General features: G+C 37.5%; 4 protein-coding genes across 7 annotated transcripts in view; 2 read left to right on the top strand and 2 right to left on the bottom strand.

The window, feature by feature from the left end:
- Window positions 1-4,656: 4,656 nt before the first annotated feature.
- LOC131429068 (uncharacterized protein K02A2.6-like) lies at window positions 4,657-6,224 on the top strand. Its single transcript, XM_058593119.1, has 3 exons — window positions 4,657-5,785; window positions 5,839-5,941; window positions 5,987-6,224. The coding sequence occupies exons 1-3, from the start codon at window positions 4,657-4,659 to the stop codon at window positions 6,222-6,224; spliced, it is 1,470 nt and encodes a 489-aa protein (XP_058449102.1).
- Window positions 6,221-6,952, top strand: LOC131429070 (uncharacterized protein K02A2.6-like). The gene has a single exon (XM_058593120.1). The coding sequence runs from the start codon at window positions 6,221-6,223 to the stop codon at window positions 6,950-6,952; it is 732 nt and encodes a 243-aa protein (XP_058449103.1).
- Window positions 6,953-9,883: 2,931 nt separating this feature from the next.
- On the bottom strand, window positions 9,884-82,923 carry LOC131432881 (homer protein homolog 2). 2 transcript variants are annotated; one of them, XM_058599441.1, is made up of 8 exons: window positions 82,618-82,923; window positions 81,960-82,116; window positions 61,494-61,625; window positions 32,409-32,591; window positions 32,160-32,344; window positions 32,016-32,094; window positions 11,348-11,635; window positions 9,884-11,289 (listed from the first exon to the last, which is right to left on the bottom strand). In XM_058599441.1, exons 1-8 carry the CDS (start codon window positions 82,620-82,622, stop codon window positions 11,179-11,181), a joined length of 1,140 nt encoding a protein of 379 aa, XP_058455424.1. In that variant the 5' UTR covers window positions 82,623-82,923; the 3' UTR covers window positions 9,884-11,178. The 2 variants fall into 2 exon arrangements, with proteins under 2 accessions (XP_058455424.1, XP_058455423.1); XM_058599440.1 differs by having other exon boundaries at window positions 32,400-32,591; window positions 82,618-82,921.
- A 39,480-nt stretch (window positions 82,924-122,403) lies between these two features.
- The window catches only part of LOC131432887 (polypeptide N-acetylgalactosaminyltransferase 2-like), a 134,926-nt gene continuing 113,150 nt past the window's right edge, over window positions 122,404-144,179 (bottom strand). For all 3 annotated transcript variants that reach the window (XM_058599458.1, XM_058599457.1, XM_058599455.1), the window contains one exon: window positions 122,404-124,571. In XM_058599458.1, the coding sequence (XP_058455441.1) occupies window positions 122,660-124,411 (1,752 nt within the window). In that variant the 5' untranslated portion in view covers window positions 124,412-124,571 and the 3' untranslated portion in view covers window positions 122,404-122,659. The remainder of the gene's footprint in view (window positions 124,572-144,179) is intronic.

The following is a 144,179-nucleotide window of genomic DNA, read 5'->3' on the forward strand; positions in this document are numbered from 1 at the left end:
TAGGAGACGATTGGTAAAAGAAAACCAATGAAAATTTGATTTTTCTCGTTCCAGGTTTAATTCACGCGCCCAATATGCCCTATCTGCTTTCCTATTTTCTTTCCTTTGGCATAAACATCGCATAGAAAATATTGAACACTTCAACTTTACCGAGTCATAACTTTGTTTTTAATAAACCGATTTTCGAAATTTGTTCACCATTCGAAAGGTACTACTTCCAGAAACAAAATGCACTGAAAAAACCGAAAATAGGGTTGTCTACCCAGAGCTATAATGAAAACTATAGTTAGATGACCTCAGAAAAGGTGAGACTGTTTTACAATGATCGTAAATATCTCGAAATTCAAAGCGATGGCCTATATATTTTTATACATCATTCGATTGCTACTGATACCAGCTTCAATTTACGTCCAACAACCCATCCTGCACTATCAAAAGAAAACCTTAAAAAATCGATGAAATATATATGAACTTTTCATTTTTTTCACATGTTTGTATATAACTCAAAAATTAAAGCGATGACATGTACGTTTTTCTGCTCCAAAATATTGGAATTATTACCAGAAACAATTGATGAACAAAATTATATATCCGTTTAAAGAATCTTAAGAAAGTTGGTACAAATACAGAGAATTTCTATTATTGAGTAAGTTTTGCCAAACAAAATTAAATCAAAACTTTTAAATTTTATGACATATATTTTTTTATTATTTTAGTTGAAAATTTATTATGAACAAAATTTACAAAAAACTGAAACTTGGATTTCACTGACAATCTTGAAAAATTTGGTAAATATACCTAAACTCTAAAAATAATTATATTTTTGTATTGGACAAAAGATCTAAACAATTTTGATGCACAACCCAAACGCAATTGATAACTACTAAAGTTCTGATTTTGTATTAGGTTTTCCGTAAAATCTAAAAAAAAATCGATAGATAGAAGCAGCCTTTGCGATTAGCACCAACCAATCTACCGTTGAATTTGTCTCGAAAAACAACCGCTCCGCTTGAATACTTTTAACAAATGAAACCCTGCACTTATGTTACTTTTGTATACGAAATTAATAGTATATAGGTAATACTTTTTAACCAAAAACATAAAAAAAAAATTGTGATTGGATTTTTATCGTTACTACTACCATTATAATTAAACAGTAGGGTGCCAATATTTTGGAATTATCATTAATTTCGTAAAGCGGTAGGTGGGTGAGTGGTGTCAGCCGTCATTGAAAGTTATTTAGGAATTAACTTTGTTTGTACTAGGGCACATAACCAATTTCATTATGTTTACGTTTTGTTATAGCCTCGGCGGTTTATGTTGAACTGCAGGTGCACGCAGAGAAAAATATGGTAGAAATAACCTAATTTGGGTTTTACACAACGAATAATTTTATTTAAATAGTGACAGAACAAAATCTGTTATAATCACATATTTTTGTTTGTTTTTCAAACAAATGATTTTTTTAAATAATTTGCAAGGTAATTTTTGATATTACTTTATTTCCATTTTTCAAATTCTTAAAAATTATTCACAAACTACAATGAAGCCCAGGTATTTTAATTAGTATCCAATGTTTTGGTGCTTCATCAGTCCGGTCAAGATTTCTGCAATCAAACAACAAATAAATCAATCCAAGCGTATGATTGTTCAAAACCTAAAAGCATTACAAATTTTACTTTCAAAACGCGCATAAACTTTATCCGAGGGAGAAAAAACGCTGTTTATTCACGCGGAAAAAATTACTCTGGTTTATAAGACATAAACTTAATATGGTACATTTAAATATCAGTCTTTGTTGTATCTAAACACAAAAAAGATCATAAATAAATTGAAATTGTTCAGAACAATCATATTATAGTTAGAATTCATCATAAATCAAATTTAAAAATCTACTAACAGTTTCGTTATTTTAAAGCAAAGTCTTGGCATTACATCCCTTCTGTGGAATTTGGACTTTGCAGCCGATTCTTAGTGTACAGAATCATTGCATGGCTAGTACTATGGATCCTACTGACACTAAGAACCCTTCCAGATCGGGGCTCGAACATACGACAACTGGTTTGTAAGACCAGCGTCCTACCAGGACAACCCAGGACAATTCGTTATTTTAAACATGCTTCATTTCTCTGCGTGTGGCATAACAGTTCAACATAAACTGCTATGCACTGACGAATCTAAGACCAAACTTAAAGATAATGGTGAAAGTTAGCTAGCGTCATCTAATTTTTTTTTTAAATTCACCGAAATCGGAAATTTATTTTTTATGTCAAATATCTTAGAATTGCCTGAAACGTCGAGATAACACCAGATCTCGACGTTCGATATCGGAAAACTTAAAATTCAAAGTCCCAGAGAGTCGAAATTTTTCAAAATAAAAAAAATCGAGATGAGGAGCACAAGAAAGTCAAAATTAATCAATACACAAGTATAGGGAAATTCAATCGTTTAGTGAATCTGGAGGAAGTGTTCAAACGTTTCCTTTAAAATCAGATATTTTCTGTAATAGCATTATCAAATAGAGTAACAAGCAACGCGAGTGAACTTCATCTTCCCGAATGTTGGAGACGTGACCATCCCTACAACCCAATAGTAATTGCTGGGCTCACTGGTGGCAGTCCGACTGTCACTCAGTTGATGCACCGACCAGCATCCGGTCTATGTGTCAGAAGTAGAATGTGATATGTAGTAAAATAAGTAACACGCGTTTTACCTCTAACTGTGCGTTTATTAATAAAGTCAGTTTTAATGTTTGGGTCGTGTTATATTCATTATCGGTCACCTCCGAACATGGCCACAACAGTGGCGACGAGGATTTAAGTTAAATTGGCGATCAGAAGCTAATCTTTATCACCCACGAGAAAACGAGAAGCATGGCGGAATCTAACCTCAATTCGGAGCATCTGCAATCGGGAACCGGCTTACCTGGCGGTCCACAGCACCCGGGAATGCAGCAAAACCATCTGCGTCATTCAGCTCCATTTTTCAACGGTCCACCATCATCGCAACAATCAGCGAATACAAGCTCATCTTCTACAGAAACCTCCTACCAGCTCTTTCAGCAGCTTATGCAGCAGCAGCAGCTATTTATGCAGCAGCAGCAACAGCTAATGCAGCAGCAGCAAGATTTCTTCCGGAGTGTCATATCATCGATCAATGTTCAGGTCCCTCCAAACCCTGAAATGATTCTCGACTCGCTGGCAAACAACATCAAAGAGTTTCGCTACGATCCGGACGGAAACATAACCACAGACTAACAGACAGGACACTCAAATTAACCATATTACCATACCATATTAACCATATAAGAATTAACGTAACGGTCATTTCGAATATTCCTTTAGTTGGGACAGTACTCGCATATGTCATGATAGCGCCACGTTACCCTATCAAATACATCCTGTCTGTCATCTTGACTGTTTTTTTTCATTTACCAACCGAGTTGCCATTCATACAGAATTACCTGTACTGTATTGATTTGTATACCTCCATGCGAATTTCATGCAGGATACAGATTAATTACATATATCCAAAACTATATACAGAATTGTGCCTACTTCTCATCCTACAACGCAATACAAAATCGAACCCGTTTTGTTACAATATTTACTTTTTTCTGGTCTGCCGTCACTTAATTTCGGGTGAAAATTACCAACACAATCAAAAATAGTCTAGATGAACAACGTTGAGTAAAATAAATGTTTACCTACCAACATCGCTAAAAAAGTTAAATACATTATCAACGTAATCCAATATTTTATTGTGACGATTCATTATCAAATATTTTGATGAAATCTGGCAACCCTGCAAGCAGCTGATCGGTGTTGACAAACGAGGGGAAACCGACTAGTAAAAAAACTTTTACGAAACACAAGGGGTGTACCGATAGTAAATAGTTCGCGCAGTACAATATAGGTGGAACTAGTGCATCACTAAAAATGATTTTTATAATAATTAACTCATACTGTCATGTCTGTTAGTCTGTGACATAACCTTCGCTGCATGGTATGGCAGATACGACGATTTGTTCGAGCAAGATGCCGCACGGTTGGACGATGAAGCGAAAGTCCGCTTGCTCATGCGAAAACTAGGATCAGCGGAACACGAACGATACGTGAGTTACATCTTGCCGAAATAGCCAAAAGAATACAAATTCAGCGATACAGTGGAAAAGCTGAAAACTCTTCGGCACTGCTGAGTCTGTCATCAGTAAACGGTATCGGTGTCTACAAGTATTTTTATAATTTTTATAATTTGATTTTTATAATAATTAACTCATACTGTCATGTCTGTTAGTCTGTGACATAACCTTCGCTGCATGGTATGGCAGATACGACGATTTGTTCGAGCAAGATGCCGCACGGTTGGACGATGAAGCGAAAGTCCGCTTGCTCATGCGAAAACTAGGATCAGCGGAACACGAACGATACGTGAGTTACATCTTGCCGAAATAGCCAAAAGAATACAAATTCAGCGATACAGTGGAAAAGCTGAAAACTCTTCGGCACTGTTGAGTCTGTCATCAGTAAACGGTATCGGTGTCTACAAGTAATCAAACAACTGACCGATGATTATGTCACGTACGCTTGTCGAATCAACAAGACATGTGTTGAATGCGAGCTGAGCAAGCTGTCCGAAGAGCAGTTTAAATGCTAAATGTTTGTTTGCGGACTAAAGTCAGATGGAGACGGCGAAATACGAACGCGGCTGCTGGCGAAAATTGAAGAACGTGATGACGTCACACTAGAGCATCTTTCGGAAGATTGTCAGCGATTGTTGTGCCTGAAGCGAGACACGGCAATGATCGAGTCATCAGCATCAACGTCATCAGTGAATTTCATCAAGCGAAAACAGCAGTTTTCAAAACGTCAACTTTTCGAAATCGATTTGATGGATACTTTCGGTCTCTTTTCATTACCCATTAGCATGTATTGCAACAACGTCAGTGTTCCTGCTATCACTTTGCAGTCACTCAAAGCGGCATACCCGAGTGTATTTAGAAACGAGTTAGGGTTGTGCACGAAAACAAAAGTGAAATTGGAACGGAAACTAGATGCAACTCCAGTTTTTCGTCCGAAACGTCCAGTGGCTTATGCAGTACACAGCATGGTTGACAACGAACTTGACCGACTGGAACGAGCAAAAATCATCACACCGGAAGACTTTTCAGACTGGGCAGCACCCATCGTCGTTGTCAGAAAAACGAACGGGTCCATTCGCATTTGCGGAGATTACTCTACAGGGCTCAACAATGCACTGCAACCGCATCAGTACCCATTACCGCTACCGGAGGAGATTTTCAACAAGTTGGCTAATTGTACTGTATTTAGCCGAATCGACCTGTCGGATGCGTTCCTGCAAGTAGAGGTGGACGAAAGTAGTCGTGATTTACTAACCATCAACACCCATAGTGGACTCTACCGGTACAATCGTCTGCCACCGGAAGTCAAAACAGCACCGGGAGCTTTCCAGCAACTTATCGATACAATGCTGGGAGGTCTTCCTCATACGTGTGGTTATTTGGATGACGTCGTCGTTGGTGATGTCACTACTGAGACACACTGGGAAAACCTTCGCGCAGTGTTTCAAAGAATCAGCGAGTTTGGATTTACCATCCGAGTGGAAAAGTGCATCTTTGCTGAGCCTCAAATCAAATATGTAGGTCATCTGCTTGACCGCAATGGCCTTCGCCCGGATCCAGCAAAAGTTCAAGCCATTAACGTAATGCCACCGCCCACTGATGTATCTGGTGTTCGGTCCTTCCTTGGAGCAATTAATTACTACGGTATCCTCTTGATGAGTTGCTTTATGAGTTCACCATCGAGCACGTTCCGACAGCGAAGTTCGGCAATGCTGACATACTTTCCCGTCTGATCAGCCAGCACGTCAGGCCTAAGGAAGATTATGTGATTGCTTCGGTCTCTCTGGAAAATGACTTAAGGTCAGTTACACAAGATGCACTAACCATTCTTCTCTTGAGTTTTAGGATCGTAGACAGTCTACACAGTCCGATCCCATTACCAAGGCAGTTTATCGTTACCTCCTTGATGGGTGGCCTGAGACCACAACCGATGCAGAGCTCAAACGGTTTTATGCTCGACGTGAATCCCTTACCACGGTACAAGGCTGCATACTATTCGGCGATCGACTGGTTATACCATCGCCCCATCGCAAGCGTAGTCTTCATCAACTTCATCGTGGCCACCCTGGAATTCAGCGAATGAAGGCGATTGCCAGGTCTTATGTTTATTGGCCAACTCTCGACAGCGACATTGTTGATTTCGTCAAATCCTGCCGTCAATGTGTGACGGCTGCGAAAACACCGCCGAAGTCAGAGCCTTTGTCATGTCCTAAATCAACAAAACCGTGGCAGCGCGTTCACCTTGATTATGCTGGACCGATCGACGGGGAATACTACCAGGTTGTCGTAGACTCTTTTTCGAAATGGTCTGAAATTGTACAGACGAGAAGTATCACTACAGCCGCCACAGTGAAAATCCTCAGAGATCTGTTCGCTCGCTTGGGAATGCCAGAGACACTGGTGAGTGATAATGGATCCCAGTTCACCAGTGCAGAGTTTCAATCGTACTGTACGAACAACGGCATCGAGCATCTTACAACAGCACCGTTTCACCCTCAATCGAACGGTCAAGCCGAGCGACTCGTGGATACGTTTAAGCGATCGATTAAAAAGGTTATGGAGGGAAGAGCGACAATGTGTGATGCTCTCAGTACATTTCTTCAGGTTTACCGGAGTACACTTTGTTTTTCTTCTCCAGACGGCAAATCACCAGCAGAAGATTTGTTCGGTCGTCCGATTCGTACTAGTTTGGATCTGCTCCGTGCACCATCCGATCGTGTACATTTGGAACAATCGAGTGAAATTCATCCCTTAAAGCGACAATTCATCGTTAAGGATACGGTGTATGCAAAAGTATTCGTCAAGAACTAATGGCACTGGGTTTCAGGAACAGTTTTGGAACGTTTAGGTCGTGCAATGTACAACGTTCAGCTCGAGAATGGTAAGCTTATTCGGTCCCACGTTAACCAGCTTCGAGATCGTGCTGATTCAGAGAGTCGCAGAGTACCAGCATTGACAGATAGAACGAAACTTCCTCTCAGCATTCTACTCGATGCTTGGAACCTTCCGGCTCGTTGCACACCAGATCCATTAGCACACTCAACACCAGTAGCACCCATTCCAAGCTGCTCTAGTTCGAGACCGTCGTCAGCACCAAATACCCTGTTGAGAAGGTTTACCTTGTCATCGGAGTCTTCGTTGTCAGCATCGTCTTCGTCATCTTCGACAACACCAAGTTCAACATCAGAATTTCAGTCTGCTAATGAAGCTGACTCAGCTGTACAGGTTCCTCGCCGCTCTTCGCGTGTACGAAGAGCTCCGCGACTTCCGGTGAAACTCTCAACGGGTGAGCACGTTGCATCGTGTTAGTCCGGAGAAAATTCGAGTATTTCGCAAGAAAGAAAGGATTTCCAGCCGTACTTTGACGATTCGACGCATCCACACAGCGAGATTTTCGCTTGTAGTCAAGTGAAAATAAAGTCCATTGGACTATCAACGAAAATTAATTGGCAATATAACCTTAGTTGCTGTGCCATCAATTTCGGCGTCATCTCAAGTGAGGTGACGCCAACCAGAAAAGAAGAAGAAGAAGAAGAGCTCCGCAATGGTTCGATCCCTATCAGCTGTATTAGAAGGGGAAATGTTGGAGACGTGACCATCCCTACAACCCAATAGTAATTGCTGGGCTCACTGGTGGCAGTCCGACTGTCACTCAGTTGATGCACCGACCAGCATCCGGTCTATGTGTCAGAAGCAGAATGTGATATGTAGTAGAATAAGTAACACGCGTTTTACCTCTAACTGTGCGGCTATTAATAAAGTCAGTTTTAATGTTTGGGTCGTGTTATATTCATTATCGGTCACCTCCGAACACGGCCACAACATCGAATATGCACATGAATTAGTTTGAACACTTTATTTTAAAAAATAAAAAAATATCTCCTCCGCCTTTTTTTATAAACATGGTCGAAAATATTTCCTGTCAAATGCAAGAAACGGTTTTTTTTCATTTGCCTCAATGATAGATATAGCAGTTTAAAAATAAACTGTTTTTGAACTAGTTTTGCTCATAACTTTGATTCAGAAAACGCTACATGTATGCGCCAGTCATTAAAAATTGATTTTAACTCTAAAAGATGTTCAAAGATACCTAATACGAAAAGTTAAAAATAAATATGCTAGAGCAAAAAATCTGACTTTTTGAGGAACACCCTAAGATGCTCTTTAAAAATAGCTGTAACACTAAAACCGTTGCAGATACCACAATGGTGTCTTCAGCAAAGCTGTTCGATATAAGTTTATCTACAATTTTGCCGAATGATGCAGTCCTCTATCTCAACACATCCGGAATATAATTTTTGGATCACCTTAATAATAAAAGCCACACTAATACCATGTTCATCGAAATATGGCTTATCTTTCACTGATTATTTGTTTTGAAGACATCATAGCTCTAAAGTATAAGGTTAAGCCACAAATGTTTTTGTCCCCCTAAATTGTGGATCCGGACCACTGTGCGATGCAATATAACTCGGATTTTTTTTAATTTCCGATCTTCTACCTATGTTTTGAGATTCTACGGCAAACCTAAAACAAAATCAGAATTTTAGTAGTTATCAATTGCGTTTGGGTTAAACATTAAAATTGTTTAGATCTTTTGTCCATTCCAAAATATAATTATTTTTAAAGTTTAGGTATATTTACCAGAATTTTTAAGACTGTCAGTGAAATCCAAGTTTCAGTTTTTTTGTAAATTTTGTTCATAATAAATTTTCAACTAAAATAATAAAAAAATATATGTCAGAAAATTTGAAAGTTTTGATTTGATTTTATTTGGAAAAATTTACGCAATAATAGAAACTCTCTGTTTTGTACCAAATTTCTTGAGATTCTTTGAACGGATATACAATTTTGTTCATCAATACATTGTTTCTGGTAACAGTTCCAATATTTTGGAGCAGAAAGATGTACATGTCATTGCTGTATTTTGTGAGTTATATACAAACATGTAAAAAAAAATGAAAAATTCATATATATGTATAATTGCATCGATTTTTCAAGGTTTTCTTTTGATAGTCCAAGAATGGTAGTTGGACGAAAATTGTAGCTGGTATCACTAGCAATCGAATGATACTTAAAAATATATTGGTCATCGCTCTGAATTTCGAGATATTTACGATCATCGTAAAACAGTCTCACCTTCTCTGAGGTCATCTATCTACAGTTTTCATTATAACTCTGGGTAGACAACCCTATTTTTCGTTTTTTTCAGTGCAATTTATTTCTGGAAGTAGTACCTTTCCAATGGTGAACAAATTTTGAAAATCGGTTTACTAACAACAAAGTTATGACTCGGTAAAATTGAAGTTCTCAATATCCACTTCGCGATGCAGGTGCCGCATGAATGCAGATAGGGCATATTTTGAGCTTGAAATAAAACTTGGAACGATCATCAAAAATGATATATTTAAAATAATCTACAAACTTCACAAAATTCGAGGGTGTAAAATTCATCGAAATTGGTCAAGTAACTGAACTATGATAGCTCAAATTTACCGTTCCAACTTTTTTTCAGGCTTGGTGCTCCGCGTAACTTTTTTAGGCTTGGTATTAAGAGTGTTAAAGGAGCCCTATTAATAAAGAAACAAATACACCCACATTCGGAAACCCTCAAAGTTGGGACTTGAGCATACGGCAACTGGCTCACAATGCCTTGTACTCTGAATCGCAAGATCAGAACAGTTTACCTTTATTTGAAAATAATTACATTCTGAAATAAGAAAAATTGAATGCGATGCTGAATTTATTTTAACACAATAGTTTATTAGTCGTCTTCCGGTTAATATAAATATAAATACTTGATGAGTATGAGAAATGAAAGTTTTTATCTCACAGATGAAAACTTTTTAAATACATGCTTCAAATGTGTCTAAACGCTTTAATAATCGTTACCGTTTGCTTTTTATTCGATGAAGTGTAAGTTTCGTAAAAAAATCATTTAAAATAATACAGATTCTAGTGCTTTGCGCAAGTTTTGTGTGCTGTTACGAATCTAGGATGAAATAAAACCTTTTTTCAGAATTATTATTTGCAACGAACTGTAAGATTACACAGGTGGCTCATGACACATCATGTTATTGCAATATATCCGATATACTACTAGTATTTGAGTCATTACAGTTTATCATTTGAAAAAATAAAATCTTACAACAAATCTTTGGTAAAATATACTTCCTAATTATCCTTATAATAAAAAATGAAACTTTTATAATTGTTTCGTTTTTATGGAAAATGTCAAATATAATTGTCTTATTCAAATGGTTTCAACTTTATCTAAATATATTCCTCCTTACAACTTTTAAACTCTATTAAAACGTTCCGCCTCTACTATGCTTTGTTATACACCATTTTCATAAGTGATAATAAATGCTATCCAATACTATATGAGATTTTAATATATTACATCCTACAAAAGAGAAATCAAGTATAAAAAACTGAGTTTGAATATACATACATAGCTAAAATTTTATATGGTACTACTTGGACTTTTTCAGCAACAGCGGTAGTCCAGTTTTTGTTTTTGTTTTTGAAACCAAAATGGTCGCTGTTTTCGACTGCTGTTGTTGCTCACCCAATCCAATACCAGCTTTTTTTTGTGATAAAAAAGGATCTTCTTTTGCTTTATGAGCGGTATTGAATATTTCAAGATTGGTTTTACTCAAAGTATTGCTAATACTGCTATTATTGTAATGAATAAGTTTACTTTCATCAGACTGATTCAACTTGGTGGTAATAAGAACTATACCAGAGTTAGTTCTATTAGGAATCATACTTTTCGGTGCATTGGAAAGCGTCCGTTTTTTTGTATCCTTTGTAGGACTGGTCGCAACTATTTGATTATATGTGTTACTGTGACTGCCGGATGTATTAGTAAGTGTATGAAGTTTGTAATCCAATTTAGTGCCAATCTCATCGTTGTTGTTAGAGTTATAATTACTATTACATAAGATTTGGCTATTACCATCCACAAGATATCTGGTTTTGTAAACGTTTTTCTCAGATGTGTTTTCAGATATATTATTCTTTACGTATAAATCTCAAGTGGTCTTATGATGGGTCTGAATAACCTTTTCCATTTCTTTTTGAAGCCCACTTAGATCGCTTATATTCACTCCAAACTGATTGCATAATGATGTAAGTTGTTTGATCTGGAAATGGAAAATAATAAGAACTCGAGAATTTTTATGTAATTTATTAAATACATACCATTGAATCATTTTGTCTTTCCTTCAAGCATTTATTCGCTGCCTTCAGTTCAACTTCTTGATTCATTAATTCCTTTTCTAAATCCTCGATTCTATTCTTTAGTAATGAAATTTCATGCCTAAGATCATCAGTAATTTCTGTACCTTCTACATTAGGCCCACAATTGTTGCTGCCAACAGTACCGCTTTTCGAGGCCTCCAATTCCTGATAACGAGCTTTCATACGTTGACTTTCCTCCTTGTATGAATGTAACTGACGCTTCCATTCGTCCACGTTAGCCGTCGATTCCTTTTGAAGAAACGATAAGATAAATTTGGTTATTTTCTCAAATCTTAAATTGCCCGAGTTGACGGTTCAATGCATACGGCGCTGGTCTTACAAGCCAGTTGTCGTATGTTCGAGCGCCGACCTGGAAGGATTCATAATGTCAGTAGGATCGATTTTCTCTAATCAACGAATATTTGATACCAATAGTTCCAATTCAAATATCAGTGTTATTCCGTATAAGCTTCCTTATAGTTTTCTAATATCATTTCATTTTGATGAGGAAAGGGTTCCAATCAACTTTACAACCCTGTCCAAAATGTATTGCCCTCGCCGTCAATTTGTATCAGGCCGAATTAGCGCATGCGCGCCATATAAACACCTCTTTCAATATGAGGAAATTATTACCCAACAGTTTCTATTATTTATTCATGTTGGTTTTATTACCTTTCGTCATAGTTTATATTCTGTTTTACCTTAATTCCTATTCAGCTGTGATTCGTAAGTGTCTTTTGTTGTCATTTTTCCACCCCGTACTTTTGCTGGCATGTTATGTTGTTTCCTTGAATGTAAAAGTTAGTTGTATGCAGTGGTGTTTATGTTCCTACCAATATTCCTTTCTAATTCTTTCAGCTTTTTCGTATTTCATGTTCCTGTTGTTTTTAGTTTGTTAGTTCGTGAATTTCTTGTTCCGCATCTAGTCATCCGTTTCCAACAAAAAAGGATTAGTGTTTCATAGTTTGACGGATAAGAACTGAGGGCCTGAGGACATGCGTTTTTATTTAAATGATATTAACACTATGGTTTTATTAGTATTGCTACAGCATGTTCACATTTCGTTATCTTCGGTAGATCCTTGACAGTATTACCATCCGCTCAGGCACTTTTGAACATCTGGTGTACACTGACTCACAATCGAAATGTATCACGAACAATTTGATACAACGCACCCGAGGGAACGGTATAATGTATATTGTACACACAAAAACACATGCATACACACAGGCACACACGCATACACACATGCATACATCACAACATTGAGTTACTATTTCTATTCTAATAGATTCTAACTAGAATTAGTGTGCCAATAGTCATCTCATTAGTAGAATCACCATGTTATTTTACCGATTACTCGACTTTCAATAAATGAAGCGGTAGCATCGAATACAAAATCTTTGCCTCGTCTCTAAGAAGCAATAGCGCATAAAAGTAGGTCGGAAATGGTTCAATACATGGTTACAATGGTTTTAGATACGCAAAATGCATCAAATTTTCTTGTTACTCTTGAAGTTAATCTATCATACAGAGATAACAGATCTCACTCTAACTAATGGTTTTCGTACATGAAATGACCAATGGATTTGAGATGAATGGGGGTACCGTTACCCTATTTCTATCCCTTCTATTGGTCGATCGTTAGTCCTGAGCTGAAACGGTGGCCATTATTACCGTTCTTGCATGCACTTACTCTTACATTTCATTCACACATCATCTCACCCATAAGGTCCCAAACGACACATCCTCTCAACTGGATAAACATCGTTTGACAGCTATCAGTGGTTTGCTCATTGGTTCGGTCATTACTATTGTATTCTATTCTACAATATTCTATTTCATTCCACAATAGTCAATGGTACACAAACCACCAATAAACGTCAAAGACTGACTCGATTTACCGTTCATTTATTGTCATCGTGTGAAACCCAGTTGGGATACGTTCACTCCACTTAATTTCCACTTCACACTAGTAATAAGGGCCGGTAGTATGAAAATAAAACATAAAAAAGAGTTCAGTTAAGCCTTACCGGCCTCTCCTATTCCGGATGTTGAAGCGTAATGCAATCAATATCTTATTCAAGTCGTTCCATATCTTATTCATTTAATTCAATTATGAAGCTTAAAGCTGTAACGCATATCTTTATCAAATTGTAACGCTAATTGGTTGTATGTGATGATGTTTGCAATACCGTCAAACCCACCAACCAATGGGAGGGATTTTTTGACGTGAATACTTCTTACTTTTTTATGAAGCGCCTATTGAAAATTTGTCCTATTGAAGAATGGGTTGAACTTAATCGTGAATATCTCGACTTATAATATTTTTTCCATAAATTTGTTTATTTCATAAGCAATATACAGGCAATTTTCATCGCCGTGGCATTCACAATACATAATACTTTAAACCTAATACATTTCGAACATCATATTAGTATGTTGGTATTCATAAGTTAATCTAAACACAGTTTTTATCAAGCGAGTTGCTATTATAAATTACATTAAATAAAATACATTTATTTTGTACATGATCTTATAACTATTTCAGGTTTGTTTGTATCAGTTCATCACTTTTATTCAATATCATATAGTTGGCTATTGGTTGAACTCATGGAAGAGAAAGGGGTCTAACATAATATAAAATTTAAATTGGAACTCCAATGGACTATATGAAATAATAAGAAAAGTTTTATGTCACGACAAGCAAGAATGTCGCGAACGGGGACATTGGATAGTGTACCTAGGGTACGCAAGGAATTTATTAGTTGAGATCTGACATCACGATACTCCACGCATGTCCAAACGACATGATCAATATCGCGATAACCTTCGCTACAAGCACAATGATTAGTCTCGGGAAGTCCAATTCGAAGGAGATGTGCATCTAACGTGTAGTTATTGGACATGAGTCTGGATATCACACGAATGAAGTCCCTACTCACATCCAGTCCCCTGAACCATTCCTTTGTCGATATTTTAGGAATAATTGAGTGCATCCACCGACCCAGATCATCTATATCCCAAGAAGCTTGCCAGCTGGCAAGTGTTCTTTGGCGGGACGCGCTATAGAATTCGTTGAAAGCAATCGGTCTCTCATAAATTTCACCCTCAATAGCACCACGATTACACTCAAACTATAATGACCTGCTGCTAACTCTGCTATATAAACAGATGCAGGTTCTCGAAGCCTAAATGAAACCGAAACATTATTAATGAATATACCAACATAGCCTCTTCAATATGCCTGAACTTACTTCTAAATATTTTTGGGATTGCCGTCGAGCGTAGGTGTTCCGGAATTCCACGCACTTCGCGCTGCATGGATGTGTCGAAAAATAAAGTTGAGTCAGGGACATTTAGGAGGCTATCACGGATAGGAATATATCTTGAAGGATCGATTTCCTGTGATATATGGTTAAAATATATTGTCATGAATCTTGTTTGAGATTGAAGCTCAACTAGTACAGTACTAGTTCGGTACCTCACATCTTATTAGCAGTCGCGATGAAAGCCCCCAAAAACAATCTTTCAATGGAACAACTCTCGCCAGACCTTCAAGCCTCATTGTATGTGTCGAATGCATGCAGCCTAAAGCAATTCGCAAACAACGATACTGAATTCGCTCAAGTTTGATAATATGAGAGTTTACAGCGGATCGAAAGCAAACGCATTTATATTCCATCACTGAAAGTATCGTTGTCTGATACAGTTTTTTTTTTAAATAACTATTTATTGGAATATGAGTTAAAATTAAATTATTAAGATTTAAATTGGGTGTTCAGCCACAAGTGGTGACTTTTCAGCCCTGTTATATATATATATATATATATGATTTGGTTATTACCATAAAGACATCATTTGCTTCCGCAATTCTGAGATTTTTGTGTAGGGAAAATTCTAAACCTACTTGTATTGTGTAATGGGGAAAAGGAACTTATATACTAACTTACTAACTAATACAGAGAGCGAATCGATTCAATTGAAGATTGCATCGATTTTTGTCGGAATTTGCTTATAATATTATGTGACATTACATCTAATGGTTCTATATTTGTGAGTCTGTGTAACTCATTTGTACTAAACCAGGGAGGACGCTTCAAAATCATTTTCAGAATTTTATTCTGAATCCTTTGAAGCGTTTTCTTCCTGGTGGAACAACAGCTTGACCAAATTGGTACCGCATAAAGCATGGCTGGTCTGAAAATTTGTTTATAAATTAACAATTTGTTTTTTAGACAGAGCTTAGAATTTCTGTTTATAAGAGGATATAAACATTTAATATATTTATTACACTTTGCCTGGATTCCTTCAATGTGATCCTTGAAAGTGAGTTTTTTGTCATATGTTAAACCTAAGTATTTAGCTTGATCAGACCATGTCAATTCCAAGCCATTCAATTTGAGAATGTGATTATTGTTTGGTTTAAGAAAAGAAGCTCTTGGCTTGTGAGGAAAGATAATTAATTGCGTTTTTGCTGCATTTGGTTTAATTTTCCATTTTGACAGATAATCACTGAAAATATTTAAACTTCTTTGTAGGCGACTGCAGATCACTCTTAGATTTCTACCTGTGGCTAACAGACTTGTGTCGTCACAGAATAGCGATTTCTGACAACCAACGGGTAGATTTGGAAGATCAGAAGTGAAAATATTATACAAGATTGGAGCTACACTCGAACCCTGCGGAACACCGGCTCGTACGGGTAGCAATTCAGATTTACAATTCTGATAGCTAACCTGAAGAGTACGATCAGTTAAATAATTTTGAATCATTTTGATCAAACAAATAGGAAACTGGAAATCAGACATTTTTGCTATTAAACCTTTGTGCCAAACACTGTCGAATGCTTTTTCTATGTCTAGAAGAGCAACTCCAGTGGATAACCCAGAAGATTTATTTGATTTTATCATGTTCGTTACTCTGACAAGTTGATGAGTAGTTGAATGTTCATGACGAAATCCAAACTGCTCTGGTAAAAAAATTGAATTCTCATTTATATGAGTCATCATTCTTAACAAGATAATTTTTTCAAAAAGTTTACTGATAGAAGAAAGTAAGCTAATTGGGCGATAACTTGATGTTTCTGCTGGGTTTTTATCAGGTTTTAGGATAGGAATTACTTTAGCGTTTTTCCATCTTTTTGGGAAGTAAGCTAATGAAAAACACTTGTTGAAAATTTTAACCAGGAGTCTCAAGGCAACATCGGGAAGATTTTTAATAAGAATATTAAAAATTCCATCATTACCAGGAGCCTTCATGTTTTTGAGTTTCCTAATAATTGATTTAATTTCATCAAAATTCGTCTCAATAATGTCATCGTGTGATAACACTTGGGTTGAAATATGATCATACTTCAGTGAGACTTCATTTTCAATAGGACTCACAACGTTTAAATTAAAATTGTGGACACTCTCGAACTGCTGAGCTAGCTTTTGAGCTTTTTCACCATTTGTAAGAAGTATTTGATTTCCTTCCTTGAGAGCAGGAATTGGTTTCTGAGGTTTCTTAAGAACCTTAGAAAGTTTCCAGAAAGGTTTAGAATATGGTTTAATTTGTTCAACTTCTTTAGCGAAATTTTCATTTCGCAAAAGAGTAAATCTATGTTTAATTTCTTTTTGTAAATCCTTAACTATGTTTTTCATAGCAGGATCACGAGAACGTTGATATTGTCGTCGACGAACATTCTTCAACCGAATGAGCAGTTGAAGATTGTCATCGATGATAGGAGAATTTAATTTAGTTTGAGCTTTGGGAACTGAAAGATTTCTAGCTTCGATAATATAATGATTCAAATTATCAATTGCTGTGTCGATGTCCGCAGAATTTTCTGAAATAGTTTCATGATCCACATGATTTTCAATGTGAGATCTGTAATCCAACCAATTAGCTCTATGATAGTTGAATATAGAACTAATTGGATTAATTATAGCTTCGTTGGAAAGTCTGAATGTTACAGGAAGATGATCTGAGTCAAAGTCAGCATGTGTAATCGGTTCACTACAAATGTGACTTTGATCCGTTAGAACCAGATCAATTGTAGACGGGTTTTTCACGGAAGAGAAACAAGTAGGATTACTGGGATGAAGAACTGTGAAGTAACCAGCTGAGAGTTGATTATGAAGTATTTTACCATAACTGTTATTTTGCCTACAATTCCACTGGACATGCTTAGCATTTAAGTCCCCTATTACGAAAAATTTCGGTCGATATCTTGTGAGTTTTTGCAAATCGCCTTTAAAGAAATTTAATTATTCGCCGGTGCATTGGAATGGCAAATATGCTCCAGCGATGAAATAAATTCCATGAATGGTTTCATCTTCGATTCCCAAGCTTTCAATAACTTTAGTATTGAAAGAAGGTAAAATTCGATGTTTAATTTGCCGTTGGACAAAAATGGCAACTCCACCACCCATTCCAGTAAACCTGTCAAATCGATGAACCACATAATGTGGATTGCTTTTCAATTTGACATTTGATTTAAGAAATGTTTCTGTCACAATGGCAATTTGAATTTTGTGAACTTTGAGAAAATTATAAAATTCATCTTCACTCGATTTCAAAGATCGAGCATTCCAATTTAAAATATTCAAATAATTATTTAACATCACTGTTAAATTTTAAATTCATTATAATATTATTTGCAAATTTCCATCCGATTTGAAATGCTTCAAAAAGTGATGAAGTCGAATTCATTTGGATGATCATTTGAAAAAGTTGATCTTGTAGGTAGATCATTTTATTTTCAGTTATATCGCCTAAATCGACTTCATTTAAAGAAGCGAATGGCATTGAAGGAATATTTGTAGGTAGACTGCCATTAGAAGAAGATGATTTGGCCGGTCTACCTATTAATAAATTGTTTTCGTTAGAAGAAGAACTGCAAGGCGGTCCTGTGTTTTGATTATTTACATTAGAAGAAATAGGAGATAGATTTCTACCTAATATACCAGCATAACTGACATTAGAAGAAGATGATGACGAGGTCGATCTACCTGTCAATAAATTGTTTTCGTTAGAAGACGAATTGGCAGGTGCCTTAGAAGAATTTTCAGGTATGTTCTGTAAATTTAAGGTCGTTGATTTGACTTGTTGTCTAAGCGAACGAGCGTTTAAACTTTTTTCCCTGACAGGACATTTCAAATAATTGGATTTATGATTTCCATTGCAATTTGAACATGAAAATTTATCAGTGGTTTCATTCATTGGACAAACGTCTTTCGAATGCGATTTACCACAATTCAAACACCGTATATCCATATGACAATTTTTGGTTCCATGACCGAAGCCTTGGCAACGACGACATTGCGTTAAGTTTGCAATACGATTATGCCGTTTATAATGTTCCCAATGAATTTTAATGTGGGAAATGAAACGTACTTTTTCTAAAGTTTTCAAATTGTTTACATCACTTCGATTGAAGTGTATTAGGTAAAGTTCATGGGAAATTCCAGAGCGTGGTTTAGAAGTACCATTCGCTCTTTTTTTCATAGGTATTACTTGGGAAGGGGCAAAACCAAGCAATTCTTTTAGTTCATTTTTAATTTCATTAATACTTTGATCATTTGATAATCCTTTCAAGACAGCCTTGAAGGGTCTGTCTGATTTTATATCATATGAATAAAATTTATGAAGTTTTTCGGACAAATATCGAATAAGACGTTCGTAATCTTCCAATCCATCCACCAAGACTCGACATTCTCCTCTTCGTCCGATTTGAAATGAGACTTTTACTTCCGGGAGAATAGTAGAAAGCTCAGTACGGAATGCTTTGAAGTCGGAAATCATCACCGTCACTGGTGGCATAGATTGATGTTTCTTCCCAGAACGACAAGCGTCCATTTTGGGAATTTTTGAAGAATTTTCTTCTATGTCGCTACAATCGGATTCAGGAAGAATCTCGTAAATATTGTTAGACGGCATAGGATCAACGGAAGGGAAATCCGTCCGTTGTCTTTTATTTTTACATTCAGATTCTATAAGATCGTGAATGTTATTAGAAAAATGTTGAATAACGGATTGTGATTAATTCCGTATTGAATTATTTTTAGCCTTAGGCTTGTTGCCTTTCCGGTTGGACGCAGGCATTTTTGAAATTAATGAAATTTTAAATTAAATTAACTAGGCTAAATTAGTCTTCGATTAGACTCCTAGCTAGCCTTAAAAAAGGCTGATTAATTTCTTAGTCACTCTAATATCACTCTTTGTATCACTTAGTCACTCTAATATCACTCTTTGTATCACTTAGTCACTTAGTTAGTGATTCAGGTAGCCTTGAAAAAGACTGAAGCCTTGAATCAATGAAACTCTAGGTAGCCAGAAAAAAATTCCAGGAGCCAAGAGCTATACGCGTGCGGTGCGAACGACTGTTCAACACCGACGTGTCTGATACAATTTTATTAGATCTTCCGGATGAGCACATCACCAAGATCCTGTTATTGCTCGAAGAAAATTTACTCTTTGTTGGCATTTTGTTATCAGATACCTAATGCGTCCTCCCTACGTGCATTTGGAATCAAACCACACCCCGAGGTATTTGAAAATCAAAACCTGTTGGATCATTCTTCCCATCATATGAAGCTGAAGCTACGCGGGATCATGCTTTCTTGAACAGACGACCAGCTCTGTTTTCTCCGCAGAGAATTCGATACCCAGATGAACAGCCCAAACGGAACTTAACCCAAGTTAACTAAAATATCTTGTAATGGTTTTTGCAGCTTTGGGTCCAGTAACTGAAACCACACCATCATCTGTCAATTGTCTAAGTGTACATGGGGTTACTAGACAGCTGTCAATGTCAGCGGAGCGAACTGAGGCATGAGCCTTGCGGGAGACCCATGTAGCTAATTCTGAATGTTGCCAAACTGCCATGTGAAAAATACTCTCTGACAAAAGGTTATGCAAATAATTATTTATAAATTATCTGAAAGAACATCAATGGATACTAAGTCAAATGCTTCTTTAATGTCTAAAAATACAGATGCCATTTGTTGTTTTTGAGCGAAGGCAATTTGAATGTCTGACGAAAGTAATGCAGGGCAATCATTCGTCCCTTTATTTCTACGGAAGCCAAACTGAGTATCTGACAACAAACCGTTCGTCTCGACCCAAGTGTCGAGACGTCGAAGAATAATTTTTTCGAACAATTTTCTGATGCAGGACAACATTGCAATGGGTCTATACGAGTTGTGATTGGAAGCTGGTTTCCCCGGCTTTTGAATGGCGATAACTTTCACTTGCCTCCTATCAGATGGGACAATATTTTGCTTAAGAAACTTGTTGAACAATTCCAACAAACGTTTTTTTGCAAGGTCGGGCAGTTTCTTCACCAATTTGAATTTAATTCTGTCCAACCCAGGAGCGTTATTGTTACAAGACGTGAGTGCTATGGAAAAATCCATCATTGAAAAGGGGCTATCAATGGAACCATTATTTGGAGAAGACTCTCTAATAATAGTATGCGTAGGAACAGAATCTGGACAAACTTTCCTCGCAAAGTCAAATATCCATCGGTTCGAGTATTCCTCACTCTCATTTCCTACGTTACGATTCCTAATTCATCTGGTCGTACTCCAAAGAGTGCTCATTGAGGTTTCTCTTGACAAACCTTCGACAAAATGTCTAGAATAGCTTGGCCAGAAGTATGCTCTTGTACTTGGTTTCTAAAATCAAGAATTTTTTAAAATTCTGAGGAGTAAATCATGGCTTCAGCCACAACACTGTCAATTTCCACCTCCTTCGATGGAATGTTAGCTTTATATTCAACAGCAAATAATTTACAGGTTACAATATTGTTTGCCTGTTTCAAGTCGTTAACAACAACTCGAATTTTATCTCTATTAACTTTAGAGATTTCTACAACTTTTCAAAAATGTGATGTCAATTCCTTTGTAATTTGCATCAAATTTAATACCTTTTCTTTTTTTAGAAAATAGACTATCCATGGCCCAGTGGTAACCTCTGGATAATGTTTAGCCTTTAGAGTATTTTAGATCTTACTAGTATCCGGAATCGGATGGTCTTCCATGAGATAATCCATTACATTAACTGTTTTTTTGTAAATGAATAATATCAAAATGAAAGCTTATGTATAGTACAATTTCAGCTATAAGAGCTATATAAAAATTAAATTATATTAAATCTACCTTGTTGCTGTTGTCTCTGTTCCTTTATCGTAAAGAACGACGTAAAGCTCATGAAACGATTTCCAATTGGCAGTCTTTTGGTATCGTCTTCTGCTATCTCAGTTGCTCTGCCGTCGTTGTGGTCACTACTGAACTTGGTGTGCTGCCTGTACCTGACCCCAGGTACAGTGCTATTGCTTTTGGTGGCGAACAAATGTGATGCTTGTAGTGTAGCACCTCGCGATATATGTCGTCTCTTTCGATCCTACGCAGCGTACAAATTTTGGATTGCTTTAGCATCTCTGTGCCTTTGCACACCTTCGTCTTCGGACCTTTATTCGATGGCACCTCTGTGACTCGTCACTTCTATGCGCTCGCACCTCTGTGTCTCTACACCTCTGTGCGTATGAACGGGATGGCCTTCGTTGCTAGCTTTACAGTCGCGAAACGCCCCGAATATTGCTTTGGCTATTAGCACCAGCAGTTTTAACTACCTACAGTCGTTAACTCACGAGCAGTATAATCGAAACAAAATTTCTTCACTTTATTGGTTTTTACTAAATGATTTTTTCGTAACTGTTGGCAACAATTGATATAACGCACGTTTTTGTGAAGAGTGTCTGGTTGTGTTATCTACTGTGGTACAGTACCTATTGATCGTCTTATCCATAGTTTGAATTTTGAACTGGCCGTTTGATGGTTAGTTTTAACTTTCTTTTTATAGCATTTACATACAGCTACTGAGTTCCACCAAGGATGGTTGGTTATAAAGATTTACAGCGCGATAAACATTAATGTTTTTTTCTGTACTGAAAGTAGTGGTAATTGATTCTTTCGCAATAAATTTGGCAATGTAACCGTTTGAATGGTTACAATTCTCCCGTTACTTGGGGGGAAAATAAAACCCCACCAAAATTCCGACGTGTAGCCTGCCCAAGTAAGTGTAGACATACACAACTGCGAAATTTCACTCGTGATTCATCAGATCACTTTACTTTTACATTACTACTTAGAAAGGTCAGAACTTATATGACGTTCCCTAACAAGGAACCCAAAACGATCAAAACTAGTTCCATTGCTATCCATTTCTCTCGTCGCCAGATTTTCTAGGACCATAATTATGAACAAATCAGAATTACTGCACGCATTCCTTCTTCCACTCATTTAACACACATGCAACACTCATTCTATCACTTATTCAAACTTTCACTTAAAAATTAAAATTAGGGTACTCTCTTGAAAATGAGCTTATCACTGAGTCACATTTTTGCTAGAAATGTGAAGTGATGGACACGTCACGAATAAGTTTTTCACTTGCGATATTAGGAGAAAAGAAACAAAATAAAAAAAAATGTCTGCTTTTATAAGTCTTTAAATGAATCGAAATTGCACAACAATTATGGGTCCTGCTTGAGTTGAAATAGAAGATGTAGTTAGTATTTTTTACAACCGATTTCCGCAGCCCAAATTACTCTTACCTCCCTAAATTCTAATCTAACGTGGCTGTGCGCAAATCCTAACCTGGTTTCAGATGAGTAGCTGGCCATATTCCAAGTTGTTTACCAGTTAAATCCTCCAATTGATAGGATAAAGTTCCGGTTTCGGCTCTAATCCTACTATTGACGCTCATTTTTAGCATTATAATTTTCAAAAGCATTCGAAAGTATCATATTTTTTCGATACATAAGTTATCCGGCTAAAAATGGTTTAGAAAATTTATGATGTCGAAGATTATTTTTTGAGCGAGATGATTCGTGTGCTTTTACGAGATTTCTGCAAACTAGATCATAGGTATTGGAAAATAATTGCTTACGTCTCTCTTCTAGTTCTTGATTTGTAACAGTTTCACCATAACGGAGTCGGCGATAATCGGTACCAGTCTCAGATAACTCGTGTCCGTGGGTTATAAAAAAAGGAGTAAAGCCGGTGGATGTATGAATTTTGTTATTTATCATCAGTTCAACCTCAGACAATTATGTGTCCCAGGTCTGTTGGTCTTCTTGGACATACGTTCGAATTGCTGTATTAATAGTACGATTCACTCTTTTAAGCGGATTGGCCTCGAGAGTAGTAGCACGAATTCAGCCAATGAGTTATACTAGGCCAAACGCATGTTTCCCATTTCGGGGCTAACTGGTGTTGACGCCGCTTTAACTTCTTTGCATTGTTGTATGTATCGACGGATCTCGGCAGCCATCTTGGGTCAATAATACCGACGACGTATTTTCTCCTAGGTTTTTGCATACCCCGTATGCATGACGTTGTCATGACCCTCTTGTAAAATGTTTGAGATACACTCACGTGATGGGACAAGCTTCCATTCAAACCTGGTGTCATGGAGCTCATCTTTTGTGGATATAAATTTGTAAAGATTACCATCTTGCACCCGAAAATCGGCAAACTCGTCAGGGTGCTCCATGACCTTGGCCTTCATGGACGTATACCAACGATCCATAGAAGAGGATGAAACTACCGATACGCTTCGCGATAGAGCATCCGGAACAACATAATCTTTACCTTTCCGGAGAACTATCGTCATATTAAATTGTTGAAAATCTAAACTCCATCTACTGCATCTCGAGCCTACCTTCCACTTAGAGTGAAGAATGTGGGTTAAGGCTGATGAATCCGTTATCAAAGTGAAATGATATCCTTCAACGTACCCTCGAAAAGCTTCGATGGACAGTAACGCTGCAAGGGCTTCTTTCTCAGCGGCATGATAATTGCATTGCGGAGACGTTAGTTTATGGAAAAAGTAACCGATAACTTTCTACCCGTCGTCATGTTGCTGAGTTAGAACACCCGCTACAGCAGTGTCGCTTGCATCTGTCTGGATAGTGCATTCTTTTGAAAAATCAGGACTGGCCAGTATGGGTGCGGTTATCAAGCATACCTTGATAGTACAGAACGATTGTTCCGCCACATTATTCCATTTAATTCATTTAGAGGATGAACGAAGGAGATCGGATAGTAAGGCTGTCACCTCACTAAAATTCGCTATAAAGCGCCGGTAATAGTTTGCCATCCCTAAAAATCGCCTAAGCTTTATGATCGTTGTCGGACGATCATATTCTTTGATGGGACGAATTTTATCAGGGTTCAATCTCAGACCATTAATGCTCAGAAGGAAACCAAGGAATGGGATTTCCGAAACACAAAACTTGGATTTCTCTATATTAATGCTGAGGTTACCTGTATGCAGAGATGGCATTTCACCAGAGTTATACACGCTAGAGTCAGATTTTTGCCACACCGAGGATGAAAAAAACGAAGCACCGCACAAAGAGGATAGCGCGCTTCTTCTCAGTGTCGAATAGACAGCATTTGAGTGTGTGCTTGTGGTTAAAGCAGCTGGCGCGAGTGAAACACATTCTCTTCGCATGAATCGCTCACACGCGCTCTCGTCTAAATATACCCAAGTGACCACAGGCGCGTGATAGGGAGCGAACACTTCTGTGAACTTCAATTAATAGAGAGTAGATCTGGCCTTGCTATGAAAAATTTGTAAGGAAAACCGAAAATTTTACGATAAATTGTTTTATTTTGCTGATTTTGCGTGTCCACGCTTCATCTACGAAAACCATACAGCAGAGTGCTCACCGGCGTGTACACCTCTGTGAAAATATCTGCATCCACCTCAGAGAATTTATTAGCTAATGCTCTAGCACTTTGGTGCGATTCAGTGGAAGAGGTAAAAGGAAATAAACAAACGCACTCATGATGCGTGCACACTTACACAACAGTGGTGTATAAATGTGAAAGAGAAGAGCTCTCGTTGAAGTTGTCAGTGCGAGGGGAGAAATTTTGCTTGCTCTTCGTCACACAGAGGAGATAGACATCTCTGCCTGTATGTGATGATCAAATATCTCCGTCGATACAACGATATCGTCAAGGTAGACGAAGACATTTGGTTCCAGTACCCCATAGCCTAATACCTTATCCATCAGTCTAGCTAGAGTTGCCGGGCTGTTGATTAGACCTTTTCCTTGTACACTGAAGGCAGTATTTTTCTAGAGGACACATCTAAGCTGCCCCAGTATCCTTCCAGGATGCGGAAGAGGATACGCATCTCTTTTTCCCGGTTTTCCCGATTTTCCTGTTCACTTGCCACCCTGGTTTTGGGAAGACTGTCTGATTGTGTTATCTACTGTGGTACAGTATCTATTGATAGTCTGATCCATAGTTTGAATTTTGAACTGGCCGTTAGTTTTAACTTTCTTTTTATAGCATTTACGTACAGCTACTGAGTTCCACCTAGGATGGTTGGTTATAAAGATTTACAGCGCGATAACCATTAATGTTATTTTTTGTACTGAAAGTAGTGGTAATCGATGGCAATGTAACCGTTTGAATGGTTACAAATGGTATAAGTGACGTAACCGACAAAACGCGTTGTTTTTTTTACCGCGCAAGTTTCTCGGACATGGCCAAACAGATTTTAACAAGCTTAGGCCCGTTTGAAAGCTATTGTTAGGCCATTGATCAAGTTCGAAGATCAAATGGATGTTGACTTTTGGTTCGGGAGATATGATGGTATAAGTGACGTAACCGACAAAACACTTTGTTTTTACCGCTCTAATGTATATAAGGGTGTCAATATTTTGAGATCACCTTTAATTTCGCAAAGCGCTATTGTTCAAAGGTTTAAGCACCTCGAAAAAAGTCCCCATGCAAAATTTGAGCTAAATCGGATATGGGTAAGGGATGCTAGCCGGCGGTTTAGGTTTGAAAATTTTCGATCTTGAAAAATCACCATAGGGGGGAGTACATGAGTTTTCCTAAATTGAAAAAATTGTTTTGATGTCAAACGTCTTAGAATTGCATGAAACGTCAAGATTTAGTGTCATCTCAAAAAAAATTTTTTGATCTTCAAAAATCCCAGAAAGTCGATTTTTCGAAATTTTTTTTTCAAGATGACACTACATCTTGACGTTTCATGCAGTTCTAAGATTTTTGGCATCAGAAAAAATTTTTCAATTTCGGCTCCCCTCTATAGTGATTTTTCAAGATCTATGAAAATTCCACTAAGACTAAGAAGAGTTTTTTAGATTAGCATCTCATATAAATAGGCAACGCAAATGCCAAGCGCTGGATTGGAAAAACGATGCCGATTATGTGACAAGAAACACTGAAGCATACTTCTGTGAACTACTCGAATCAATCTGAATTAATTGGTGTCAAAAATGAGCCAAAATTGATGACCGAAATTATTTTATAAATTGATAAAAAAGTCATGAGACTGTTTTGAAAAAAGAGAAAGGCATTATCACACCACTAGGTGGATTAAGAAGGGTTTTTACTGGATCTTGCTGTAGCACGCTTCCTTGGAGGAGAGGAATCTCATTGCTACCCAGCAAAGGTTGAAGGTCAAAGGAGTTGTTTCCAAATGAGCAAGCTCTAAGGAAACAATGTGCGTCGTAAAATAACAGATAGTATGATTGAACACTGTAGCTCCTATAGAAGTTAGAAGTTAGACCTCAGATCTACTATCGTCAAGAAAAGTATTCCAAAATTGTTGAAGGCGTCAGGAAACAACTATTCGACCATCCACCACAAAATAAATCTGAAGAATTTCAGATAGTGAAAGCTAAGGCTGCAGCATTCGACGAAATCATTGATAAATTGAAGCCGATCCAGATTGCTCTTTACCGAACCAGATTGCTCAAGAGATGAAAAAATACGGATACTCTTAATTTGGCCCAACTCGTGGTCTGTTGCAGATACACGATCTCACTGGTAAAAGAATTGGTTAATGAGCAAGGATTATTTCTGTTCCTAATAAAAAATGTCGCCGTCCATTGGATCCCGAAATAAAACGTGAAGTGGTGCAGTTCTTCAACGACAATGATATAAGTAGAACTATGCGGCGTTATGACATATGCATATTTTTTCAAATAAGTTTCAATTCATTGACATTCTTTTATTCTTTCGGTCGCACTTATAAAAATAGCTAAAATTTGTATCAACCGCAACACAGTCTTTTACCAATATCACACACTAGAAGCAGACATCCGTAACAATTTCGTTTTCTTTATAGCGTGTATGAAATACACGTTTGTTTCGTGTTTTCTTCTTCCATATTGCACGTACCGGTGTTGGATATACTCGGATCCGGCTGAAATTTCACAGTAGCTTCAAAGATAATGAGTTCTAATTCAAATCAAGATTTGTGAGAATCGGTTCAAGCATCGCTGAGAAATCGAAGTGAATCCTATTTTTGTAGTTTTTCTTCACTACTTTCGGAGCTTCCAAAACAGGAAAAGGGGGGATCAGTAGTGCCGAATTAAGTTTATATGCCCACAAACTAACAATCTCTGCAAACTAGAATTATTTATCAAACAGTTTTACGGGATTTGTACCTGATTTGACCATCGTTCGGCAAACAATACTCATAAAATTGGTAGTTTTCTACTCGCTTTAGTTCCGGAACCGGAAGTCGGATCCGCATAAAATGATCCAGGAATTATTAGGAAACTATAAGCCCTTCATTTGAATCTTAGTTTGTAAAAATCGGTTAAATCGTTTCAGAGGAAATTGAGTGCACATATTTTCTCCAATTTTCACATATTACCTTGTACCTCCAGAACCGGAAGTTGAATCCAAATCAAATTCAATAGCAGGCAATGAAAACATAAGACCTTTTATTTCAATCTAAGTTTGTGAAAATCGGTTCAGCCATCTCTGAAAAAAGTGAGCACATTTTTTATCCATGTTTTTGGTGCATATCATCCTATATCTCCGCAACCGGAAATCAAATCGGGATTAAATTCAATAGCAGGATATGGGACCATGAGACCTTCCATTTGAATCTTAGTTTGTGAAAATCGGTTCAGCGATCACCGAGAAAAGTGAGTGCATATTTTTGTTACATACAAACACACATACACACGCGGACATATACACATACAGACATTTGCTTAGTTTGTCAAGCTGAATTGAATGGTATATGACATTCGTCCCTCCGGGTCTCGGTTGAAAAGCCGGTTTGTATAGTGATTGCATAGCCTTTCTATATGAGAATGTTAATGTTATTTCACCTAATATCGAAATGTTTGGACCAAATATAAAATTTACATATTTCGTTCGAGTTTTCCTTGCACAACATCACTCGATCGAAACACAAACGAAAATTTACATTAGATTAAAATATTGCAAATCCAATTATTATCATGACAAATGGCATTATGCCAAATGATCATTATGCTAAAAGACCATAATACCAAATAACCATAATGCCAAACAGCATTATGCCAAACGGGTCGCCCTCATTCTGTTCCATTGGTTTTCGGAATTTGACCAATTTGATCCTTGTTGGGTTTCGATATTAATTGCTTGGTCTTTGGAAAAAATCAATAACACTAATACGTGATCCATAATGACATGTCTCTATTTGCCATTTGCATTACTTAAAAAATAATGCAAAATTATCTAACGGTTCATTTCATTTATTCATTTAAAAAAATGGTAAAATTTGAAATTATTTGCTTTATTAGTGCCCCCCTTGCCGACGGATCTGATACGACGCTTAGACGAACAATAGCTATAGACTTCTACTTACAATTGCTTGAAAAAAATGTGGCTTAAAACATATACGCCCTTTACAAAAATTAGTCTTCTGTGAAAAAAATCTCTAGACCAGTGAAAAATACTTCATTTCATATAACGAACACACATGCAAAGCTTCATTCAAATCGAAGGGAATCGTGCCAACAGTCGGCCGATTCCGCATGGAATTGCTTACTTACATCACAATGAATAGAAGTAATAGCGCAGGAGATCGATCAGACCAGGGAATAGAAAAAACGCAATCTAAAAATGCTGAGGTATGTATGTGTCCGTGACCAGGGAGCTCCAATTGTGAGCTTTTTGGTGCGGGGGAGTGCGGAGGGCTATTAAAAAAAAAGAAGACGCCAGCAACTTATTAACACTAATCATACCAACACTCAATATATATCTATTTGTACCTGCCCGGTCAAATGACCGGACTTCGTGTTCCTTTATTAAATGTATGTTAGTAGCGAAATAATAATAAAAATTAGTTGTTATTGAAAAAAAAACAGTATATAGACTGTTTCAAGTTGGAATCCACCTAGTAGTGTGATAATACCTTTGTCATGTCATTCAAATAATCTCATAATACAATATATTTTTTTTATCGAGCTAATATTCAACACAAATTTGAATAATTTCTATGTTGGTTTTGGTAATCCACAAAATTGTGCTTAAACACTAAATATACAAACACTTAAGGGAGTACCCTAGTGTGACGGCCGTTTTCAAATGCTTTTGAGGATTGTTTTTGTTGAAAAAAAAGGTGTGAACAAAAACAATTATGTGTTATTTGGTTTTAATTGCCGCATAATGTCTACTATATCGATTTTAATTGGTTCTTTTCGGCAAGCATTAACTGAGAGAGACGAAAGATATAAAATGAAAAGACGGATAGGTATTCTAGATTGAATCAGTTATAAATTTAGAACGGAAAAGCTAGATTAGGCAGGCTCATATAGGCATGATCAGAAGAAAGAAATGAATTCTATTTTACCTTCTACTTGAGGGGGTCGAACACTAAATTCGAGTCCTCAAGTATGGTCGTGTAACAAGTGTAGTTCTTCACCACACTATGCTACTGACACCGGCAAAATAGAATTCAAATCTTCCCGCCTAGATCCGATCACGCGATTATTATTAGGCACTAAGTTAGAAGTGCCAACCCCATACCTATTGTGTTTGAACTACTCGTAGCCTTTCATTCCGCACACAACGGAGGGTATATCGCATCAAACGACACAGCCAGACACTCAGTAGAGATCGATTTTTTTTCCGTTACATTTTTAACCAACTCATGTATATGTTATTTGGTTTTAATTGCCGCATAATGTCTACTATATCGATTTTAATTGGTTCTTTTCGGCAAGCATTAACTGAAAGAGACGAAAGATATGAAATGAAAAGACGGATAGGTATTCTAGATTGAATCAGTTATAAATTTAAAACGGAAAAGCTAGACTAGGCAGGCTCATATAGGCATGATCAGAAGAAAGAAATGAATTCTATTTTACCTTCTACTTGAGGGGGTCGAACACTAAATTCGAGTCCCCAAGTATGGTCGTGTAACAAGTGTAGTTCTTCACCACACTATGCTACTATGTCAGTAGCATAGTGTGGTGAAGAACTACACTTGTTACACGACCATACTTGGGGACTATCTAGAATACCTATCCGTCTTTTCATTTCATATCTTTCGTCTCTCTCAGTTAATGCTTGCCGAAAAGAACCAATTAAAATCGATATAGTAGACATTATGCGGCAATTAAAACCAAATAACATATACATGAGTTGGTTAAAAATGTAACGGAAAAAAAATTCGATCTCTACTGAGTGTCTGGCTGTGTCGTTTGATGCGATATACCCTCCGTTGTGTGCGGAACGAAAGGCTACGAGTAGTTCAAACACAATAGGTATGGGGTTGGCACTTCTAACTTAGTGCCTAAAAAGCATTGGACACAGCTGCGGTGTCAGTAGTAAAAGAATAATAATCGCGTGATCGGATCTAGGATGGGAAGATTTGAATTCTATTTTGCCGGTGTCAGTAGCATAGTGTGGTGAAGAACTACACTTGTTACACGACCATACTTGGGGACTCGAATTTAGTGTTCGACCCCCTCAAGTAGAAGGTAAAATAGAATTCATTTCTTTCTTTTGATCATGCCTATATGAGCCTGCCTAGTCTAGCATTTCCGTTCTAAATTTATAACTGATTCAATCTAGAATACCTATCCGTCTTTTCATTTCATATCTTTCGTCTCTCTCAGTTGATGCTTGCCGAAAAGAACCAATTAAAATCGATATAGTAAAAACAATTATGTTTCATATCTGTTTGGAATACATTTAAACAATCTTTGGAAAATTTTTAAAGCCATCACAAGGAATATTTTCGGAGATACACCAATCAACAGGAACAAATTTGAAAGTAGAGGTGCTTCATTGTTGTCAGAAACTAAAGATGCTGTGCTTGACCTGATAATGCTTTTATGCATGAATGCACCCGGTGCGTCTTTTTCCATCGCTTGATGAAAATTGGAACTCGCCTGACATCGATCAGCTGTTATTCGAACACTAGTGGGTAGATTATCATGAAATTTGGTATTAAACCTTCTAGAGGCTTGTTCTCAACAAAAAATATACTCGGTTCGAAACTATTCACGTATTTTCTGTGAGAGGCCCGGGACTTTCCATTCCATGTAGTACTTCAGTACACCCAAACCTCCATTTACGAACCTTATAAATGTATGTATGCTTACACACTCACCCGTCTGCATATATGTGTATATATTTTTACATATAAATGATCGCTTTTATTTCACCAATATTTATATGTATTAGAAATACAAAAATTTATACAGTAATTTTGCTAAAGATTTCATGTGTAGTAATTTCTTAATTTTGTATTTAGTGAATGCAATTGATATTAAACATATAAGCACGACATATCAGATACATACCTGAAGAGCACTCGTTAAACGAATATTGTTACTTTTCAAGGTAGCTAACTCTACTTCCCATTTTTTTGCATTAGCAGAACTATTTTAAATGTAAAAAGATGAACTTTAATTGAAAATCGCAGAAATTTGTAAATTTGAAATTACCTTTGAGCTAAGGCTAGTTTTAACCGTTCATTTTCATATTTCAGTTGCTGTTCAGTAGTTGTGGTTGTCATGACATCGCCGGATGAAGAATTAATAGATATTTGTTTCATATCACTACTAAGTGGATTGACATTGTTGAGAGCATCGTTGGTCGTTGGGTGTGAGGGACTGTCTGTTTTTATAGGCTGAAAATTTGCATGTAGTTTTATTGTGAAAAATAGCACAAAACAGCGTACATACCATACTCACATTAGTAGCAGGAGTAATCGGGGCTTCAATGGTATTCGGATCAAAACTGTCACTATTAGACATTGAGGATCGCGCAGTAACTGGAGAAGCATTGGCCGAGGTAACAGTGGAATTGCCGTTAGCTGATGATTTATTTAACGCATTTTTTGTCGCTTCTTTAACTTCTTGAAATTTTTCGATAAACTGAAACAATATATGTATATATATAATAATTAATGTCAAACAATTTTACACGGTGAACACAAAACATCATTTGCTTGCAAAAAATCGAATTTCTCAAGAAGGGAAGAAGACATACCCGCCGTAATAAATGTTTTTGATTTTTGAATTCATTTTTACACCGCGATCTTAACTGTAACGTTGCTAGCAATAAACTGTCAAAGTTAGGATTCGATCATTGGCGCGACATTTGTCAACAAGTTAAGCCCGTATTCGAGCGAGTTGCGCTGCGGTACGCTCCGCGCGTACGGATTATGATAGAAACATTTACTGCTCCCAAAGTATTAATCTTTCAACACTGAAACTTTGCCAAGATTGAGTAAAACCCTAAGGCATCTTTTTTCAATTAAAAACAAAAATAAATTTAGCCCAAGTTTAAAATTTTTGTTGTGAATACGACTTACTTTACTATGGGGCGCCTTTTCAAAATTAGCCATATGGAAGAATATCTCGACTTGTATTAATAGCAGCAACATAATTCTTTCACTATTTCATCAAAAATATGATCAGGAATTTAGGATAATATTTTGAACAGTGTGAGATAACCACAGAACAACTCAAAAATTAGGTTTTCTGAAAATTTTCAAGCAACCCGGAAAACTCTTTACTTTTGCTTGGGTTTTTTGCGCAAGGACGACGATTTTGAGGTAGTCAGGCACATATCTTCAACTGAACGTTATAAAAGGGAAACCGTGGTCGAAAATCGATCATTTTTTCTTGTGCGTTGGATGAAAGCAGACGTCGGGGCGAGAAGACGCATTCAAACAGCGGCATCGGAGAGTGCACCTTCTGCGTGATTAAAATCCTCAAACGCTCAGGTCGTAGTTCTCATTTGCCTTCCGGTCGTCAAGGCGAGAAGACGCATTAAACCAGTTTCGCATCATTTGGCACTGCGAGCGGATGTGTCGGTCTGTACGCAATGCTAGTTTCAATTCAAGCAAGAACGATTGCATCAACTGCTGGTGCTTTGCATTGGAGAGAAAGAAAACAAGAAGCGAAAAGTGGACAATATTATTTAAAATTAGCTGTTCTAATGGCTCTAAATGTTATCTAAAGAACTATTAAGATTACTTCTTTGCAAATCGAAGGTAGAAATCATCAGTTTAGTGAACATCCAAAATAATTTGATTTGCTTCGTGCACTTTTCGCTGTGCGAAAATCGTTCGAGAAAAATGCTCCGAACTGTGCTAAATATCGTAGAGAATCCCACAATTTGGTCCTTCTAAAAGACAGAAATGAATCCTGTACAGCTCCTTGATAGCTTCTTTCAATGAAATATGCTAATCTGAAATGAGATAATCGACGTCGTTGTTTATAATCGTTGAAAATATGTAGTGGTGAAAGGGAGAAAGTTTCGCAATTCACACAATCGATCAACTATCAATTCGAATTCCAAAGTGTAAAGAAATCGTGCCAGTTTTATTTGAATTCACGACATCCAGTTATGACATTACACATCCGAACTTTTTTATTTGTTTATCAATTTTTAACTTTTTTCATTAAACTATTTAAGTTTATTTGAAAGCTAAGGAAAAGACGACAATTTCATGTCTTGGACGAATTTTTGTATCTTTATTAGATTTTATAGTACAGACTGTTGAAAAAAGCTCTTTTTTAAAAACGCTAAACTTTAAAAAAACATGTGACTTCGACATGTTCGGACAGGATAACCGCTGATACAATAGTTTAGGGCTAGGTAGTCAGGTCTAACGAACAGGGTCGTCAAATGGTGAGATAACTAAGTCCTCACAAGTTTCTATCTCATGCCTCCCCGAGCGTCTATGATGATATTTGGTCAATAGAACGGCGTCGACAGGGTGCTATCGCTTTCTGCGTTAGTAGCAGAATGAGAGGGTGCGAAATGGTTTGTAGTTTGAAGCTCATTCTAAAGTGCAATATTTATGGTAGTTAATTGCCACATGTGGTTCTGTTGTTTGTTGCATTATTTGTTATATATTGAATTGAATTATATTACATTGTGTTATATATTGTTGTTATTATTATTATTAATATTATTATTATTACTATTATTTTAATTATTATTATGATTAACAAAGAAATATTATATTTCCTGCAGTACTGCGACGAATGAAGAGCATAACTTACACTGCGAGATTAACGGTTTTACATTGTATAATAGCATATTATTTCATATAGTATCTTCTGTTTTGTTACATTATGTTGTATGGTATTATACTGCATTGAATTATATCATATTTTATTGTATTATATTATATTACAAGTATATGTATTGTGTTATAGTATATTGTTAGAATATATTGTGTAATGTTATATTATAATGTGCTTTACGATATTATATTATACTGTGTTATATTATGTTATATATTATTACATATCAGGAGTCAGAACAAGTTGGCTCAAATGGCACGTTCCCCTTGATATTTTGAGATTTGTGCCTTGGCATCAATTTGTTTTTAGCATCATTTTCCCGATATATAAGAGGGAAGGGTTGAAAGGAAATGGTAAGGGTTGGACTAGGAGGATGGGAAAAATTGACGACACAAAAACACATAAAAGCAGAAGTAAATTCTGCACCCCTAAGGGATGCTGAACAATCTGCTGAGGAACACATTTAGTGAAAGCAGAAGTAAATTCTGAACCTCTACGAGGTCCCGAACAGTCTGGTGTTAATAAAACCTCCAACCCCCGAGAGGATCTAGAGATCTTACAAAAGCGACACCATTCTGCACTCCCGGAAGAATGCAGAACGATTCGCAGTATGTACGAGCAGAAGTAAATTCGGTACCCCCTAAAGGATGCCAAACAATCTGCTAAACCCTATTTAAGGTGAATACAGAAGGGATTCATTCACTCCAGGAAGAACGATGAACCCTTCTGACTATAGCTCCTTACCACAATGGGTGAGAAACGAGAGAATATTCTTTAATTTTAGCTCCGCATACACAGACTCAACCATGTATAGATAACCAAAAACCAGGATACGTAGCTGCGTCAATGCGGGAAAGTTACATATCAGATGATATGAAGTACCATAATCGCATTCACACATTCGCAAGTATATCGACAACGGGGAGGGGCAGGGAGTGCATCAGGGTATTTTACAAGTGAATGACTGGATGATGAAGTGGATTGCCAACCTGAGTCACGTGGGGGAAGCTTTGTGTTTTTCCCTGAAGGTCTGAAATGAGTAAGACGCACCTTTCTAACGAACAAACCATCAGGCGGGTTTAAGCTGGCATAGCGAAATTCTTTATTATATGGCCGGATGTTCTTGCTGGAAGGCGCCGGGTCCTCAAAACCCATTTTGGCCTTCTTAACAGCAATTATATGAAAGCTATATGATAATCAAATTCGGATCTACTGTGTCTACCCGCATACATTGGTAATGCCTTGAACTGACGGTGGCTTCAAACATACAACATACAACAACAACAATATACAACAGGTAGTCAGGTCTAACGAACATTCAGGCAAGACAAGCTAGTCTGTTCGATTCGAGAGTTAAGAGAGTTCAGTTGTGGAAATCAAATGTAACGTGAATTGTTCTACAATTTAGTGAAGAAACTTTAACTAGTAAAGTGAAACTTTACTATTACAACAAAAATCCAACACGTGGAACTTTTGTTTTAAATTCAAACTAACAAACTAGTGTTTAACACGCAAAGTTGGCTGACCGACTAAGAAGTTCCATCGAGGATCATCGCACGCCATCCCTCATCCCTTAGGCGTTTCGTGTGAACCAATTAGAAGATTTCAACACTAAAGCGGTGGATTTCAATCCACCAATTCACAATTTTCATGAACCGTGAGTAACCTCTCCCTTTCTTTTTCTACAATTTTATGCCCAAAAAAATTAAATGAAAAATATTAATTTACGAGCTATCTTTGATCAAATTCAAAGCTTGGAGCAAAGAATCGGTGCAAAGCCCGAGACATGATATGTGTAAATGGAAAGCCCACTACCTTCGAGGAGGTAGCAGACATGTTACACAGTGCTTATGGTGATCGCAATAACATTGCGACTTACCAAACACAACTCTGGTCATTGAAAATGACCGAATCTTTACACATTTATTACAAACGCATGAAAGAAATTATGGTTAACATAAAATCTTTAGCAAAGCAAAATCAAACCTACTTGGCACACTGGGAAGCAATAAACCAGTTTCTAGAACAAAAATGTTTGGCTGCTTTTATAAATTGACTCAGTAAACCATATTTCGGATATGTTCAAACCGCTCAACCTAGTGATTTAAAGGATGCCTATGCATTCTTGTGTAGATTCCAAAAAGCAGAGAAAACTAAAACACACACCCAAGCAGCGTTTGAGCAACAACCTAATTTCAACAAAAATGATAAGCCTTTTAATAAATCATACAACAAATACCCGGAAGCACAATCTTAAACTCGACACAAAAGTTCATCTGTCAGGCAAAAAACGACACCAATGGAAATAGGCCAATCGTTGCGTCCTAAAAGAATTTACAATCACGATGCCGAGCAGGATGATAACGAATTAGGTATAAGCGACACCGAAGAGGAAGTAGAAGCTGAAGAATCAAGTGTAAATTTTCGAATTCTCTTTTCTCACAACGCGCTGACCTGAATGGAATAAATGAACTACCCTGTGTAACAGTTAAACTCTTTGGCAAAGACGCAAAATTACTAGTAGACAGTGGTTAAAAACAAAAATTTCATTTCTCCCCGTCTGATCCCGAAATCAAAACAAGTAAGCTTCAAAGCCATTCGAATTTCGAAAACTTCAGGGCAACATACAATAAAATATTTATTACGACGCTCTTCGGTCTGAAACAAAAAGGCCATTTCTACCTTTAAAATTTTCATACATTTTTCGACGGTATCATTGGTTAAACTCTCTGATTTAGAAACTCAAATTGACGTGAGCAATCATAAATTACAATAATAAAATTAGGTCCGCCGCGGATCACACTGACTGAAAATTCGACGAGAATTATTAAACTCCCCGTTTCTCAAGACAGTAGCAACGTTCACCTTTCTAATGATTTAAAAATAGATAATGCCCCGATAAGAAATTTTGGCCAAACTGTGACATTTCATTGAACGTTAAAAACAATACAGGTTGCAGAGGTGAATAACATAAACTTAAATAACCTTCATCAAACATCTCACACAGGCTACGCAGAATTAAAAAAAAAATGATTAGAAGTCGTCATCTTAACTCAGAAGAAAAACCCGCATTATTGAAAACCCTTTCTAAAAATTCCAAAATCCTTCACAAAGATGCAGAAAAATTGTCTTGTACTTCCACATCGAATTAGAGCAGTTGACGACATTCCAGTGCACTATGGTCCGAAACGGGAAATTAGCGTGACAAAAATATTTTCACTATTAAATATTAGTTTTTTGTAGTTGGTGTCTTCACAAAAGTCAGTTGTCGTATGTTCGAGTCTCGACCTGGAAGGATTCTTAGTGTCAGTAGGATCCATAGTACTAGCCATGCAATGATTCTGTACACTAAGAATCGGCTGCGAAGTCTGTTGAAACAGAAAGGCCAAATTCCACAAAAGGAATGTAATGCCAAGACTTTGACTTTGTCTTCACAAAAGTTGTTTGTAATCAAATGGCGCTCCTTTTGATGAAAAAAGTTACTAGGGTGGTCCTCATTTAGATTGAAATCTAAAATCTAACTTTCTTAATTGAACTCAAAAATGATTTTGTTGTACAATAAAGTTGTGGGAAATTTTATTTTAAGCAACTTTGTTTGAAAAAGCACCTCTCTAACTCTTCATTTGATCGAGTTACATCAATTTTCCGAATAAAAATAGGGTGGCCCCTAAAATTTCACTTTTTTTGTTCTAACTTTTTTGTGAAATGTTCTACGGAAAAGTTGTCTCCAGAGGAGTTGTTGAACTAATCATTGCGCATGATTTTGTTTAGCCAAGCTGTATCATATGAGCTGCCAGTAAAAAGTTATGATAGTTTTTCCATCAAAAACTAGTCATGCTTCAAACATCAATATTCATTAGATGCCAGATCGATAAAAATGTATCCTATGCGGCTCCTGAAAGGTCATAATATAAGTATAAGTTTAAGAGAAAATTGGAAGGGTGTTTTTTTTTTTTAACTTATTTAAATTAGTTTTAAAAAAACCTTCAGAAATCAGTTCGGGTTTACATCTCATCCAAGTCAGTCGATAAAACAAAACCGCTTACGTTGGGGACAGAAGAAACCAAGTACAGTATTGTGTAGTGAACAATAGACCCCGAAAATGAGTGAACCAAACGAACAAAAGCTACCACCGGTACGAAAGAATACAGTTATTGTTGACTTCAGACAGTGCAAAATTCGACCTTCGATACGAGAACTTGAAGGTTTGCTTAAGGAGCAAATGCATCTTGACATTAAACGTGTGCATTTACTTCAATGCAATAAGACCAATAATGTTGTTTATATCCAGCTCTATAAAGAGTTGGATGCAATTCAATTCGCTAAAGACAATAATAATGTGCACTATGTGGAGCATGAAAATATCAAGTACAACATTCCAGTATATATGGAAGATAGTGCTATAGAAGTGCGTGTGCATGATCTTCCCTCAAGCGTCATCGATTCTTATATTCGCCATACCATGTCCCAATGCGGGGAGATTCTCTCTATCGAAAAAGAAAAGTGGAAGAATTTTTTCCCCGGTATTCTAAATGGCGTACGTTTGTTACGCATGCGCTTGAGGAGGCCTATACCTTCTTATGTGACATTCGGTCAGGATACAAGAATACTTTGCAAATCACTTGTTACCTATATATTTATTTATTTATTTATTTATTAAACAAAATCCATCGGACTGATGTCTAAATGGACTAACAGAGTGGGAAAAAGGCCATCTGAGTTGAAAAATGTATATCATTCTCAGATAGGCATAAAATCCACTATCTTTTAAAACAATCACACAAATTACATGACAACTACACAACTACTTAAAAGCTATTACAAACAACTTATAACAAATTAAATTATCCATAGTCAGATTATTTCAGAACGCTTGATTTTTTCAACGAAGCGGCGGGAAGGCTCTCCAAACTCAAACAACTCTTCTACTGTAGTGAATGTTCTTATGCATGCAGTAATTGGCTCGTTGTATCCGAATACAGTCCTATGGAATCTGTTCTGAAGCAGGTTTGTTTTACGCAGTGATCTATTCGGTATTCGAAAATTGAGGTCATAAAGCAGTTCAGGAGCATCAATCTCTCCGTTGATCAACTTAGCAATTATCAACGCCTGTTGAGTTTTTCTACGTCGCTGTAACGTGTTGATTCCTAACAATTGGCCATATTCAGGGTGGCAAGTTAACTGGATCTCTCCACGGTAAATTTCGTAATGCCATACGAACAAATCGTTTCTGCACTCGTTCAATTCTAAGGCTCCACGATACTTGATACGGAGTCCAGATTACCGACGCGTTTTCGAGAATTGGGCGAACAAGTGAGCAATTCAAAGCCTTAAGGCAATGCGGGTCTTTAAAGTCCTTTGCAATCTTAGCGATGAAACCCAATTGACGTGTTGCTTTCGAAACGATTTGAGAACAATGAGCATCGAACGTCAATTTAGCATCCAACTGTACACCAAGATCACACACTTGATCCACTCTAGAGATAATTGTACCATCAATGTTATAGTCAAATATGACTGGAGATGAAATCCTATGAAATGTGATGACTTGGCACTTGGTTACACTTATCATGAGTTTGTTTTTCCTATACCAATCGGTGAACAATGTAAGCATACATTGTAGTCGCTGGCAATCATCTACACTACGAACAGTGAGATACAGTTTTAAATCATCTGCCTAGACTAATTTACATCCAGCTCCAAAAGGAAAGCCACATCGTTGAAGAATAATACGAACAACAGGGGTCCTAAGTTACTACCTTGTGGGACACCTGATTTATTCGAAAACTCGGATGATGTGCTGTGGTCTATTTTCACGCGTAATTTCCTATCGGAAAGATATGAGTCCAACCAAGATACGAGTTGCGAAGATAATCCAAGGCGAGATAATTTGTAAAGAAGTATTTTATGATCTTTTTGTCAAAAGCGGCTTTGAGATCGGTATAGATAACATCCATTTGTGTTTTAGCTTCCATACTAGTTATGCATGCTGATCGAATGAGATATAATTCTTTGCGCGATCCAAAATTGCAACACTCACAATTATCTCGAATAATTCCGACGATGCCGAGAGGCTTGTTATTCCACGATAATTCGCTACATTACGTCGATCACCACTTTTATAAATGGGACAAATAAACGACTGTTTCCATATACGAGGGAACCTAGCTTGCTCAAACGATCGATTGAAAATTATGCTCAATGGTTCTGCTAAAGTTGAAATACAGCGACACAAAACAACGGATGGTATACCATCCGGACCAGGAGAAAAGGAGCGTTTAAATTTTTTTGCTGCTTATTCAACCAAGTATGGTGTAACGGTAAAAATATCCAAATCCAACAAATCGGTAGGTACATTAGAAGCAGCGTCATTCGCGTCGAATGTCGAAGTAGAACAACTCGAGAAAACACCGGCAAAGAAACTCGCAAATAGTTCACAAGATTCTGGAATTGAAGCAGAAACCGTATTGTCCAAAAATACGTTTGAGGGGATTGAAGAACATTTCCTCTTTGAATTTACGAATCGTCAGAAATTACGAGGGTTTCTTCGGGGGTTTGTCTGCACTTTAAGTACATACGATCTATACAATGTCGAATTCAGTGTGCGATATGCATTTACAGATTGGTGAAATTTTATAGTATTTGCTAAGCATCGATTTCGCCGCAGCTTACGTTGACAGGAATTCCGCTCACGTTTCAATTGACGTAATTTTGATGTACTCCATGCTGGAGTGACAGCCGGCCTGATACGAGGAACATTACTATCAAGCCACTGATTGATTTCACTGCAAAAAATCCTTGCCATATCGTCAACGTCCTCGGTTGAAAACAAGTCCGGTTTCTGTAAAAATAACCACGTCAAATTCGCAGTCAGCAGAAGTCAGGAACAGATCGTCAATTTTCGTCCTTAGTCCTCTCACGTTCTGGTAGAAAATGGATACACTGCTGTCATGATCAGGAATACGCTGCAAGGGGTAACTATTGAATGCAGGTGGTTGGACAGGATTGTTTTAATACTCGCCTCTGACGGGAGCACAAGTGCTCCCATTGTCCACTGTAGATCGCAGTGCATTCAAACAGTTGCCACTGGAAGCATTTGCTATAACGTCAAAATTCACGAACTCTCTAAACATTACTCCTGAAGGCCAACTTGTTGCGTCGAGTGCTTGCTGCTTTAGTACTGGGTCAAGACCGATTTTAAACGAAATATAGTTCAAATTAGCTGCATCCACACCTTTTGGTACGAGACGAATGACTTCGATCGAACCAGTCAAATTTAGGCAGCGAGCCACTATCTTCTGCACGTCATTATTGCTGATTAGTGGTTGAAATCCAGACAAGTACAGCCAAAACTTAGGAGGTGCTGAAGCAGGCATGATGAATGGAACAGAGAGATCTCCAAAATCGATATCATTTGTGCCACGGTCAAAAACTGGGCGCACTGACAGACCGTCTTCGCCCCGACGACGTTTAGCGTTCAATGCAGGCCATACTGGCATTCTTCCGTCACGGGAGTTTTGAGTGGAAGCACTAACAATGCAATCCACTTTTTTACTAAGTACCTAAACAATACCAGATAGCTGCTGGATCTGTGTATTGATATTGTTGTTGCTAGAGTCGGAACATTCAGGTTTTTGATTTTGGTCCTCAATAAACGCACGAATACTTCTGCCGTTCATCTCGTTCTTGCATTTTGTGCAAATAAATACTGCTTTACCTTGGGCAAATACATCCTTACAGGAACGGAGTCCAATAAATGAATCTAATCGTATTCAACTTTGCTCTATGTTGCAACCTGTCGTGTCTAATGAACTAACGACTCCAGTCTTGATGGATACGCCCGGATCAGTGGCGTCTCATTTTCCGAGACAGCCATGTAACCAAAAGGTGCAGTTGTTTTCATCTTCCGAGCAAACCCTGTTACATACTGCTATCGTTTGCATTCGTAATTCCAGCGGAGAACGTCAGGAGTGTCGTGCGGTTCTTGATTCCTGTGCAATGTCGAGCTTTATCACAACTGCCTGCGCTAACCGATTGCGCTTAAAGGCTTCCCCCTCGCAGGTGTCGGTTTTAGGATTCGGTGGAACAGGAAAAAGGATAACCGAATCGGTGTGAGTTCAATGTCATCATATTTTGAATCATTTTCGGAGCTTCTCGTTACTTCAAATATCACTAGCAAGTTACCGTTGAAATCATTCAACATTTCGAGCTGGAGAATTCCCAAATGGATGGATCTAGCGGATCCTCATTTCAATAAAACGGCCAAAGTTGATATTCTCTTCGGTATAGTTGACTGGAATAAGATGATGCTTAGCAAGTGTTACAAGCTATCGGAAAATCTTCCTAGCTTTAGGCAAACTGTTTTTGGTTGGGTGGCAGGTGTTAACGTGTCAGAAAGAGAGAGCTATCCCGTATTGCACACTCTATTAGTAACGAATGAACAACTGGATGATCAAATTGCTAAGTTTTGGCACATCGAAAGTTACGGATCAGATACAAGTTGGTCGATTGAAGAGCAAGCAGCTGAAGAACATTTCGTATCCACTCATAACCGTGATTCAACAGGTCGTTATGTTGTGGCACTTCCACTCAAGGGTACAGAATTTGTATTGGGAGATTCAAGCCATGTTGCCCATCGAAGGTTCCTTCTGTTGGAAAAGCAACTTGCAAGAGACCAACAATTCCGTCACAATTCCGTTATTTCATGCCACATCACGCAGTCATCAGACCCGACAGTAGTACCACGAAACTGCGAGTTGTTTTTGATGCTTCGGCCAGAACTAGTAACGGAAAATCGCTGAATGATCAGTTGATGAAAGAACCCATCCTACAACCAAGTTTAATCGATACTCTACTTCGCTTCCGAACTTACAAGGTCGCCGTTACTTCAGATGTTTCGAAAATGTTTCGACAAATTTCGCTTCGCAAAGAAGACCGTCGATTTCAGCAGATTTTATGGAGACCTAGTATCAAGGACGAGATCAGTGTTTACCAACTCACAACGGTTACATATGGAACGGCATGTGCTCCATTTCTTGCTACTCGAACCTTGATGCAGATGTGTGACGACGAAGCAGAGCAATTTCCATTGGCGGCGCAAATCGGTAAGAAAACCGTGTACGTCGACGATGTATTATTTGGTGCTGAAACTGTTAACAAGGCATGTGATATAAAGAAGCAACTAGTGGAAATGTTTGGAAAGGCGGGATTCAAGTTACACAAGTGGTGTTCAAATCGCAATGAAGTATTAACTGACTTACCTAAGGATTGCCTAGAACAAAAGGTACTATTCAAGGATGAAGGGCGCACTAAAACTCTTGGGTTAACTTGGCAACCCAGTGAGGATGTTTTCAGTTTCGAAATATCGTCAATCGCTAGTAACGAACACGAAGCAACCAAACGCACTGTTTTGTCGGATATTTCGAAGTTGCTCGATCCGCTCGGACTAGCCGGGCCAGTTATCATGACGAGTAAGCTAATAATGCAAGAACTATGGCAAACAAAACGGAAGTGGGATGAAACATTGGAACCAAAGTTGGAAAATTCATGGAAGGAGTATCGTCATCAACTGCTAATTATGCAAACAATTCGCATAAGTCGTTGTGTGTTCCCTCTTTCGGATACAAATTTTGTCGAATTGGTTGGTTTTTGCGATGCATCGCAAAAGGGTTATGGGGCATGTTTGTATTTGAGGGCTCGAAATACGCTAGGTCAATTATCGATTCGGTTGTTGTGCTCCAAATCGCGTGTCGCACCTCTCAAGGCAAATAGAACCACGATTCCGCGCTTAGAACTTTGTGGAGCCCTTTTGCTCGCTCAATTAGTAGAAAATGTCAGACGACCACTACCTGTCATAAACCGAGTCCGACTCTGGTCAGACTCCACTATCGCGCTTAGCTGGATCAATACTTGCCCCAGCAAGCTGGACGTATTTATTTCAAATCGTGTGAGTAAGATCCAAAAGTTGACCCAACCCGGAGAGTGGTCCCACGTCGGCACACATGAAAATCCGGCTGATTTAATCTCGCGCGGTATAATGCCCAACGAATTGGAATACTGCGCTTTGTGGTGGAACGGACCACCTTGGTTGCGAAATAACGATATTGCTTGGCCTAAAGGACCTCAACTTATTGCCTCAGAAGATTTGCCTGAAGTACTCACGGTTACTGCCATGCCGGTGGCAGTGGAGAGATTCCAGATGTTCGAGAACTGTAGCAAATATTACATCATGCTTCGGGTCATTGCACGCATTAAGCGTTTGTTCCAGAATCGCCGCAGAACTTCAGAGGAACAATATCGAGAAGAATTCACGTCGGAAGAGCTCAGACAAGCAAAGCTTACCATTGTCCGACTGGACAAGCAGGAGAGCTTCCCGGAAGCATTCGTTCAACTAAGAAAGCAGGTAAGATCGAAGAACCATTCGCTAATACCGCTTTCTCCCTTTGTAGACAACCATGGAGTTCTCAGGGTAGGGGGACGTTTGTCAAAATCATCGTGCTCATACGATAACAAATACCAGATGATTCTACCAAAGAGCCATCCCTTCACAACCGCAATCATTCGCTGGGTGCATGAGTCCAATATGCACGCCGGTATTCAAATCACGTTAGCATCAACGCGGAAGGAGTTTTGGATTATTAGAGGCAGAAGTGCGGTGAAGAAGGCAGTCAAGGATTGGGTGGTGTGCTTTAGGAGCAACCCTCGTCCTGTTCGTCAGTATATGGGGGATTTGCCTGCCTGTCGGTTAGATGGCAAATACTCGTTTTATCGTATCGGAATTGATCTCTGTGGACCTGTGTTTTTGAAGCAGCGCAACAAACGATCGACAGTTGAACACAAGGCTTTGATTGCGCTTTTCATATGCTTGGCAACGAAAGCGATCCATCTGGAATTAGTGAGTTAGCATTTTTAGCGGCATTCGATCGTTTCACCAGTCGTCGAGGAAAACCGCTAACCGTATGGACTGACAACGGTACGAATTTCGTCGGAACAGCCAACTTGTTTAACGAATGGGACAAATTTTTCACTAGTACCGAGAACAAGGACAATATTCAACGAACCTACGGTAACGAGATCGAGTGGCGCTTCAACCCCTCAGAGGCACCACATTTCGGTGGTATTTGGGAGTCTAACATTCGCCAAACAAAGGTTTTACTGATAAAATATACGGCAGGTGCATCGTTAAGTTTCGAAGAAATGTTGACCGTCTTGTGTCGAATTGAAGCCATTCTAAATTCGAGACCAATTACACCGATATCGGATGACCCAGAAGATTTCGAACCGCTCACTCTGGGTCATTTCCTTATTTTCCGGCCGTTGAACGCCATCGCTCGTCCCGACGTCAGCGATCATCAAACATATCCAAGACGACGTTACGAACACATTCACGAAATCATCCAACAGATTTGGAACCGTTGGCAGTTGGAGTATGTTTCGTCACTACAACAGAGGCACAAATGGCATGATAAGGTGGATGTTCAAGTTGATCAACTTGTTCTTATAAAAAAGGATAACATGCCTGTTCAAAAATGGTTACTCGGCCACATTGTCAAGGTTTTCCCAGGGTCCAGAGGCGTAGTGAGGGTCGCTGATGTTAAGACGCAGAATGGAATCTTGAGGAGGCCCATATTTAAATTATGCTTCCTCCCTATCGACGAAGAGCACAGTTTCGAAAGGCAACTCTTTCAACGGCGGGAGGATGTTCGAGATGAATCTGTCGAACCAGTACAGCCTGCAGTAAGGAACATAATTTCGAACGCAGCCTCAGTTGTTCAACCTCAATTGAAGTAGTTATTTTGGTAATAAATTAATTGAAATTGTTCTGCAATCTATTTTCGGCTATAGTTTTTGTGTCTCATTTCTCGGAAGGATAATGTATGGAACATTTGTAGAACTAATTTGATACTATTATTTTGCTGAAGAAAGTATGTTGATACGTTAAGGCGTTTAAGAGTTATGCAATGGTTATGAGTTTTTTAAGGTATTTTTAAGACTAATTTAAATAAGTTAAAAAAAATAACACCCTTCCAATTTTCTCTTGAGTTTTTACTTATATTATTAACTTTCAGGAATCGCATAGGATACATTTTTATCGATCTGGCATCTAATGAAGCTTGACTAGTTTTTGATAAAAAAAACTATCATAACTTTTTACTGGTAGCTCATATGAAGAAGCTTGGCTAAGCAAAGCAATGATTAGTTCAACAACTCCTCTGAAGACAACTTTTCCGTAGAACATTTCACAAAAAAGTTAAAACAAAAAAAGTGGTTTTTTATGAGCCACCCTGCTTTTACTCGGAAAAATTGATGTAACTCGACCAAATGAAGAGCTAGAGAGGTGCTTTTTTCAACAAAGTTGCTTAACATAAAATTCCCCACAACTTTATTGTACAATAAAATCATTTTTGAGTTCAGTTAAGAAAGTTAGATTTCAGATTTTAATCTAAATGAGGAGCACCCTAGTAACTTTTTTCATCAAAAGGAGCGCCATTTGATTACAAACAAATTTGTGAAGACAGCAACTACAAAAAACTAATATTTAATAGTGAAAATATATATCTTGCCATATCGTCAACGTCCTCGGTTGAAAACAAGTCCGGTTTCTGTAAAAATAACCACGTCAAATTCGCAGTCAGCAGAAGTCAGGAACAGATCGTCAATTTTCGTCCTTAGTCCTCTCACGTTCTGGTAGAAAATGGATACACTGCTGTCATGATCAGGAATACGCTGCAAGGGGTAACTATTGAATGCAGGTGGTTGGACAGGATTGTTTTAATACTCGCCTCTGACGGGAGCACAAGTGCTCCCATTGTCCACTGTAGATCGCAGTGCATTCAAACAGTTGCCACTGGAAGCATTTGCTATAACGTCAAAATTCACGAACTCTCTAAACATTACTCCTGAAGGCCAACTTGTTGCGTCGAGTGCTTGCTGCTTTAGTACTGGGTCAAGACCGATTTTAAACGAAATATAGTTCAAATTAGCTGCATCCACACCTTTTGGTACGAGACGAATGACTTCGATCGAACCAGTCAAATTTAGGCAGCGAGCCACTATCTTCTGCACGTCATTATTGCTGATTAGTGGTTGAAATCCAGACAAGTACAGCCAAAACTTAGGAGGTGCTGAAGCAGGCATGATGAATGGAACAGAGAGATCTCCAAAATCGATATCATTTGTGCCACGGTCAAAAACTGGGCGCACTGACAGACCGTCTTCGCCCCGACGACGTTTAGCGTTCAATGCAGGCCATACTGGCATTCTTCCGTCACGGGAGTTTTGAGTGGAAGCACTAACAATGCAATCCACTTTTTTACTAAGTACCTAAACAATACCAGATAGCTGCTGGATCTGTGTATTGATATTGTTGTTGCTAGAGTCGGAACATTCAGGTTTTTGATTTTGGTCCTCAATAAACGCACGAATACTTCTGCCGTTCATCTCGTTCTTGCATTTTGTGCAAATAAATACTGCTTTACCTTGGGCAAATACATCCTTACAGGAACGGAGTCCAATAAATGAATCTAATCGTATTCAACTTTGCTCTATGTTGCAACCTGTCGTGTCTAATGAACTAACGACTCCAGTCTTGATGGATACGCCCGGATCAGTGGCGTCTCATTTTCCGAGACAGCCATGTAACCAAAAGGTGCAGTTGTTTTCATCTTCCGAGCAAACCCTGTTACATACTGCTATCGTTTGCATTCGTAATTCCAGCGGAGAACGTCAGGAGTGTCGTGCGGTTCTTGATTCCTGTGCAATGTCGAGCTTTATCACAACTGCCTGCGCTAACCGATTGCGCTTAAAGGCTTCCCCCTCGCAGGTGTCGGTTTTAGGATTCGGTGGAACAGGAAAAAGGATAACCGAATCGGTGTGAGTTCAATGTCATCATATTTTGAATCATTTTCGGAGCTTCTCGTTACTTCAAATATCACTAGCAAGTTACCGTTGAAATCATTCAACATTTCGAGCTGGAGAATTCCCAAATGGATGGATCTAGCGGATCCTCATTTCAATAAAACGGCCAAAGTTGATATTCTCTTCGGTATAGTTGACTGGAATAAGATGATGCTTAGCAAGTGTTACAAGCTATCGGAAAATCTTCCTAGCTTTAGGCAAACTGTTTTTGGTTGGGTGGCAGGTGTTAACGTGTCAGAAAGAGAGAGCTATCCCGTATTGCACACTCTATTAGTAACGAATGAACAACTGGATGATCAAATTGCTAAGTTTTGGCACATCGAAAGTTACGGATCAGATACAAGTTGGTCGATTGAAGAGCAAGCAGCTGAAGAACATTTCGTATCCACTCATAACCGTGATTCAACAGGTCGTTATGTTGTGGCACTTCCACTCAAGGGTACAGAATTTGTATTGGGAGATTCAAGCCATGTTGCCCATCGAAGGTTCCTTCTGTTGGAAAAGCAACTTGCAAGAGACCAACAATTCCGTCACAATTCCGTTATTTCATGCCACATCACGCAGTCATCAGACCCGACAGTAGTACCACGAAACTGCGAGTTGTTTTTGATGCTTCGGCCAGAACTAGTAACGGAAAATCGCTGAATGATCAGTTGATGAAAGAACCCATCCTACAACCAAGTTTAATCGATACTCTACTTCGCTTCCGAACTTACAAGGTCGCCGTTACTTCAGATGTTTCGAAAATGTTTCGACAAATTTCGCTTCGCAAAGAAGACCGTCGATTTCAGCAGATTTTATGGAGACCTAGTATCAAGGACGAGATCAGTGTTTACCAACTCACAACGGTTACATATGGAACGGCATGTGCTCCATTTCTTGCTACTCGAACCTTGATGCAGATGTGTGACGACGAAGCAGAGCAATTTCCATTGGCGGCGCAAATCGGTAAGAAAACCGTGTACGTCGACGATGTATTATTTGGTGCTGAAACTGTTAACAAGGCATGTGATATAAAGAAGCAACTAGTGGAAATGTTTGGAAAGGCGGGATTCAAGTTACACAAGTGGTGTTCAAATCGCAATGAAGTATTAACTGACTTACCTAAGGATTGCCTAGAACAAAAGGTACTATTCAAGGATGAAGGGCGCACTAAAACTCTTGGGTTAACTTGGCAACCCAGTGAGGATGTTTTCAGTTTCGAAATATCGTCAATCGCTAGTAACGAACACGAAGCAACCAAACGCACTGTTTTGTCGGATATTTCGAAGTTGCTCGATCCGCTCGGACTAGCCGGGCCAGTTATCATGACGAGTAAGCTAATAATGCAAGAACTATGGCAAACAAAACGGAAGTGGGATGAAACATTGGAACCAAAGTTGGAAAATTCATGGAAGGAGTATCGTCATCAACTGCTAATTATGCAAACAATTCGCATAAGTCGTTGTGTGTTCCCTCTTTCGGATACAAATTTTGTCGAATTGGTTGGTTTTTGCGATGCATCGCAAAAGGGTTATGGGGCATGTTTGTATTTGAGGGCTCGAAATACGCTAGGTCAATTATCGATTCGGTTGTTGTGCTCCAAATCGCGTGTCGCACCTCTCAAGGCAAATAGAACCACGATTCCGCGCTTAGAACTTTGTGGAGCCCTTTTGCTCGCTCAATTAGTAGAAAATGTCAGACGACCACTACCTGTCATAAACCGAGTCCGACTCTGGTCAGACTCCACTATCGCGCTTAGCTGGATCAATACTTGCCCCAGCAAGCTGGACGTATTTATTTCAAATCGTGTGAGTAAGATCCAAAAGTTGACCCAACCCGGAGAGTGGTCCCACGTCGGCACACATGAAAATCCGGCTGATTTAATCTCGCGCGGTATAATGCCCAACGAATTGGAATACTGCGCTTTGTGGTGGAACGGACCACCTTGGTTGCGAAATAACGATATTGCTTGGCCTAAAGGACCTCAACTTATTGCCTCAGAAGATTTGCCTGAAGTACTCACGGTTACTGCCATGCCGGTGGCAGTGGAGAGATTCCAGATGTTCGAGAACTGTAGCAAATATTACATCATGCTTCGGGTCATTGCACGCATTAAGCGTTTGTTCCAGAATCGCCGCAGAACTTCAGAGGAACAATATCGAGAAGAATTCACGTCGGAAGAGCTCAGACAAGCAAAGCTTACCATTGTCCGACTGGACAAGCAGGAGAGCTTCCCGGAAGCATTCGTTCAACTAAGAAAGCAGGTAAGATCGAAGAACCATTCGCTAATACCGCTTTCTCCCTTTGTAGACAACCATGGAGTTCTCAGGGTAGGGGGACGTTTGTCAAAATCATCGTGCTCATACGATAACAAATACCAGATGATTCTACCAAAGAGCCATCCCTTCACAACCGCAATCATTCGCTGGGTGCATGAGTCCAATATGCACGCCGGTATTCAAATCACGTTAGCATCAACGCGGAAGGAGTTTTGGATTATTAGAGGCAGAAGTGCGGTGAAGAAGGCAGTCAAGGATTGGGTGGTGTGCTTTAGGAGCAACCCTCGTCCTGTTCGTCAGTATATGGGGGATTTGCCTGCCTGTCGGTTAGATGGCAAATACTCGTTTTATCGTATCGGAATTGATCTCTGTGGACCTGTGTTTTTGAAGCAGCGCAACAAACGATCGACAGTTGAACACAAGGCTTTGATTGCGCTTTTCATATGCTTGGCAACGAAAGCGATCCATCTGGAATTAGTGAGTTAGCATTTTTAGCGGCATTCGATCGTTTCACCAGTCGTCGAGGAAAACCGCTAACCGTATGGACTGACAACGGTACGAATTTCGTCGGAACAGCCAACTTGTTTAACGAATGGGACAAATTTTTCACTAGTACCGAGAACAAGGACAATATTCAACGAACCTACGGTAACGAGATCGAGTGGCGCTTCAACCCCTCAGAGGCACCACATTTCGGTGGTATTTGGGAGTCTAACATTCGCCAAACAAAGGTTTTACTGATAAAATATACGGCAGGTGCATCGTTAAGTTTCGAAGAAATGTTGACCGTCTTGTGTCGAATTGAAGCCATTCTAAATTCGAGACCAATTACACCGATATCGGATGACCCAGAAGATTTCGAACCGCTCACTCTGGGTCATTTCCTTATTTTCCGGCCGTTGAACGCCATCGCTCGTCCCGACGTCAGCGATCATCAAACATATCCAAGACGACGTTACGAACACATTCACGAAATCATCCAACAGATTTGGAACCGTTGGCAGTTGGAGTATGTTTCGTCACTACAACAGAGGCACAAATGGCATGATAAGGTGGATGTTCAAGTTGATCAACTTGTTCTTATAAAAAAGGATAACATGCCTGTTCAAAAATGGTTACTCGGCCACATTGTCAAGGTTTTCCCAGGGTCCAGAGGCGTAGTGAGGGTCGCTGATGTTAAGACGCAGAATGGAATCTTGAGGAGGCCCATATTTAAATTATGCTTCCTCCCTATCGACGAAGAGCACAGTTTCGAAAGGCAACTCTTTCAACGGCGGGAGGATGTTCGAGATGAATCTGTCGAACCAGTACAGCCTGCAGTAAGGAACATAATTTCGAACGCAGCCTCAGTTGTTCAACCTCAATTGAAGTAGTTATTTTGGTAATAAATTAATTGAAATTGTTCTGCAATCTATTTTCGGCTATAGTTTTTGTGTCTCATTTCTCGGAAGGATAATGTATGGAACATTTGTAGAACTAATTTGATACTATTATTTTGCTGAAGAAAGTATGTTGATACGTTAAGGCGTTTAAGAGTTATGCAATGGTTATGAGTTTTTTAAGGTATTTTTAAGACTAATTTAAATAAGTTAAAAAAAATAACACCCTTCCAATTTTCTCTTGAGTTTTTACTTATATTATTAACTTTCAGGAATCGCATAGGATACATTTTTATCGATCTGGCATCTAATGAAGCTTGACTAGTTTTTGATAAAAAAAACTATCATAACTTTTTACTGGTAGCTCATATGAAGAAGCTTGGCTAAGCAAAGCAATGATTAGTTCAACAACTCCTCTGAAGACAACTTTTCCGTAGAACATTTCACAAAAAAGTTAAAACAAAAAAAGTGGTTTTTTATGAGCCACCCTGCTTTTACTCGGAAAAATTGATGTAACTCGACCAAATGAAGAGCTAGAGAGGTGCTTTTTTCAACAAAGTTGCTTAACATAAAATTCCCCACAACTTTATTGTACAATAAAATCATTTTTGAGTTCAGTTAAGAAAGTTAGATTTCAGATTTTAATCTAAATGAGGAGCACCCTAGTAACTTTTTTCATCAAAAGGAGCGCCATTTGATTACAAACAAATTTGTGAAGACAGCAACTACAAAAAACTAATATTTAATAGTGAAAATATTTTTGTCACGCTAATTTCCCGTTTCGGACCACTGTGTAGTGCACACGAAAACGTACTTGGGCAAAATTCCGATTCTAGAAATGAGCAAAACGAGTCATGATTTGGGGAAAATAGTATATTTTCATGTTATGATAATACACCATGATTAAAAGTTCTCGGATCCATGATTCATTTGAACTGATTTCGCAAGAAATTTGGATTGATTTCGCAGAAATTTTTGCGATTTTTTTTCCAGAATTATCGTTCAACAAAATAAATTCAAATATTTTGGATGATAAAAAGCATCATACGAACATTACGTAATTTTTTGTCTATAAAATTAATGGTAATAATAATAGTACTGTTGTTTTACCGTTGAATTCCACTATGTTTACGTCATTACACTCTCACAAGTCACTATTTTCACAGTCACTATTTCCACGAAAGTGAAAACGTTATAATACAGATACATATTTTGGAATGTTATTTACATCTTTCTTCAGTGTACTAAGTTTAATAAGTTTATTGAAATAATGCTGCAGTGATGTTCCTTTTATACAAACGTAAGTAGGTAGAAACGTAAGTAGGTAGAAACGTAAGTAGGTAGAAACGTAAGTAGGTAAACCACAGAAGGAACAAAAAAAAATTGAAAAGGAAAAAAAGGAAAAAAACAGGTAACAGAAAACCTGGAAGAGTTAAGTGTTTTCTATGTTTGTTTTTATCTTGGATATGGGCAGTAACTGGAAAAGCCAAGAAGATCTATTTTCTTGGTCTCGGTTTAATAAATAAATGGAGTTATTTTTGAATATTTCTAAACTTTATGCTGAATTTAATTTCCATGGATTGAAAATTTGTCTTAAGATTTTTATGTCATTAGAAGTGAGTTAATGATCTTCAAAAAAGGCATGTTCTGCTACTTTTAACTTGAAGTGATGCGGTAGTCCCTTTTCGAATTCTTTGGATGCTTTCGCTATTTCTGAGATATGTTCCTTCGAACGAATGTCTAGTGTTTTCTTTGTTTGTCCGATGTATATTTTATCGCAATGAGGACACGAGATTTTGTATATCCCAGACTTTTTCAAATTCTCTGTGGGATCTTTTGTAGAACCTAGTAAAGTTCATACTTCTGAACACTAAATCTAAATCAATTTTTTTATAGTTTTGATTTTAATGGGCGTAAAATATTTCGATTGAAGTCCACCGTTATTCTTTTAAAATTTTCAGAAGGGGAGGTCAAAGTTGTAAGTGATTGTTTTTTCAACAGTCTTAATTTTTTATCGAAGATGGTTTGAATTGTATGCTTTGGATAACCATTGAACTTTCCAATTTCGAAAATAAAGTTATTCTCTTTTATCACAGCATCTTTTCTAAGGGGCAAGGATAGCATTCTGTGAATCATATGGTAGAATGCTGCCATTTTGTGTTGATGGGAATGATTAGAAGTATTTGGTATGACACGGTCCGTATTGGTAGGCTTCCTATATATTTCGAAAGTTAAGTATTTTGCCTCCCGGACAATAAGAATATCCAAGAAAGGTAAACTGTTGTCTTTCTCTTCCTCATAGGTGAATTTAATATTTTTATGTAAATTATTAATTATTTCTAAGAAGTTTGATAAATCGTTGCATACTTTTTTTATAATATCTGGAAGGGGGTCGGCTTTTTGTTTCCAATAAGGGCTGTAATTGATTTTTTGGGTTATCAGATTGTCATAATCTTATTTGTCCATAAATACCACTTTGTTTCCCTTATCAGCCTTAACATAAAATACAGGCTTTTCCCGCAATTGTTTCACTAGTTCTTTATCACCCATATTTTGTTTATTTTTCAATGAAGTATTTTTAATGATACAATAGTTCTGGCGTCATTAATTTGAGAAAAAGAAAGATTGCAGTTATTCAGGCCTGTTTATACGTCTATAATAACTTGTTCGAGGTATATTTTAGAAGAAATTGCATAATTTAACACAAGGTTGAGAAGTTTTGTTTGTTCGTTGGAAAAAATTCTGAGATGAACGATTGATTAGGAAGCCTTCTAAAAACTGTATCGCAGGTTTTGGGGGTCGGCGTGTGGAATTTTTTAAACGTAAATTTTCGAATTTCTTGTGAAGAATTCGTTTGCGCTCAGATTCGCAATGTTCTGGAAAATTTCGAAACCTTGAGGATATTGTTTCGCTAATTTTAAATGAAGATTATAACATTCCAAAGTTTACACGTTCAGAATGCTAAACCATTTTTTTGGTTTCGTGTTGAATTTTATTTTGAATATTTTTAGAAAAAGATCTCCCACCCTTTACCTTGCAGCATGTCGGAGTTAATCCAAATCTACTGCATTTTTTTAAAAAAATGCAATGTCTCTCGATATTCCCACAATTTTCTTTCTTAACTTAATAAACCTATTAGGCTCACTTGGCTTGGTAACCATTGTCACTAAATTTATGTTTGAGCTGTTAGTAGAATATTCTCACTAATAGTACTGTTATTGTACCGTTGAATTCCACTATGTTACGTCATTACACTCTCACAAAGACACTAATTTTCCGAAAGTGTATCAAACGTTATAATACAGATACGTATTTCGGAATGTTATTTACATCCTTCTTCAGTGTATCGGTTTTATAAGTTTAGTGAAAGAATGCTGCAGTGAAGTTCCATTTATACAAACGTAAGAAGGTAAACCACAAAGGGAACAAAAAAAATTGAAAAGGAAAAAAAAAACAGGTAACAGAAAACCTGGAAAAGTTAAGTGTTTTCTATGTTTGTTTTTATCCTGGATATGGGTAGTAACTGGAAAAGCCAAGAAGATCTATTCCCTTGGTCTCGGCTTAATAAAGAGATGGAGTTATTTTTGAATATGTCTAAACTTTCTGTTGAATCTAATTTCCATGAATTGGAAATTAGCACCCGTACTGTCTGAAAGCGCTATACAGTTCGTTGGTGCGTCCATTACTCGAAAATGCGTGTTTGGTTTGGAACCCGTACCAATTCGTTTGGAACTTGCGAATAGAACGTGTACAGAATAGATTCGTCCGGCTGGCTTTGCGGCACTTCCCATGGCAAAACCCACTGGATTTACCACCGTATCCTAACCGCTGTCGTCTGATTGGTCTGGAATCGTTAGAGCGAAGAAAGATGCTGCAAGTGTTATTTGTGGCTAATGGAATCAGTGGCTATATATGCGAAGAAACTTGCAAACAGTTCACAAGAATCTAATGTACAAGTGGATTCTACCCCAATGTTCAGTGAACGATAATCATCGCTAGAATTCCGTTCACGTTTCAGAGCTCGAAGGCGAGAATTTTCCCATGGAGGAGAAATCGCACACTTCACAAAAGATAAATTTAAGTTGGGAAACTCCAACAAAAGATCTCGAAACTGCACAGCCAAATCATCCACATAATCGAGGAGGTTAAGGAGAGGTTCCCAAAGGATTTATAGATTTATAGGTTTATAAGGAGAGGTTCCCAATTTATGCGATGATCTGAGAAGAACCCGAGTTGATAATTCCATCGAAGTCATACGTCCACACAATGCGTGGCTGATTGAAATCACCACACACCAAAACAATATCATCGGATGATGATTTACAGATAAGCTCCGATACAGAACAAATGTGCGCATCAATAATACCGACGTCTTAACTTTTATCGGGAGGAGTGTACACAGCACATATCTGCAGTTTTTACCCCGCATGGTGGTATTTACACACACTTGCTCTAGAAAACGAATTCACAGTTTCAATTAATGAGCACGAGTGCGCTTGTGAAACGGCGATCGAAATGCCACCAAAACCCCTTTTGTCACTATTTTGTGGACTCCTATCACTACGGAACACGTTAAATGAGTTTCCAAAAAGTTGTAACGTGTTTATTCGATCGTCAAGTCCAGTCTCCGTCAGAATGACAATGTCGTTACAGAAGTCATGCGTAGCCAGGAAAATATCATGAGCCTTTGTCCTTAAACCATTTGGTTTGGTAATATACGTTTTGGTATTATATCCAGATTTGATTATCGTTATCGTCATGCTGAAAAGCGTTGTTATTAAGTGCTGGAATATCTGGATTTATACAAAAATACTCGCCTCTGGTGATAACCCTAAGGTTTTCACCGTCCGCTGTACATCGCAACGAAATGCGCCTCCTTACGAACTATTTGAACCGAGGGGAGTCTTTCGTCAGTCGAATTTTTTTGGCTGGTTAATAAATTCCCGAAACAGCAATCCAGCTGGCCAACACGATGGGTTCAGTGCCTTTATTTTCATATCAGGATTCAGTCCAATTTTACATGACACAAATGGCATGCCGGAGACATCCATGCCTTTTGGTACAAGCCGTACCAAGTTGACTGGATCATTTAAATTCAAGCAACGAGCGACGATTTTCTGGACGTTTGAGACTAACGGGTCAGCCCAGAAAGGTACAACCAGAACTTTTCCACGTTGGTACAAACAGAAGACACGGAAAGATAATTAAAATCGATCTGACTGGTTCCATAGTCGGATGGTGCTTTAATGATAGTCGTTTCATTCACACGACGGCGTTTTGAGTTTCTAGGCCAATGATTCCTTTAGCCACAAATTCTGCATTTTTCTTCGCTCTAACGATTCCAGACCAATCAGACGGCAGCGGTTAGGATACGGTGGTAAATCCAGTGGGTTTTGCAATGGGAAGTGCCGCAAAGCGAGAGGGACGAATCTCTTCTGTACACGTACGGACGCACCAACGAACTGTATAGCGCTTTCAGACAGTACGGGTGCTTGAAGTCTCGACTAATTCTCGTTATGTAGTCGAGCTACCGTGTTGGTTTGAAAAACAAAGTAGATCGGTGTTGGTTGAAGGTAAGCTTAGCATCCAGCAAAATGCCGAGGTCATTGACAACAAAGACTCTGCCAAGCGTTTGTCCATCGATTTAATAGTCGAATATTATGGGGTTGGTTTAGTGTCGCACAAATAAAAGCTCAGCCATTTAACTAACGTTTTCGAAGCGCCTAGTCGGGATTTATATATATATATATATATATATATATATATATATATATATATATATATATATATATATATATATATATATATATATATATATATATATATATATATATATATATATATATATATATATATATATATATATATATATATATATATATATCTATATATATATAACAGTTCGGCTGAAAAGTTCGTATCGTTTAATAGAAACACACATTTTTTTGCAAAAATTCGTTTTTATTATTCAACATAATTGCCATCAGAGGCGATACAGCGATTATAGCGATCTTCCAACTTTTCGATACCATTTTTGTAGTACGATTTGTCCTTTGCCTCAAAATAGGCCTCAGTTTCAGCGATTACCTCTTCATTGCTTCTAAATTTTTTACCAGCGAGCATTCTCTTGAGGTCTGAGAACAGGAAAAAGTCACTGGGGGCCAAATCTGGAGAATACGGTGGATGAGGGAGCAATTCGAAGCCCAATTCGTTCAATTTCAGCATGGTTTTCATCGACTTGTGATACGGTGCATTGTCTTGACTTTTTTCTTCTTCAAATGAGGCCATTTTTTTTAAATTTCGTCCTTCAAACGCTCTAATAACGCTATATAATAGTCACTGTTGATGGTTATTCCCTTTTCAAGGTAGTCGATGAAAATTATACCATGCGAATCCCAAAATACAGACGCCATAAGCTTACCGGCCGATTGTTGAGTAATTCCACGCTTTGGGTTCGGTTCAATGCGTGCAGTCCACTCAGCGTCGATTGGACTCCGGAGTGAAGTGATGGAGCCATATTTTGTCCATTGTTATATATCGACGAAAAAAATCGGTTTTATTTCGACATAACAGCTCCAAACACTGCTCAGAATCATCAATTCGTTGTTGTTTTTGATCGATTGTGAACTCACGCGGCACCCATTTTGCACAAAGCTTTCTCATATCCAAATATTCGTGAATAATATGTCCAACACGTTCCTTTGATATCTTTAGGGTGTCAGCTATCTCGATCAACTTCACTTTACGGTCATTGAAAATCATTTTGTGGATTTTTTTCACGTTTTCATCGGTAACAGCCTCTTTTGGACGTCCACTGCGTTCATCGTCTTCGGTGCTCATATGACCAGTACGAAATTTTGCAAACCACTTACGAATTGTTGCTTCGCCCGGTGCAGAGTCTGGATAACACTCATCAAGCCATTTTTTGGTATCGGTGGCACTTTTTTTCATCAAAAGTAGTGTTTCATCAACACACGAAATTCCTTTTTTTCCATTTTTTTTCACAATAACAAAAGTAGCTTCATTCAAAATGCAATATCTCACAAACTAATAATCAGACAGCTGTCAAATTTATACACGTATCTTTTGAACGTTGGTACTAACTGAAAATGGTATGGATTTAATTCTAGTGGCGCCCTCTCATAGAAATGATACGAACTTTTCAGCCGATCTGTTATATATATATATATATATATATATATATATATATATATATATATATATATATATATATATATATATATATATATATATATATATATATATATATATATATATATATATATATATATATATTCGATTGTGAGCTGCCAGCAACTTTCACTATTGGAATTCGTATGATTAGTTTCAGCTTAAATTTGTAGATTTCTCTTATGATTAATGTAACGAAGGCTATGACGAGGCATGTAATTAAAAGTATGGCTCCAATGTAAAAAACTCTAGACTTATGGCGGTTATGTACGTGTAACAGCTACAAATTGGTGAGCTCAGCTATTACGTTCACTAGATGGTCATAATTAAACTATATAGAGAAGTAGTGAGAACAACTACCAAAGGTTATAAAACTGTATGATATGAAATATTTGTTTATTTTTTACACACACACACACACACACATATATATATATATATATATATATATATATATATATATATATATATATATATATATATATATATATATATATATATATATATATATATATATATATATATATATATATATATATATATATATATATATATATATATATATATACCTTATGATAAAAAAACCGGAATTTTATTAAAAAACGCAAAATTTCAATTTGTTATAAATTTCTTCATTATCACCTTTAACTCAAAACGCGTTCCTCGCAATGGCAATTTGAGTCTGGGGAAGAGGATAAAGTCACACGGGGCCATATCTGGAGAGTACGGTGCTTGGTTGATGATATGGGGTCACTATCTGCGTTGGAAATCATATCTTTGGCCACATCAACACGACGCTGTTTTTGAATGAAACTCAGCTTTTTTGGCACCAGCCGAGAAGCGATGCGTTTCAAACCCAAAACATCAGTTAAATTGTGTTCGGCTGATCCATAAGAGATGTCCAACAACACAGCAATCTCTCTAATCGGTACAGAATGATTTTGCAACACGATTTGCTTCGCCGATTCAATGTTTTCTTCGGTAACAGATGTTGTTGAGCGGCCAGGGATTTCATCATGATCCAAGCTTGTACGACCACCTTTGAAGCGTTTATACCACTTGTATGCCTGTGTTTTTCCTAGACACGATTCACCAAACACCTAACCTTTTCTAACATTTTCAACGTTTCGGAACACTTAAATCCATTTGCAACACAAAATTTGATGCACGCACGTTGTTCTAAATTTTCATCCATTATAAAAATACCATACGAAAATTTTTCAACTTCTTTGTATAGACGCCAAACAAAAACTTATCGTACGATATGCGTCAAAATTTGACAGAATGTGTATAAAAGTGTTGCCAACGTTGAGAGAAAAAAGTTTACCGATTGGACTAGAGTGACTATAATCAGAGTGGCGACAGCTGTTCGTTTGGAATGACAGCTCCCAGTTCCAAACGAGCAAACGACCTGTCAATGCAATGTAAAGCTATTGGAATGTTTTGAATTGTTGCCAAAATTACAGATGAGATGGCGTCACTCTGGTTATAGGCACTCTAGATTGGACAAGCGCGGGAATTTTTAAAAGAAAATTCCGGTTCTTTTTTGATCATAAGGTATATATATATATATATATATATATATATATATATATATATATATATATATATATATATATATATATATATATATATATATATATATATATATTTATATATATATATATATATATATATATATATATATATATATATATATATATATATATATATATATATATATATATATATATATATATATATATATATATATATATATATATATATATATATATATATATATATATATATATATATATATATATATATATATATATATATATATATATATATATATATATATATATATATATATATATATATATATATATATATATATATATATATATATATATATATATATATATATATATATATATATATATATATATATATATATATATATAATCAAATCACACATAATTAACCATCAAAAACAAATCTTTTACCTTTCCGAGTTCTGCTTCCGAAGCGAATCCTAACCCATAAACTGTATTTGCTCGAACATCACTCCATTGACCAAATTTCTGTGACGTTTGTGTAAAGGTCATGTTCGGAGTTATCGTTGAATTTATGACCGCCTACGAATAATCAAGAACCTTTAGTTTAATTCGTTGTTATTCTACAATACTTCTTAATAGGGAAAGAGTAATTTTCTCAAATTGCAACATGCACGATAAATGGCTTTTCTGCATTTCACTACTACTGACTGAAACGCGTTTCCCGCAGATCAAATAACCAAATTTTGCGCATGGGTAGTTGTGAGGTTTGTTGCGGATGGGATGGAAGTGAATAAAGAAAGTCACGTGGAAAAATATTGTAGAAGTAGAAAATCTGTTTCGTCGTGTACCAGTAAAAATTTGCAAATCTGTTTTAAGAGTGGTAACATGTTCGGATCACTAATGAAGAACATAAAGAAAATCAACAGATAAATGTAGGAATACATAGGGAAGAACCAAATATCATTTCCCGAAATCCCAACATTTCAACACGTGATGTTGTCTAAAAGGTCGAAGTTACTCCCAAAAGGTTAAAGCAAGCGCTACAAGTTTCTTAAACTAATGTCGTTTTCGTTTTTAAATTGCACTACACCGGTGTAGCGAAAGTTGCACCTAAACCGTTCGTTTTTACCAATTGCACTACACCAGTGCTACACTTTTTCAGCACCGATACCACTGGTGTAGCACTCATCAAAAGTTTGGTGTAGCTCTGTGCAATGGAATCGTTTATTGTAGTCAATGGTTACTGTTTATGTTTTCGTCATTTTTGTTCGTTTATTCATGCCTCAGTGTAGCACTGCACCGGTGTAGTGCAAATTAAAAACGAAAACGCCATAAGAGAACGGCAGAAATCGTTGCCAAGAACCGTACTAGGAACCACCACTTGGAGATTTCGATCAGATATTGATTGGATTGGTGATCTCTCGCGGAATGATACCACAACGGCTAGATATAAAATTGTACCTCTACACAATATTTCCTTATGAACTACCGAAATTATTCCGAAATGCATAAACGGGGAATGTTCATAAGAAAAATTATTACTCATTACATTGTGTATGATTCTGACGAGAGAAATCCAAATAATTTTTGTGATGATTTGTGGCCTTAGATTAAAATAAACTATGAGATCTTATTTAGACAGAACTGTGATAACGCTTGGTGTATATTGCGATATTCTAAAATACAGTCGTGCTATAATGTTTTTTGACTGATGAATGAATGACTGGACTATGGCGCAAAATAGACCCATACTAGCCTCCAGGTCGGTAACTCCTATCCCTAGCTTCTCGCGGTACTGGCTAGGATACGAGGATACCACACGTCGAAACCGAATGTCGCGGTTTAACATCGAGCGGCTTCGAGATGCTGGAGTAACTCAAGATTACGCGGAACAATTGGCATTGGAACTACCTAAGAAAGAGCAGCTCGACGCAGCTACTCTTGAAGATGGTTGGAGAGACCTCCGTTTTGCCATAGGTAGCACTGCATCAGCAACACACATCAACGGGAACTTTTCAAGGATAACTGTGAGGTGATCGACACGAGGCGGCAGTATTTCGACGAGTCCCTCAACAGCGATGTGACGGTGCGTGGAACGCGTGCGGAGGACAATAGACTGCCGGTCCCAGACCTCCAAGAAGTCGAGGAGGATGTAGGTCGGTTGAAAATAATAAGGCCGCTAGCGTTGACCAACTAGCAAGCGAGCTACTAAAATACGGGGTAATGCACTAGTAAAAGCACTGCACTAGGTCGTTACCAAGATCTAGAAGATGAGATTGAGGAATAGATGGAAGGAATCGTGTGTCCCATCTACAAAAAGGGTGACAAGCTGGTTAGCTGCAATTACCGGGCGATCACTTTTCTGAACGCCGCATGCAATATACTCTCCCAAACCTCATGCTGCCGACATTCACCGATTGCAAACGAATTCGGGGGACAACATCAGACAGGATTCATGGACGAACATGCTACCACGGACCAAATATTCGTCATCCACCAAAGTGCTACGAATACAATGTGCCCACACATCACCTATTCAACGATTTCAAATCAGCCTACGACATAATCGATCGAGATCGGCTATGGAAAATCATGCACGATTACGGAATCCAGGACAAACTGATACGGTTGATAAAGGCTACAATCGGTCGAGTGATGTGCGTTGTTCTAGTATCGGGGATAAACTCGAGTCCGAAACTCGCAGAGGGTTACGACAAGGTGATGGTCTTTCATGTTTGCTATTCAGCATTTCTATGGAGGAAGTAATAAGAAGAGCGGAGATAGATACGAGTAGCACGATTTTCAGGAAGTCCGTCCAGGTGCTTGGTTTCGTGATGATATTGTACTAATGGACTAAAAGCTGAAGTCAAGCGGATCGGACTTGACATCAATGTGTCAAATACAAAGTACACGAAAGGCAGGGACTCGAGAGAAGATAATATCAGACATCCATTACGAGTTTTGCTTGGCAGTGATGAAATCGGAATGGTCGACGAGTTCGTGTACTTGGGCTCAGTGGTGACTACCAATAATGACACCAGCAGAGAAATTCAGAGACGCATCCTGTCAGTAAATCGTGATTACTTTCAACTTCGAAGTCCTGGATAATGCTTGTGGAGGATCAACGTGCACTGTTTTATTACGGAAGGTGTTGCGAAGTGCTGATGGAAGATAGTACGTGAAGATGGTGAACGAACCATGGACTGCATCAGTTGCTGGGAGGACCAACCCTCGTCTAAACGGTCAAGGTCGGTTACGGTGGGCCGGACATTTTGGTAGAATGACTGTAAATATGTACTAATTATGCAAACCAAAAAACCCTGAATGTTAAAATTGTGCGGCGTTAATAATTTCTTGCTAAAATGCGGCTCTGAATTTCTCTGCTGGTATTATTCGCGGTTGTCACCAGTGAGATCAAGTGAACGGAATTGTCAACAACCTCGATATCGCCACCGTCTATAAATATTCGTGGTGGGAATGGTAGTGTTTCTTCAGAGCCTCTTCCTCTCATATATTTCGTTTTCGACGAATTTATAGGCAGTCGGATACGCCTAGCTTCGTCTTTCATTCCGATGTATGTTTCTATCATCTTCTCAACGTTACGTGTCACAGTATTAACGTCGTCAGCGAAGCCGATAAACTGTAGGGGCTCTCGTAAGATCATACCACTCGTGTTGATCCTCGTCCTTCGAATTACACCTTCCACAGTAATATTAAACAAGGGACAAGAGAGTCCTTGCCCTTGCCGTAGCCCTTTCCGAGATTCGAAGATACTCGAGAGCGTCCCCAGATACTCGGACGTAACACATCACTCTACCCATTGTTACTTTGCAGGTTATCCGGAAACCCGTATTCGGGTATAGCTGTTATCGATCGATTGTGTCGTATGCCCCTATGAAGTCAATGAATAGGTGATGCGTAGGTACGTTGTCCCGGGTTGGCGGTTCAATACATAGGACACTGGTCTAACAAACCAGTAGTAGTATGTTCGAGCCCCGACCTGGAAGGATTCGTAGTGTCAGTAGAATCGTAGCACTAGCCATGCAATGGTTCTGTACACTCTGAATCGGCTGCGAAGTCTGTAATACTAAGGCTTTGCTAGGTACGTTGTATTCACGGCACTTTTGAAGTAAATCCCACTTGATACGACCCTACCTATGCGACCTCGATATCTGAGAAACTTGAAAGAACTCAACTTCGTCCGGAGGAAGAGTACACGTTTTTGGCTAGCTTGATTCGTGTAACCGGCAACATCTGTCTTTCCAACCCGTGATGTGACACGGAAAGAGCTTCATAATTTATTGAGTTTAGAATTAGCGAAACACCTGATAACTATAAAGCCAAGTGAAATTTGTCGTCATTCAAAAACCACGAAAACCGATCTCCGATCACAATTCGTATCGGTCGATCGCTATGCTTTCTTGAAATAGGAAATTATTCGAGAAAATTATCTTCTTCCACCTTGACAATTGGGTCGAGATTAATGGTTTGCTTTCAGATACACAAAGAGCAAATGGCATCAGTTTTTCGGACAACAAGGGACATTTTGATTTAGTTCCCATGTACGTCATATCTGAGATGTTACATCCGCGCAGTTTTCCGCCAATCGGAATAACTTTTTTTTATAATATATTGTGCAAAAGAAATATATGCATTTAGAGTAGGCTGATTTGACGACAATATCGATTCAGTTACATGGGATCTTCTCAGGAAAAAGATGAGCCTCCTTTTAAGCATTTTTTATGTAAACAATACTGATGAATGTATAAACACATCACGTTAAGACAACTTGTCGACACTGTAAAAAGTATTCAACCGAAGAGGTTGTGTCTAGTAGTATCCAGTTTAATAACAGTGGTTGGTTTATACGCGTTAAATACAACAGTAGAGATAGAGTCCTGCTGGCATCAACCGTTATAACATATATTCGTGCTGCATAAGAGAGCTCTTGTACTGGACCAAGCTGGTGAAGGAAACAACAAAGGACGTTTTCCAAATTCTACCCAGGCCACAATATGCAGCCACAAGAGCTGAGCAAGAGAGTGCAAGAGCATATCGAAGAGGTGCAGAAGCATATCGGTGCAAAAGCATATTGGTGCAGAGCACAAGGAAGAAGACAAGACAACTCGTTCTTCCCAATGCAATATAACATACAGGTATACACCGGTAAAATTACGAAAATTTGATTCCAAATCCTAGCATGAATCCTATATCCCCCTGAACGCAAAAATATCAGGAAAGCTTTTTTGGGTAGTGGATAGTGTCGGAATAGAATTGTCGAAGCATCATGCCAAAACTTGATTCATTCAATGTTTTATTGCATAGTCAAAAAATGTGAAGTATTTGCTTTGTGCGAGACGTGACTTACTTCAAACATAGCTTTAAATTTAAACGACTTTAACATTACACGTCTCGATAGAGACTCTCCGTATGGTGGAGTGCTATTCCTTTTATAGATTAAACATTCCTTCGGCTTCTAGTATAGAGGTTGTTGCTTGTCAAATAAACATTAAAGAAAAAGACATTTCTATAGCTTCGGTTCATATTACTCCAAGAATACAAGTTGGACAGCGACAGCTTAATGAAATGGTTGAAGCCCTTCCTGCTCCAGAATTGATTCTGGGAGATTAAAAATTGCACGGAATTGTGAAGGGTTCCGTTTACAATGATAACAGATCATCTTTAATATATAATATTTGCGATAATTTTAACATAACAGTATTAAATATGGGTAGCATGACACGGATCCCAAGACCTCCTGCGCGTCCAAGTGTATTAGATTTATCTCTTCGCTCGACTTCAATTCGATTACATTGCTCCTGGATAATACTTCCTGATTTATCGATCATTTACCAATTATCGTCTCAATTAGCAGTAGCAATTGAATTGCTACTGCAGTTTATATTCCATATGGTTTGATAAACAATATTGACTTGATTAAATACCAAAATAACATTAATGGAAGAATTAAATTAATTAAATTCAATGCAAAAACTCCTCCTGCTAGAAGAATATGACTCGCTCGTTTGTTTTATTCTGGAGGCCGCAGAGCAATCCCAAACTAAACGTTTTTCTGGGCCAACGACTAATAGAAGGCCTCTCCACCCCTGGTGGAGAGTGCTTCGCCCCTTTTCAATCATGGAATTTTCTATAGCACTCTTGTCTTTTAACGGTAACGCTTCTGGGTTGGAATTGTTCAACAAGTTTCTTGAGCAAATCATTGTTCCTCCTGACTAGAGGCAAGTGATAGTTATCGCCATTCAAAAGCCAAGGAGACCAACTTCCAAACACAACTCATGTAGACCTATTATCATACCATTGCCATTCCTGATTCAGAAAATTGTTCGACAAAAATATTCTTCGGGTCGAGACGAGCGGCTTGTTATCAAATACTCCGTTTGGTTTCCGTAGAAACGAAGGAACGAATGATTGCCTTGCATTACTTTCGTCTGACATCCAAATTGCCTTCGCTCAAAAACAGTGGCGTCACGTCCTCATGTGCACCTCGTGCACTGCACAACCGGTCGAATTGAAGGAATGAACTGCGTCCCCAACCCCATCCAAGTTCAATTATTTTATTGGAATCTTTATTTAATCGATAAAAACAGGTTGGATCGCACCGAAATTGCGTGTATTTACACGCATCTCATATACATCAGTCATAAAATTTCATATATCTGTTGTCGCTGTCTTAGTGTCTTTTTCGTGCACATGAGTAACTGCACAGATTCAAGAAGAGAAAGAATTACTTCGCTCAGGTCTGAGATTTGTTTGTTTGATAAAAAATCCCATCCGAAAGTATATCGTTTACTCATTGTATTGAAAAACACAAGTGAATCTCCATTCTTCAATCTTCAGTTTTCACTTACAATGAACTGTTACATCTGCTATTATACCATATAAGCAGTGCACTAGTGAATTTTGTCACGAGACGCCACTGCTCAAAAACAACAAATGGCATCTGTATTTTTAAACATAAAAGGAGGATTTGACTCAGTTTCCATTGATATCCTTTCACATAATCTTCACCAACATGGACTTTCAGCGGTTATAAATAATTATTTGCACAAATTTCTGTTAGAGAAGTTCATGTATTTTTCACATGGCGATTTGGCAACATTCAGAATTAGTTACATGGGTCTCCTGCAAGGTTCATATCTCAGTCCGCTCCCCTATAATTTTTACGTGAATGGCATTGACAGCTGTCTAGTAACCCCATGCACACTAAGACAATTGGCAGATGATGGTGTGGTTTCAGTTACTGGACCCAAAGCTGTTGATCTGAAAAAACCATTGCAAGATACCTTAGATAAGTTATCCGTTTCAGCTGTTCATCTGGGTATCGAATTCTCTGCGGAGAAAACAGAGCTGTTCGTCTTTTTGAGAAAGCATGATCAAGCGCAACTCCAGATCCATATGATAAATCATCGCGCAGGTTTTGATTTTCAAATACCTCGGGGTGTGGTTTGATTCCAAATGCATGGTATCATTCCTATCCGTGATGCCCTAAATGTCCATGACTCAACTTTATTTTGCGACACATCCATGCAGCACGAAGTGCGTGGAATTCCGGATCACCTCGATGGAAATCCCAAAAATAATTTCAATTAAGTTCAGGTATATTGACATTGAGAAAATGTTTCATACAGACGGATCGCGAATCCGTTTTTCTTGGGCACAATAAAACAGTACCTGAACGACATATTGAATAATAGTTATCAAATTATTATAGTCTGGGTCCCGGCTCATTGGTCCATTCCAGGCAATGAAAGAGTCGATATTTTTACCAAATGTGGTGCTATTGAGGGTGAAATTTATGAGCGACCGATTGCTTTCAATGAATTCTATAGCGCGTCTCGCCAAAGAACACTTGTCAGCTGCTAAGCTTCTTGGGATAAAGGTGATCTGTGTCGGTGGATGCACTCAATTATTCCTAAAATATCGACAAGGGACTGGATGTGAGTAGGGATTTCATTCGTGTGATACCCAGACTCATGTCCAATCTCTACACATTAGACGCACATCTCCTTCGTATTGAACTCTCCGAGACTAATTATTGTGCTTGTGGCGAAAGTTTTCGGGATATCGATCACGTCGTTTAGACATGCGTGGAGTATGGTGATGTCAGATTTCATCTAATAAATTCTTTGCGTACCTAAGGTAGACTATCCAATGTCCCAGTTCGAGACATTCTTGCTTGTCGGGATTTTCCATACATGAAACTTCTTTATCGTTTCATAAAGACAATTGGAGTTTCAATGTAATAATTGACCCTTTTAAGATTTAGTTTTGACTCCAACTGCGTCCATTAGCTTATTTTATAACTTATAGCAGTTAATCGTTTGGTTCAAATAATATTCTTGAGTAGATTTAATAATAAATGACGAAATACCTAATATGATATTAAAAAAAAGGAATATGTTTTATTAAATTTAAATTGTTGTGACTATATTAGAATTATATTAGGATAAGAATTCTATGTAAAAGTGATGCTACGACAAAGAAAATCTTATGTAAACCGCCTTGAGAAATAAACGTATTTATGGAAAACAAACTTGCTAACGTGATCTCTTCCAATGGGTATCGAATTCTCTACGAAGAAAATTGAGTTGGTTCTATTTTCAAGAAAGTGAGAACCAGCAAAACTACAACTTCAACTATGTTGTTTATCGCTCAGGCCTTTCAATTCTCGGGGTCTGTTTCGACTCCAAAGGTACCTGGAGATGTCACATTAGGAATCTGAAACAGAAATGCCTGCAGAGGACTAATTCCCTCCCTACAATTGCTTGATCATGGTAGTTTGCCAACCAAGCAGACCTTTAGGTTGTATCAAACAACGATGTTGTCTGTAATGGAATATGGGTGTTTCTCCTTCTGCTCCGCCACGAAAAATCATTTCTGAATGGAAAGTTTTCAGTGTTGTTGTTGTTTGCGCATTGCCTTAGGTTGCATTCTGTTAACTCATACGATGAGTCTCAATGCGCTGGTGAGCGTCTTATCGTTGAAAAATCGATCCTGTAGTTTCGCGAATCTTTAGCCAATCCGATGGTGATCGAAAATTTCGAAATGCTTGTTGAATCCATCCTCATTTGTTTCGTGTTCATTACTTGGACACTTCTGATTGTACTGTGTTTTTGGCACATCCATGAAAGAAGAGACTGATATCATTTGCACATTAGGCATACATGTTTTGGTATGAAAAAAATTGACCTAAACGTTGTTTAACAGGAAGGCACAATATATGAAAAATAATACCTATTCATTTGACTAACATTTTCCGGAAATTTGTTTCAAACAATCGATAATATGTAGGTAATGTTGGATTATTCGTGACTACAGCAAAGAAAACAAAGTTTCAGGGAACTTTTACCGCGTAAAGAAACGTGAAAATCGTTTAGTCAAAGTAACGCGTGTTGTATTTTCACCGCAAGCAAAACGGAACATGGTATCAAAAAACATTTTTCTCTTAACTGGCAAGGTTGCCGGTTTTAGTGACTCAGCATCCCTATAATAAATCTCACCAACACCCACCCTCGCTGTTTCTCTAAAATAACCAATTTCATTTTTCCTTCAATCCCAAAAATGTAGAAAAATGTTTCATCTTCATCGATCCGAGAGGGGCAATCACTTGAGCAAAATCGCAGACAGACAGACAGACTGTTTCGCGCATAAATCTTTCGCCTAGTAGTACTTAACGTCGATATGCTTACTCCGTCTGTTCTGCTTTTCCGGTAAAACAAAATCAACGCAACCGCGATTGTCTTCAAACACCGTCGTTGGCTTTTGTTGTGTTTCTCTTAGGTCAACCAGAAGTCTACGCAACCATACTGCTTCAGTAGCTGCCTCTGAAAGAGCAACGTATTCGACCTTCATAGTCGAAGTAGTCACGCAATTATGCTTCCTGCTCATCCAACTTACAGATGCATTGCCGAGTTTTAAAGATGTAGCCACTGGTTCACGGGTTCCGCGCGGTTTCTGCTCAGGTTTTGCTGCGATGGTGCTGATTTCGCGTGAATTTGAAGAAACATTTTATTGGATTTGTGAACCATTTGTTCGAATAAAAAATCTTAGTCAATTTTTTTAACGCTTCGAAAATTTACGAAGTGGCGGTTCAAGCGAATGTTTTCTCCGGCGGACAAAACTTCGTTTCGCTCTTCGATCTTGAGTTGTACAAATTGCTATTTCAGCAAAACTGTAACCAGGACCCAACTTTTCGATATATTAACATGCGTTTACTCATTCTGATGCGGAAATCGAAAGAAGAACTGAGTCGAATGATATATAACACCATGGGTCTCCGAGGCTCCGTTCGAAAGTCGGTTTTTCCAGCAATTCTTATACCTTTCTATAAAGAAAACAAAAACGTAATAAATGGAATGCTATTCTTCAATGATATGATCACAAATTTTGTTTGTGATAAAAATCTCCTTTTAAAGCAAAATTTGTACGACAGGCTAACGAAGCAAAGTTGGACAAGAGAAGAAACGAAGAAGAGTGGAATTACTGCTTTGTGCGCTGTATCGAAGCTGTTTGAAATTGTTGTCCTAGATTCATAACACATAGTTGCTCTGACTACATATCAGAGACATAGCATGGATTCATGTCAAGGCATTCAACTTAAAAAAAATTAGTAACCTACACTTCCTTGATCATACGTTCTTTACAGGAACGACTACAAGTAGATAGGAGCTGCTATGTTGTTTAAAAAAAAAAAACCCTACTCAAGAATGTAAAGATACTGGACTGCAAGCAATTGCGCTCAGTATCGACCGCTGAGGATGGGACTAAGTCCTATATCCCATCAGACTCGTATCGGGTGACTTTCGCTGGCTCGGCTTCGCCTAATTACGTCCTCCTGGACCGAGTTCGTTTACCTGTTCGCCTTTTTGTGCCGCGGATCATGAATTGCACCAATTGCAAACAAGTGAAACATACAGCATCCCATTGTTGCAACAAATTCCGGCGTATGAAGTTTGAAGGAAGTCATGCGGATAACTCCTGCAGCGGAGACAATGAAAAGTGTCTCTACGGTAAGGACCGCATGACTTCTCTGATTGTCCCGCGGACAAATTGCGCCAGGATAAGATGAGGCGTTCACTTAAGCAACATTGAAAGCGTTCTTTTGTTGAAATGTTGAAGAGTGCTACGCCTCCAGTAAACCTATACGCTTTTTTGGCAACTGACGAGAGCGAATATGATGACCCCCTCGAAGGTATATCACAGACTAACGGACATGACAGTATGAGTAATTTCTTATAAAAATAATTTTTCGTGATGCACTAGTTCCACCTATATTGTACTGCGCGAACTATTTACTATCTGTACACCCCTTGTGTCATGTAAAAGTTTTTTTTACTAGTTGGTTTCCCCTCGTTTGTCAACACCGATCAGCTGCTTGCAGGGTTGCCTGATTTCATCAAAATATTTGAAAATAAATCGTCACAATAAATTATTGGATTATGTTGATAATATATTTAACTTTTTCGCGATGTTAGAAGGTAACCATTTATTTGACTCAACGTTGTTCATCTAGACTATTTTTTATTGTGTTGATAGTTTTCACCCGAAATTAAGTGGCGGCAGACCAGAAGCAAGTAAATATTGTAACAAAGCGGGTTCGATTTTGTATTGCGTTGGAGGATGAGAAGTAGGCAAAATTATGTATATAGTTTTGGCAATATGTATTAAATCTGTATCCTGCATGAAATTCACATGGACGTATACAAATCAAAACATTACAGGTAATTCTGTATAAATGGCAACTCTGTTGGTAAATGAAAAAAAATAAACACAGTCTAGATGACAGACAGGATGTTTTTAATAGGGTTACGTGGCGCCATCATGACACATGTGAGTACTGTCCCAAATAAAGGAATATTCAAAATGACCGTTAAAATGATTGAAGAATCTAATTTGAGTGTCCTGTCTGTTAGTCTGTGGGTATATCTTCGGTTGTCCATTTTAGCTTCTCAAAAGCTGCCCAGTAAGGGTTCGAAGGTGTCCTCTGATAGGTCTCAAAAAATTACAACAACTTTTAGTGATGGCAAAAAACCGGAGAAAAAAGCTCCAGGCCTTGAAAAAAAAATTCCGAGCAAGAATTTACATCACTTCCTGGGACATCAAAACCCCAGAAAGTCCCTAAAGATCAGTCAGAAAATTTACCAAATACTGGGTTTGTTAAATTCTCTGATGTTGTGGACTGGATCATGTCTACTTTCAATATTTCTGAACATCTTAAAAGCCTGATAATGGCTTTTAGTCCTACAGTTAAAACATTCTTGAAGCAGTTGACTGCAAAATGACCCCATCTTTCAGCGATCGTATCCTTCGATGGCTAAGTCACCCACCGATGTCACGGATACAATCACTGTTATACAGTGGAATTGTAAAAGTATCATCGCAAAAATAGATCCTTTCAAATTTCTACAAAATAATCTGAAATGTGACGCATCTGCATTGTGCGAAAGTTGGCTAACTTCTGGAATACCCTTAAACTTCCACGATTTTAACATTATTCGTCTGGATCGAGATGATCCCTATGGAGGAGTACTTTTGGGGATCAAAAAGTGCTATTCTTTCTATCGCATTAACCTTCCCTCGATACCAGGTATTGAAGTTGTCGCATGTCATGTTACAATCAAAGGCAAGGACCTTTGCATTGATTTCATCTACATTCCCCCAAAAGCCTCGGTTGGGCATCGGCGGCTCAGTGATATCATAGAGTTCCTTCCCGCACCGACGTTAGTTTTAGGAGATTTTAACTCACACGGTACGGTATGGGGCTGTCTTCACGACGATAACAGATCAGCTATGATCCATGATATCTGCGAAAACTTCAATATGACAATCTTGAATACGGGAGAAATGACACGAATTCCTGCACCACCAGCAAAACCAAGTTCGATGGACTTATTCCTTTGCTCGACATCGCTACGGTTAGACTGCACGTGGAAGGTGATCCCTGATCCCCACGGTAGCGATCATCTACCTATCGTAATTTAAATCACCTGCGGACTAGGACTATCGGAGACAATCAATGTTTCGTATGACTTACAAAGGGGCAAAGGAACGAACGATTGTCTTGCGTTGCTCTCAACCGAAATTCAAATGGCATTTACTCGTAAAGAACAAATGGCATCAGTTTTCTTAGACATTAAGGGGGCTTTTGACTCAGTTTCCTTAAACATCCTATCTGAGAAGTTGCATAAGCATGGTCTTTCACCAATTCTGAATAACTTTTTGTATAATCTGTTGTACGAGAAATACATGTATTTCGCGCATGGTGATTTGTTGACAATACGATTCAGTTACATGGGTCTTCCTCAGGGCTCATGCTTAAGTCTCCTTTTATACAATTTTTACGTAAACAACATTGATGAATGTATCAACACATCCTGCACGCTAAGACAACTTGCCGACGACAGCGTTGTGTCTTTTATAGGACCCAAAGTTGCCGATATCCAAGGACCATTGCAAGATACCCTCGACAACTTGTGGACATGGGCTCTTCAAATGGGTATCGAGTTCTCTACGGAGAAAACTGAGCTGGTTGTATTTTTAAAGGAAGCGAGAACCAGCACAACTAAAGCTTCAACTTAACATGAAACCATAGCTCTGGTCTTCACATTCAAATATCTCGGGGTCTGGTTCGATTCCAAAGGCACCTGGGGATGTCATGTTAGGTATCTGAAACAGAAATGCCAGCAGAGATGCTTCTGCTTCCGATCCACCGCGAACACCCATTTCAATAAATTGGAAAGAATTCAGTATCGTTGTTTGCGTATTGCCTTAGGTTGCATGCAGTCGACTCATACGATGAGTCTCGAAGTGCTCGCGGACGCCTTACCATTGAAAAATCGATTCTGGGATCTCTCATATCGATTGTTAATCCGATGCGACATCTTGAATCCGATGGTGATTGAAAACTTCGAAAGGCTTGTCGAGCTCAATTCTCAGACCCGTTTTATGTCCTTGTATTTTGATTACATGGCTCAGAATATTAATTCTTCTTCGTTTGTTTCCAACCGTGCTCATTTCTTGGATACTTCCGATTCTACTGTGTTTTTCGACACATCCATGAGAGAAGAGATTCGTGGAATTCCGGATCACATACGCCCTCAAGTGGCCCCTAATATCTTTCATAATAAATTTAGAACATTCAACTGTGAAAAGGTGTTTTACACTGACGGATCAAACATCAACAGGTCCACAGACTTCGGCATCTTAAATAAGAACATCACCGCTTCGTACAAACTCAGTGATCCGGCTTCAGTTTACGTCACAGAATTAGCAGCTATTCAGTGCACCCTCGAGATCATTGAAACCTTGCCCAAAGACCATTACTTCATTGTCACGGACAGTCTAAGCTCAATAGAAGCTCTCCGGGCAATGAAACCAGAAAAGTATCCCCCATATTTCCTGGAGAAATACGGGAACACTTGCGAACTTTATCTGAACGGTCTTATTCAATATCGTTAGTCTGGGTCCCTTCGCATTGTTCTATTCCGGGAAATGAAAAGGCAGACTCATTGGCTAAGGTGGGCGCATTAGAAGGTGATATTTATGAAAGACCAATCTGCTTCAATGAATTTTTCAATATCTCTCGTCAGAAAACTATCGAAAGTTGGCAAACTTCATGGAGCAATGGCGAACTGGGACGATCCATTATCCCTAGGGTATCGACGAAACCTTGGTTCAGGGGGATGAACGTGAGTCGCGATTTCATTCGTGTTATGTCGCGGCTCATGTCAAATCACTACACTTTTTCCAACACATCTTCGGCGTGTTGGGCTTGCGGAGAGCGGTCTCTGCACCTGTGGCGACGGTTATCAGGACATCGAGCATGTCGTGTGGTCGTGCGTAGAGTATCGTGACGCCAGGTCGAAGCTACTGGAATCCCTTAGGGCCCGAAGTAGACCGCCTGAGGTTCCGGTTCGGGATGTGTTGGCGAGTCGGGATAGTTTATATATGCTTCTCATACACCAGTACCTTAAACACATTAATATCCAAGTGTAATGTGTTATTCTTCGCTCAGAAAGTATAATCTCCACCTACAGGTTCGACACTAACATCCGCCCGATTCTCTCGATCCCCGTCCCTATCCACCATCTTCATTGGAACTAAGAAGATCTTTTTTTTGTCACTAACTTTTTCGTTCCCCCTTCCCTGTCTCTTCTCCATCCCGATGGCAACTAATTAGATCGCTGTCGTTTTCAGACATTTTGTTCCCACATCCCCTTTTTATCCCGTTTCCACAATATTTACTTTCTTTTTCATTCTCTTCCGTAACATCACCATTACCGCCCACGGAAGAACGCTCCAGTCGAAAAACCAGCATATTCAATTCATCGACCACTGTCTGAATCTGAGATGACATATTCTAATGATACTATTCTAGTTTTTAGTTAGTCGTTAATTAAGATTAGAAAATAACCTTGACATCTGCTAAAGCAGTGTGCCTAAAAATATATTGTAATATTTAATAAAAAGAAAAGTACCGCACGGTTCTTTTCAGTTCCACCCAATCTCGCTGTGTCGGATTCTTCGTTTTTCTACCCAAATTTGATACTGCCGCTGCTATATCTGGATGAGTGTTGGTCGTAACGTACAGGAACGCTCGAACCAAACTGTGGTACTGGATGTTATCTAGTAAAGGTACACTATCCTACTGTTTCAAATAGTTCGCGTCCAGAGAATATCCGCTCTCCTTAGCTTGATCAAGACCAAAACGTTGCGCATTCTCCCGTATGAAAGCTTGTTGACTGAGACGAAACACTCCATCGTCATCATTTCTCACGAAGAAATGTCGAACTTCACCTAGAGATGTAATCTCAAATTTCTCGTTCAGCTTTCGTACAAGACAATTAAGTTGATCCTTGCAAACCACGATCATGTCGTCCACGTAAACGGGTAGGTAGAGCCATTCATTGTCTTCCAACTGTTTCGAAAATAAGCAAACATCTGATTGTGACTGCATAAAGCCCAACTTCAGTAATATTATTTTAAATTCTTGCCGCCTGTTTCAATCCATACAGGCTACGATTCAATTTGCAAACATACTCGTCCTTTCCCTTCACAGCATATCCTGGAGGTTGTCGCATTTCTTCTTCCAAATTCCCGTTCTAGTAGGCGTTCTTAACATCGATATGATTCACTTTCATAAAGTTTTCGTTTATTGATCAGAGCAGCCCGAGAGCTGACCCAGAGTCGCCAAAACAACTCTTGATGAGTTTGTTTTAGCAACCTGGGGTCACTCTAGATCGGACTTCAATCGCATAGTTACGCTCTGAAAATTTTCTCGGGTCGCACCACGCATCCATGCGAGTTTGTTTATTTATGTTTATGATTTGTTGTTTAGAGCTCGTACCACGTGTTCGTTTTACTCGGAGTCAGAGTCGCCCGAGTGTAGATTCTAAAACGAAAACGGTATTAGTTTACGATGATTAGCCAACAGCACTCGAAAAGTCTGTTGAATAGCAACTGGCGCAAAATCTTCGCCAAAGCGCTGAGCATAACTTTGAGCAACAAGTCTGGCTTTATGACACTAGAACCCTCAGCGACCTTGCTTACTGAGAGCAAACCGCTTTCCAAGTCCGACACATAGAGAACGTTTTCAAGCTGGATTTTAGCCGACTTACCCGCGCGATTTACACCCGTCACAGTACCGTTACTGTACCTGCACGATTTCGCACCGCTCTCGTTAGCCATCAGCACCGACGTGGTCGCTGACATGTCGATTTTATCGAAAAACTTTCATCATTGCTCATATGCACCGCTGTCGATTGATTGTCCAATAGATTCGTTTTTACCGCCGTGCACATGAGTTCATTTTTCTCAATCGCTGAGAAACAGAGCGAACTTTCACCCGTTGCTTGCTTTGCTTTTGGTTGTCTGAGCGCTATTTCCGGGCTTGCTTCCGGATTGCTCGCAATCACTATCTTTTTTATTCCCAGCCATTTCTTGCAATTTTTCTTGAAGTGTCCTGGTTTGTGGCAAAAGGAGCATTCTTTTTCTTTATTTACCTTTTGTATCTTCAAAACTCATTCGTTTTTTATCACAACGCAACGCTTCTTCCGCTTGTGGTATTCCTGGATTTTTCGATCGGATTAGTTTCGTAGTAATATCTGCACCCGGCCGTGCTTCTAGAACAGAAGCATGAAAATGGTATGATTCGGGCATACTGCGCAAAACCATCGCAATTTTTAATTTTTCTGACAGCTCGAACCAAGCACCTTCTACGCATTCAAACAGAAAATCCATGTCAGGTAAATGCTTTTCCAAATCTTCGGATTCATCCGATTTTGCATCGCATAGACGAATCAACCAAGAAAGCTGTGATGTTGCTGTCGACGTTAGTCTTCAATGTATCCCAAACAGCTCTCTTTCCACTTTCTTTGAACCTTAAAACCTACTGGCTTTGATCGATACACAGAGCGATGGTTGCCTGTGCTTTATTGTCCGCCTACTTGTGACCGGTTCTGGTTTCTCATCTCCAATCACGTATTTCCCCCCTGTCAGAAACCTTTCCATCTGGAATTTCCAAATTCCATAATTATCGTTCCCGACCTATAGACTATCGAAAATTTTCCGACTTCCGCAATCTTCTTCTTCGCGAACTGTACATAATCGAGATTCTCGAACCGCTAACTTTCGAATAATAAAAAAATTCGCACATCAATCGCCGATTTCACGATTCCTGCACTTGGACCACTAACCTGTTGGATTATTCGTGGCAAAAGCAGAGAAAACAAAGTTGCATGGAAATTTGACCGCGTAATGAAACGAGAAAATCGTTTAATCAAAGTAACGCGTGTTTTATTTTCATCTTTGTGCAAAAACTACAAGGATCAGCCCCATGCGGTTGATCGAGCCAACCTTGTGGAACAAGGCAACCAAAATTTATAATGATCGACATTTTTAATTAATCGTTACACTTTTGAATCCGCAAATGAACGAGAGTCTGCTTAGATTGATCTTTATTAGGAACCAACACCGAACTCGCAAACCTAGAATATAGACTCTATTTGTTGTGATTTGTGTTTGTTTTGTAGCCGACGAAATTACATCAATAGCCCAAATGTATGCAATTATATGTTTGCTCATGCTTGCGATACGGATATCGAAATTATAGGTTCTCTTCGCCAAACTTGTGTTCAAGTTTTGTATGCAAGCAGTTATTTTTATAGCGTTTCTCTACCATTACTATCCTTCTGTGATTTCGGTTGAAGCGATAAACTTTATCGCATCATCAATCGAATTCATCTCATATAAATTAGAAATTAATCTTATGCACTCAAAATTTACCCTGGGGTAGTTGTCAATTTCTCAGGTGAAACGACATAACATGGAATTTCATCCGATCTTGCATGACACAAGATCAGAGCATACCAGTTAAAGCTTCAAATCGTTTTATGGCACTTTTTGTCTTGCTGTCTGGCAACAACCTACCTCTAGCAAGCTACGCGTAAGGGGCTGTCCATAAAAGACGTCACGCCGCAAGGGGGAGGGGGGTGTTTCATAAAACGTGACCTTTTGTGACAGGGGGGAGGGAGGGAGGTTTTTGGAATGTGACGTCCAATATTTTCAATGAACGCATTTTTGAAATACCTAATTATATTACTGCTTTGCCCTATTTCCTGAAAAAATCTCTACAATAAACGTTCTATAGGAAAACGTGTATTTGTTGATGTAAAAGCTTCTTCTTAATAGTATATCATAAGAATTTCTCTTATCTGATTCTGATGCAGTTTATTCAATTGTACTCCGTTGGAAAAAGGGCGGGAGATCAACGATTTCAGACGTAGATCATGTCATGTCTTATCTTGATCATATGTGATTTTCCTCCACCAACATCAAAGCTTATCGAATCATCCAATGATTGAACTTACATAAATCAAGAATCATTTTGGCTCAAAATCATTACCCATTGTGACGGAAGATCAGTACCGATATTGATCGATGTGATTTAAAATTCACTGATCAACTGATCATGAAAAGATTCTCCGGCAGTGATCTCGTTTTGATGAGGTTTTGTTCTTTATTTTCTCAGCCCTGTTATGTATGCCACACTAAGGAGATATTATTCTTTACTTAAAACAATAATATATCTGTGTACCCCTAGGAAGAATAAAACAGATGATTTAAATGTTTCATCAATTCCAACCAAATACTTTTATTAATTTATATAATTGATATTAATAAAATATTTCCGATCATTTTGTAGTTTTAGGGATATTTTTTAATCTAATGACAGCATGTAATAAATCGATTTTCCCTCATATTTGTATGGTTTGTCATACATATTGAGAATGTATCGAGATGAATTTTATTTATTTTGAATTCGTGACATGTGACATAGGGGGGGTGGGGGATCTTTGCTTCTGTGACAATTTGTGACAAAGGGGGGATGGGGAGACAAAAATCGTCAAAAAAAGCGTGACGTCTTTTATGGACAGCCCCTAAGACTGAAACGTTAGCTATAATTTTGCTTCTATTTATAGCTTCGCGTGCTTCCAACAGCTTCGCTTTTGCATCGATTGACCAATCAGAGCGATGCTTTCCCTTTGATATATCGCTTACTCCTTCAAAACCGTCGACTATGGCAGGGAAATCCGGTATGCCGGAGATTTTTTTGCAGGTAAAATAGGGCACTGCTAGCTATTAATCAACATTTCAATGATATACAATTAAAAATACATGGCTATGAACATTCAAACAAATACGTAGAAATATTTCCAATCAAATGGTGACATAATATTAATAATTGATACAAAATTGACTGAGATGTAATTGTTCAAAACCGGACCACATTTCTACGTGTATTTTTCTTGAGTTTCTAATTTGCACCCCTATATAGAAAACAAAAATGTGTTCCACATTAAAAGGAACATACAGTGGTAACAAAATCAAAACACATTTTCCTCTTAACTGGCATGGTTAAGAAAGGCACGGTTTTAGTGACACAGCGTCCCTATGATATATCTCGCCAACAGATAACAGCAATTTATCTATACTCTACTTATCTACTTCAACCTTCACAGCGAAAAAGCAAAGTCCTGCCATTATACATTCCTTTTGTGGAATTTGAAATTCTGTTTCAATAGACTTCGCAGCCAATTCATAGCGTACAGAATCATTGTATGGCTAGCACTACGATCCTGCTGACACTAAGAATTCTTTCAGGTCGGGACTCGAACATGCGACAAATGGCTTGTAAGGCCAGCGCCCTATGCATTGAACCAAAAACCTGGACAACGCTATAATACACGCTGACTGGCAAACCAGCCAGGGCAAGAGCACCTGTATGCTAAATGATCGTTAGCGAAAGTACTGATCTAACGTACTGATGGTCAGCCGGCTTTTTTAAACAATCAAATAAATTTGAGGCGATAATGCAACTTTCTCCAATCCGGGAAAATGTCATTTCGATTGAACTGCTCCCGATGTGATGAAATTTCAGTTTCACTCTGGTGATCTAATTCCGTTTGCAAACATTAACCCAATTAACCTAACCTTTCTTCTATCAATCTGATCTTCTTTCTATTCACCCGCAGGACAGTATGAGATTTTGTTGCGTTTCTATTGCCGACGCTTAAGCTTAATCTAGACGGTTTCTCGATTGGATAAAAATTTAACATTTTATTTTAATCTTGGGGAGAAATCAAATTTTGTTCTTTATTTCGTACCTTAGAATTGTCGCAGAATTTAAAACATTTTTGTTTGGTGGGCAGTAAAAATAATAAATGTCAAAAAAGTTTGCAAACAGGATCCCGTTACAAATAAATCAATAAGCTTAGGAACGTATTTTGTCCGTAATATTCGACAGCAATTTATTACTTGAAGTAAATGTTCTTTGTGGCCCTAATTTACTTTAAAATTAATTTCTAATTAGTTTGATATAATTTTACTACTTACCTTACTCCCTTCAACGCTGATAATACGGTATAAATTTCTAGATGAATCATAAAAAAAACTAACTGATATAGCTTTCGAGCTAGCTGTTATCCATGTCCTTTTCGTTTTAGGATCAATATGAAACACATGAGCGTTACAGGAAAAAATTGGCTGTTCCCTAAAAAAGACAGTTAAACAATATAAATTTCATCATTGCTCAGCAAAACAAAATGTAGTATATTTTTATTACTGATCAAAATGATCACATTTCAACTTATATAAGATACCTGTCAAAATTTATTCGAGTTTCTAAAGGACAGCAAAGAATATAAAATAACTATTATTTCCACTAATCATATCATACAACTTTGTGAAATTTAATAACTAGAGCGTACGAAACACTACTCAATGTTATGAAGAATATGATTGTTACAGTAAACAAAAATATGATTATATTGAAGAATTAATGTTTCCAAAGAATATATTTTTAGTGATAATTAGCAAAAATATAACATTTTGTTATATACAGTAGTTATTCGAATAGCATCTTTGTAATTTCAAACTGGGAGTAGCGACATTTTACAAATCCTAATCTGCTGGAAGTGCATATATGAAAACATGTTACTTCCACTTTCAGATTATAACGTTATCTTACAGTATATAAATAACATTATCTTACCCCATATTGCGAATTTGTCAAAATAAATAATTTAGATACACATTGAACGGCAAGCTAATATTCGTTTGGCAGTTTTTAATATTAGAAATTTAGAACTTATTTTTCGACACACGCATGATGCAGAGCTAGCTGCTTTCGAATATTTCTATTAAAATCGTATATCACTTTAAAAATCCTATGTTTTATGTTTATTTCAATGAGCAAACTGATTTGTTTAGTAATTTAAGAATTTTAATGAAACTTGGCAAACGTAATTAGTAAGCATCTCCATCCATTTCAATAGTCTCTTCTACTCATATGAAGTATAGGCTACTGTCAATTTCGATCAGAGTTGCCATCAGAGCTCCCTCGAAAATCTGTATTTAGCGGAAAAATCTGTACAATATCTATCTCGAAAAATCAAACATCGATTTAGTGACGATACTGATTTTGCGAGTTGAGCATTGAATTCAAGCACATTTTGCATGATTTTGCAGATTAAGCTCCCAAGATTATATCGACTACTGCAGAGCCGAGCGATGAGCAGGGATGCCAGGTCATTTTTTCAAAAATCTGTGATCAAACACAAAACCTGTCTGTGAAAATCTGTGACCGTTCTCCGTACTCCAATACCAGTTCAAAATCAATTTGGTGAGCAAAAAAAAGGGCTCACTACCCATTTTCCGTACCATTATAGCAGATCGAATTCAATTTAGTGAGCAACTCTCACTACGAACACGCTGTACCGTTTTCCTCAACCACTCTGCACTTTTTGGTGCTAAACTGTGCTCGATTGCCAAAATCTGTAAAAATCTGTGATTTATTCAAGAATCTGTGGAAATCTGTGATCATTTTCAGAAATCTTTGAAAATCTGTGTCATTTTTTAAATCTGTGCAGAAAATTCAAAACGTGTGATACACAGATTAACCTGGAAACCTGACATCCCTGGCGATGAGCATTACATTTTGTAACATCCGCAAGGGCCTACACGCTTAAAAATAGTTACTCAAAAATGAGTAAGATCTCACTCATCTACAGAAAAAGTGGAACAACTCTAATTTAGAGTAACTCCGAAGTTACTCAAATTTGAGTTCTTCCACTGGAAACGATATTTGGTTAAAATCTACTCATTTACTGAGTAATACTTTATTTGTACATGTACCAAAAATAGAGTAACTATCACTCAAATTTTGAGTGAAATTTTATTTCACATATACCAAATTTGCAAAACATTGCTCATTTTCTGAGTGTATTGTATTAAAATATTAGGTAATTGAACTCAATGCTATATCAAGTGGTGAAAGCAAATTTGCTCAGGCGCCAATCATACACTTATTCCTCATAAATGACATTTGAGCATATTCGGTTTCATTCTAAAGCACAACACGGAGTTTATCATTCCGGTTTTTGCAGACACAACACCGATTGTGTTGAGTGACTCACCCTCGAAATACGCGATCTCACTAACAAAATATACAACCTGTTGCTACAAATAGTTATTACAACTTTTAGACTGATCTTGCGAATAGTAACAAAAAAAACGAGTTATTGCGTTAAACTCAAATTTAGAGTAGGAGTTACTCAATATCATTGATGATAACTACTCAATTTTTGACGTTTCCATGTATCATTTGAAAATGAGTAACTAGTACTCAAACTTTGAGTAACTTTTTCTAAGCGTGTATTGTACGATATGTCAGTACACTGAAAGAAAACGCCAGCCGCATTTTGAATGAAACTTTATTCAATGCGATATATAACTGAGAATTCCGACTATTGAATGATAGAACTATCTGCATGATCATATGATCAATTTTCAATAAGTTTTACTTCTTATATGTGTGATTACCATTCATATATTATATGGCTGTCAGTTACATTTGAAATGTTAGTAAACTGTGTGTTAATCATCATTAATCAGACTGAATGTATGTTACCCATTGTCATTTTAATCCATGAGAAGAGTTTATTCCTAATAATGAATTATAGAACAGTTCGAATAAATCTATGATGAGCGAAAAATGAGTTTTATACTCATTTCTTCTGATTTTCTTCCATCATTCATATGATTTTCATAAATATATGGAATTGAGTTACAAGTGTATGTAAGTTTGCTAAAATCGAAATGAATTTGTTGTATGATATTCCCGTAACAAAAATGTTTCCATGCATGTATTATTTTCATTTTGCAGTGTTTCATACAATCGAACACAGAAGAATTTCTTCTTTCGAAATTTGAATGAAACTTTGATGATTCGCAATGTTGAAGGAAAAATAACATAGCATGATTTTATTTATCAGTGCGTTTCCTCCAATTGTTAAAATATTTTTGGATAACTTGTCAGAAAAGTCAATGACAGAATGTAAACAAAACGCGTTTCTTAACCGAAGTAATACCGACGACACGACCTGCCACTCGTCTATCGAAACTGTATCGCAAATTTAACTACCCCTCAGTAACTGGTAATGTCAAAACGAAATCGCCTGAGAAACTATTGAAACTGGCAACACAAGTTGATAGATTATTGATTTTAAATAACAGTTACCATAACCTTGGTTACTGCATATTGGAGACTTGGGAAATGTAAACAAAACAAACTGCCTCGAGTGGTATTGTCATTTAGTTTAATCGGATAGAGGTCTTCGTTAAGGCTTGCTGGTGCTCGAACATATTAAAAATGACTTTCAGACAATTTAATATTCGTGGATGTTTATTAAATAGTTCAACGTAACCATACTTAGATCTATAATGACTATCTGCTATGTAAATGAGTTTTTCAATGATGTTAAGTTTTGCAGTCATTCAATCCGTCATTGCGAAACTTTTTATCAGTCCGATTATCAGAATTTAGTATTGAAAGCATATTTGTTATTTTCTAATGACTTTCTAAAGTAAAACCATTTCAATTCGCCCCTTATTCCAAATCGTTCAACCCTCTCCGCTAATAAGCATATATGTTGTGAAACAATGCCCTGTTATATTTTGGAAACTACTCTACTTCTACTCTCAGTGATTTGAGGTCTCCGCAAAGTGCGTGTATACTTCGATGAATATGAAAGGCACTTGAACAGCACGGGAATCAAATTTCTCAGTATATTAGATCTGATCGAAATTATAGGTTTTGAAGTGCACATCGAAAGCCTCCAGTGCAAACAGGTCTCCTTCAAATAATTTGATTATTTGTGTCTCAAACAGAAAACAGACTGTAACTACGGTCTACCGTAAGGCTGCTGGAACTTGTTGAAGTAGTCGAATGTAAAGAGTGTCGGATACAATTTAACAATGAAGTCTCATTTTCATTTCGTGAAGACTGGTACTAACTTCCGGGTTGGTTGACAGTATGTTAAGCAAAAGTGATTTGTTTCGGAAACTCGACTGGATATTTCTAAAAAGAAAGACCATCATCATGGATGAGTTAGATGACTACACTGCAGATAAAGCTAATGGGTAGCTGTGAATGATATAGGATGACGCCTTTCTGTCGCAACACTACTTCTAGTACCAGATTTGGTTATTGTACTATTGTGGTTGGCGAAATCTAAAAAGAACGTTGAAACAAAATTTAAATTTATATAAAAGTTTGACAACTTTCTCAAATGATTTGTTTATTTATTTTGGCGCTCCTTGGTAACTAGCTCATAGCAACTTAAACAGTGTTGCTCAAGAAGATTATTTTCATGATTATCGAGGGGTCGCTATATTTATGGTAACTGGCGGTAAATCACTCACGAACACTTTTTGTTCAGATTTTTCTTCGGAGTGCCTGGTCGTGTCGTCGGTAATACGATTAAGGTTTTTATTTAATACGTATTGTGGTGTTGATACGAAATCAGTGATTAAGAATGGTGCTCGATGGAAATATTGGAAAACTTGGTGTCAATGTACTTTGGTAAGTATTCAGTGAAGTAAGAGCAAATACAAATAATTTGTATTTGGTAAGAGTCTGTAGTAGACTTAGAATTTACATAATGTAAGGGCAATTTCTCCTTTAGATAGACAATTCTTGTGGCCAATTCTATTTTTCTAGGATTGTATATTGTCCCCTGATCTAATGAATTCAAAACCTCTCTGAATCCGGATATCGGATCAGTATTTTATTTGTATCTACTATCTTAAACAATTAGTTTGATAAGAGGAGAATGCTCCGACCTCCGACCTTTATGTTTAATAGAAAATCGAGCCAAAGAACTGAATTGAAATGAATGACGACGCTTTAAAAAAAACCTCAGATTTGATCAGTAGAATGAAAAATGGTCAAAATTTGACCAGAAGGTTTTCATTCTACTATGAATCTACTGCATACTCTTGGAATGGATCAAATCTGATTTTTTTTTAAAAAAAGCATCTTTTTCGAGGATTGCTATGGAAATGGAAACCAACAAATCTCTGTAACTATATTGCAATGCAGAACTTGATCATCTGCATACTTTGCTGCAGATTTTTAGTGTACAAGTCAATCATGTTCTTACTATCAATCAATTTTATTGCAAATAAAAATATTATTTTAAATAATCGTGGAGTTTTATTTCAAAATCATTACTTTTACAGACAATAAATAACAAAAATAAATCGATAACTTTTCTGGTTGCTTAAATGAATTTATTGTAAAATCGTCCGGAAAGGTTATAACCAGGGATGCAAACGGTAGCGGTAGAATACATTTATCCTTGTACGTTCTACACATTCAAAATTCTACAGCCTGCTACAACTGCTTGATGGTACATTTACTGCAGAGAGAGTACCAGCGACGATCAGAACGGTACAGGTAGAAACAAATTTTGCTCTACTTCATTCTACCGTTTCTTGATGGTACGGCCTTGTACTGCTGCTTGAAACTCCCGTAGATTTCAAAAATGTACTGTAGCTTCCTACCGCCAAGGAAAAAAAGTATTCTACTGCGGACAAAAATGTACTCTACTGCGGATGAAAAAGTACTTTACAGCTGCGGACGAAAATGTATTCTACCGCTGTACTTTATGGTGCTTGCTCGGAAGGTGTGTAGTGAAAGGTTGATTGAATTAATCTTTCACATGCATAAGTATTATTTTTGCGTAAAGACGAACTATTTATCTATTTGAACAACTGATTATATTTTATTGAACTAGGAATTCGTTGATATTATTCTTTAATTTTTTTGAACGATGCAATTTGTTATCTGGTATCAAGACCTGTTTTTACATGAAGAATTGCATTTGCATGAACCTGTCTTGTAAAATTTTTGTGTTGACTATGTTGTATGTTTAGAATAATCCAGACTAATAAAAGATTAAAATTTATGGCTATAGAAATGCATTCATCTTACATAGGGTTATTGTACTAATAATCATTTCATTTGTGGAGCTACCACATTATTTTGAGGATTACACGACTACCAATCAACAAATTATTATAAAATAGAATGAAATATCTTTGTTTCGGCTCTGAAAAATCAGATTACGGCATAATTGTGCATAATACGGGTGTTATTATCTTTACGAATGCACTCAGAATGCACCATATTTCAGCTTATTGAGATACGGAGCTGAAATGAATGAAGGTACCGTTACCCCACTCAGAAAAAAATCAAGTTTTCTGACTCGGGCAATTTCATTTTTTCCCTACATTTTTATTTCTAGTTATATCTTTAATTCAACCGTTTGTGCATTTATGAGGGATTCTTCAAAGAACTTTTTTAATTATCTTCAACGGAAACACAGAAGCTTTTCCTTTAATCTAGCCATGTATACAATATATTTAAGCTGTGTTTACAACCCAATAGAAGCTAGGTTTAATCAAATAAGGACAAGATGAAATTTAATTACCTCTTCGAACCTTTGTCGATGTTACTATCTTAAAAGATGTATTTTTATTGAACGATCAGTATTGCTTGTACAATTTTGAATTTTAATTGATTCCGGTAAAAATGAGGATAAAAAATACAAATGGTAAACTTTTGTTTTACTAATATACTTAGGATGCTTAATAGCGATCATCATCAGCACAAATTAAATTTCGGATGATTACATAATTTACTGAAATTGAAAAGCTAATAAAGATTTCAGGAAGATATAGTCTTCGATATCTGAATATTTTCCATGTTTTGGGAAGTAAGCCTAATGTTTTTTTAGAGCACACTTAAATAAATCGATTTTGTGGGACCAAAGATGATATTTTACCAGGTTTTAATCCAAACAGACCAAAATAGCAGTAATGCTCTATAGCTTACCAATATCGTGTATTTACAATTTTTATGTAAATGTCCTCAAACTTAAGTATGGAGTGATAAATAATTCAGTATAAAATTATGAAGAAATAAGTCTCAGCTCAGCTCTACCGAACGATCGGTAAATGATACTTTTTGACTGATCTTATTGTTGAGCTGTTCGAAAGTCAGCAATATTTTACCGATTTTTTCTCATTAGAGGAGGGTGGCCCAAACTTCCCACTGTGGGCTAAGTCGCCATTCCAGCGTTTCTCAGATATAGCGTGGGTGTTAGCTCTACCTAACCTAACCTAACAATTATCATAAAGGTTTTCGTTTGACAGAGTCAGTGCAGTTGAAATTATTTGTGTATCAGAGATTTAATTTTCTTCGAGTTTACTGAAGTGGCTCTAGGCATGTAAATATACTAGATATTGTATAACACTAGGTGCATTTGTTTCTTGGGAAGCTTTCGATTGATATAATCGATTTTGACTCAATTCTGTGTTTAGTGCGTAACAGATTGAAAAGTGTAAAAAACGGAAGTGGTCATAAGTCAACACTTTTCAGGTGGTCCTTAGGTTGCTGTCAGAGAGAACCCGATGTGCGAAGCACCAACTTTTCTCTTTCTAATGCGATATCTTTGGAGAAATAATATAAATGAACAATCAGCTGACGAGGATAGCAAGACAGCGATCATATCAATGGAAATAAATTTGGATGATCTGCATGTTATAACACAGTACAAAACTTTTTTTAATACATATGATTGACGGTAGTACAAATAGAGATAATGAATCTAACTATGGCAGTTTAAGTTACTATTCTAATTTGTTTCTTTAGTACTGTGTTTAATTATTGATTATATTTTATTGAGAACCGCACTCATTAATCCGTTAATTTGTTCTCAAAATAACAAAACCTTCTAACAGGCAGAGTTTCGAGTATTTCCATTCCGAGTGAGTTTTTCAATCATTTCGATCGAAATACTAATTAATTTTATTATTTTGTTCATATCACGGTTTGAATTATCTTACACGTATAAATATGTCATTTCGGAACTAGTCTTTCAATTTTATACGAAGTTAGTGAGAATCGATCAAACCATTTCAAAAATATCTTTCGCCCACTACTTTCTGGAACCAGTAAAGTCGAAATGAGTTTACTTGTCCATCAATTAACAAGTCCAGAAAACATGGATAATTTATTGAACTAAACACACAGTCACTGTGCGAACTAAGTGAACTGATTCAAACGGTATAAGGCTCTCGGCCCTACGAGCCTCTATTCAAAAGTTGATTCTCACAGCGATTACATAATTTCTTTATTTGAAATACATAAATGATTCTGCAATTTAATAAGTTTACTTCAAAACATTTTTTGTTCGAGAAACATAATTCATTAATACCCTCTGGCAAAACCAACCATTAATACCTCCTGGCAACGATCAAAAGCTTAAAACCGGGGTCAAATAAATGATATTAGCAATACTATTTTATAAACATTCTAAATAAGCGAAAATCACCTTTGAAATAGCGATGAATATAGGCAATGTGCTGCGCTTACTGTTCTTCGATACCACTGTTAACAACCGCGGTAAAGTACATTTTTCAGTCGGTGTTGAACAGTCGTTCGCACCGCACGCGTATAGCTCTTGGCTCCTGGAATTTTTTTCTGGCTACCTAGAGTTTCATTGATTCAAGGCTTCAGTCTTTTTCAAGGCTACCTGAATCACTAACTAAGTGACTAAGTGATACAAAGAGTGATATTAGAGTGACTAAGTGATACAAAGAGTGATATTAGAGTGACTAAGAAATTAATCAGCCTTTTTTAAGGCTAGCTAGGAGTCTAATCGAAGACTAATTTAGCCTAGTTAATTTAATTTAAAATTTCATTAATTTCAAAAATGCCTGCGTCCAACCGGAAAGGCAACAAGCCTAAGGCTAAAAATAATTCAATACGGAATAAATCACAATCCGTTATTCAACATTTTTCTAATAACATTCACGATCTTATAGAATCTGAATGTAAAAATAAAAGACAACGGACGGATTTCCCTTCCGTTGATCCTATGCCGTCTAACAATATTTACGAGATTCTTCCTGAATCCGATTGTAGCGACATAGAAGAAAATTCTTCAAAAATTCCCAAAATGGACGCTTGTCGTTCTGGGAAGAAACATCAATCTATGCCACCAGTGACGGTGATGATTTCCGACTTCAAAGCATTCCGTACTGAGCTTTCTACTTTTCTCCCGGAAGTAAAAGTCTCATTTCAAATCGGACGAAGAGGAGAATGTCGAGTCTTGGTGGATGGATTGGAAGATTACGAACGTCTTATTCGATATTTGTCCGAAAAACTTCATAAATTTTATTCATATGATATAAAATCAGACAGACCCTTCAAGGCTGTCTTGAAAGGATTATCAAATGATCAAAGTATTGATGAAATTAAAAATGAACTAAAAGAATTGCTTGGTTTTGCCCCTTCCCAAGTAATACTTATGAAAAAAAGAGCGAATGGTAATTCTAAACCACGCTCTGGAATTTCCCATGAACTTTACCTAATACACTTCAATCGAAGTGATGTAAACAATTTGAAAACTTTAGAAAAAGTACGTTTCATTTCCCACATTAAAATTCATTGGGAACATTATAAACGGCATAATCGTATTGCAAACTTAACGCAATGTCGTCGTTGCCAAGGCTTCGGTCATGGAACCAAAAATTGTCATATGGATATACGGTGTTTGAATTGTGGTAAATCGCATTCGAAAGACGTTTGTCCAATGAATGAAACCACTGATAAATTTTCATGTTCAAATTGCAATGGAAATCATAAATCCAATTATTTGAAATGTCCTGTCAGGGAAAAAATTTTAAACGCTCGTTCGCTTAGACAACAAGTCAAATCAACGACCTTAAATTTACAGAACATACCTGAAAATTCTTCTAAGGCACCTGCCAATTCGTCTTCTAACGAAAACAATTTATTGACAGGTAGATCGACCTCGTCATCATCTTCTTCTAATGTCAGTTATGCTGGTATATTAGGTAGAAATCTATCTCCTATTTCTTCTAATGTAAATAATCAAAACACAGGACCGCCTTGCAGTTCTTCTTCTAACGAAAACAATTTATTAATAGGTAGACCGGCCAAATCATCTTCTTCTAATGGCAGTCTACCTACAAATATTCCTTCAATGCCATTCGCTTCTTTAAATGAAGTCGATTTAGGCGATATAACTGAAAATAAAATGATCTACCTACAAGATCAACTTTTTCAAATGATCATCCAAATGAATTCGACTTCATCACTTTTTGAAGCATTTCAAATCGGATGGAAATTTGCAAATAATATTATAATGAATTTAAAATTTAACAGTGATGTTAAATAATTATTTGAATATTTTAAATTGGAATGCTCGATCTTTGAAATCGAGTGAAGATGAATTTTATAATTTTCTCAAAGTTCACAAAATTCATATTGCCATTGTGACAGAAACTTTTCTTAAACCAAATGTAAAATTGAAAAGTAATCCACATTATGTGGTTCATCGATTTGACAGGTTTACTGGAATTGGTGGTGGAGTTGCCATTTTTGTCCAACGGCAAATTAAACATCGAATTTTACCTTCTTTCAATACTAAAGTTATTGAAAGCTTGGGAATCGAAGTTGAAACCATTCATGGAATTTATTTCATCGCTGGAGCATATTTGCCATTCCAATGCACCGGCGAACAATTAAATTTCTTTAAAGGCGATTTGCAAAAACTTACAAGATATCGATCGAAATTTTTCGTAATAGGGGACTTAAATGCTAAGCATGTCCAGTGGAATTGTAGGCAAAATAACAGTAATGGTAAAATACTTCATAATCAACTCTCAGCTGGTTACTTTACAGTTCTTCATCCCAGTAATCCTACTTGTTTCTCTTCCGTGAAAAACCCGTCTACAATTGATCTGGTTCTAACAGATCAAAGTCACATTTGTAGTGAACCGATTACTCATGCTGATTTTGACTCAGATCATCTTCCTGTAACATTCAGACTTTCCAACGAAGCTTTAATTAATCCAATTAGTTCTATTTTCAACTATCATAGAGCTAATTGGTTGGATTACAGATCTCACATTGAAAATCATGTGGATCATGAAACTATTTTAGAAAATTCTGCGGACATCGACACAGCAATTGATAATTTGAATCATTATATTATCGAAGCTAGAAATCTTTCAGTTCCCAAAGCTCAAACTAAATTAAATTCTCCTATCATCGATGACAATCTTCAACTGCTCATTCGGTTGAAGAATGTTCGTCGACGACAATATCAACGTTCTCGTGATCCTGCTATGAAAAACATAGTTAAGGATTTACAAAAAGAAATTAAACATAGATTTACTCTTTTGCGAAATGAAAATTTCGCTAAAGAAGTTGAACAAATTAAACCATATTCTAAACCTTTCTGGAAACTTTCTAAGGTTCTTAAGAAACCTCAGAAACCAATTCCTGCTCTCAAGGAAGGAAATCAAATACTTCTTACAAATGGTGAAAAAGCTCAAAAGCTAGCTCAGCAGTTCGAGAGTGTCCACAATTTTAATTTAAACGTTGTGAGTCCTATTGAAAATGAAGTCTCACTGAAGTATGATCATATTTCAACCCAAGTGTTATCACACGATGACATTATTGAGACGAATTTTGATGAAATTAAATCAATTATTAGGAAACTCAAAAACATGAAGGCTCCTGGTAATGATGGAATTTTTAATATTCTTATTAAAAATCTTCCCGATGTTGCCTTGAGACTCCTGGTTAAAATTTTCAACAAGTGTTTTTCGTTAGCTTACTTCCCAAAAAGATGGTAAAACGCTAAAGTAATTCCTATCCTAAAACCTGATAAAAACCCAGCAGAAACATCAAGTTATCGCCCAATTAGCTTACTTTCTTCTATCAGTAAACTTTTTGAAAAAATTATCTTGTTAAGAATGATGACTCATATAAATGAGAATTCAATTTTTTTACCAGAGCAGTTTGGATTTCGTCATGAACATTCAACTACTCATCAACTTGTCAGAGTAACGAACATGATAAAATCAAATAAATCTTCTGGGTTATCCACTGGAGTTGCTCTTCTAGACATAGAAAAAGCATTCGACAGTGTTTGGCACAAAGGTTTAATAGCAAAAATGTCTGATTTCCAGTTTCCTATTTATTTGATCAAAATGATTCAAAATTATTTAACTGATCGTACTCTTCAGGTTAGCTATCAGAATTGTAAATCTGAATTGCTACCCGTACGAGCCGGTGTTCCGCAGGGTTCGAGTGTAGCTCCAATCTTGTATAATATTTTCACTTCTGATCTTCCAAATCTACCCGTTGGTTGTCAGAATTCGCTATTCTGTGACGACACAGGTCTGTTAGCCACAGGTAGAAATCTAAGAGTGATCTGCAGTCGCCTACAAAGAAGTTTAAATATTTTCAGTGATTATCTGTCAAAATGGAAAATTAAACCAAATGCAGCAAAAACGCAATTAATTATCTTTCCTCACAAGCCAAGAGCTTCTTTTCTCAAACCAAACAATAATCACATTCTCAAATTGAATGGCTTGGAATTGACATGGTCTGATCAAGCTAAATACTTAGGTTTAACGTATGACAAAAAACTCACTTTCAAGGATCACATTGAAGGAATCCAGGCAAAGTGTAATAAATATATTAAATGTTTATATCCTCTTATAAACAGAAATTCTAAGCTCTGTCTAAAAAACAAATTGTTAATTTATAAACAAATTTTCAGACCAGCCATGCTTTATGCGGTACCAATTTGGTCAAGCTGTTGTTCCACCAGGAAGAAAACGCTTCAAAGGATTCAGAATAAAATTCTGAAAATGATTTTGAAGCGTCCTCCCTGGTTTAGTACAAATGAGTTACACAGACTCACAAATATAGAACCATTAGATGTAATGTCACATAATATTATAAGCAAATTCCGACAAAAATCGATGCAATCTTCAATTGAATCGATTCGCTCTCTGTATTAGTTAGTAAGTTAGTATATAAGTTCCTTTTCCCCATTACACAATACAAGTAGGTTTAGAATTTTCCCTACACAAAAATCTCAGAATTGCGGAAGCAAATGATGTCTTCATGGTAATAACCAAATCATATATATATATAACAGGGCTGAAAAGTCACCACTTGTGGCTGAACACCCAATTTAAATCTTAATAATTTAATTTCAACTCATATTCCAATAAATAGTTATTAAAAAAAAAAAAAAAAAAAAAAAAAGTACATTTTTCTATCGCACTAATGTACTTTTTTCTACAGCGGCAAAGTACATTTTTCTACCGTAGCGAGCTACATTTTTTGTGCTATAGTAGCGCGAACAAGGAGACAGTAAAATTTAGAAAGATAGAATTTCTACCTACCTCAAGCGGCGGTGATTTCGGCGGTAGTTTTTAACGCGATATTGCTTTGCATGCCTACTGCAATAGAATTTTAGTTTGGATGCAGCATCGTGGTACAGTACGAATAATAGAAAATGTAAATGCGGGTTAACAGACTACAGTAATAAAGAAGGGGAGGCAGTTTGCATCCCTGCTTATATTAATAAACCATTGTATTTTTCATTTGACCAACCAATTCCACAGCGGAAATAAGTGATTCTCAGTCGGAAATATTCGGTTAAATACGATTTATTGTATTTTGATGACATTCTCTTATATTAATAAACCATTGTATTTTTCATTTGACCAACCAATTCCACAGCGGAAATAAGTGATTCTCAGTCGGAAATATTCGGTTAAATACGATTTATTGTATTTTGATGACAAAATATATTTTTCACTGTGCATTATGCTTTTCTTATGTTCGTTTCTGCTGCTAAATGGTGAATATATTCAAACTGTACACTTGATTATTTTCCGAAAAATTGTTGAAAGCAAAAATTGAGCTTTTAATTGTTACGATACTTAACAACCTACACACTTCATTGTAAAATGTTTGTTTACAATTCATTGAATACACTGACGAATATTAGTACGATAACTCAGCCGACTCCAGCATAGTTTATACATAATATTAAAATGTCTACTTGTGTTCAATGGAAAAGTTTCAATGAATATGTAACAATAAATCTTATGGTTTCTCTGCAACATTGCCTCAAGTGTCTAAGTGGTATATGTGCAAACCTTGCTTTCGGCATCTTAAAACTAAAGCAGAGTGCCTCATCAAATATATTATTTTTACTACCATGGAGTGGGAAGGTAGGTTTCTTGAGACATTATTAACTATTCAACCAATTGTCTTTCAGTTATTTTAGTCAAGTGTAAGAAGCCCGAATAAACTATTTTTGATTCGCATACATACGACCAATGTTGCGACATGTTTTACAGTTCGGAATTTATTTCAAAGAAAAATAGCACGCTCAGTAATTTCTGGTGTAATCAGTGTAAGTGGATTTACAAAAATTCGGCAATAAATCATTCGATTATTGTGAACCGTTTTATCAACAGCAAAAATACGACCAACTAGGATTTTAGAGCAGATCAAAATTTGAAAAAACTGTCGAAATCACAATGGTTAGAGCAAATTCAGCAGCTGCAAGATTCATATGGGTGGTCTATAATGTAAATGAAACTGAAACAAACGTATCCCCAGCAATCCGTTTTAGTTTTATTTTTTCGACCAGTTCTACTGTCAAATTTAAAACTGGTATACATTGCCGTTCTATTTTTTCTATATTTGAAACACAGATAAAACGCTGCTAGGGCTGCCAGTTTATTTTGTTATAATTTCTAGATTTAAATTTTAAAACTGACATAAATTATGCATCTAGAACTAGAACACTCCTGAATATGCCCTTAGAAGCAAAGCCTCCCAGATGAATCAGGTGATAGTGCTGATCCGACGACACGACCTGCCACTCGCTTTTAAAACTGTATCGTAAATTTAACTACCCCTCAGTAACTCGTAATGTCAAAATGAGATTTTGGTAAATATGTTTGGAACTGGCAACCCAGGTTGATAAACTGTTGATTCTAGAATAACAATATCCTTGGTTACGTTTGTTGTTCAATTGAAAAAAAACTAAATAGAACAAAACAAATCAATAAGTATTTCACCATGGTTCTATTGTATGTCGCAAAGGAAGAAGACGAAATTGCAATTATAAATGTATTATGGGTTTAATTTAAATGGTTAGCTTATATTCCATCTAACGATTTTTGTAAAAACGGCTGCAAAATCGTTTGCTTATGCGCCTATGCTTAGAAATCCAAGTTTGTGGACAGCCGTCAAGATAGAAAAAGAATCAAAAGGAGAGGAAATATAATGCCGTTTTTTGTTTTTAGCGCTGCACCGGTGTAGTGTAGCTGTGACTATGTTCGCTCCAATTTGGGTGTAATCAAGGCATCTTTTTCTTCCTTACATTCGAAATTGATACTATCGAATATAATTACCAATTCGACAAAATATCAATAAAAACTCATACAGGGAAAATATGACGAAAAATTAAAACGATTAAGACGACTTAGATTAACTTCACCCAGATTCTTAGTGAAGAAGTATTTTCGATATGACAGGATTAAAAATTTTGCGAGTCATACTTAAGATAATCCACCCGTATTCAAACACTCGGTACTTGTACAAACAGAACATCCCTGAACGAGATGTAAAGTAAAATGCAACAACTATTTTCAGTTTTTCATTGAAAAAAAAGAAAAGGCATTTTACTGCGGTCGGTCGTGTCATAGTAGAATCGATATTTATTCTATGAACAGATAACAATTTGAGTGAGTAACCGGCCGTATTCTTGGGCTGTTTTATACACGCTCTCTTAATTTCTCATCAGGAAACAATTAATTTTTTTTAAATTTCTTTATTCAGGCCAATTTGCGTACAAGCTTTACGTGGCCGAATAAGCCTTGTTTTTATTACATAAAATAATTTTTCTACCGTTGGATCTCGTTGTCACCCTTTTTCTAGGGGGAGAGGAGCTTCCATTTTTATCTTGCGATGAGTGAGGGACACTTTGTTCGTGGCTCTTCTCGTCCTCCATTGCCGCATCGGTGGTATCGTTATTGGTTTCCGTTTTTTCATCGTTTTCCTTGTAATTCGCATTCTTGGGTTGGTTGTTAGTTGCTGTAGACGCGCCTTGTTGTGCATTAATTGCAGTTGTTGGTGGGTTTGATGGTACAACAGGAGTACTGCGCTCACTAGTTTCTGTTGTTGGGCGGTTGTCCTTATTTTTGTATGAAGATGTCGTTTTTGCGGTTTCAGTGCAAGGTTTGCCATGGTGTGCCGGTTGTTCACAAAATTGACATGTAACCAGTTGATTTTCATACGTAATCAGCGTTTTAAACGGATGTTTCCCGTCTTGATTACAAATGATGTAAGATGGAATTGCTTTACGTAGTTGCATACGTACCACTCGCACGCCATTCCGGATACCCGGAAAAAAATTTCGCCATACTTCCCTTTCGATGGAAAGAACTTCACCGTACTGCGACATACTTTCCCGAACATACTCATCGCTGGACTGCGGGGGAAGGTCATGCATGCGTACTTGTATGGCATTGTCCACCATGTGCACAGGAATTTTGTATTTAATGTTGTCACACTCAACGCTGTGCACCTCGTTGTTAACCGAAGCGAATGCAATTGCATCGCTTTCACGTTTAAACATAATGTACACACAGTTAGACGCCTTGTTGAATTGAATCTCACTTACATCAGTAACGTTTAGATGCATTCGTTCCTTAAGCAAGATTTCAATTTCGGTTGCTGCTGGTCTAACTTTGCATCGCTTGAAATCAATACAGATTGAATTTGGCCTTGTAGGCCAAGTTTCAGGCTTTGTTAAATCGTATTTGCTCGTACACTCTATTGTCAACTACACTGTATTGTCTTTGTTTTTATCGTCTCGACCGTAAGCAATTGTCGACTGTGTCTGATGAGATGCTAGCACGAGCTGAAACTAGGGATGTCGTATTATCGATCGATTAATCGAGTAATCGATTAATAACCCAGATAATCGAGTAATATTTAATCGATTAACTTAAAACTAATATTCGATTATTGAGCTAATCGAAAAATTAAGAAAGTCCCATAGTAATAATCGAATGTATAATCGAGTAATCGAATAATAACCCAGATAATCGAATAAATTTCAATCGATTAGTTTCAAAATTATACTCGATTACTAAATAATCGAGTAATCCGAAATTTCCGACATCCCTAACTGAAACAATTAATTAATTGATAGTGAAGTTCGCAGTCGAAGTTTATGTAGAGCTCCACAGCGAAATCTGGTATATACACAGCTAGATTTCGTATATTTTCTGGAGATTCATATTTGAAAGCTTACTCGATTAAAAAGCTTGAAGGCTCTTCCAAAACACCACCATCTGGTCAAACTGAAATTATAAATCTGTTATGAGAAATATTTTAAACAATCTTCAAAACTTCCCAGAAGCAATCTTGCGATATTCGAATTCAGACGAACTTTCTCAATTTATTTGTTTATTTTTATTTCTAGGGTACCTTGGTAACTATGTTGTAGCAACTAGAACAGTGTTGCTTAAGAATTTAATTTTTATCATTAACAAGGGGTCGCTATATTTGCGGTAACTGGCGGTAAATCGCTCACGAACACATTTTATTCCGATTTTCCTTCGGAGTGCCTGGTCGTGTCGTCGGCTGATTGGTTTACAATACATCAATTATAATTGTAATAACACGTATGCAAAAATAAACTAAATTTAAATTTGAACAAATATTATTATTTTTGTTAAATAAATGATTTTCATCTTCAGTGTTATTTGTATCTTCTTCTTTCAATGTTGTTTTTGTTAATTAAGTGAAAATATTTGTTAAAAAATCTAAATTCATTAAAGGAAAACAAATTGCAGCTTCAACCAATTGTATTAATTAAAACACCTTTTTTTAATTTTGTTACTATTTCAATAAAATAAATTGATATTGTCCAAACTTAATTATTCGTACAATATTTCATAGTTTTAGTAGGCATCCTGCCGTTCCAGCCCAAAACAGACTCTTGGGAATAATCTTATCAGTTTTTGTAAACTATGGTATACGCCAAAATCCGTTCCAACATCTTGGTTGAAGAAAGTGTGTGGGACATTCTTCGTCATATTTTTCTCATCAAATCATTTCCCTTATTTGTTAGGAGCATATATTATATTACATATCAATTCATCGATTTTGAAAAATATCCATATACTGTGATACCTTTTTGTCACTTTGACCAGTTTTTATTCATAATCATTAAATTCCAATAGAATTGTAAAAAAAACGTTCAAAAATGGAAGTGGAACATAATTAAAACGTTGTTTAATTGTAGGTCATTTGCATTTTAATTTATTTTCATTTCCAGCTGTATAATCTCAATATTATTTCATCTTGATTTCATCCGCGAAATCTCCTTAATATTATCCGACGATTGGTGTAGATTAAATTTATTCGGTTTATGGTATGCGATTATATGTGCGAACATCATACACACTACAAAAATGAATAGTATTTCCTATATGGCTGCTGTGATGATTAATTTTGAAACGAAAGTCATCTACATTTTGGATTCTCCCAATTTATAAGTGTATGTGCTTCAAACAATTTTTCAATGATATTCATACAAATCGGTTTGTTTTTGCCAGAGGGGAAATTGAATGGCCGACTTATTAAAACCACAGACTAACAGACATGACAGTATGAGTAAATTCTTATAAAAATAATTTTTCGTGATGCACTAGTTCCACCTATATTGTACTGCGCGAACTATTTACTATTTGTACACCCCTTGGGTTATGTAAAATTTTTTTACTAGTTGTTTTCCCCTCGTTTGTCAACACCGACCCACATTATCAGATCCGAATGGATTCCGAATCAATTCCGAATCGGCGAGAAATTTTCATTCGGAATTTCATGTGGAAATCATAATGAATTCCGAATCAATTCCAACTATAGTGCAACAACCGATTCCGAATGAACCGGTTCGCCTACAACCGGTTGATTCGGAAATCATTCGGAATTGAGTGAGAAGATGCGGACTGAATTTTCAATTCGTCTTCTTCTTCTTCTTTCCTGATTTTGCACGTTTTCGTGCTGATTTTCAGTTTATTTTTAAACGAAAACATTATATAACTGAATATACAAATTTAAAATGTTTTTCGGATATACAGAACTAGTAAATAACCAGTTCTTCTTAGAATCCCAATATAAACTATTGAAATTCGCTGGAAATTAACAAAACGGCCTACCTTAGTCAGCATCATCCATTCCTCTAGCTGAAGTGTAGTGAAATGGCTTAAGTCGCTTGAATTTCACACTAACACATTCATAAAATGAGCGAATATTCAATGACATTTATAATGTCACTGTTAATCAGGTTGATCGAGCTGCCAACTCAGGCGAAAATTCTAGCACTGAACCGATCGAGCACTGAAAAATCATGCAGTCGAGTAGGAATTCATTACGTATACCGTCATTTCGATAATGTGGGGATCAGCTGCTTGCAGGGATGCCTGATTTCATCAAAATATTTGAAAATGAGTCGTCACAATAAATTATTGGATTACTTTGATAATATATTTAACTCTTTCGCGATGTTGGAAAGTAGCCATTTATTTGACTCAACTTTGTTCATCTAGACTATTTTTTATTATTTCGGTAGTTTTCACCCGAAATTAAGTGGCGGCAGACCAGAAGTGAGTAAACATTGTAACAAAACGGGTTCGATTTTGTATGGCGTTGGAGGATGAGAAGTAGGCACAATTATGTATATAGTTTTGGCAATATTTATTATATCTGTATACTGCATGAAATTCGCATGGACGTATACAAATCAATACATTACAGGTAATTCTGTATGAATGGCAACTCTGTTGGTAAATGAAAAAAATAAACACAGTCTAGATGACAGATAGGATGTTTTTGATATAGTAACGTGGCGCCATCATGACACATGTGAGTACTGTCCCAAATAAAGGAATATTCGAAATGACCGTTAAAATGATTGAAGAATTTAATTTGAGTGTTCTGTCTGTTAGTCTGTGTTAAAACCATTTGAAAATCGTTAGACCAAATTCAGCAGCTAGAAGTTCTATATGGAAGATCTATAATAGCGCAGAAACTGGAACAAACGTATCCCCAGCAAGCCGTTCTAGTTTTATTTATTCGACCAGTTCTTCTGTCAAATTTAAAACTGGTCTACGATGCCGTTCTATTTTTTGTTTATTTGAAACACGAGTAAAACACTGCTGGGGCTGTTAGTTTTTCTTGTTATCAAATTCAGATTTAATTTTTGTAACTGACAAAAATTATGCATCTAGAACTAGAACACTCCTGAACATGCCCTTATTGGGATCGGATGAAGCAAAAACCATTCTGCTTGTGGCTGATGAATTCTTTCAGTGTACCGAACTGTATTCCAGTATCGAGTAAAAAAATCAGTATAGTCCAATCCACGTGCGAATGTGTTGGTGTGGCTATTCTCAGCAGTTGAAAGCTTAATGCAAGTGTGAGTGTGTCGAAATAACCCAGTGAATTTTGTCGAGCCGCATCGTGCCAATTATTGAAGACATATATGCAATAAAAAACACTGCAATGCCAAGAGAACAGTTGAGAAAGACATAAAATCGTTCATGAAACTCTATATCACGTAATGGTACTGTCTTCTACTTGGTTCATTAGTCCATAGCTTACGAAATTCTATATGCATTTTTCGCAGTGTATGAATATGAGTCAAAAATGTTTTACCTCAGTGTAAAATTGAACCAACAACAAACTTTGACTTCGGCTCGCACACATTCTAATTTCGTATATGAATAGATCTGCGCACTCTGCATCGGTGTGAGTAAATGAGACGTCAAATTGCTCAATAGTTGGCAGCGCTGGTTGCCATAACAAAATATCCCCTATTGAAGAATCCAACCAACTCTTTTGCGATCGCTGCGCTGCCCGAGTGGCGAGCTTTGAACTATGAGATGGTGATAATTTTCAGATTTTGCTTGAAGATTCGAACAAAATGCAGAGTTTTTATTTTTTTTCCTATGAATCGAATACTAACATACAAAAACGTGTGAAATTTGGTAAAAAAAATCGATCATTAATGATTCAGTAACTTTCCGTGGTATGTTTGATTGATATATATGGAGAAATCGTAACATGAAATACCAAATTCGAAGAAGTGAGGTTGGGTACTGTTTTTATATCTGGGATATTCTTCATCCTTCCTTCCTTCATCCGCGATTGTCAAGAATATAGGACAATTTGAAATCATATGTTTGATGACAACACGTGAACAATCGTTTTTCTTACCCATATTTGCAAGGTTTTGCCATCTGCATTCTTTCGAACTCAAGTAAATTGAAAAATTTGTCAAAAATTTTTCTAAATACATGGGATATGTCAAAACAATCACCATAACGCTATCTCGTGGTGACCACGCTGATTGGATTGTCCAATAGGACAGGACCAGACAACTGGCTTCTTTTTCCAGAAAAATATTTCTCTTTTCCCTGCTGTAAATAATAAATGCCTCGCGATCACTGTTGCCAGTAGAGATAATTATTCATTCTGAAAACTTTCTCACCTTATAACATGCAATTATTTATCATTTGAAAACACTTAGACAAATGATATATCGGCCAAAAATATAGCTCTGTATTCATTTTGATCAGATGTTTCTTTTGAAGAAAACGTTTAGTTGAAACAGCTTAATAAAATTTTTCTAAAACGCTCAATTTTGGGTAATTAATTTTTGCAACTTTATTAACTAAAGTATTCAACATATTCTATTTGAGAAAAATAATAACATACAGAAGTATCCAAAGATTGGGTGCTATTCTCAACCAACATAATCAATATTCTCGTCCATATCACACTTCGTGATTTCAGGCTTTCTCTTTGTATCATCCAGTGATTGTTAAATGTACTCGTATACTTTCCGCATTGGCAGGATTTAAAAACAAATTGAACTTATATCCTATCCTATGAAATCAATAATTTTGAAAAGATGACCCGAAAAATAAAATATCCAATATCAAGTTACATTATTACCGACGATACTGACAACACTTTTTCTACCACCCTGCAGTAATCTTGATTTCAACAACTTGTACTTGCTTATGTCAATTTCAACCAATCACGAGCTGGTCCTAAAAGTGGATTAACAATTGTCAGGTCCTGTCCTAGAATATCCCGCATACGCATGGCTGGTAGATGGCTGACTAAACGCTGCCAGCTAGAAAAATATGGCTGGCAGACATTCTGGTGACCGACTGCAGACCCTGTCAGCTTGGAGATTAATCAATGTTCAGTTCAGCAACGCTATCGTACGGCATCGCATTGAACCTATCATGTCAATGGTATGGATGCGCAGTATTGGCGCGCACGAATTTGACATTTCTCTCCCTTACTTCTATGTACGAGATTCGATGCGGACTCGCCTGAGGGCGACATGCTCGCAAAAAAGGATGTTGCCAATGATTTGTTCGGGAAATGTAAGAGCTGTATTGAAGAATCCAACCAACTCTTTTGCGATCGCTGCGCTGCCCGAGTGGCGAGCTTTGAACTAAGCGATGGTGATAATTTTCAGATTTTGCTTGAAGATTCGAACAAAATGCAGGGTTTTTATTTTTTTTTCTTACGATTCGAATACTAACATACCAAAACGTGTGAAAATTTGGTAAAAAAATCGATCATTTATGATTCAGTAACTTTCCGTGGTATGTTTGATTGATATTTATGGAGAAATCGTAACATGAAATACCAAATTGGAAGAAATGAGGTTGGGTTCTGTTTTCATATCTGGGATATTCTTTGATTTTTGGGTTGGATTTTGAGATTAATTGATAAATTATGATCAAAAGTTTTATGACTAGTCTATTTACTCATGTTTTACCATCTAAATCAAATCTGTATGTGAATTGAAAATTTCAAATTTCATCCGAGATTGTCAAGAGTATAGGACAATTTGAAATCATATATTTGATGACAACACGTGAATAATCGTTTTTCTTACCCATATTTGTAAGGTTGTGCCATCTGCATTCTTTTAAACTCAAGTAAATTGAAAAATTCGTCAAAAATATTTCTAAATACATGGGATATGTCAAAACAATCACCATAACGCTATCTCGTGGTGACCACGCTGATTGGATTGTTCAATATCTTGTTAATATGATGTCTTTGCCGACTGCCTCACCGATGCCAGATATACAACTCATACGATACAACATTATCCACCAGGATTTTTCCACATTGAAAGCTTTAGCGACCCTTACACGAGTCATTAAAAATGTCATTACTAAAAAATAATATCATTTTAATGAACGTGTATGGTGCAGTAATGACGAGATTTCTATCGAATTTGAAATACATCATTACTTTGTCATCATTAAAAATGACAAAAATAATGCTCGTGTAAGGGCCGCTTTTGACATTTTCAGCGAAGGTGAGAAGATGAAAACGCTCGGCTAACTTAGATACAGGCGACTTTGTTTTGTCAAATTGGATTTGACAACCGTCACTGAATCAATTTTGGTAGCCGTTTGGTGGCCATGGCTGCCCAGGTAGCCAAAACGCTATGCGGGATGTGCCTCCACCACTCGTCGGCCACCGCCAGACGTGAGGCAGTCGGTCACCAGAATGTCAGCCAGCCATATTTTTCCAGCTGGCAGCGTTTATTCAGCCATCTGGCAGCCATGCGTATGCGGGCAGCACTCAACCCATACACAACGTGACATAAATTAGCCTGTTTCATATGTGTTCCACTGAATTCAGAACAGCGCTAGTGTACCTAAACAATACGGGTGCAATGAATCACGAAACAAAAAGATTTCAAAAGAAACCAATACTTCATTACGTTATTTACGGTCACTGTGTATGCGTCCAGCAATATATCCCGCTTGTGAGGAATTATGGCAACCGTCAGAAGGCTGGCAGCATTCCGGCTGCTGTCAAAATTGTCCAGGCGAAATGGCGTCATTTTTTCGGCGTACGTGTCTTGTTTATTTTCCTCCTTCTTTTTTCTTTTTTTTATTCGACTTCATTTGATATTCGTCAATCCCGCATCCCGAATAAAAAATATTGTTGAAAAACAATATGATTTGCTGTTACAAAACCTGCCATAATTTTGCTTTGACCATTGAAAAATATTTTAATGTATTGTTATACACTATTCAATTAATTGTGAACATGCTTTTTACAATAGATTGTATTGGTTGTTAAGTATCGTAACAATTCAAATCATAAAGTTTTCTCATACATGTTTTCTTGGAAAACAATAAAATGTACAGTTTGCATATTGTTTGAAACACCACGTGTACAATAAATTCAATTGTAGAATTGAATCGTTGGAAATGAATAAAATCTTGTCAATTTACAATAAAATGTATTGTAACCCATATATCTAATTGTGAATCAATTGTTTATGCTGTAAAATCAATGGTTTATTTTTTGACGGGATGTGCATACAAAAATCGAATCTCGAGACGAGGTGAACGAGATTGAAATATGGGTATGTTTGGTAGTGAGAATGCAATGTTATTGGCAATAACATTTTCCATAATTAGTATACATGAAGGGCAATCACTTGTTTCCTTTCATATGTACTTTTTATTGAAAAACTAAAACCAAGACGCTTAAAATGTAGAACCGATTTAAAACGGTTCTGCCAATCTTGTATGGCAAGAATCCGACAGAAAAGAACCGGTAATAACCGCTAGGCGAAATTCTCTGCCGGAAACGGTTGTTGCATTGTTGCCAGACTTTTGCCGGAATTCTGGCAGAATACCGGCAAAAATGGCTGCCAGACATAGCCAACCGTCTGGGGGGAAAGCTGCTCTGATTACCCATACACCTGAAATTCGTTTCCGGTTTGTGCATGCAACACCAATACAAGTTAATATTTTTCGGTGTATTCCAACCAAATTTCTCAGTTACATCGTCTTGTTTTCAACATAACCCACATTATCGAAATGACGGAACCCACATTATCGAAATGACGGAATGAGCAATGAATGCATGATTTTTTAGTGCTCGATCGGTTCAGTGCTAGAATTTTCCTCTGAATTGGCTGCTCGATCAACCTGATTGACAGTGACATTATAAATGTCATCGAATATTCGCTCATTTTATGAATGTGTTAGTGAAAAATTGAGGCGACTGAAGCCATTTCACTTAGAGTGACTATAATCAGAGTGGCGACAGCTGTTCGTTTGGAATGACAGCTCCTAGTTCCAAACGAGCAAACGACCTGTCAATTCAATGTAAAGCTAATGGAATGTTTTGAATTGTTGCCAAAATTACGGATGAGATGTCATCACTCAGGTTATAGGCACTCTAATTTCACTACACTCCAGCTAGAGGAATGGATGATGCTGACTAAGGTAGGCCGTTTTGTTAATATCCAGCGAATTTCAACAGTTTGTGTTGGGATTCTAACAAGAACTGGTTATTTACTAGTTCTGTATATCAGTAAAACATGAAGATTTTAATTTGTATATTCAGCTTTATAATGTTTTCGTTTAAAAATTAACTGAAAACAAGAACGAAAACGTGCAAAATCTGGAAAGAAGAATAAGAAGTCGAATTGACAATTCAGTCCGCATCTTCTCACTCATTTCCGAATGAACCGGTTTTAGGCGAAATTCATTCGGAATCGGTTGTTGCACTCAGAGTTGCCAGGTTATTTTTTCAAAAATCTCTCAAAACTCAAAAATTTATTTGGATTTATCTGGGTCTACTATATACAAGGAAATTTTTGCCGGGCTTCCTTTTCAGTGAGCCAAAAAAGGTCTCCCCACCTACCGTATAGAGGCCAAAACCGTAACAACATAACAAGATCTGACAAAATCTAGGAAAATTTGGAAAATCTGGGAAAATTTGGAAAATCTGGCAAAGGATCTGGTTAGTTTGAGTGTCTGACGGAGCGAGAAAAATCTGGCATTTGCCAGACAAATCTGGCAACCTGGCAACGTTGGTTGCACTGGAGTTGGAATTGATTCGGAATTCCACATAATTTCCACATGGAATTCCGAATGAAAATTTCTCGCCGATTCGGAATTGATTCGGAAACCATTCGGATCCCTCTCAGCAGGCCGTTCAATTTTGTTGATTTTTGATCGCTTGTTGAACGATATATTGCACGAAATATTCGTTCAATTTGCTGGAACGGTTTGTTGTTGTTTTTTCTCTTGCAAAAATAGTGTGAAAATTAAGTTTTACCTTTACATAGAAAGAAAATTTGTTGTTATTCTACGTGAAGTAGAAGTATTGTGCAGGTATGTATTGTTAGTTTAAACAAATGAGTGGAGAAAACTTCAGAAATTCTGCAGTAAAACTAGTCCAACGGGGCTCCAACTCCTCATGCTAAAAATGGCTCAACAATGGACCTCTGTCTGCCGGGTTTGTTGAACGAAAAAAATAGCATTCGGTTCAACGGTCTGTTTCAAAATCGGCAAACGAAGGACCCGTGTTGGCCTCCCGTTGAACGATTGATTGGACTTTCATTGGACCAATGATACAACGTATTGGACCAATGAAGGACCACCGTTGAACGTTTTTTTCTAAGTGGGATCTGATAATGTGGGAAGCGTTAGTCACTAACGCTTTACTGCACACGCTTAGCAACTGTTTAACCCCTTGCTATTTTGTCTAATTTTGACAACCGCAACAGCTTTCATAGTTTATGATTTGAGTTAAAAACAAGCAGGTAAATATGTCATAAAATCTGTTTTTTCGAGTTAAAATCAAGATGGCGGAAAGAGCATCATAGCAAAATCGGTGTCTCTCTGTGGCCTCTATAAATGTGATTTTATTTTTTTGAATGTCTTTGTTGATTTTCTGTTGGCGTTTTATCTCAGGGCAGTTCTTGTCATTGGATTTATGTTCACCGCCACAATTCAAGCATTTTATTTGACTGGTACAATCGGTATTGGTTTGGTTTTCCTTGTGTGTTTTTCCGCAGTGATTGCACGTTTTGTTTCTTCTGCAGTTGGTTGTTTTGTGGCCGAATATCCAGCAGTTCATACATTGCTTGATTGGGAAGATGTATAATTCCACTGGAAATCTAATTCCGTATAGTATGACGTGTTTTGGGAATCCTGAGCCTTTAAAAGTTAGTTTTATACTCTCAGTTTTAATCAGTTCATTTGGTTTATTTCCTTTTCTTTTAATTCATTCTATTTTGGTAAGTACATGGTTTGGAGTGTCTAGATTTTCTTTAAGTTCGTCCTCCTCGATTTCTTTTGGAATGCCTTTCACTAGACACGCTGTATTTCTATTAATGTTTGCGGAGTATATTTTCAGTCCGTCGTTCTCTCTTTTGACTTTTGTAATTTTTTTTTGTATTTTCTTTGGAAGTAAAAATCGCTTTGAACCGATATTTTCCGATATTTTCACGTCTATGAGTCTTTTTGCACCTTCTCTGGATAGAATTCTTGCGATTTCTATTGGGTGTTTGACAATTTGGTTTTCCGGATCGATGGGTTCCAAGTAAATCTCGTTAGAGTTTATATGAGGATGTTCTGGAAGAATCTCGATTACTGTGGATGTGATTTTATTTTTTACCTGTTGGTTGTCGTTTTTTCAGGACTTTAGTTTGTTTATCTTTGGCTGTATTTTCTGCTATTTGTGTGTCCTTGCAATATCGATTACGTGTGATGATCTGTGTTTTTCGGTGCATATTATTTTGAAGCTATTTATTTTGAGGTTATGTATGTGATTTTACCATTTGTAATTTATAGTTTATGTTATCAATAATTTTTGTTGACGGAATATACTTTTTAAAGTTCACTTATTTCTTTATTGAGATTGATAGAATTATTTAAGATAGTTTTTGTTGTATCCTTTCAATTATAACAGAAATTCTATAAACGCTATTTTCCGCGTGATGCTCTTTCCGCCATCTTGATTTTAACTCGAAAAAAACATATTTTATGACATATTTACCTGTTCGTTTGTTTTTTTTATACTACCAATACGAATTGCTAAGCTCTCTGGATGAATTTCCAGAGCTAGAGGAACCGCAGCATATAACCTATAAAAAGTGGAAAGTTAGGAGAAAAAACACCAAACGCAAAACACCAAACACACGTAATACAACCCCAAAAAAAACAAATAAGAGGATCAACAAAATCAATCATCCAATACATCCAGCATATCCACGCTATTCGAAAATCCTTATCGAACTTCGGACATTGTAAGGCTTACACTAAGCATTGAAAGACTAAACCATAACCTCAACATATTTGGGAAAATCATTAAACTGAATCACAACTTATCGGGCGAAATTAACCAACACGAAGAAGATATGTATATCCCTGGAAAGGCTCATAATCAAAATAAGTTCAGTTCTTAGAGACATCATAGAAGATTTTAGTAAAAAATAGTAGCAGAACCCATCAATCAGAATAGCGTCAACATTAAAAATGTACAAATGAATTGAAATACTACAATCAAACATCCAATCTCTAAGACCATCCGAGAAAAGAGAGGAACTAGCATACCTTCTCAACGACGAAAACATTGATATAGCATGTCTCCTGGTTTAATGATAAGGAACACTTTAGAATTAAAGGACACACATTTGTGAGCAAACGAAGACCATAGATAGGCTTCATTTTGAAGAAATTAAAATCACACCTCGGAGCCCGATTGAAATTGTGGGAGTGAAAATTCTAAATCTTGGCAGACATAGGAGACACGAAGACATCGTAATCGCCACAGACTTTAATGCACATCACCCACTATGGGATAAAACGAAGAAACCGTGCACAAAAGGTAAAGCCATCGTAAAGGTCCTAGATACAACTCATCTGGTAGTCATGAACGACGGAACAATGACCACCGTCTCCAGAGTCAACTGCACATCATCAGCAATATACCTGACGATAGTTACCCCCAACATCGCTAGCAAAGCGACCTAAAAAGTAGAGGAACATTCCTTCGGAGGATCACATTTGACCATCAACATCGAGATCCAACTAAGCTCCCCCGTAGTTATGGGCATATTCAGGAAAGTTGACGTTAAAAAAAATGATCAATGAGATAAACCAGATGAATCCACAATTTATCTATGATGTAAACGAGATGCAACATATTTTTGAGGAAGTAATCGAGAACAACAGCTACATAATAAGGAATAAAAAAGCAAACTTCTTGAAAAGTTGGTGGAACCCGGAAAATCAAAAGGCATACGATTTGAAAAGACAGCAAATGAAGGGGGCATAATAAACAAAAAAGTCTAAATAGCCAACTTCTATACCAAAAAGCTGATGCCGTGCTCAAGAGGATAATCAGATCTGCAAAACGCAAAGACGTCCACGAGCTACGATCCAAAGTCGACAAAGACACACCATCGCAACAAATATGGAATATCATCAGAGGAATTAACACGGCGTTAACGGAAAATAACAAAACTGCGAAACACGTAGTATCTAAAGAAGTTGCGGAAAAATATCTAGAATCGATATATAGCACCCCAATGTACAGTAAACTTGCAAGCCTAACGATTAGGTCGGCCAGTAACAGCAAATATGAAACACCCATTTCCACCGAAGAATTCAACAATGTCATTTTCAAAAAGAAAGACCACTCAGCACCCGGAATGGACCAGATCTCCTTTCAAATGCTAAAGAACATAAGAATGGACATTCGACTGGAAATATATGAGAACTTGAACACGGTGTGGATGAGCAAAAAGATACTCAATAAATGGCGTGAGGTGAAACTCATTCTAATTCAAAAATCGAATTACCCATCTACCGCAATCGAAGGAAAAAGAGGCATCGCTCTGATGAATGTTTTCCTAAAAACAATAAACGGAACTATCAAAGACCGATTGTACGAATACATTGAAGCAAACAACCTATTACCTGAACTTTCATTCGGTTTTCGTAAGCACCACTCAGCGATTGGTTGCGTCAATCATGTGGTGAACTTAAGGTAGCGCTTCGCCGTGGTCACGGAAGTTCGCTGCCTATCCCGGGGTTTCACGCAGTTCACCCAAAATTGTGAGAAAACGGGGAAGAAAACGGAAATTCCAAGAACATACGATTCTAGATAATTAATTTTTCTATCGATTCGTATATAAATTGTGTCTGATAAACGTTTTTATCGAAAGATTTCGTGCGAGTTTTAAAAATAAATGAGTTTTTCCTTATTCTTTCGTACGCACACAATGTCAACGCATGCATTGGGGTGTGCAAAATGCCACATGCGGTAGACGCTAACAACATTTCTTTTGTTTTCGTTGTCCGTTCTCTCTGCGTAAACGTTGAACATAGATAAGTAGAAAATGTAAGTAAGTGTTACTACTTTGTAAAATAATTTCTATTCATGTTTCAGTAGAACCAGAAATCAGTAATGATATTTATCGCTACTAGCTTTGACGCTTTGTTGAAAACGTAGCACATCCCTACTTATGCGAGTTTTTTATAGCGAGAAAAGGAAAAAAGAAAACAAAACGTTTTACAAAACTCGCACGAAATCTCGCGAAAGAAAAGCTTTCTAACTGATATTTTTCGCCAAATGCATAGTAAAATCGTTTACCTACAATCGTATGTTTTTGATTTTTCGTGAATCGGGTTAGTATTGGAGAAATTCGCAATTTAGGGTGAAATTTCGGCGACAAAGCAAGAGAAAGCAGTGAGTTGTCTCGCTTCGACCTGACCACGGCGAAGCGCTACCTTAATATCAGAAGCCAAACAAAGTAAAATGGAATGCATTGCAATTTTCATCGACATCAGCAAAGCCTTCGACTCAGTGGACACCGAAAAACTCGTTCTAATGATGAATGAAAAACAAATCCCGTACGGAATAGTTCACTGGATACAAGAATATCTGCGAAACCGAAAAATTTCCATCCAAACTTCGGAAGAAGTAGTCTCACGTGTAATGAACCTAGGATTGCCACAAGGGCACCCTATCGCACCTTATCGCCAGTGCTGTTTAACCTATACACGGCGAATCTTCACAAGCAGAACATAGATAAAGCCTACCTCTCGCAATTCGCCGACTATTTCACTCTAGTAGTCACAGGACAAGGCTACGAGGCTCAAAATAAGGCAAACAGATTCATAGAACGTAAAGAAAAACTGAACTTAAAGATCTGTCCAAGTAAATGTGTAGCTATAAATTTCGAAAGTATAGCAGACAGCAGTCCGAGTCGATACTTTGAGGTATCAATACTTTCTTTCAAGAATCGGGTATTTTTTGTATCGATATCGCATCAGGGCGATACTGTTAGTATCGATACTTTTTATCTCGATACTTACAGAATCGCAACGGATTAAAGCCAATTCCCATTACGACGAATTTTGTTTGTTTCAATTATAGAGGCTTTAACCTTGAAGTCATTTGCCTCTTCGGGCCAGAAAAACTTTCTAAGACTATGTGCGGGGTTGGGAATCGATCACAGGTTGGCTGCGTAAAAGGCATCGACTAACCCATTCTGCTATATCCGTCCCCAATGGAACATATTTTTTCTTCGGATTCGATGAAGCGCCAGGCTCGTGCATGGATTGGTATGACATGGACAAGCCATCGTTGAAATTCGTTCTCGACAATCTCGCCCCGTCCCTCAAGTGCACTGAAAGAGAGTGAAATAAGCCAAGATTATCAACAAAACACGCACATAAAGACCATACTCTCAGAGGATACAATCATTTAAATTTTTCACACTCATTGAACTCTCTCTTTCTCAGTGTGCCTGTGAGACGACGCGAGATTATCGAGTACGAATTTTAACGACGGCTACCAATACATGCGCGAACCTGGTGCTTCCGCTCTGTCCGTTCCTGATCCCGTCGTAATAACAATAGGAATTGTTTCTATTTATTCGCGTTTTGCCTTCGGCTCATCAGCCCTTAAAGCAGTTCAAATTGAACTGCCATCTCGCGCTTAGTAGTTCAATTTGAACCGCAAGCTTAGCACTGATGAACCGAAGAAATAGAAACAAAATATGTGCTTTTTGCACAAACCATCAAAACTCCTAAATGTTCAATAGGAATTGGCTTTTAGTGTAGTACCCGTGTATCGACATATAGGTTATGACATGAAAATTTTTGACAAAATTAGTGAAATGTGAAATCATCATGGCTCCAACATAAAGTGGCTTGCGGAAATTTCTTGACGTGGACCAAAAATCACGAATGCAATCTGTGTGGCAAGAAATATACGTATACCAGTGGCACAACAAGTTTATGGAAAAACCCAAGGGGTAAATCACTCTAAACTTTGTCTGAACTCAAAAAAGTTTTACCGGGAATCAGGAATCAGGAATCAGAACAAATTGGCTCAAATGGTACGTTCCCCTTGATAATTTGGGGATTTGTGCCTTGCTATCAATTTGTTTTTAGCATCATTTTCCCGATATATAAGAGGGAAGGATTGAAAGGAAATTGTAAGGGTTGGACTAGGAGGGTGGGAAAAATTGACGACACAAAAACACATAAAAGCAGAAGTAAATTCTGAACCCCTAAGGGATGCTGAACAATCTGCTGAGGATCACATTTAGTGGAAGCAGACGTAAATTCTGAACCTCTACGAGGTCCCGAACAGTCTGCTGTTAATAAAACCTCCAACCCCCGAGAGGATTTAGAGATCTTACAAAAGCGACACCATTCTGTAATCCCGGAAGAATGCAGAACGATTCGCAGTATGTACAAGCAGAAGTAAATTCGGTACCCCCTAAAGGATGCCAAACAATCTGCTAAACTCTATTTAAGGTGAATACAGAAGGGATTCATTCACTCCAGGAAGAACGATGAACCCATCCGACTCAAGCTCCCTATCACATTGGGTGAGAAACGAGAGAATATCCTTTTGCTGGCATGTTTGGATGCAGACAAAGACGAATCTTGTGCTTTATCCAACTAGTTGAAAGTGGTAAAACTGGTTGAGGACCAACGAAATCATTCGTTGCACCAGCTCTAGCCAACTCATCAGCCCATTCATTTCCAGTAATACCAGAATGGCCGGGTACCCATAAGAAGTAAACAGCATTTGAAATGCTGAGGTCTTCAATTTGAGTTCGACATGCGATCACTAGATTCGACCATGAGTCATTCGAACTGAGTGCTTTTAAGGCTGCCTGACTGTCGGAACAAAAATAAATTCGTTTACCACAGATCCTCTGCTGAAGTGCCGATTGTACTCCACACAGAATTGCGTAGATTTCTGTTCGGAACACAATACAGTATCTACCAAGTGAATGAGACTGCTTCAGCCTCATTTGACGACAGTAGACACCAGCACCAGCACGACCATTCAACAGAGAACCGTCCGTACTATGTGTTCATCAAGTTTTCGTTCCAGACAACCATTCCTCACGAAGAGGATAGTTCACATTGAATGTTTTGAAAGGAAAACTGCAAGTGTGAGTTAGGTCACTAGGAACGAGTAAATACTCATCCCACGTAACCATTTGAGACCACAAGCGAGTGTGGCTGGTAGCATAATCTAATGGCTTACTGTTCCAAAGCCCTGTAACCTTAATACGGTATGCACAAGATAATGCTTCTTGTTTTAGGAACACATGTAGTGGTTTAATGCACAGTAGCGCCTCTAGAGTAGCAGTAGGAGTTGTCGTGAATGCTCCTGTCATCGCCATTAGGACCATCCTTTGGAGATGATTTAGTTTTGACTGAACTGTCGCGACTTCTCCTTTCTGCCACCATACAAGACATCCATATGGTAAAATTGGTCTAACAATAGTTGTGTAGATCCAATGAATATATCTGGGTTTAAGTTCCTATGATTTTAGAAAGGTCCTCTGCATTGGCCGAAAGCCATGCAAGCTCTTTTAATCCTGAAGTTAATGTGAGCAGACCAATTCAGTTTTGAGTCAAGAATAACTCCGACGTATTTAACTTGATCGACTACAGTGACCTCTGAACCAAAGAACTGCAACGGACGAGCTCCTGTGATTATCCTAAGATGAGTGAAAAGCACCATTGATGTTTTGCCCGGATTTACAGATAATCCAACCTGACAACATCATTGTTCAACAGATCGCAGGACTTGTTGCATTAAATCAAAGAGAGTGTTAATGCTTATACCGGTCATCAATATATGACCACCTTGAGGACACCCACAGACACTCAGCTTTCTAATCTCTGCTTGCCGAAGCGATGAACAAAGAAGTCGATTACTAAGCGTTGCCTGTATCCAATTTGTGATACTTGAAGATATGCCATGACCACGGGTTGCTTCCAGAATTGAATTGAAAGACACGTTATCAAAGGCACCTTCAATATCTAGGAAAACTCCCAAGCAAGATTGCTTTTGTGAGAAAGCTTTTTCAATGTTGTACATAACATCATGTAACAGGGTTGTAGTGGACTTTCCACGCTGGTAAGCATGTTGCATTAACATTCCTGATATAGTGATCTACTATGCGTTCCACTGTTTTAAAAAGAAATGAGCTTAGACTGATAGGCCTGAAACTCTTCGCTTCCTCATAAGTGTCGCGACCACCTTTGGGAATAAATTTGACAATTATAATTTGACTTTCGCTTAACACAGTAAGGGAAAACCCCAAGATATTCCGTTCACGACTGCATTGTTTAACCTCCTGCAACCATTCAGCCATCGGCACGGAAATACACCTTGACTTAGGAGTTCCTATTTTTGTGGCCTCATACGACATGGAACAGGAAACCAGTGGATCAATTCTTGGTAGAAAATAATGCCACACGGCTTACCTGTTTGGTGGACTTATACCACCGGTACAGGTGGACCGTAGCGTTATTCTTAGCCAGTTGGGAAACCGCTACCGACACTACACGGCTATCTAGGCTGCTCAGAGAGGGAAGTTGACATTGTGGTCAACTTCCATGGATGCCGAGCTAGTTTATGGAAAAACCCAAGGGGTAAATCACTCTAAACTTTGTCTGAACTCAAAAAAGTTTTACCGGGAGTAAAGAGATTTAGCAGGGATCTCGCTGGATTAGAATGGGATTAGAAAAGTTTAGCCGAGATCTGGAAAAGCATTATTTTGACATAAGCTGTCAACGTAGACTCATACATAGAAGTAGAGGAAGGAAATATCAAATTCGTGCGCGCCAAATTAGAAGCACTGCGCACCTATACAATTGACTTGATATGTTAAATGTGATACCGTACGATGGCGTTGCTGAACTGAAGATAGATTTCGCTCCAAGCTGACAGGGTCTGATGCAGGTCAACTCTTTGTTTACTTGTCATACACTTTTTTGCGAGCAGAGATGCCAGATATTTTCATAGAAAATATGTATTGCTTTATATATAAAATCTGTATTTATCTGTATTCTCTAATCAAATAAAATTTTGGAAAAGTTTGTACTAGCTTGGATGTCTGTTCTGTATGAGCCTGTAAAAATCTGTATAATACAGATAAATCTGTATAAATGGCATCTCTGTTTGCGAACTTAAATGACAGATACACTTCAAACAAGATTAGACAAAACTAGGTTGGATTACCTTAAAATTACCCAAACTTATCTAGACTAGTTGGGATTAAATGAGATTAGAGAAGATTATTTTGGAATGAAATGAGTTTATTAGTATGAGATTGTCTAGAGTTTAGAGTCATTTGCCCCTTGGAAAAACCTTTCTGTACATCATAAAAGAATGCTTCAGTCGACAATTTTATTTTATTTCGAAATGATTGCAGCGCAAGTATCAATTGATACTTACAGGTATCGATACTTTATTGCCTTTTGATACCTTGTATCGATACTCAAAATTTTGGCATCCCGATACCCTCGGTATCGATACTGTACCTTCCGAGTACCATCCCTAGCAGACAGCAAACTAAAACTAAAGTTTAGAAACGTCCCAATAGAAATAGTCAACGTTCACAAAAGTCTAGGATATGCAATAGACAAGACGCTCAAGCACAGAAAACCTACTGAAAATGATATCCATTCGTAAAAGCCCAGCAAACCCAGAAACAGTAGTCAAGATTGGAAACGCGCTAATCAAGCCAAAGCTTGAATACGGAGCGCCCATATACGGAAAAGCTGCAATTTCCCATATAAAAAAATCGAAACCTTCCACAGTTCCTATTTAAGGCTAAGCATGCGCTATCTGAAAACCACACCAATAAACGTATTGCTGGCCGAAAGCGGAGTGGTACCAATGTCTATAAGAATCGAATGGCTAACACTAAAAGAGGCAATAAAATCTAAATATCACAGAGACCCTAACAGTAAATTCATAGGCATGGCCCTACGAATCACATTGTATACGAAATCAATATGCTTAGACAGGAATATCGCATGAACCAAATAAAAATACAGTGGATACCAAGTCACGTGGGAGTTACCGGCAACGAACTCGCCGCTCAAGCAGATTTACAAACCACCAAGGGTAAGCAAAACCACTTCGAAGTACTCACACTAGGAGATTCATTAAAATTAGCGAAAAATGAAACCTGGAGCAGCTGGGAAATAATATACTCACACCAATCGTCGACCAAAGGAGCATTCCACTACCAGTTCGCAAAAAAAAAACCGGTAGAAATACTTGGTGCAAAGGAATCCAACTATCCACTCTGGAAAAGGTAACAATGTCCAGAATCCGATCCGGTCACTGCTTGACAAAAAACCGCTTGTTCAACTGGAAATGGGTTGATAGTGAAAAATGCGATGAATGTGATTAAAAAGGAAATATTGAACACAGTCTGTATCACTGTAAAAAGTACAACAATATAAGATCTAAATACCAAATTCTCCCTGACAACGAACCAACAAACAACACAACATTTACAAGGAATTAAAAGATATCACGAAATTTCTGCAAGAGTGTAAAATACATATCTAAACAAAATTACAACTAAAACCAAAACAAAAATACATCCAAATGGCAAGATAGATCTTTATAGGTCCCAGCCCTGTCAATGTTGACACACCAGCAAAAAAATGTTTTTATTAAATGCTTTTCTTATTGCAGGATTATTCCATTACATTCGCTCTTACCTCTACCACAGACTAACAGACAGGACACTCAAATTAGATTCTTCAATCTTTTTAACGGTCATTTCGAATATTCCTTTATTTGGGACAGTACTCACATGTGTCATGATGGCGCCACGTTACCCTATCAAAAACATCCTATCTGTCATCTAGACTGTGTTTATTTTTTGCATTTATCAACAGAGTTGCCATTCATACAGAATTACCAGTAATGTATTGATTTGTATACGTCCATGCGAATTTCATGCAGGATACAGATTTAATACATATTGCCAAAACTATGCCTACTTCTCATCCTCCAACGCAATACAAAATCGAACCCGTTTTGTTACAATATTTACTTGCTTCTGGTCTGCCGCCACTTAATTTCGGGTGAAAATTACCAACACAATGAAAAATAATCTAGATGAGCAACGTTGAGAAAAATAAATGGTTACCTTCTAACATCGCGAAAAAGTTAAATATATTATCAACGTAATCCAATAATTTATTGTGACGATTCATTTTCAAATATTTTGATGAAATCAGGCATCCCTGCAAGCAGCTGATCGGTGTTGACAAATGAGGGGAAACCAACTAGTAAAAAAAACTTTTACGTAACACAAGGGGTGTACAGATAGTAAATAGTTCGCGCAGTACAATATAGGTGGAACTAGTGCATCACGAAAAATTATTTTTATAAGAATTTACTCATACTGTCATGTCTGTTAGTCTGTGCCTCTACTCTACTAATCATAAATGACATATACGAATTTATCATTATATCTACTTGGTTTCTTCATTTGAGAACGGTCACGAAGCATTCTTTTTGAGCACAGCTGTGTGATGACGAAGCAAAATTTACTGTATCTGAAACCGGTCCTTCATCAATTTCCAGAGGAATATCTGCGGCTACTTGGGACGCTGAATCACCTAGTAAGGTATCTTGCTCGAAATTTATATTTGGTGGTGCTAATTTTACATCTTGCACGTTACGTGTGTACTGCACTCCATTGCGACGAAGAACAATGATTTTTGCACCATCTCTGACTAGAACTTTGTAACGTTCACGGGAAAAGATTGGATCCATTTTCGATTTTAGTGATTGTGCCAAAAGAACTGTATCACCAACATGAATGAAAGCTTCTTTGGCTCCACGGACAGCATCGGCATACTGTTTACTGATCAGTTTAGCTTCAGCATCTACTTCAGATACATTCTGCCTATCCAATTGTTTAGGTTTTCACAAGCTAACAAAAGTTCCTCGAAACTTCCAGCCAACCATGAGTTCGAACGGGGCATTGAAAGAAAGTCGACCTGTAAAATTTGCCATGGACCTGCCGGAAATTTCCTAGACGATAGCGGAAGTGCCGGATTTTTTCGGGATAGCAAAGTACATATTTCGCCTGGCCACCAGAAAAAAATCGCGCATAACTCTCTTCATCGCAGTTTCTCCAACATGTCCTGCGTGCGCTGCTTTTAAAGCTTTCGTACGAAGCGCACTTGGTAAAATAGTGCGTTCATCTTTTAACACTAAAAAACCAAGGGCATGAATGTTTTTCTTTTGTTGAAGACGTAAGGCCCACGATTCTGCCCGCGGAACTGCTCTCTTGCCAAGTCTATGAGTTGTGCTACAAATAAATTCATTCGCCTCCGCATCCGTTCGAATGATAAACGATCTAAGTAGGTATAAGGTAAAGCGCACTACTCCCAAGATTACGGGAAGTGCTTCTCGTTGGGTTTGAGGATAACTGTGCTCTGTAGGTGTGAGCGCTTTAGAGGCACAAGATATTATGCGTGGTACATTATGAGTGTTATATTGAACCAGAACGGCTCCAAGACCAATTGGACTTGCGTCTACGTATAACTGCGTTACATCGATAGGACTATAATAGCCACGAATTTGGATATTTTTTAACGCTGTGTCTTGTAGAAAATTGAATTCTCTTTCTTCTTCCTCTGACTAACAGAATTTATCAGAACCTGCGAGGCTCCGTAAATTTTTTGTCAAGTCAGCCCTGCGTTGAATAAATCTATCCGCAAATGTCACCAATCCTAGGAAACTTTTTACCTCTACGCAAGTCGTAGGCGACCGGAAGCTCTTAATGGCCATCATCTTTTCGTTGGTCACACTTTAACCGTTTGGAGTCAAAGTAAATCCCACAAATTTAACCAACTGACTACTGAAAACACATTTGTCAGTATTCAATTTCACATTATGTTGCTCAAAGCGACTGAGCACAGCGGTTAAATTGATATCATGATCTTCTTTAGTGGTTCCGAAGATAGGGATATCATCCAAATAATTGACCACTCCAGAACACCCTCCATGGATCACCCTTTGCATCACCTTTTGAAACACATCTGACGCACAACCCAAATGGTAAACGAACACATCTAAATACTCCAAATTCAGTGTAGAAATTTGTTAGGTGTCTGGATTCTTTATCTAGTCGAAAACCATGAAGCGCCATTCAATTTTTCTAGTATAGACTCAAGGGTTGGCATAGCGAAAGGAGTTCTTAATACATATTTATTTGGTCCTCTGAGATCAATGACGAGACGTTGCAATCACTTAAAAACCTTTCTCTGAAACATAACCTTTTAACGATCCTTCATGAATATTGTACAGTCCCATTCTGTATTCTTCATAGTTTTTCAACAACCAAAAAAGATTCTCGATAAGAGTGTTCACTTGAGCTCCGGAGTCGATAAGAAAATCGCATGGCATGCCTGCTACCGTAGCGATTACAGTATCTTCTGTATTGGTTCCAATCTCTGCTATCATATATCTATCCTTCTTTTCGAGGTAACGTTTTTCGAATATATTTGAGAACACTGTTCAGTTAAGTTTGTTGTGTTTTTTACATACCGTATTTTTGCCGTTTCAAACCGTTTCCGCGTTAGTTAATCACTAAAGTTTTTATAAGTGAATAACTGGATGGATCGAAGTGAGGTGTTATTCTAAACCGCCAAGTGCCAGTCAAGTAGCAATTCACGTTCATCTGTGTCGTGCCTGCGGCTGTTCTTCTTGCTGTAGTTGTTGTAGTTTGACAATAAACAATCGACGACCGTTTGCTTGCTGTGATTTACCATCTGCCTAGTTAAAAGCGTATTCCTGCACTTAGAATGAGTTCGGAGAAAAATTGTGTAAAGTGCAGTCTGATTATTGCAGGCATCGATTCCGTTGTATGCAGATGCTACTGTGGACGCATGTTTCATATGGCATGCTCTGCAGTTTAACGCGCTCTATTGGGCTGTTTCGCATCTCATCGTAAAAATTTATTTTGGATGTGTGATGATTGCGCCAATTTGTACGGAAATTCGCATCTTCGCTCCATTACGGAATTGACAGACGAAAATTCACCTTTGATGTCGTTGACGGAAGCAATTAATGATTTACAAAACGAAATCAAAACATTGTCGAAACCCATTCCTTTGAATCTCACACCGCTCAATAAGCGCTGACCATTCATCGACCATTACTCTGGACCAGAAATTCGCATCGGGCGATATTTGATATACACTGGCGTGGAAAAAATAATTCAAATTGACATTCTTTAGTAACATTTGCAAAACAAACTAGTTCCATCACCTCGTCCTTGATATCGAGTTATTTTACCAAAATGCGAAAAGGGAAATTTTCAAAACAAAATAAAATACATTCAATGATAATCCAGTTTTTATTATAGGGATGATAATAAAAATAAATAGTTGCTCGGAATGTACATTCGCGTTGTTCTTGAAGTGCTACAATATAGCACTGCTTACAATAATATAATTGTTGCTAAGTAATTGTAACTAGTCTCAATCAGCATTATTAATCAAATGTTTTGTAACATTCAGTTGATGGTAAACAGTGAATGATCAATACATCTAGAAGGAAATTCAATTGTATCACACCACTGGATTGATTTTTCTCACTTTGTAAAAAATTTCCAATGCTGTGATTCGAGTGCTGAGTTGCATCGTTCGGCTGTTATACCTTTCTCTTTGGCGTACCGCGAGTCTAAACATACGTTAATCTTACTGTGTTGTATCAGATCACCCTCTCGTCTGTACCACTGTTGGTTGGCAGATTCGTCACAGTATTTCAATACTGCTATATTAATATGTGATCGTACAGTAAAATTTAATAGTGTTAAACAAAGGTCAAGATGCTTGATTTGTCCTTTTTTGGTAATAGTCCAATCTTGATTACCTCCACTGTTATGACAGTGATAAAGACCCACTATTCCATCCACCAAATGGCCTAGAGTGTCCATGCAGTATGCTCCTTGGCGTAGGCTTCCTTTGGTTTGGTGTTCGGGTATAGTTAATTGTGGATAAACATTATCAAGATACCATTTGAATGGTTTGCATTGTAACCGTTCTTTTAAAAGCAGCCGATCATCAATATTTCCAAATGGAATATTTTTAGCTAAAGGAACTGCTGCATAATAGTATTGTTTATAGTCATCCATCCAAACTTCTGCAGCGCGCCTAGTGTTTTTAGCGAAAATATTTCCACTTCCGCCTCCAGGAAAGGTATACGGGTGTCGTTTACGGAATACATGGCCAACTCTGCTACATGGTATAATTTCTAGACTACCACCACACTGCCATACTCGGAAACTTATTTCTAAATTTTCTCCACCCCATATATCCATCTGACTATCATATTTGCCTAACTTTTCAAAATATGATTTATCTATCACAAACAGACCACCAGCTATCATTGGTGTTCTTATAGGTGTCGTTGGATCTTTTTGGCGATCGTGTCGTTCGGCATTGCTTAAGTATTCCCATTTAAAAACTAAATTCCAATCAAATCCTCCTCGTAGGTCCGCTGATGCTCCAATGTACTGGAATGTATCCATACTAATTACATCTATCACAGGACAAACTACACGAGATGAGTCTTCCTTTATTCTTACTAACAATGGCTCTAACCAACCAACATTGCACTCACAATGACTGTCCAGAAATGTTAACACCGATGCAGTAGCAGCATCTGCTCCACGAACTCGTGATCGTACCAATCCCTCACGTTTATCATTTCTTATTACTTTTACTTTGTGAATTTTTGCAAGTTCCTGTCCATCTTCTGGGAAATCTGAGTAATCATCAACCAAAATAATCTCATGTATTAAATTTTCTGGAGATCTATTCAGTACACTGACTATTGTGCGTAGAAGTGTACTGCGTGCTTCGTTGTGGAACGTTATAATAACACTTGTGGGCGGAAGTATACTTGGCCATTTCTTTCGGCACATCGGATTGCGGGTGTCGGGAAGTTCACGATTGCTTTTTAAACTATCACTCGCTTTCTGATTGAAACGATTCCGTAAATAAGGATCTTCACCTTGTTGTAAACTACCTTTTTGTATATAACCTAACTCATCAAAATAATCCCATGTGTGTTGTGATGAAGACAAATGCATCAACGAGTTGGATACTAAATGTTGTCGCAAAGATGTAGATGGATTAAACTGTTGATCATGCCAATCAGATAGCATTTGTTCTGTAGCTGACATTGTTTGCTGTTCGCGTAATCTCAATGCTCGGTTCCGACTTTTGTAACTTCCTTCGAAGTAATACACGGCAACCAGAATCCATGATATTACTAATATTAGAAATATTTTTAAGTTTCTCCGCATGTTATAAATGACGGGGTAGTGAAGTATTTGCATTTAATTGTTTGGTAAATGATTCATGTATTAATGCTGTTATTCTTTGACTAGACTAGGATGCCAATGATTCTGCTATCTATGTAACTGAACAAGAAATCAACTTGTGCTTAATCTTTTGTGTACATCTGCATCCATTGCTGATTTTCTTGAAGTAAATAATCTGAAATGAGAAGAAAAAATCGATGTTAATAATCTCAAAAGAGGTGAAAGATATAAAATATAGAACTCAATTAGATTGTCCTTTCTTTTCTCGGTGACTGAAGATTGAGACACACAAGGGGTTCATGAGAATCAAATTTCAGGGAGGACAGTGCTTAGTAGATTGAAGAGAAAAAATAAAACTAGTGATTTGAATTTTGAAATTTTCGGAGTGCTCAGCAAAACCAGTATACGATATAAATTATCACAATAAAAGCACATGGGATTTATAGAACACTAACACAAAATACGCTGAAGATAGTATATATAATACAATGATACCGATAACACAGATAAGACACAAAATTAATATGCAACACGAATACATAGGCACAGAACGAGGCTTAAAAGATGAGACATAGGTAGAAGCAAGTCAGTTGGAATCAAATTATTGGATCGTGAGTAGCTTACTCGCGTGTAATAAACGTTTTGATGTTACAAAGGTGATTGAACTTAATTAGAGGGCATTGATCCGCAAGTGAGATAGAAATAAAGAATCCGGACTCAATTTGATGATTTTCATATACATTTATTGGTCCTTAGTTCCGGATCTCTTTACAAAGATAAAAGATAAAAGGTGCGGTGACCACAAAGAGTGAACAAAAGTGACAGTATAGGAAAAATCGATCAAAGTGTGCTGCTAGAGACAGCAAGAGTACCAAGAACCATTTGCAATTCCAATGCAATTTGCAATCGTGAAAAAAAAACACTTTAGCGGTGGCTTTAAAAGTGAGAACGTGATCGAATGAGATAGAATTCATCAATTGTAAAACGGCGATTGGAAATAACGGCTTGGTGGTGGAGTTGCTAGTAAATGGAACAGCGTGTTTTGCGGTCTCAAGTTACGAGAAACAGGTGGGTGAAAATCATTCGTCAATATAAAATATACCCTCTGTTTGGTTCGATAATTTTCGCTTGCAAATTCTTTGTTCGCCTGTTAATATTACTCCTCTAAAAGCGAAAAAATGAATGACGAAGAAAAAGATTTGGACAAAGGAAAACAACAGCGGTTGTCAAATCTACAGGAATCAATGTCTTTTCTGGAAGCGTTCTTGAAAAAATACAAGCCAGAAGAGCATTTATGTCAGGTCCAGGTTCGGCTAGAGAAGCTAGAAGAATTCTTCACACAGTTTGCGGAAGTAGCAGCAGAGTTAGAATCATATTCAACGGATAAATTCCCGATTAACTTCAAAAAGGAGCGTTATACGTTCGAGTCGCTATACTATTCAATTAAAGCAAGCCTTTTGTCTAAGCTACCCAAGTCAGCGTCCACGCTCGCTTCGTCAACTTAAGCTGCTACCACTGTTACATCTATTGCGCACTCACACATTCGTTATCCCGAGCTCCCGTTAATTAAATTTAGTGGCCGATCGGAGGATTGGATGTCGTTTCGGGATAGTTTTATCACTGGAGTCGGGAAACGAACAGAAATCCGTGATATTGATAAATTGCAGTATTTAAAAGGTTTGGTACAAGGTGATGCAGCAAGATTAATCGGTCATATAGAACTTAGCGAAGAAAGATATCAACTAGCTTGGCAATTAATAATTCGCCGTTATGAGAGTAAACGGCGTTTAATTTTGTGCCATTTGCAAGCTCTGTATGAAACCCCATCGATGCAAAGGGAATCTAGTGATGAGTTACTTCGGTTAATCGATAGTTTTGAGGATTTGTCTAAGCTGAAAAGTTTAGGTGAGCCAGTTAGCGGTTAGAGCTCAAGTCTGGTGTATCACATGTATGTGCGATTGGATACAAACACAAAGCGCGAATGGGATAGACATTGCAATGCTGTTGATTCATTAGATCAAGGAACAGACCAGCGAAATGATTCGGATGGTATGCCTGTTTATAGCGACATGATCCGTTTCTTACAAGGTTACGCTAAGGTTTGGCTTTGTCTAAGCAAGTGTCAACCAGCAAAGGTGAAAGGTCGTTTGAAGCAAACAATAGTGCACAGCCAATTTGGGACAATCATCTTCAACGCCGTCGGGTTGTTTTCAATACAGACAAAATCATTACATTTATCAGTGTCCAGATTTTTGGAAACTTTCGATCAGTCAACGTTACGATTTGGTGAACCGCAACGGATTGTGCAATAATTGTCTCCGTACCACAAAACATACTGCTAGAGCTTGTCCATCAAGAAATTGTAATCGTTGTAACAAGAAGCACAATACACTACTACACGATCCTAGAGTTGATCAACGAGGTGATTTAAATCAGCAGCAGACATCGGGATCTCGTAATCATTCTAGTGCGCAATCACAATCTTCGACTACAGGGGGACCATCGAACAATCAATGTCAACAATCTGGTAGTTGTCAGCAACCAGTTCAATCAACAGGCGAATCGCAGATGTCCAGGCATGTCCAGGCATGTCCAAGTAACCCATACTTCCACTCCAGCTATTGAATGTTCATATGCAGCGCAAACCAAAGATCAAGATCACATTGTGTTGCTACCAACTGCGTTTATCAATGTGAAAGATAAAATGGGGAAGTTGATTCGGTCTCGATGTGTTTTAGATTCAGCTTCATAGTGCCATTTTATTTCGAACGACTTTTGCGATAAATTGAAACTACCGCACAGGAGAATTCCGTTTCCTATCATTGTCTCTAGAATTGGTTGTGCATCGACAAACGTAACTCATTATGTTGTTGCTGAAATTTCGCTCTTTCATTCGAATTTAAGAATGTTGGTTTTTCCCAGTGTGACAGTTAAGTTACCAATCCAGGATAATTTCTGATTGGGATATTCCAAATCATATTTGCTTAACAGACCCCACGTTTCACAATTCCAGTCACGCAGATGTTATCATAGGAGCTGAACTCTTTTTCAATGTGCTGCAGTATGGTCGAATAGAATTGGGAGAAGGATTGCCACTACTACAAAATACACTTTTTGGATGGGTCGTGTCAGGTGGATGTGGAAACGATAAATTTCATGTGTCCCTTCAAAGTACTAGAAATTTGAGTGCCTTGGAAGATGTAGTAAGCCGTTTCTGGCAATTGGAAACGTGTTATGATCTTAAAGGATGGTCTACGGAATAACGTGCTTGTGAGAAATATTTTGTTTTTAATACCGTACGGAGAGGGGCGGTACGTCGTGAAGCTCCCACGCAGGGAGGATCTTATTACACATCTGAGATATAACCGTTACAACGCGGAGCGTCGGTTTTACGCTCTCGAACGCAGATTGGCTGTAAATGCAAACTCAAAGAACAGTATCATCAATTCTTATCGGAATACGAAAGACTCGGGCACATGCGCGTAATCAGCGCAGATGAGCTCTCAGCAAACCCAAAATGAATGATGCCTTCAAACGGTTGAACTAAAGTTATGCACTGATAATTTTAGTCAATTTATATGAGCTTGGATACATCAATCGCTGGGAATTGGAATTTTTCGACGGCAATTCAAACGCACCATTCATCGCAGCGCGTTCTGTGTGTTTGAAACCCTTCGCTCCTGTTACTTTTATAAATTAAATTCATGTCAAAAAGCGTTTTATTGCTAATGCATGAACATCATCATCGGTATCAAACAGCTGGAAGTAAGACAGTCTGCTGGAAGTAAATCAATGATCGGATTTGAAGCATAAAATTTTTGCGCATACCTGAAAGATTACGAGATGATCATTCATTAACATTTTCTAATTCGTCACCAAATCTTTTTCATCTTATACAAGGTTAACTTTATCACAACACCGCTGTTAGATAATCACTTGTTATGGAATCATAAATTTCTCAAATCGAATGGACACAATTTCACCAAACGCTTTAATCAGCGATGTTGTTTTCATTGACATTTTGAAGCGACGCGAACAGATTTCAACTAAAAAAGTTGCGATTATTGTTTTGCTTTCAACTGTCTCCGGTATTTGACAGCATTCAAAACAACATATTTTTCAACTACTTGAATATATGCAAATCAAAAACTATTTTGGTTGAATCAAAAAGAAATTAGTTAAATCAACTATCTCAAAAATCAAAAACTGCGATATCGCAATTTTATGATCGAAGGGTTCTCCGTGTACTAAAATGTATCGTCAAATATTAGTTGATCCAGACGATCAACCGTTGCAAAGAATTTTCTGGCGTTACTCAACTGACGATCAATTAAAGGTTTATCAGTTGTTAACAGTGACATATGGAACTAATTGTGCTCCTTTTTTATCAATCAGAGTTCTTCAAAAATTAGTAGACGATGAATTAATAAACTACCATTCAGCGGCACAGGTGGTGCGCAAAGGTTTCTATGTGGACGATATGTTAACTGGGAGTGATAGTGTTCAGGAATTGCGAGAAATCATCTTGCACGTGATTGGAATGATGTCATCGGCAGGTTTTATACTACGAAAATGGTCATCGAACAATCCGGAAGTGCTAGCTGACATTCCTATTGACCATCAAGAATGCAAGCAAGAACTAGATTTGGATCACGAAGGCTCAATAACCACACTGGGGCTTCGTTGGGTGACTACGGCAGATGAATTGCTATTCAAGCAACCAAAGTGGATAGAATCAGCAAACATCACTAAGCGGATAGTTCTCTTTCAACTGGCAAGTCTTTTCGTTCCACTAGGGCTGATCGGTCCAGCACTATCGAAAGCAAAAATTTTTATACAAACGTTGTGGAAGCTTCAGATCGATTGGGACACTCGTCTCCCTTCATGCTTCCAAGACGAGTGGCGGTAATCCCAAAAAACAAATTCTCAACATAGGACAACTCAGTGTACCCCGTTTCGTTTTATCGTTGTATAAAGCCAGTTTATGTAAATTGCATGGCTTTAGTGACGCATCAGAAGCAGCATATGGAGCATGTTTATATCTTCGTTCGATTACTCCAGACGGATGTTGCACAGTGCGACTACTCACTTCAAAAGCACGTGTTGCTCCGATCGAGAACAAATCCATCCCGCGTTTGGAACTTTGCGCAGTGCTGTTGTTGGCGCATCTGTTGGAGAAGACAGTGGCGCATCTGTTGGAGAAGACGTTGTACTGAGCTGGCTCGCTAGCACTCCCTCAACTTGGAAAACATTCATTGCCAATCGAGTAGCAGAAATTCAATAATTGACACCGCATGCTGCTTGGAATCATGTGCATAGCGAAGACAATCCCGCAGATTTGATAACTCGCGGCCTTGACGTGATTTTATTACTGAATTCATCATTGTGGTGGAATGGTCCGTCGTGGTTATTAACTACTCTTCTACCTTGGCCAGCGTAGTTCATTGTGACAAACAAGGCAAGTCGTAGCGGTCCAGAATTTGAAGCACGAAAAACTGTTACCTTATCAACGATCTCAACACGAGAAGGTGCTGACCTCATCTCCAGATTTTCGGCATTACGTCGTTTACTTACCTTCTTCCCCTGGGGACTGAGGTTCGCACACAACTGTCGTAGGACACCAAATGAACGTCGGGTAGGACCATTGACACCGGAAGAAAAATATGTTGCACTCATCCATCTCATTCGAAGTGTGCAAGAAAAACATTTTAGTTTGGAAATTGTTGCCTTGAAGAAAGGGAAAACGATATCTAGATCTTCGAATCTCCGCTTTCTTAAGTCAAAATCAATTGACGGGCTTATTCGTGTCGGAGGGCGTTTGCAAAATTCTAGGGTTGCCATTGATGATAAATATCCATTGGTATCGCCTGCGAAGGAACACCTAACAATACTTATTGTCTGGGCGGAACATTTTAAAACTCTTTATGGAGGTCCACAACTTCTGTTGTCTACAATCCGCCAACGATTCTGGCCATTAAGCGGACGAAATCTGGTCCGTCGTGTGGTTCAATCATGCGTCACATGTACAAGAGCCAAACCTCAAACACTAGAACAATTGGTGAGGAACCTTCCACGAGATCGCATCACCAGCAGCTATGTTTTCGAAAAAGTGGAAGTTGATTTTGCTGGACCAATGTATATTCGATCCGGAATCTGTAGAGTGCAAGCGATAAAGGGGTATGTAGCAGTTTTCATCTGTCTGGCAACCAAGGCAACACATCTTGAGGTTGTGACGAATTCGAGTACACCTGCCTTCTTGGCAGCAATTCGACGTTTTACAGCCCGGCGGGGCAAACCTTCTGATATTTATTGCAACAATGCAAAAAATTTTCGTGGAGCGAGTACAGCATTGGAAGATTATTCGATGAATTCGATTCGATTATTCATTTTTCAGAGTTATAAAGCTACTGTTGTCGGTTTCTGCGAACCCGAGCATATTAGATTTCACTTCATACCACCACGATCGCATTCATTCGAAGGTTTATGGGAAGCCTGCGGGAAGTCAATGAAGTTTCATCTACGTCGCATTGCTGGGAATGCTACTCTAAACAAGGAAAAGTTTGAGACTGTGCTAGCTGAAGTAGAAGCGTGTCTATATTCTCGACCGATCATACCACTCTCGAGTGATCCATCCAATCTGCAAGCTTTAACGCCCGGTCATTTTTTGATTGGAAGTTATTGAACATCCTACCCGAACCTGACCTGACCGCAACTCCACCAAGTCGATTAACTGGTTGGGAACGATGTCAACAAATCGCTCAACACTTTTGAAGACGCTGGCATCAGGAATATTTGACATCATTGCAACAAACCTATCGGTGGTCTACCATAACAAAAAACCTGGCAGAAGGAGCAATTGTTATCATGAAGGAGGAGAATCAACCGCCGCAAAGGTGGCCGTTGGCTAGAGTCATAGCAGTTCATCCCGGACACGATGACTTAGTTCGAGTAGCTACAGTGCGAACAGCGAATGGAGTTTATACGCGAGGAATATCTAAACTCTGCTTATTGTTATGTGTTTCTCTGCAAGACCTTACATGCATCATATGTTGCAGATATATACCATTCAAAGACGTTGACGGCGCTGGAACCCGCCAAATGATACACCACGAGGATGGAAGACAACAACTGGAAGCAGTACAGATAGTAAGAGTATGAGAAAGATGCATATCGAAATGGCATCACTAACGAGCAACGAGGAGAGCATAAAGATGTACACAGAGCATCGACAGCGATGAGTAGCTCAACACAATGAGACGGCAGCGTGAATACTACAATACGAGAAACATCGAAACAGTAACATATCGAGATGAAGAATAAAAACATACGATATAGACAATAAAATTATATGTTTGATAAGAATAGTACAGTAGGAGATAGATTAACTCAAAATTCAGGCGACCGGTATGTTTAGTAGATTGAAGAAAAAAAATAAAACTAGTGATTTGAATTTTAAAATTTTCCGAGTGCTCAGGCAAAACTAGTATACTATATGCATTACCACAATAAAAGCACATGGGATTTATAGAACACTAACACAAAATACGCTGAAGATAGTATACTTTATGATAAAAAAAGAACCGGAATTTTCATTTTAAAATTTGTCAAATTTTGACGCATATCGTACGATGAGTTTTTGTTTGGCGTCTATACAAAGAAGTTGAAAAATTTTCGTGTGGCGATTTTTTTATTGGATGAAAATTTAGAACAACGGCTCGCCTTCGAAGCGCCATTCGGTCGATTGTTGTGCGGTTTCGACGTCATATTCATAGATCCACACCTCATCACCAGTTATGATGAATTCGATGAATGTGGGGTCATTATTTGCGTTGGAAATCATCTCTTTGGCCACATCAACACGACGCTGTTTTTGAATGAAATTCAGCTTTTTTGGCACCAGCCGAGAAGCGACGCGTTTCAAACCCAAAACATCAGTTAAAATGTGTTCGGCTGATCCATAAGAAATGCCCAATAACACAGCAATCTCTCTAATCGGTACAGAATGATTTTGCAACACGATTTGCTTCGCCGATTCAATGTTTTCTTCAGTAACAGATGTTGTTGGGCGGCCAGGGATCTCATCATGATCCAAGCTTGTACGACCACCTTTGAAGCGTTTATACCACTCGTATGCCTGTGTTTTTCCTAGAAACGATTCACCAAAGGCCTTTTCTAACATTTTCAACGTTTCGGAACACTTAAATCCATTTGAAACACAAAATTTGATGCACGCACGTTGTTCTAAATTTTCATCCATTATAAAAATCGCCACACGAAAATTTTTCAACTTCTTTGTATAGACGCCAAACAAAAACTAATCGTACGATATGCGTCAAAATTTGACAGAATGTGTATAAAAGTGTTGCCAACGTTGAGAGAATAAAAGTTCACCGATTGGACAAGCGCGGGAATTTTAAAATGAAAATTCCGGTTCTTTTTTGATCATAAGGTATATAATACAATAATACCGATAACACAGATAAAACACAAAATTAATATGTAACACGAATATATAGGCACAGAACGAGGCTTAAAAGATAAGACATATGTAGAAGCAAGCCAGTTGGAATCAAATTAGTGGATCGTGAGTAGCTTACACGCGTGTAATAAACGTTTTGATGTTACAAAGGTGATTGAACTTAATTAGAGGGCATTGGCCCGCAAGTGAGATAAGATATAAAGAATCCGGACTCAATTTGTCAAAAGATGCAATATTCCATTTGTGCAGAATTTTACTGATTCCGAGTGTAATTTGCTCTCGGCTACCAAGTGCCGCTGTATGGATTTATATATATAACAATTATTAATAAAGCAGATATGTGCTTTTGTGGTTTAGTCGATCAGTGAAGTGCTTTGTGATCTAAGGTTTCTCGGTTCAAGCCGCCCTGTAGCTATCGATCATCTGTAATTTTTTTATTCGATTACAAGCCATGTAATTTTCAAATCACACTATTTTAAAGGGTGATTTTTTAAGAGCTTGAGAACTTTTTTAAACAATAAAACGCATAAAATTTGCAAAATCTCATCGGTTCTTTATTTTAAACGTTAGATTGGTACATGACATTTACTTTTTGAAGATAATTTCATTTAAATGTTGACCGCGGCTGCGTCTTAGGTGGTCCATTCGGAAAGTCCGCTTTTTTATCGACAAATTTTGTTCAGCGATGAGGCTCATTTCTGGTTGAATGGCTACGTAAATAAGCAAAATTGCCGCATTTGGAGTGAAGAGCAACCAGAAGCCGTTCAAGAACTGCCCATGCATCCCGAAAAACGCACTGTTTGGTGTGGTTTGTACGCTGGTGGAATCATTGGACCGTATTTTTTCAAAGATGCTGTTGGACGCAACGTTACAGTGAATGGCGATCGCTATCGTTCGATGCTAACAAACTTTTTGTTGCCAAAAATGGAAGAACTGAACTTGGTTGACATGTGGTTTCAACAAGATGGCGCTACATGCCACACAGCTCGCGATTCTATGGCCATTTTGAGGGAAAACTTCGGAGAACAATTCATCTCAAGAAATGGACCGGTAAGTTGGCCACCAAGATCATGCGATTTGACGCCTTTAGACTATTTTTTGTGGGGCTACGTCAAGTCTAAAGTCTACAGAAATAGGCCAGTAACTATTCCAGCTTTGGAAGACAACATTTCCGAAGAAATTCGGGCTATTCCGGCCGAAATGCTCGAAAAAGTTGCCCAAAATTGGACTTTCCGAATGGACCACCTAAGACGCAGCCGCGGTCAACATTTAAATGAAATTATCTTCAAAAAGTAAATGTCATGTACCAATCTAACGTTTAAAATAAAGAACCGATGAGATTTGGCAAATTTTATGCGTTTTATTGTTTAAAAAAGTTCTCAAGCTCTTAAAAAATCACCCTTTACATGTTCTTGAATAATTGAATTGTGTGGAATATGACGCTCCATTTATGTGAGTTGTATAAGATGGAAAATCACAAGATTTTTTTCGAAAAGTGAACCTCTGATACTAATTTGGGCACAATTTTGATACCAATTCACTCAGATATCAATCGGGAAGTTGACAAAAGAATACCGATTCTGTGCGTACAACATAATTGCATGGCAAATTCTACGATCCTACTGATACTAAGAATCCTTCCAAGTCGGGATCGAACATACGGCTACTGGCTTGTAAGACCAGCGATTATTATCTCAGGAACCAGAAAAGACCGCAGTTCGGCCATTGAACTTAATCAATAATCCAATAAAAACTTTTAAACGAGTTTAACCCTTAAAGGCACAAGATCGATTTTTTTGTTTTGAAATTCGATATAACTTTGCCTGGAACGCGTGAATACGAAGTTTGAGGTGGTTCCGGCATGTTGTTTTAAACAATATTGCGCATTTAAGAATTAAGTTTATTAGAAACGGTTCAGCCATCTATGAGTAAATTGAATAGTAAAAAAAACTTATTCTTGATCCACCAGGTGGTGTGATAATTCTCTTTTATTGAAACAGTCTTATTAAAATATTTTTGCCTTTTTATTAAGACGAAGTGATTTGCAAACCAATTGCAAACTTTATTATTAAAACCAAATAACTCAATGCTAAAACTTAACATTACTTTGCTTGAAATTAGAGTTAAAATATCAAAAATAATAACAAAATCAGTATGAGAGAATAACAACAATATAGTAAATTCTGTCATTGTGATATCAATCCAAGAGTAAAATGTTTCTGGAGGACAAATTTCTCAGAGAGTTGCTATTTCAACATTCAGAATAAAATACTATTATAAACAATTCTCATATCTAATTCTGAGGTAGTTTATTGAGATGTTTTTTATTGGAAGATGGAACTATTAAATCAGTTGTACTCATTTCAATAGAAATATTTTATCAATAATAGAACCATCAACAGATAGCACCATACAGCCTCCAGCAAACTTGTTATAGTTACCCACAATTTGGCAGACCATAAGTTGAGTATCGCTTCTCCAGGGGCGCTATGAAAAATGCATGAAAGAGATCATTTACTTACAATTAAATAATCCAGCAAATTCTTCTGCGATCGCTGCGCTGCTTGAGTGGCGAGCTTTGAATTCAGCGATGGTAATCATTTTCAGATTTTGCTTGAAGATTGGAAAAAAGCCGTTTTTTTTCCTTTTTTCATATAGAAGGGCTATGCAATCGCTGTAAAAATCGACTTAACAACCGATGCCCGGATGGCCGAGTGTCATATACCATTCGACTCAGTTCGTCGAGATCACAAAATGTCTGTCTGTGTGTATGTGCGTGTGTGTATGTGACAAATAATGTCACTCGATTTCCTCGGAGATGGCTAAACCGATTTTCACAAACTTGGATTCAAATGAAAGATATTAAAGTCCCATACAAATTTCCTAAGTTTCAAATGGATCCGACTTCCGGTTCCAGAATTACAGGGTGATATGCACCAAAAAAGGGAAAAAACAGTCACACACGGTTCTCAGAGATGGATGAACCGATTTTCAAAAACATAGATTCAAATGAAATGTCCTATAGCCTCATAAAATTTTCCTGAGTTTACTTTGGATCCGACTTACGTTTCCGGAATTACAAGGAAATAAAAATAAAAATGCGCAATCAATTTTCTTGGAAATTTTCCAACCGATTTTCACGCACTAGGAAGCAAATGAAAGGCCTTAAGATTCTTTAAAAAGTTCCCGAAAAGTTGATCCAGATCCCACTTCTGGTTCCGGTATTACAGTGCGCTTAGTAAAAATTCTCAATTTCATGAGTATTTTTTCACAAGCGATGGCGAAACGAGGTGCACATTTTTATAGAACGTACTGCTAAATTGATCTAGTTGACAGATCTTGTTAGTTAGTGAATATATAAATCTCCAAAAACGGAACTCCCGTCGATTTCTCAGCAACGGTTAAGCACTTTTTCACGATTCATGAAAAAGTGCTTAACCGTTGCGGCACAGAACCTTCAAAACATTACACAGGTTATTATTATGTTCTCAAATAGTAGAACCAAACCCAAATATGTCGTCTACATAAACTATCGCTGACATCTTTTATTTCGTACAGTACCGTGTTCATTCATCTTTGAAATGTAGACCAACTATTTCGTAGGCCCATAGGCATTCGCGTGAATACGAAATGACCTATTGGATTGGTCAATTTACCCCTTTTAAATAGAAACCATCACTTTAAGATGCCATGATATTTTCAATAGTGTTAAAATTTCTTTTTTCCAAATGGTAAAAATTTAGGACTTCGAGAAGTTTTATTATTCTACTTGATCGCTGTAATGTCTTGAATTTATTGTTTTCAACTAAGTTGAGATCATAGTCGTCTTCTGTAAGAATAGATATTTCTAGCACCAAGTTGTTTACTACTCTTCTTTTTTACAACCTGGGTTATCATGCATTTGTCACCAAAACCGGCAGTGTTATTGTTATTATTAATGTTATTATCATTATTATTCTTGTTATGATTATTGTTATTTTCATCTTTATATATGTTATAGTTATTTGTTTCGACTTCAGGTTTATCTATTACGTCAGCGTTTGATATAATTATCTAGGTTTGGCAGCTTATGTTGTTGGTTTTCGTTTTGATTTGAATATTTTCTTCAGCTTGGCACCCTTTTTCGGTGGATATTGATTTTCCCTTTTTCCATATATATATATATATATATATATATATATATATATATATATATATATATATATATATATATATATATATATATATATATATATATATATATATATATATATATATATATATATATATATATATATATATATATATATATATATATATATATATTTTCTTCGCCATGGCATCCACAATACATAGTACTTTGAACCTAATACATTTCAAATATCATATTAGTATGCTGGTATTCATTAGTTAGTCTAAACACTGTTTTTATTAAGCGAGTTGCTATTATAAATTACATAAAATAAAATACATTTGTTTTGTACATGATCTTGCAACTATTTAGCTTTGTTTGTATCAGTTCATCTCTTTTATTGATATAATAAAAGCTGGCTATTGGTTGAACTCATGGAAGAGAAAAAGGTCTAACATAAAATAAAATTTAAATCAGAACTCCGATGGACTTAATGAAATGATAAAGAAGTTTCATGTAACATATGTAAGGCACGACAAGCAAGAATGTCGCGAACTGGGACATTGGAGTACACAAGAAATTCATTAGTTGAGATCTGATATCACTACTTCACGCATGTCCAAACAACATGATCAATATCGTGATAACCTTCGCCACAAGCACAATGATTAGTCTTGGAAAGTCCAATTCGAAGTAGATGTGCATCTAACGTGTAGTGATTGGACATGAGTCTTGACATCACACGAATGAAATCCCTACTCACATCAAGCCCCCTGAACCATGCCTTTGTCGATATTTTAGGAATAATTGAGTGCATCCACCGACCCAGATCATCTTCATCCCAAGAAGCTTGCCACCTGACAAGTGTTCTTTGGCGAGTCGCGCTATAGAATTCGTTGAAAGCAATCGGTCTCTCATAAATATCACCCTCAATAGCACCACGTTTGGCTAAAATATCGGCTCTTTCATTGACTGGAATGGAGTAATGAGCCGGGACCCAAACTATTGTGATTTGATAATTATTATTCAATGTGTCGTTCAGGCATTGTTTTATTTTGCCTAAGAAAAACAGTCATTTTTGCCAGCAGCGTTTGAGCGAATGACTTCAATTGCACTTAGACTATCGGTGAAGAGAAAATAATGGTTTGGAGATAATGTGACGATTACACTCAAACTATAATGAACTGCTGCTAACTCTGCTATATAAACAGATGCAGGTTCTTGAAGCCCAAATGAAGCCGAAACATTATTGTTGAATATACCAAACCAAGTAGCCTCTTCAATTCGTGATCCGTCCGTGTAAAATATTTATTCAGAGTCAATATGCCTGAACACAGTTGTAAATATTTGTGGGATTTCCATCGAGCGTAGGTGATCCGGAATTCCACGCACATCCCTCTGCATGGATGTGCCGAAAACTAAAGTTGAGTCAGGGACATTTAGGAGGCTGTCACGGATAGGAATGTATCTTGAAGGGTCGATTTCCTGTGACATATGGTTAAAATATATTGTCATGAATTTTGTTAGAGATTGAAGCTCAACTAGCTTTTCGAAGTTATTAATAACTAGGGGATTCAGTACCTCACATCTTATTAGCAGTTGCGAAGAAGGCTCCCATAAACGATCTTTCAATGGAAGATCTCCCGCCAGAACTTTAAGACTCATTGTATGCGTCGAATGCATGTAGCTTAAAGCAAGCGGAACGAAAGCAAACGCATCCATATTCCATCACTGAAAGTATCGTTGTCTGATACAATTTTATTAGATCTTCCGGATGAGCACCCCACCAAGATCCTGTTATTGTTCGAAGAAAATATACTCGTTATTGGCATTTTGTTATCAGATACCTAATGTGTCCTCCCCACGTGCATTTGGAATCAAACCAAACCCCGAGATATATGAAAGTCAAAACCTGTTGGATCATTCTTCCCATAATATGAAGCTGAAGCAGCGCGGGATCATGCTTTCTTGAAAAGAGGACCAGCTCTGTTTTCTCCGTAGAGAATTCGATACCCAGATGAACAGCCCAAACAGACAAGTTATCTAAGGTATCTTGCAATGGTTTATGCAGATCAATAGCTTTGGGCCCAGTAACTGAAACCACGCCACCATCTGCCTATTGTCTTAGTGTGCATGGGGTTACTAGAGAGCTGTCAATGTCATTCACGTAAAAGTTATAGAGGAGACGACTGAGACATGAGCCTTGCGGGAGACCCATGTAGCTAATTTTGAATGTTGCCAAGTCGCCATGTGCAAAATACATGCATTTCTCTGACAAAAGGTTGTGCAAATAATTATTTAAAATCGCTGGAAGTCCATGTTGATGGAGCTTGTCAGAAAGAACATAAATGGAAACTGATCCAAATGCTGCTTAAATGTCTAAAAACACAGATGCCATTTGATGTTTTTGAGCGAAGGCAATTTGGATGTCAGACGAAAGTAATGCAAGGCAAACATTCGTCCCTTTATTTCTACGGAAGCCAAACTGAGTATCTGACAACAAACTGTTCGTCCCAACTAAAGTGTTGAATCGTCGAAGAATATTTTTTTCGGACAATTTTCTGATGCAGGACAACATTGCAATGGGTTGTGATTGGAAGCTGGTTTACCCAGCTCTTCCATCTTATTTTTTGTCAAATCATATGGAATATTAACTGAATTAACAATGCCTTTGTTACTGCTAATTGAGATGAAGATTGGTAAATGATCGCTACCGTGTAAATCAGAAAATACTTTCCAGGTGCAATCTAGTGGAATTGAAGTCGAGCAAAAAGATAAATATAATGCACTTGGACGTGCAGGAGGTCTTGGGATTCGTGTCATACTACCCATATTTAATACCGTCATGCTAAAATTTTCCCAGATATTATATATTAAAGATGATCTACTATCATTGTAAACGGAACCCCACATAATTCCGTGCGAATTGAAATCTCCCAGAATCAATCGTGGAGCAGGGAGGGCTTGGACCATTTCGTTAAGCTGTCGTTGTCCAACTTGAACTCTTGGAGGAATACATACCGAATCAATGAAATGTCCTTTGCTTTAATTTTTATTTGACCAGCAACAACTTCTTTACTAGAAGTCGAAGGAATGTTTAATCTATATAAAAGGAATAACATTTCTTAATTCTCAAAAGCACTTCGCCATACGGAGAGTCTCTATCGATACGTATAATGTTAAAGTCATTCAAATTTAAAGCTATGTTTGATGTAAGCCATGTTTCGCACAAAGCAAATACATCAAATTTTCGACTATGCAATAAAACTTCAAATGAATCAAGTTTTGGCATGATGCTTTGACAATTCCACTGCAGGACAGTGATTGAATCATTTGCGGCGGATGATAAATTATCCATCAAATGATACCCAAGTAACAATTTTTGTTATGCTAGCTTATTTGTGACTAGTTTGCAACCAGATATTTGAGTTATTGTTACTAACATCTAACCACTTGCGTGACTCAAAAAGCGCAGTTTCTACTAGTTTCTATGTCGGTTAAAAATAAGTTGTCGTTACGTTGTAATGCCATACTGAAATAACTTATTTTCCACAGCTTGAATATAACTTATTTTCAAGTAAACTAGTTGAAACTTTGTTGCCATCGACATTATAAACATTGAATGAATCCATAATGTTTTCCTATCAACAATAAAAAGACAGTATAGTACTTGAAATTAAAAATTTAATACAAGGTACAAATTTCACAACGATTATAAAGCTGTCGAGCGGAATTCAATTTTACTTAACTGTTTTTTTATGCGCCGTCAATCAAAATCTGTTTATAAAAATATAAAGAATAAACAACAAAATAATTCTGTGTTCAAAATGCTCAAAATTGTTCCAAGTTGAGTGATTTCTCATTATTTTAAATTCATATATCATGAGAATTATAATATTATCAGAATCAATGTTTCTACATTGTTTTCTTCGAGTTTATAATTGTGCATAGAACAAAAATTATTTTCGTCAAAAAGTAGTTTTAAAAAAAAGTAATATCCTGGTTTTATTTACGTTTCATACACTTTTTTAAACTCCACATTGTGTTCGCCATATTCAAGCCAATAAAAGTTTTTTTGGTTACATTTTCGTTATCATAACGTTGCGAAAACCTACCGATAACTATTTGAATCAATGCAGAAATTGTATGTTATAATCTTATAATATCAAAGTTATTGCTACATCACTTAACCGTAACGATTTACATATACGCTTACGTATTTATAATGGTTTCGCAACCTTTTTTTAACTAGTAGCTAAAACCAGAGCTGTGATTAAAGATATGTTAGAATCAAGTAACGATAACTTACAAATGATTGCTTGTTCAATGTTTACGTTATAAAGAAAACCCTGCCGTCACCTTGTTTCAATCAGCATAACATAAAAAACATGTTCGTGCTCTTGTTGCAACATAGTTGGGCTAAGTGGTATCAGAACTAGTAACGGGTTGCTAATATTGGAGTCAAATAAACTTATTTTCAACTAGTAGCTAGAAGCATAGTTATTAAAGATATGTTTGGATTAAGTAACGATAGCTTATAAATAATAATTAATTTAATATGACAAAATGATGTGGTGATTTGAACCCTAAATAACTATATCGTTACTAGTTGTGTTATGAAGAAACATTGATGTCACCTTGTTTTAACCAGTATAACATAAAAAAACATATTCGTGCTCTTGTTGCAACATAGTTAGGACTTAGTCGCATCAGAACTAGTTGCGGATTGCTACTCGGGTACAAAACCTGAGAGAACTGGTCGTTGAGCTGATAATTGTTTCAAAAATGTTCTAGCTATTGGAATTAATGCCATATGATGGTCTTTAGAGGTTCAGAAATATTGAATGCTGCGAAAATCCATTCAACAATTTTTGAAAACTTCAGTAATCCTTTTGGTGATTGTGAAGCGGAGCCCACTGAATTATTGTTTTTTCTTGTGCTAGTTCCTGGATTGGTTTGTGAATTTAACAAACCAGGAGGCACTGTGTAATTTTAGGTGTCTTTTTTGGTAATTTGGAGAAGGACTTCCTTCTCTTAACAGAACCTTGAGGACTTCACTATTTTCATCAGAGTCAGATTCCTTTGGCTCTAGATTTGAAAAACCGTTTTCTGTTTCGAGTGGGGGGACATGAATAATTTTTTTAAGCAATTCTGCATATGTGCGCTTAGACCGTGCTTTTAAAGAAAGCTTAATTTTGTCTTTACGCAACTTAAATGCTGCGCATACTAAAAGATCATGAGAACTCTGCCCACAATAAACACATTTTTCAATATCTTTATCGCAAAGGTTATCCTTATGAGGCCCTTGATATTTTATACATTTAGACTTATAACTACAATAAGTAGCTCTATGTCCGAATTTTTTACAGTTTGTGCAATTCATAACATGCGGTACGAAAAGCCGAACAGGAAGACGAATTTTAGAGACATAGACATGGCTAGGCAACGCAGATCCGGCAAATGTTACTCGAAACGAATCTGAGGGACGATAAGACTTATTTCCATCGCTTGCACTCGAGCATCTTAACTCCCCCAAGCATGGAGTTTTTAAAACGACCAACTCCATTTTTAAAAAAATCATCGGCTATCAGACTTGCTTCAATCACAACACCGTCAATCTCCACCTCCTTCGATGGAATGTAAACTCTATATTCAACAGCAAATAATTTACAGGTTACAATATTGCTTGCCTGTTTCAAGCCGTTAACAACAACTCGAATTTTATCTCTATTAATTTTAGAGATTACTTTTGATAGATTTGATGTCAATTCCTTTGTAATTTGCATCAAATTTAATACCTTTTCTTTTTTCGAAAATAGACCATCCATGGCCCAGTGCCCTCTGGATAATGTTTAGCTCTTGGAGTATTTAAGATCTTACTAGTATCCGGAATCGGATTCGGATGATCTTCCATGAGATCATCCATTACATTAACTGTTTTTTTGTAAATTAATAATATCAAAATGAAAACTTATGTATAGTAAAATTTCAGTTATAAGAGAAAAAAAAATTTAATCTACTTTGTTGCTGTTGTCTCTGTTCCTCTATCGTAAAGAACGACGTGAAGGTCACCCAACGATTTCCAATTGGCAGTGTTTTGGTATCGTTTTCTGCTATCTCAGTTGCACTGCCGTAGTTGTGGTCATCATTGAACTTGGCGTGCTGCCTGTACCTGACCCCAGGTACAGTGCTATTGCTCTTGGTGGCGATCAAATGTGATGCTTGCAGTGTAGCACCTCACGATATATGTCGTCTCCTTCGATCCTACGCAGCGTACAAATTCTGGTACGTGGTAGATCAGCACTGGGTTGCTTTAGCACCTCCTCTGTGCCTTTGCACCCTTCGTCTTTGCACTTTTATGCGATGGCACCTCTGTGCGTATGAATGGGATGGCCTTCGTTGCTAGCTTTCCAGTCGGGAAACGCCCCGAATATTGCCTTGGCGATTAGCACCAGCAGTTTTTACTACCTGTAGCCGTTAACTCACAAGCTAATGGGCTTTACTGAATGATTTTCCTTTTATAGTACACTAAGCCAAAATCTCCCATTGGTTTTATGTGAAAAATCACATGCTTATTGAAAAATGCCTATCACATTATATTCATATACAGCATGTAACATTTATATGTTCATTTATAATTCTTAATTTGAATCTCGATCACTTTTAAGTATACAGCACTTGCACCTTATGTGTGAAGCACGTAGGCAGATTTCATTTCATATGTAAAGCACATATAAATTACGTGATTGTAAGCTGTGAGAAAATGTTCAAATTGAAAATGGTGGCAAGTAACATAGACAAGAGTGCTCGCAGACTTAGAATTGCAAGTTGTTAGCTTGAGTTTTTGTGCGTAAGTTTATACGAGTTATCGAAGAACATAAAGAAAGTAATATACTCAACATTTTTTAGAATGCGATATAGGCTCAACTGTGAACAGGACGGTCGGACAACAGCGACATTTTCGTTTCATATATGTGTGTAAGGAATAATAACTTTCAATTTTGCTTAGATATTTGTTATGAAAATAAGTAAAACGCACTCAATTATATATCTCACACAAAGGAAACGTGAAATAATTTCATATAATAAATACCAGCCGTACTGAAAATAAGTCAAAAGATTAGCGTTTGATTACCATTAGAAAAACACATGGAAGTTGAATGAAATTCATATAATCAATATATGGATTTCAA

Source organism: Malaya genurostris, chromosome 2, assembly GCF_030247185.1.
Source record: "Malaya genurostris strain Urasoe2022 chromosome 2, Malgen_1.1, whole genome shotgun sequence".
NCBI lineage: Eukaryota > Metazoa > Arthropoda > Insecta > Diptera > Culicidae > Malaya > Malaya genurostris.

What these genes read in the sequence shown, in the direction of transcription:
- LOC131429068 (XM_058593119.1), top strand. Translation starts at nt 4,657, where the DNA reads ATGTTTGTTTGCGGACTAAAGTCAGATGGAGACGGCGAAATACGAACG. An exon ending in TGGAGCAATTAATTACTACG is followed by an intron (nt 5,786 to 5,838) that starts GTATCCTCTTGA and finishes ACGTTCCGACAG; the next exon opens with CGAAGTTCGGCAATGCTGAC. An exon ending in TCTCTGGAAAATGACTTAAG is followed by an intron (nt 5,942 to 5,986) that starts GTCAGTTACACA and finishes CTTGAGTTTTAG; the next exon opens with GATCGTAGACAGTCTACACA.
- LOC131429070 (XM_058593120.1), top strand. Translation starts at nt 6,221, where the DNA reads ATGAAGGCGATTGCCAGGTCTTATGTTTATTGGCCAACTCTCGACAGC.
- LOC131432881 (XM_058599440.1), bottom strand. An exon ending in CTGCTACTAATGTGAGTATG is followed by an intron (nt 32,345 to 32,399) that starts GTATGTACGCTG and finishes GCAAATTTTCAG; the next exon opens with CCTATAAAAACAGACAGTCC. An exon ending in AAAGACAAAATGATTCAATG is followed by an intron (nt 11,290 to 11,347) that starts GTATGTATTTAA and finishes TTCCATTTCCAG; the next exon opens with ATCAAACAACTTACATCATT.